A 132532-nucleotide genomic window follows, 5' to 3' on the forward strand; every position below is an offset into this window, starting at 1 on the left:
TCCCACCACCGTTTGGCCAAGCGAGCTGTTGGGGAAGCACGAAGCTGAGTTACAAGACAAAGAACAAAAGTCCCAGGGGAACGTCACCAGCATAGTCATCTCCACACATGCAAAGGTCCCTTCGGGCTTTTTTTTTTTTGTTTTCCCCTTTGAAATTTCAAATTCCAGTTTGTGGACAAAGTCCTGCCTATCTGAGAATATAGATCTTCGACCACTGACCAAACTCCACTCCAAGCAGTCCTGAGGGCTGCTCTTCCCCTTGCCCACGGATGCCTCCGCTCAGTCCCCGGATCTGCCTGGATCGCACCAAAACTTTTGCACCTGAGCAAAGCGCTCGTACTTGTATGAAGTGGATTTTGCATGTTTCAGCCTTAACGTCAGCAGCTCCCTTTCTGCATGCGGAGTGGGAAGGACCATGGGGAAGAACCAGGTAGGAGCCTTATCACCTACAATTCGTTTGGGCAGCCATTGCAGATAGAAAGTGAGAAGGAGAAACAAGGGCTTCAGTTGTGCTTATACCAGAAATTTTAGCTCATCATTTAAATTAGGGAAGGGGGCAAAAAAAAAGGCAGCTTCAGAGGGGATGGAAAATGAGAGGGAACATGAGCTCGTGGAGGCAGAACCACTCCATATGGTTAACTGATAACTCCAATTTGCCTCTTCCCTCTCATCTTTTCTGATTCTCCTGATTAAGCTCAACTTATTCTCATGCTAATCATTTCTTGACCTGTTTATTCTGCACTAAAAAATTAACAGAGAGCAGTTTACTGCATGACTTGCTCACACAGAACTGCTACAGATTAGCAGGCAGGCTTAAAGCCTCGGCACAGGGCTTTTGGGTCCAGCAGCCAGTCTGCACAGCTCGAGGATGAGCTTTTTTTCCTGTTTTTGAAGAACGGCTTTTTCTAAAGTCAATATAAATCCCCATCCCTTCATACCTTAAGTATATTTGCTCTGTGGCTATTTCCAAATGGGAAAGATAAAGCCAAGGGCTTGTGTTTTGTCAGACTTTTTGTAAACAGGGATATTTAGGCCACACTGTCAAACCCCTCTGCCTTCTGCCTCAGCGTGCCGTGACTCCGGAGCAGTTGTCAGTGCGTTAATAAGCAGCTCCAAGGAATTTGGCAGGGGCTGGGGAGCTGCAGGTCAGTGCAGCTGAAACAAGCCCCTGGATCTTTGCCTCTGCTCTGGGCAATCATATGACAGACACGGATGGGGTTCTGCTCCCGAGAAGCCTCCAGAAAAAATGATGATTCAGCAGAATCAGGGTGTTTGCCCGTTGCCAGCCACACACAGCACGTCCCTGCCCTGGCAAAACACTTTGTGGAGGTGAACCAGAAAGATCCACCACCTCCATCCCGAGAGGTGGATCAGAAAGATCCGGCCCCGAGAGGCAGGAGGTGACCATAGGCATGTGTCAGCCCGTGCCTGGGGAAGGACACAGGCATTTTATCATCCTGTTCAACAACAAATTGCTCTTGGTGATTTATTATCTGCAGTTGGGACAGACGCTGTTTGGAGCTGGGGGCGATTCCCAGGACAGGCGATGCCTGAGCAGACCTGGACATGCTGTCACCGGTGAGCTTGTGACATGTGATGGTACCTTGAGCTAAGGGTGACAGAGGCAGCTTCACTGCAACCTCAAGGTATTTCTCACCAATGCCAAAGTTATTCTGTCAAAAAGTGGTCAAACCAACCACAACAGTCCAAGCCCCCAGGCCATAAAGTCACCGTATGGATCATCAAGGCGATTTTGGACATGGGGAAGAGACACTTCAAAGGCGATGGCAGGCTCTGCTTGAACTCCTCTCCAAAAGCAACATGCATTTCAGCCAAAGCTGGGATGGATGTTGGAGCTGGAGGCAATTGGTGGGGCTAATAAAGAGCTGCTGTGCAAAAGCAGTAGGGAAAGAACTGCAAACATGGGCACAGACAGGACATTTCAGCCTATACTGATAATGCTGTGCGTGCCTTTCACCCCAGGACCAGAAAGGAGTTTATTATCCTGCTCAACAAAGGCTCTGAACACTCGAGGAAGTAATTATTCGTGCTCCTGGGAGCTGTTGTTTTGCAAGGACAGTAAGTCTGAGCTGTTCTTGGAAGGGCAGCGGTGCTCCGAAACACCGATGCATTTGCTGGTGAGCGTTTGCAATCGCTCCGGCTGCATTGCAGCCCCCAAAAACAGCATCTGTCCTCTGGGACCCCAGGTCGGCACTTGTGACTCTGGAAATCTGCCTGCTGTGTTTTTACACGAAATCACACAATGAGCCCAAGACCAAGCAAGGAAGAAGAACGGGTAGATTAATCTTCTTCCATTACACCACAGGCTGCAACTTGGCCCAAGCTACAGCTCCCACCGCTGATACCGCTTGTCCCATCCAAACCCTACGCTGCGAGCATTGCGCTTTCCAGCAAAACACTCTCCTGACTATTTAGCAGAAAATCCAGAAAAGCTCTGACTTTGCCATGCGCTGTTTCAGCGTCTACGTTGGCAGATGCTCACCTCGAATCCAGCAGTAAAACCATAAATATCAGGTGTTATCAGCTCCGGAGCGAACACTGTCTGAAAAAACACGCAGCTGACTTCAGAAAAATACAGTTACTTACAAGAACCTAGCTGAAAGGAAAATTCACTGACAGAATTGGTCTTGTTTCAACCAAAACCAGGACATTTGTTTAAATGGGGGAGCAGAGGCCACGGAGAAACAGCAGCGCTGGAGAGAGGGTTTGCTGCCAGCAATGAGCACCTCTTGCCTTCCATGCCTCGCCAGCTCACGTTTTTGGTATGGCAGGGATCTCAGAAGCCCACGTCTGGACCTGGAGAGAATGTGTTTAGCAGGTGGATGTGATCCCTTTGGAAATGGAGTAATCTTGCAGCTTCCCAGGAAAAAGATCCCTACTGAGCTCGCAGTCTGGCAGGCGAGTCTCTCCCTTCACCCCTGCCAGCTGTTTGCAGAGCTTTGAGGTTTCATCAACTTTACACTTTCATTATATACACATGAAACAGCCCCTGAATCGTTCTAGCTAGTGGAGCAACAGGTGGAGGAGAACAGCCAAAATCAACAAAGGTTACAAAGCAAGCTTTACTTTTTAAAAAAAATGTATTTTATCTTTTTGCAAAGGTGGATGCATCAGCATGCCATGCCCGCTGGAAGAGACCTCCAGTCGCTGCTGGGACTCTCAGGATCATTTCTCGCTAGAAATTAAGACAAAAGACTGCAAAACTGGGATGCAGAGGGAGAGCTGCAGTGGGGTGAGGGCAGCGGGGGGATGATCTGAGTCTGTGTCCCTGGAGTGGGGTAAATCAAGGGCAAAAAGCATCATCCTGAATCAGGCAGCCACAGGCTGCTGCAGCTGTGCTCCTCGTGCCCTGGCCTGGCAAAGTCAGCGCCGGCGGGGGGGCTGAACCTGGGGGGAGCATCTGAGGAAAGGGAAATGCTGGAGAACTGGTCAGGTCTGAACTGGCAAAGGTAGGCTGGGCATGGAGAAAAAAAATAAAAAAGGGGTGGTAAGTTAAAATACGAGAGATTCTGGTTTCTGGAGTCAGAAGGAAACAAGTTAATGCAAAATGCTTTTTCTCCACAGGAATGTGCAAAGTGCCTGAATAGCCTGTCTTGTCCCCTGCGTCCTCAATTGCCAGTGCACAGCAAGTGCCAGGGGAGTAAAGTGGGAGCAGAACAGTCCTCAGGAGCTCCACATCCACAGCAGCTTTGCACCCCTGCAGCCCCCGGCCACCACGGCGCTCTCCTGCGCAACACAACCATCCCATCCACGGCCACAGAACAAAAAACCACCTCAGAAAGCAAGGTACAGGCACGTCCAAGCTTTTGACGTGCAAGGTTTGTTGTATGAGGACAGCAAGGGGAGGGGATCACACGCCTCCACAGTCCCATAAACCCGTGACCAGGACACTGCAGTGCCAGCTGCCTGGCTCCTGGCTAACAAACATGGCAAACTGCTAATTAGCCTTTGAGTATTTGACCTATGTCTCCAAGACAGGATAACACTATTATTTGTCCCTTTACGCTCCTACAAGGCCTGGTGCCGTTGGCCTCTTGTATCATAAGGAAATTAAAATATATTATGACCATAAACCACATCATTTGAGGAAATGAACCATTTCTACTAAACATATCATTGGATGCTGAAGCCATTAACTTTTCTAAATCAATCTCCAGCTGATAAAGAGGGCAGGTATTTGCTGGGAGCAGTTCCCAGCACATGGCTCCCAGCACAGCACTGGTGTGGGAAGCTCATCCCATGGGTTGGTGTCTTGGGGTACAGGCTGCCCCCGGAGGTACAAACCCCCCCTCCAGTACAAGCTGTGCTTCGGGGGACATTGCTTAAGCAAGAGGAGCCCCAGGATTTTTGCTGTGCCCTGAGGTCCTGCCGAGGCTGGCAGGGTGTTTTGTGGATGAGGCTCTGCGAGATGCAGCTGTCCAGGGCTTTGAGATGCTCAAAATGTGGCTGAGTGCCTGCAAACCCCCCCACAGCACCCCAAGCCCAGCCAGTCTCCTCACTGCTTCCCCTCCACACCGGAGGGGAACCTAAGAAATCTTTCTAGTAAGAGCTCTCTGCAACTGATAAGGTTTGCATTGGAAGTGTTTTTCTCTTAGTTCTTCTTAAGCTTTCATTAGAGGGCTGGGTACATCCCGCTGCACACCTCTTTGGCTCCGGAGCAGGCAGCAAACGGGGCAGGACCTGAGGTTGTGGCACAAGCTGGTAGGATCTGTCCCCAGGCCTCCCAAGGCTGCAGCACAGGGCAGCAATGCCAGACACAGGGAACTGGGCTGAGAACAACCAATTTGTTTCCCAAATGGTGCGGGCAATCACTGGGGTGTCTGTGGGATGCCAGTCCAACTCTACCACCTCTTCCCCCAGGAGTCACAGCCCCCACTCCACCACGCCGCCCACATTAGGGCACCTCTCTTGAGAGCCCCAGAACTGAGCTTGGGGTCACCAGCCATCGCCCCCCACCAAGCCAGCATGTTCGCTCTGCACAAAGAAAACAAAACCCAGAGCCTTGGGGGTCTCGTCAGATGGGGACAAACAATACATGTTTGTGGGATCAGCATATTTTGGCTGTCCAAAACCCCGCTGGAGACCCTGGGGGTTGCTAATGCCCTTTGGTCGTGTAACCTCCGCAGCCCTGGCTGCGCGGCTACTTCTCCCCCTGCCGCGAGTGCCAGGGGGATTGCGGCGGGTACCTGGTGTTTGCTGGAGCAGGTCGTATCTGCTGCCATTCATCTTCCAGGGGTGCTCAGCTCCGCGGGCAGGGCTAGGGGAGTCTTGCCCTGGGACGGGGCTGTCCAGCCGGCGAGCCCCGCACGGGCAGCGGGGCACGAGCCATGCCCAGAGCTGGCTGCGGTGCAGCAGCAGGGACCGGCTAATCCCTTAATGCTGGTCACAATGAGATTTGATGGGGAGCAGGAGTTTGTGCTGCAGAGCCACAGGTTTTAAAGGGTTCTGCCCGCTATCTGGAGAGGAATTATAAGGTGGCTCGGGGTTTGCACCCCGCTGCCACTGCTCACAGTGATGCCTGCTGCTTTCAGGGCCACCTTTCCAAGGTGTCATCACCCTGGTGTCTGGCCTGCCACTGCCTTTTGGCAGGGCAGGGGCTGCCAGACCACACATACAGCTCTAGAGGCTGCTCCAGAAAATGTACCTGGGTGTGTTTAACAGCAGGAGCAAGTCTGACTCTATCTCTGGGGAGAGGCTGGCTGCTTTCGCTTTAAAGTGTTTCCATATAAATACTCAGAACTCCATATCCTTGAGAAACAACCTTTCTCTCCCCTCCCAGCTGCTGTCATGACATGCAGGGCTGGGAGAAGTGAGGATGGAGCAGGGTAGCAGACAAGGATCTGAGCATGTGGTGCTCCCCATCTTTGGGCAGCCCTGAGCTCTGTGTCCTGCAGAGCCCCGAGAGCATTTCCAGTGGTTCAAACTGCCCTGGCAGCATCGCTGCCATAACTCCCTGGGTCCCTGCCGGCTCTGTGCAATGCCCATCCTCTCCAGAGGAAACTGAAAAACTCTCAGGGCTGAGATTTCTTAATCAATTGTGCATGTTGGTGCTGTCAATGGGGAATCCAGGAGCCTCCATGTCCCAAGCAGTTAATCGGATACTGCCTTGCACTGCAGCTGGACCAAGGCAAGCCCAGCAGGAAGAAAAGGGATTTTCCAACTGCCAGACTCCAAGAAACTGCTCTCTGCCACTGCAGTGCTGCACACTATTTTTTTTTTCTGAAGATGAAGGTGCTGTGACACTCTCCTCTTGACTCACTTGGCCCTGGTCCAGAGGGGAGCACGGTGGCTGCTGGGCACTGAGATTTTGTCTCCTGGACAGGGAGTGTGTGCTGGCATGTGTGGCCCTGCTTAGCCCGGGGGGAGGAAAATTAGGTGAGGGATTAAAGTGGCATTTCGCTGGGTTTTCACAGGTGCCAAGCAATGACTTGAATGCTGGAAGGTCGTTGCGATGCAGCCCGGTGCTGCACAGCCATGGCCCTGACCATGCCAGGAGTGAGCATGGCCTTGTCAGCCTCCGCACCCAGAGGGACCAGCTCGGGGCCAAGCCCATCTGAAACACCCGTTTTCCTGCATTTCCTTTCCTCCTTGGATGACTTTTCTCCCACCGAGGCCACCTCTCCTTTTGCTGTGCCAAGGAGGCGAGAGCTTGTTCCTGCCCTCCAGAGATGCTGGAACCTAAGTGCCACCTCAAAGGTACAAGTCTAATGGTGGAAAAACATTCCCAAACCGTTCCTGGGCTGTCTCTGTGAGCCTCCACTCCCACCTGGGGCTGCCTGAAGTGCATTCAAATTAATTTGGAGATCATGCGGCTGCCAGCAGCTTCCAGAAGGCTCCTGATGGGTCAGGGATGGGGGATGACTGGCAGGTCCGTACTCCTCTGTGCCTGGGGATGGAGTGCGCTGGTGATGGGGGAGATGCCCAGCACAGATCAGGGAGCAGCATCGAGGGCAGGGCTGGGTCTGAACTGTGCATAACCCCATGACAACTCCCTTCACCCCTGTGTTTTAACACCTGTAACAGGGAAACACACCCAGGTGAGCAGAGAGCTCTCCCAGGCGGTGGCAGTGGCACACACCCATGGATGGAGCTGCAGGCAGCACCCAGCTCTGCTCCCACCAGGATGTCAACGTGGTGGCAAAGCCACCACCTCCATCCCGCCACCCTTTAGTCCTTGAAGGCACCAAACTCCAGACAGGGGAGCAGCCAGGGCTGTGGATCTGAAGCCTGGCTGTTTGCCCCTCCTGCCTCCTGATTCCTTGGACAACATTAGCACCGCTGAATCCTTTTCTCGGGCTGGGCTGCTGCTTTTCACCAGAGGTGGTGGGGTGGACCCTGCCATCCCAACAGACATGACAGGGTGGGATGTGGGACTTGCCCAGTTTGCTGGAAGCTGTGGGCAGGCTGGCATGATGGAGATGAGAAGCAGCAGCTTCTTATCGTGAGGTGTCAAGGCTTTGGGGACCGTGCGGCACAATGACGAGCCTCTCCTGGGAGCAGAGGGGGAGAGAAGAGGCCGAGCGGGGCGGGAGGGGCCAGGCTCTGCATCCTCCATCAACAGCACTGGGCCATAAACGTGGCGCGGTGGCTGTCGTTTATGTGTCAGCAAACACGTCGAGTGGGCTCAACTATTGATTCTGACCGTATAAAAGAGTGTTGTGGCACTTGTTCAGGTTTGCGCAGGTTTTACAGCTCTTGTTCTGAGAAGTGCCCATGTATTTGGCTTTGCTCCTTCCTTCAGGTCTATCTGTTGACATTGGCTCTCCTACCCAGAGCGTTGGGCCATGCCAGGAAGCTGAGTGTACAGCTCTCCCTGTGTTTCCCACTTTCCCAGGGGTTATCGCCTATAAAATCGTGCACACACCCATGGCTGGGACATGTTTCTGGTGCAGAGGCAGGTGAAAGGTGCCCGTTGGTCCCACGCCGGTGGGTTTGGGTGCCACAGGCTTGGTGGCAGGAGCTGAGCCACCTGTCCTGATGGGTGATTTTAGGGTAAATGGGCAGAGCTGTGAGGAGGGCGCTGCCCTGGGGCGGGATGAGCAAGGTGAGAGATCTGTAGGGCTGTGATGAAAATCGGCATGTCAAACCAGCTTGGATGTCCAGCGAGGGAAAAGGTGTCACAGCTCCCAGAGTATCACCACAGGGGACATGGCCCATGCATGGTGACCCACAGCATGAGGCCCACAGTATTCCTATTTCCCACCTTCACTCTTCTCACCGGGAGATGCCAGCACTGGCTGAGCCCACAGGGACACTTTGGTGCTGGGAGGGCTTGAACCCATGGTTATGGCCCCATCTGCCCCTTGGCACTGGGGCTCCTGGTGCCGCAGGGCTAGAGATGACATCCCTCCAGTGGCTGCAGCCATTTGGAATTGAAAATCTGGTCCGGCTGTGCAGACCCTCAGCTTTTTAGGGCCAGGTTCCACCTGCTCCTCGGATGCTGGTGCCTTTCCACAGCTCTGCCTGGAGCTGCTCCTCTCACACCTTTGGTGCATCATCCAGAGCCCACCGTTATTTTTTGAAGGATGTATTTCCTGAAGGGATTTGCTGGATAATTTCTGTTGACGCTTAGGCTGAAGCTTGGACACAAGCCATTCCTGGGAGTAATTGCTTCTGGGACGCAGCTGAGCTCAGAGGCCCCAGTGGGAATGTGGTGCCTCTGGCCAGCGTGGGCGAGCAGAGCCGTCAGCCCCGGGTTCACGATGCAGCCACTACCTTGAAATTTGCCTTCTGTGAACATTCTGCAACATTTGCCGCTTCCACAAACATTTCTGCCAGAAGCCTTGTTTGTTTGAATATTTGAGGAAAGCAAACAGAGAAGGAGCCTGAACACAAACAGTTGTGGATGTTTTTTTGCAGTCTTTGCCCCGTTTTAACACTGAATCCTCTGACAGAGATGCAGGTGTCCCCTTGCCCAACGTACCCCTTGGCTCTGCCCCGTCCCCCCTGCCAGCCCTGCACCCGCTGCAGATATTGCTGTATGTAAAAGCAAATCACCCAGACCTCGCTGTCTGCAGGACCACCGTCACCCACCACCCGTTTGCACTCGCTTTAAATCAACATCATTTTTTAATGACACGTAAAAAATGTCAGCAGAATCCTAACGGAGCATGTCTGACTCGCAGACCGACACCTGCCCTGCGGAGCTCAAAATAGCTCCCAGCCCCTCCTCAAACCTTCCCCAGCCCCGCGCTGCTCACCTCCCAGCGCTGGAGCTCATTGCCTGCTGATAGCCGCCCTCTCTGCTCATTCCCCCTTATAAAAATACCATCATGTTTTCAAGCGAAGCCGAGGACCAGGGTGTGCTGCCAGCCTGATAAGCGGCCGGGGTGAGGCGGCTGCCCCGGCGCGGGGGAAGTCGCAGCCCCACGGGCGATCGCAGCCGCCCCATGGCACTGAGCATCATCCCTGCAGCCCCACGATGAGGGGAGCGTCGCCAGCTCTTCCCCAGAGAAACCTTCACCGAGCGCCAGCAAACAGCACTCAGGATGGGGCCAAGGCAGCTAAAGTGGCAATTGTCCCTTTTGTGTCCCATCTAAATCCCAGCGCTTATTGCTGGGTGCAGCAAGACCCTGCTCAGCCGTTTCTTGCCCTGGTAAGTGCTGACCCTGCCAGCACCAGGGTAACAGCTGCCCCAAGAGCCGATGGTGACAGCAGGAGTGGGGACAGGGAAGGGGGCTGTGCCAGGTGTCCTAACACCCACCAGTCCCTGATGGCCTCTGGGCCACAGACACAGAGTACAAGGAGTAAACAGAGGAATTAAATAGCAGCATGAGAAATCAAAGGAGAAAAGCCCAGTTCGGGTCATATCTAGTGGAAAGCTGTAAAAAATCAAATGCATTTGGCAATGAAAAATAATTGCTTCACAGTGAAAAGCAAAAATACTCAGAAATTCTGCCTCCTCCTATCTTCTTTGGCTGAAACTATTCACCACATCTGAGCAAAATGCCTGAGCAGCTCTGACGTCTCACATTTTTCAGCGAATTTCCAAAGCTGCTTTACGGAGCTGGCCCTGATCATGCGGCGGTGCCATAACCATTGCCCCCGGGATCCCTGTCTCCGGGAGCCGCTTCTGAAGTACGAAGAGCGGTGGCTGCCTGTGCCGGAATGGAGGGCAATTGCCCGGATTGTGCCCAAGTCTTGTCAGTTTAAAAGTGGAGCCGGGAGCTCATTGCCTCCTCGCTGCCCAGGAGAGGACCGTCCCCTCGGCCCCTCTCCATCCCGCACCCTCTCGCACACCCATTTGCAGCCTCCCTGGAGGTTTTAGCACCCACATGCTCAAAGGGGCCATTTCCAGCTCACAGCCCATCCTCAGCGGGTGCGGGTTGGGATGCTGAGCGTGTCCCCAGCCCCGCAGCTCTCAGGGAGCTGTGGCATCGCTCCCTTCTCCCCCAGGTACCTACGTAGGGTGCTGGGGACAAGAAACCCTTGGTGCCACGCGGCAGATTGGATATTGGGAAAACTTTCTTCATGGAAAGGGTTGTCAGGCATTGGTACAGGCTGCCCAGGGCAGTGGTGGAGTCGCCATCCCTGGACGTGTTTAAAAGATGTGCAGATGAGGTTCTTTGGGACATGTTTTGGAAGTGGACTTGGCAGTATTAGTTTAACGGTTGGAGTTGATGATCTTACAGGTCTTTTCCAACCTAAATGATTCTATGATTCTTTGAAAGCCAGGCACTGCCCAGTCTCCCACCCCCACCAGCCCTTCCTCGCCTCTATTTGGATAACTTTTTCACCTGTTTTATTTATGAGGACTCCCCTCCTTCTGCCAACACTCTGAGCTTCCTCTTGCTTTGGTCTGGGAGGCCCATTTCACTTTCTTATTATTTTTCTCTCTCCCCCTTACAAGGCCCCAGGCTGGGCAGCCCAGCCCCACGACAGCCTGATGGAGCTTTGTTTGGCTGCGGAAGCAGATGGGGAGAGCAGCCGCGGGTGGGACGGGCAGCGATTCTTCCCCAGCCGCCTCGTGGTGCCCGGCTCTGCCTGCACCCACCCCAGCTCGGCCCACGGCTCAGTCACTGGCCGTCGGGCTGAAAAAATTAGGAGAAAATCAGGATTTAAAAAAAAAATCAGGAGAAAATTAACAACAGAAAGATTTGACTGCCTGTGTTTAAGGTCACCGATGTGCTGGGGCTGGCAAGCAGCTGCTTGCATTACAGCCGGCTGCAAGTGAGCAGAACTTAATTGTAAGTGATTAAAGAAGCTGGTGAGCTCCTTGGGTTGCATCTGTCAGGCAAAGCCTGTTGCTTGCTGCAGAAATGAGGCTGGCTTTGCACCCCGAGGCAAAGCAGGACACAGGCACCCTGGATTTGGGGGCACCCAGACCAAACCAGCCTGCACTGCCGTGCCTCGCCGGCTGATGGGAACATCACTTGAGCCTCCCCTTCTGCAAATGAGGCGCAAGTCAGTCCCTGTGAGCTGAGCGGGTCAGGAACCAGCAGCAGGGGAGGAGGAGTGTCCTGTCCTGCAGGTGACACATGGGGCTTCAGCCTGGAGGACGCTCAGCACCTGCAGCTGCTGGACCAGCCCACAGAGGAGCCCTCGCTCCAGGATCCAACCCTTATACATCTTAGAGGCATCGAGCCCTTGTTGTACCCGCTCACAAGCAGCCTTCACCGTGTGGCCCCTCGTATGTTGTCAGAGCAGCACCAGCTGGACACAAAACCACAACCTGCACTGAACAGACCAAAAGCTCAGCATTTGTCTGAGTCCCAGTGGTGCTTTGCACATCCTATACAGTTCCTATGTGTTTCCATTGCAATAAGCCATTGACCCACCAAAACGCTGATGATCCCCGCATCTGGCTGTGGCTCACCATGGGGCCACATAAGCCAAAACTAAAGGGATCTGGAGAGTTGTGAAATGCTGGGGGCTGGGGCATGGAGACATGGGGACTCTCTCTAGCAGGATGGCCAGCATGGGGGTGAATGTGGCACCCATAGGAGGCTGCAGGCCTGGAGCAAGAGAAGCCACCACCCAGAACGGGGCCATGAGCAAAGTGCGAGGAGGTGGCCTGGGAGCTCCCCAAGCCCTCCTGGGACCTGGCTGCAGCGCAGGCGGCAGCTGGAGTGTGGACTGGTGAGGCTGGGAGTGTTCGTGAGTAGGGAGTGGTAACGGAGAAGAGGAACAGGATGTGAAAAATACAGTGAGGAGAGGGCAAGGTAGAATGATGAAGAGCCATGGAGAAATGATAGAGAGCCAAGGGATGTGATGGAGAGCCACAGGGTGTGATGGAGAGCCAAAGGAAATGATGGAGAGCCAAGGGAAATGATGGAGAGCCAAGGGAAATGATGGAGAGCTACGGGGAAGTGATGGATAGACACGGAGTGCGATGGAGAGTCATGGAGTGTGATGAGACCCACGGAGAAGGGATGGAGAACCTTGTAACTGTGAGACTTTGTCTGCTGGGGCCTCAATCCATGCCCTGGCCATGCCCAGGGAACTGGGGTTCCCAAATCACACAGGACCAAAACAGTCCTAGCCCCTCACCTTGCAGGAAAGCTGCAGCACACGCACATTTGGTTGGACCTGTCCTGAGGATAACAGGGGGATGATGATAGCCCAGGGATGGACACCCGTTCACCCATGTGCATTTGTTGCCATTGGCATCTGGCACAGCCAAGGTGAGCAGCAGCACAGGGCTGCCCATGGCTGGTACCAGCTGTGCCAGCCGGGGAGCACAGCACAGGCCTGGTGGGCATCTCCCTGTGCTGGGGCACCCCGAGCAGCGGTGTGTGCCTGATGCTCTGCACCGCGGAGCCTGGAGGCTGCGCTTTGCCCGGGCACCACGATCCCTGCTGCCAAACCTGCCCAGCATCAGCACCAGCCCAGACTCGGCCCGAGCAGCAGCGCAGGCGGGCACCCGCTGTGCCCGCTCCCGCAGCCTTTACGCTGGGGCAGCGTGTCACCTCCTTCCTAAACTGCTGCCACTCCTGCTGCAAAGCCTGCAGCAGCCCCTCTGCCAGCGGGTCCGATGGCTCTGCTCCCTCAGGCACGTGCTTTCTTCTTCAAGCCAAGCAGAGTGAAAGGGAAAAAATGCATATATATGTATACATTATATAAAAGGTAATTGGGGACCCTTTTTCTGCCTCCATCTCCAGCCTTTGCAGGTGCCTGTGCTGGCAGGGCCGGGCAGCGCGGCGGGGCCAGGACGTGGGGCCGGGACGTGGGGCCGGGGCTGCTGCCCGCTCCCAGCCCCGCTTCCCACGAGTGACGGCGGGGCAGCAGCGCGGGCGATGGGAACGCTGTACTCACCATATGGAGCCTCCATCTTAGCGCTTAGCTGGGTGCTTACATTGACCATGTCTCGCCGGCTACTGCTATGGGCACTTGGGGCGAAAACCAGAGGAAGTAGAGGAATAAAAAAAGAAATCTAAATAAATAAATAAAAATGTCTTTCACTAAGGAACTAGGTGCAGGCAGGAGGGACCGCGGAGAGGCAGGGCAAGGAAACCTGCCTCTCCTGTTATCTTATTGATTCGCTTAATCAGGGCTAATGTGGGTGGAGATGTTAAATAGTAACCAAGCTCTTATGGAAACCAATCTGCAAGGTGCCGTTGCTGTAGCTATAGTAACTGCTGCCAAGCTAGAAACTCAAACATGGCTTTTACTGGACTCTTTTGGGGTGCCCGTTTCCACCTGGTATCAAGGCCGGGGCAGCTGCCGGGCTGGGGTTCACTCCCGGCTGCGGGGGGGATGGAGCAGCCGGATCTGGCTCCGCAGCACCCGGGTGCTGCCGGTTTTTGTGCCGTCACCCGCCCGTGATGGGAAAAGCGAGTCTGCGGCTGCCTGTGGGCAAGGGGCCAGCACTGCATGGGGGGCCGTGGGCCGTGGGCCGAGCTGTGGGGGTTGTCACACACTGGCATGGCCAGAGCAGAGCCCGACTGAGGCACAAGGGGCAAAATGTCCCGGCCATGAGTTGAGGCTTGTCCACTCGGTGCAAAACCAGAGGGGTCACTTGGGGACGGGGAGCAGCAGGGATGCTGCAGTGGGATGCAGGGTGGTACCCTGAGCATGAGGCCGGGGTGTGGGGCATTTGCAGCTCCTCCCTGTCTCCCTCTGCTCCCCAAATCGGGGGGACCCACAAAGTGCTGCAGCTGTTCACAGACATTTTTGCTCCCTCCAGGACTGCAGCACCCAGGAGGAGCCGTGGGGACCTCACGGTGGCCAGTTGCACAGGTGCGGTCCCCAACCTCCCGTGGGGCTGTGGAAGCCCCTGTGCTGCTGTTGGCTCTATGGCAGGAGCAGCCCCTACTCCTGGGGGGTGTCCTGAGGCAAACAGGGTCACGCACAAGAGGTGTTGCTGGGATGATGCCAAATATATGGGGGATCCAGAGCTGGAGCTGAAAAAGTGATTGGCCAGCAGCACAGAGCCTCCTGTACATTTTGAGAAGGGGCCAGGCTGGAGGAGGCACCAAGGGGTCCCTGGCAGCTCCAGGACTCCCCAGCACCCTGCATAAACCCTGCAGCCCCGAGGGGACAAAGTTAGGGACATCTGTTCCTCTGGCTGGGAAAGTGCATCCCAAGGAAGCGTGCAGAGGGGCGGGCGGGGAGGGGGCTGCTGGGGTGCAGTGGGCTGCAGCGTGGGAATCTGCAGCTGAGGACTCAGCCCCACGGCCTGGGAATTTGGGGACCCCCAAATTTAATGAGTGGTGAGAGGTCCTAGAGAGGGAGGGGATGCAGATAACGGGGTGCTTGGTGGCACTGGGGGTGAGGCAGGGCAGTGGGGCGGTGCGGGACAGCCCAGGTGGGATGGGGAGCTTGTGGCCCTTCAGCATCACTGTCACCCTGTGTCCCAGCAGTGCTGGCTTCTCCCACACGATGGAGCAAAGCACCCAGGCATCTCCTGTGGCCTGTGGCTCCACCAAGGGCTTCTGCACTTCTTTGCTGTTTACCCCCAAAACCAGAGCAAAGGGGCTGGCTTGGTGTTAACCCCGAGGCTCCAGACTGTGAGGGAGGGAGGACTGACACGAGCATCGAGGTCTCCAGACTGCTTTATTGAGGGGCTTGGACCCAGGGCCCTGTGGCTGGAGGGGCTGCCGTGGAGCGGGGGCACACTCAGGGCTCCCACTTCTCCAGCTGCTTGCTGCAAGGGGAAAGTGTTTGTATTCACTTACACCAGCCTCTGCCTTAGCACAGACAAGGGGCAGTGGGGAAAGCCCCCCGAAACTGCAGAGTGGGGACTATGCCAGGCAGCCCTGCTCCCTCCACGCACCCCCAAACCATCCCTATTTCAGGACATAGGGACCTGAACCATCCCTGTTTTCCACGAAGTGGGAAGGAGCCGGACAACACAAGCGCTGCCGGAGGAGATGTGTTAAAAAAGCCTTTTCCTATATGGCTCTAGGGATGAAGCAGGTTGGAGAGCCGGGCTGCTGAGGACACCGAACGTGGGGCAGGGAGGGGGCCGAGGGGTGGCCAAAGCAGCTGCGGAGAGACACAGTGTTATAAATAATTCTGGTTCACCCTGTCCCCATCCCTGGGGGCTTCTTTGTGGTGCTGCGGCCCTAGAACCAGCTGACTTGGTTGGATTTGAGGCCGGTGAAGCACATGTTGTTGGAGCAGCCCCCGCCGTAGGTGGGGGGGCAGGCTGAGCACGGCCGCCCCACCTTGTACGGTGCTTCTCCCAGCCAGTTGCCCCTGTAAAGAGAGGAGGGCATCACCTGTGAGCACCCCCCCTTGCCGCCAGGAGGGGGGATGGCGGTGGGGGGCTGCCCTCCTTGCACTTACTTGATGGCATAGTTGCAGACGAGGATGACGGCGTGTCGCCAGGTGCTGCCCCACACCCGCACATTGGTGCAGGAGCCGAGGGCACAGCCCAGGCGGCTGGATGTTGCCCACACCATCTGCCCAGGACAGAGAACAGCTGCTGTCGGCCACTACCCACCCAGATGTCCCGCACTGGCCCTCCCAGGACCCCAGCTCAGGGCTCCGTCCCACTAGGAAATCACATCCCATCTACCCAGATTTCTCAGCCTGGATGCTGTGCCCATCACAGGCAGTGCTTTGTGACCAGAGGGTGATTTCTCCCTGTCCCTCTCCTGCCTGCAGCCCCTGCTGCCCTGCAAGGTGCTGCCCTGCCAGGCTCACTGAAACGAGCAGCAGAGTCTGGGTCACTTCTCCAATTTACCCAGATTAGTTCTCAAATCTCAGCCTGGAGCATCGCTGGCCACCTACCCTGCACACAGGGAGGTGAAACAGAACAAGAAGCTCCTCCTAAAGCCTCTCCAGGCTGAATTTCTTCCTTAAAAAAATACCTTGCCCATTTGCAACCCAGAGCATCCCTGAGCATCCCCACAGATGAGCTGTACAGAGATGCAGATGCTCTGGTAAAGGTTGGAGCATGTAGAGGAGTGAATTAGCGGTTGGCCCAGCTTTGCCACCCAGCAGGGAAGCAGAGGGAGGTTCTCCACCTTGTGCTGGCCAGGCTGCCAGGGGAAGGAGCAGCTGCATTCCTGGGGACCTGCATATGGCTGGGTGCTATAAAGCTGCTCCATGACAGAGGATTCATGCTCATAAAGAGCACAAAGGGTCTTTTTTTTTTTTCCTCTTCACCACCTTTGAGATGCCAGTGGGGTAATAAGGAGAAAAAGGCTAAAGCAGGGAAAAGAAGCTCAAAAAAATGAAAACTTCCCAGCCAACTGGCCAGAAGGTCCCAGCCTGATTTCCATGGGGACCCAGGGTGGGAGGGCATTGCTGCCTGCACACCTCCAGCGGGCACGCTGCCCGCTGCCAGCCCCGCTGCCTGATTTGAAGCAGACAGCTGCCAGGATTCCATCCCACATCCCAGCTGCTGCGAGGAGAAGGGCTGCTCACTGCACGGGGTGCTGCAGCAGCCCAAGGCGCTGTGAGCTGCCCCTGGTTTGCAGCCAGGTCCTGGGGGGCTGCAGGGGGCTACGGGGCTCACCTGTGTGTAGTGGCTGCAGACAGAGCCACTGCATTTGGAGGGGCAGCGGGGGTTGCACTCGTGGGAATGGGGGAAGGAGTAATGCTGCTTCTCCTGGTGCCACGATTTCACCATGTCCACGACGGAGCGGTACCTGCAAAAGGTGCCATGAATAAGGTGGACCTTCTCCACCTTGGAGGTTGTGGGTGAGGGAAAGGAGGGGGAGGAAGGCTCTGTGTTGAGGAAATGGGGGAGAGAAGTGTGATGGGGCATGGGCAGTGACATTCTTGTGCCAAGTCCACTTGTGCCCAAGGCCAGAAGACCTGTCCCTCACTGGAGGCACCTGAGTTCTCAACTAGATGGTGGGTATCCAGGATCCGTGTCTCCTGGTCTGTGTGCCCAGAAAAGCGGGGATTAATGTCATACTCTCCAAATGAGCAGCAGGAACCTCTGGTTTCCCACATTTACTCTGCTGCAAGAGTTGGGCCTTCCTCTTCCACCCTGGCGGGAGGTGATTGCATCTTGGGTGGATCTCGGTTGCATCTCAGTCCTCTGCAGCCCCAGTGCAGAACCTCTCTGCTCCTCAGCTGAGGGGCTGCTGCTCCTCCTCCAGCATCACGGGGTGCAGGGGGTCCCCAGGAGCCCGCTCTGCCCACGGGCACTCACCTGCCCGAGTGGATGGAGAGGTTCTGCCCCACATATCTCATCAGCTGGGGGGGGCCGTGGTCCCACAGGCAGCGCGCAGCCCACGCCTCCGCTGCCCTGGCCAGCTGCTCATCCCACACCTGGCCAGGAGGAAAGGAAAAGGGCAGGCAGGGATTTCAGGTGCCCAGAGGAGGGAAAAGGAGAAACCCACTCCCTTGGGCTCAAGGAGGGTTTCTGAGCACCCATGGGTGTCCAAAAAACATGACTGATACATCAGGCTGGAAAAAGCTCAAGAGAAGCATGGCAGCATGTCCAGGAGCAGTGAACCACCCCAGCTGCCCACTGTGGCTCCCGGGCACACCGGGTGCTTCCCAGGCAGAGCACGGGTGTCCTGAGGCAGTGCAAGCCCTGCGTGCGTGATTCCCTGTGGGAATGAGCTCCTTCTGCAGAAGGTGGAGCTGAGCCCGGGGATGAAACCGCCCCAGCCCTGCACTGCCATCCCCAGCTCTCCACCACAGCCCTGGCTGCAGCCCAACCGGTGTGGACAGCTGGTTCCTTCATGCATTATTTACAGGTTCCTCACCCATCCTGAACAGCTTTGGGGAGATGCCTGGGAGGGTTATTTTGGAAGGCCGGAATTTAGGCCAAGCAAGGAGCAGTGCAGGATGCTCCTGGGCACGTCTGACCTGCTTTGGTACCCAGTAAGCCAGGCTGCCACGTGCTTCTCCCAAACCAGCATTCACGGACAACCCATGGAAAACCCCATCTGTTAGAGCTCAGATCCCCTCCCTGGGAGCAGAGCAGCATGTGGCACCTCCTGCCTGCCCTGAGGGTCCCACTCTGTAGGGCTGGAAGTCCCTCCTCTTGGTCCTTCCCATTTCTCCTCTTTGTAGGGCTGGGTTAGGAGCTCCAAACGGGGTGGAGACAACCTGGGGAGAGCTCTACTCAGAATGACCCTTGTCTGGAGGAGGTACCTGACCCAGCGAGGCTGTGCAGCCCCTCTTAGGCTTGCTCCTGTATGTTTCTTCTTCCAGGGGGTGGCATCCCTGGGCACGCTCCCAAGGGACCCTGGAGCTTGGGATGGGGCTGTCCCTCCCGGCTGCAGTGAGGGGTGAGGCTCCCACCTGGGCTTTGGGTCGGGACCAGAGCTTTTCATGACTGCAGCCTCCTCTTCCCCCTGACACTGCCTCTGCAGCTCGGCTGGATGGATCCTGCCATCCCATAGCCAGCAGGCTCCCAGATGTCCCAGCCATGGGACCAGGGGTCCTAAATCTGCCCACAGGTGGAAACATCACGCCGTTGGGACTCCATCCTTCCTGCACAGAGGCTGCATGGGTCTGCCCTGCACTGGGGGCGCAAAACGTCCCCTGGGACAGATGTTCAGCTGCAAATCCGGGGCAGCACCCTGACATGCCCATGTGTGGGTGCCCTGTTCCCACCAGGCTGGGTGCCCACGCCACAGACAAGCCCCTTGACCCCACTGCAGCACCCAAGAGCCGCGGACCCAAACCCCACCTTGCCAGAGCCCGACTCACCATATACTCCATGTTGGCAGCGGGGGGGGACACCTGTGCCCGCGCTTGGTTGTGATAGTCCAAAATCAAGCTCATGTCGCGGGGAGAGAGGTATCGCTTCCGACGGCTCCGGGGGACCCCCGTGCCCCACAGCAGCCCCGCGGCTCTGCCCCCGGGCAGGGACAGGACCTCGGTGGCATTGGGCAGCAGGAAGGAGCTGGACTGCTGCGTTATCCAGAAGCCCAGGGCAGTGAGGTACAGGGGCAAGTGGAGCACAGACATGCTGGCCTGGCCGGCAGGAGCCGCCAGTGGATTCTGCTCCCGCACGGAGTTAAGTGAGGACGAGGTGGATCACTGTTCCCTGCTGCCAGTGCGTGGATCTAGGAGAGAAACAACACAGACACTGCTCAGGTTTGCAGTTCACATGCAAACACCACTTACCAAAATGGGAGAAATAAATTTTCCTTTTTTTTTTCCGTTTTCAAAATAAATCTTTAAAGTTAATCTCTTTGATATCTCATTTATTACAGTGAATTCCCTGGGATCAGCAGGGAGATGTCTGGAGAATCGGTTTTCTTGTTGTTTCTTTAAAAAAAAATAAAATCCATACAAAATCTCCCCCATTTTTTCACTTATTCCACATACCTGCCAGGCAGGGGCTAATTAAGAACATGCTGAGATACTCACTGCAGCTGCCTGCCCTGTAACCTCCCAGGCATTTGGTGTGTTGAGTAAAGCCCCAGCACAAGTGGAAGTCTCACACGGATAGAGAAATGCACAGCAAGATTTAAAAGCATCGCCGAGAAATCCTAACGACTCTTTATCTCGGGGAAAGAAAAATAAACCACAGCAAAAGCAGAATTATTAAAAAAAAAAAAAAAAGGAGAATTCTGGAATATCTCCTCGTCTGACAGCCAATGCACCTCCTAGCATCCCTGCCAGCCCTTTCCCGGAGCAGCGGGGAGGATGTTCCCCTGACTACGTACCTCGAGGACTGAGCCAAGAGCAGCCGAGCCCGGTGGCGGCGGTGGCAGCCGCTGGGATTGACCTTTGCAAACAACCTGCCGGGGCAAAGGCGGGAGAGAGGTTTTGCCTAGCCCCGCCGGGCAGCCCGCCGCGGCCTCTGACGCACAAACTGCATCTTAACTCTTCCCCCCGGGAACGTCCTGCAGTTTGGAAGGGGCCCTGCAAGGAGATTTATAGGCGGGTGGATGCCCCGCGCGCAGAGGCATGCAGGGTGCCGGGGGGGCAGCGAGCAGAGCCAGGCTCCAGCGGGCAGAGGGGCTGCTTGTCAGCTGGTGTTTTACAGCTACCTACAGGGAGAGCTTCCCAGAATCGTCTCTCCACCGCTCACCTCCCAGCTGGGCTCTCTCTGGCAGCTGTGGATGGAGAAGCGGATCCCACTGGGGAGGGATATGGAGGAGGCTTTGCCCCGGCAAGGGGACAGCGGGGCTGGTGGCTGCTTTGGTGCGAGCTGAGCAGATGGCAGAGATGTCCCTTGCCAGGCTGGGGAAGGGGACCTTGTGACCATGTGTGTCCCTGGGCCAGCAGTTCTCTCCGTTAGAAATGAAGCCGCTTGCTGGGTGGGTTCCCCAAGGACTGGGGTTCCCCACAACTTGTGGGGACCCTGGGCGTGTCCCCACCACTGACCCAGGCTGGTGATACCCAGCCAGGGGCACCTTATCAGGGAAAGAACCCTTCCCTGGGGGGCTGTGCTCCCTGGACAGCCCAACCGTGTCCAGGTGTCTGTCCCCAGGGAGGGGAAACAGCTGGAGAAGTCTGGAAGCGATCGACAGTCCTGCAGCGTCAAGTGTTTCCCTGCAACATCCTGAGCAGCCACGATGCCTGGGGCTGGCTGAATTATTACAGGTCACAAAAATGCAAGCCTGGCAGGCTGGGGAGGCTGCTTGCAATACCCGTCACATCTCCTCTTCCTCCCGCCATGCTCAGAGCCAGCGTGCGTGGCCACGTGTGAGCAGTGGCAGGGCTCTCTGCCGCTGTCACCCCATGTCACGGTGCCCCAGGTGAGCGAGGTGCTCACCCCGCACCTCAGCAGGCCTGGGTTCACCAGGGCACAGGTGGGTTTGGAGCCAGGATTTGGCTCTTTGATTGCCGGCAGGGGAGCACTGAGCCCAGATTGCCGGGGCCGATGGCACATCCCAGAGCCCGGCTGGCTGCCCCAGGGACCCGTGGTGCCACAGGAGCCGACCAGGAGCTTGGGGAGGAACAGACCCAAGCGTGGAGCAGGAATAGTGCCGAGGTGCTGAGCTGATGTGTTGTACCAATACAGCCTCACCCTGCTGTGAGATCCTGCCGAAGTAGTCCCCTGTGGATATTTTTCCTGGCATCCGCTCTCTAGTAAAACAACTCAAGATGCTGCGGGTCCCGGGGAGCGGCTGGAGGCGTGCTGGGGGCATATTTCCATCCCCTCCCCTCCCAGCGGGTGGGATGATGATCGTGCCAGCGAGAAGACGAGGAAACTGCTACTGAGGCATCTTGGGCCCCGCTGCAGCTCTGCGGGAGGGGACCCCTGTGCTGGCAGGGCTGGGCGCACTGCCGGGGGCTGTGCCGTGCTGTGGGTGCCGGTGCTGGGCACGCCGGGGTGTCCGTGCAGCTCCCAGAGCCCACTGGCCTCCCAGGCTGCCTGTTGCAGGGGGTCTGACCAGCTCAGCTTCCCCTTCCCAGCACCAGACCACCCCACAACACCAGCCACCTCTCTGCGGGTGCTGGGCAAAACACCATCTCCAGTTTGCCAGTCCTACTGACACCCCTATTTTATGTTCCCCCATACACGGAGGCGAGTGCCAGGAGAGCCCTTCGCACCGCACCAGGATGGCACACACCAGGGCTGCCTCCCTCTGCTCAGCCCCAGCTGTCGAATCTCCCATTAGCAAGGCTGGTAAAGCCTGTTTCGTTCCCAGTGGATTAGAACGGCAGATGGGGAAAAATAGCGGTGATCTCAACTGGGCAGATTGGGGATGTGGAGGAGCAGCTGCCTCCAAGCACACACCAAGGTAGGGAGGGCACTGGGCCTGTGTTATGGGGAGAGTTTTCCTAATGATTTATTATTTCAAAAAGACAGAGCCCTTAGCAGCAAATGCTCATCCAGCACCATGAACTGAAAAGCTTTGCATCTGAGATATTTTTCTGAGTTTTTGTTTCCCTGGGGCTCAGGGAGAGCAAACCCACTGCAGGTCCCACTGCCACGCCGCAGCTGAGCCGCACCGAGCCTCTGCGCAGAGACAAGGCAAGGGTTTTGTCTTGGGTGCAGACTGAAATCACTGCTTAATCAGCACTCCGTGAGACAATCCAAATTCCAGGAACTGGAAGGGGTTTGTGTCCCTGCCAGGCGTAATATCCTGCAGCCCAGACTGGCCCGGCTGCCAAAGCACACGGTATCTGCAGCGAGGACCTTGCTGGGAGCCAAGAAGCACATGCATTCAGCTGGATACGGCAGCAGCGCCGGCAAATTCTCCTTTTAATTAGCATCAGGGGGAAAAAAAGAGATAAATCACAGGGTTCACAGCACTCTCTTGGCAGAGATGCCCAAGGATGCTTTTAAGACTGACACACATGGCAGCTCTCTCCAGAATAAGCTGTAACAGGACTTGCAGGATTTCTCTGTCATTTGTTTCTCCCATCTCTTGGGTTCAGACATCATCTTTCACCCTTGTATCATAGGGGCAGGTGGTGACACGAGCCCACATAGGACTGAGCAGGGCTTTGCCCTTTGCTGGGGGACGGGATCTGCTGTGGTCTCTGAGCACCACCAGGCACAGAGAAGATCGATGTGGCTTTCCATAGCAGCAGCCTTCTTTTTAGCAGGGGTAAACCAAAGCCAAAACAAAGACGTATTTGAACAAAACTGTTTCCCCAGGTAATGCACAAACTCTGTTGCTCTAGTAAAATATTCCCCTCTTATGAATGACAGAAAGGCTAATTTTCCAGCTTTGTTGAAAGCTGTTCATTTCTCCCAGTCCTGCCCCAAACACCACCAACAGCTCCAGCTACCCTGGTGCCCACCCTGGCAGGGAAGAAAACTGGGGCATTTGACAGGATTTTGCATTTCTAGATCTCCGTAGACATCCAGCAGTGATCGTGTCTCCTGGGCAGCGTTTCTGCTGCTCATGGCCAGCTGGCAGCAGCAGCGCAGCTGAGACTGTGCACAACCAGCCCCTCGCAGAGGAACATTTTGCCCTGCTGGGGCTGTGATTGCAGGAGGAGGGGGAACGGTGAGAGGGAGCAGAGCTTGAGCTGGCGGTGAGACACAGCTCACACGGCGGTACCGCGCGTGTGACCCTGAATGTGCAGCCGTGGCAGCACAGACCATGGTGGAGAGATCAGCAGGAGGGGTTGGAGAGAGCCAGGTCTTCTCCAGCCTTTATCTCAACTACTCAAGGTGTCATGCCTGCCTGCCACAGCAGGGTGACACAGTGGCAGCAGGTGCCTTCTAAAGCCTAGCCCATACTCTGGGGTTTAGAGCATTTCCATTAAAAAAGTGAGACACTTCACTACTCCTTCCTATTCTTTCCAATTGCAAAGACGTTGAACATTTCTCTGATTTGTAGCACTCTTTGCAGTCCGTGGCCATTGCTGTAAAATTCATCCATGGGCTTGCTCCTGTGCCAGGCCAGGCTTGGGCCCCCCGCTATCGGCGGGGACAGGCAGTTGCGTTCTTCACAGTTGAGCCCACAGTTCTGAAGCCTTTCATATGACGCCCAGCACCTGCCTCTGCATTGGGTGCAATGTTCTCTCATATCCCACCGTTTCCGCCTGCATATTTGCTAGGACATGAGAAAAACTAAAAAAATAAAGGCGGAAAAAAAAATTCCCATTTTATGTATAGTGATGCGGAGCCAGCTGCTGGGAGCGTGGGCAGGAGCCTGCACGCGGGGGTCCAGCCGCCCAGGCTGGGCTCAGTGGGGCAGCGTGGGGCAGCCTGACCCACAGCCTGGCTACAGACTCGCTCTCCAAAGGCCACCTGAGCATCAATCCACCTCTGTGAGCTGCAGTTTGCTCCTTTTACTGGTGCGACTGACCAGGTCCTGATAGGAACCTGATCCTGGGAGTCTTCAGTGCCAGCAGCAACCATGGCTGAAAACGCAGCAGGGCTAATGACTTGGTGCTGCAAAATAAAACCCACTTGTTTTGGGGTGTTAAATAAATAAGGTGTCCATCAAGGTTAATGGGATCCTATGTGATCTCCTTGGTCAATAGGTGCGTATCAGCTCCCCGTTTCTCCCCCCATCCCCTGTGGCGCCATCGGATCTGTGGTCCCCACCAGCATCCCGCGACTGCCGGCAAGGAAGCTACAAAGGCCACTGGTTCCAGCCAGCACCGAGATATAATTGGAGCCTTTGAAAGGTGAGAAATTTTTTCCACTGGCTCTAGAAATAAATGTCTCTGAAGTTGAGCGCTGCAGACGGTAGTTTCTTGTGAAGGTATTTTTTACAGTAACTGGGCTAAGTTTAGAAATCCGCTTAACAAATAGCACGGAAGCTCCCCTCAGCACACTTCAGAAGACAGTTAATTTGCTGTTTGCTAACAATTTATTTTTTAGCCTGGTGCTGTGGGTGCGTGTTGCTTTTGCTGCACTCTGCCAACGTGAGAAGAATCTAACAGGTCAATGGAAAGAGGAGCCCATCACACCAAGAATCAATTGAGACCAACATAGACCCAAACCCAGGAGCCAAACATCAGCTGTGAGCCAAGCTGGGTACTGGGACCCCCTGCCCCATAGCAGTGCTGTGCCCACTGCCCCCATCCCCGCTGCACACCCCCAGCAAAACCACTCTGCACAAAGGGTCTCATCTGGGGCAAGCTGAGATCATTTCTTGCCTCAGCATCTGACACCATAATCACTGTTGGGAAATGCTGCAGCTCCAGCAAAGGGCTGGATCAACTGCTGGTCAGGGGTGAGCGGATCACAGCCCCGAAAGCCCAGACCCGGCGAAGTGAAGTCAGGACACCCTGGCAGCCTCACCGTGTAATTTTCTTGCTTGGACGGGTGTGTGCCGCAGCTTGACTGCAGCCCCTGTGTGTTCAGTCCATACCCTTTTTTTTCCAAGACCAAAATTAAGATAGAAACTGAGCACCTGGCAGCGGTTCACAGGCGGGTTTGTCACGGCTGCACAGGGAGGTCTTGTTCCCGCTGCTCCTCTCCTCGGGGGTGGCCCCGGTGCTCACATGCCCGGGCCCCCACAGTGACACTGGCAAATACCCCCCAGCCATCCCCACCAGTGCACAGTTCACTGTCTCCAGCTGCAGAACAGGATTTCCGGAGAAAAATGTTGCTGCTGTTTGTTTGTTTGTTTGGCTCAGATTTTTTAAAAGCGAAGCTAAAAGAGATGCTGCTTTCCCTCTCCAGCTCTGAAGGAAGAGGGGGTGTTTGCAGTGATTTATCATTCCTTGGGATGTTGTGACGGGGTGTCCTGAAGGTGTTGCTTCTCCCCATGGTCCGTCTGGGGCACATCTGGCAGGGAGGAGGACATGGCTCAGGTGGGTGGTGATCACTCAAAGCCTGACCAGCTTTAAAAGCAGATTCTTGTGAGGGCAGGAAGATGGTGCAGGAGGAAAGACACAGCACGGGACCTGCCAGGGGTGAGCGGAGGAGATGGGGAGGCTTTGGGCAGGGAAAATGTGCCCATATGGGCTCTCAGTGTATTAACATCTCTACATAAGGCTGAGAAACAGCAGCAGCTCAGCTCTCCTGGGGCTCCCTCACAAGTGACACTGAGCAAACCACTTTCCATACATGTTTCTCCACCCGTACTGTCACACAGATCACATCTACCAGAAGGATTTGAGAGATGCCAGTGACCAGCACCACATCAGAGCTGGTCGTGCCCTTCCAGGTGAGCAGGGCACGACTATGCAGGATTTCTGGCACTGAAGCTGAATTCGAGATTTAAAATGTCTTCTAAAATGTCTTCACTTCTAAAATGTCTCACTGTACCTGCACATCTCAGGGCTTCCTGGCTTCTGCCCGCAGAATGGGAGCAGCTTGATGGACACTTGGTATTTTCACCCCTCCACTTTCCCGTAAAGATTTATTGTGACTCTTTGCCAAGAAATCTCCCTTTTCTCATGGGACTTCCAAGCTTTCCCACATCCAGATGGCTGGATCCAAGCCACCAGATTTCTGTTTGACCAGACATGAAATTTCTCAGGTTCTACCATGGAGGCTCAGATGTTTGCAAGAACCATTTTGCTCAAAGCTGGACAAAGGCTGGAAAAACAGAAACCAAAGACCCCAAAGGTGCTTTTTTCTGCCTCGTTTCCTCAGCTTTCACCTAAGGAAGATCACGCTGCCCTGCAAACAGAACTAGTGCAGCCCCTGCTCTGGCACACCAGGCAGGGATTGCGGAGCCTGTGGACATACCATTCCTGCTGCCTTGGGCCAGACTTACTGAGGCATCATCTGCTCCTCCTCTGTCTTGGACTCCACGTTTATTATAGCAAAATGTGCGTATTGGTGGCCTGCATGTGCCTGACTGTCCAAAAAGCAACCTTCTGCTTTTTGGATTGCTGTACTGAGGCTAAGCCAAGCATGTATGTGAGGTATAAAGGAATGAAAATCAAGAGTTCTGACTCCAAAAGTATTTACCAGGTGATAGAAAGAAAGGAGCTCCCTGCGCTCAGCCTGTGCCAGACACTGCAAGAAGGATGTGCTTTGGTCTGCCAGGATAAATCAGAGCATCTAAAATACACTGGCAGGGGGAGGAAACAAACAAAGAAACATACATAGGAAGATATAGAAGGGAATCAGATTCCAATCAAAGTCTTGCAAGGTCCAAACCAGTGATCTGAAGTTTAACTGAACACACCCAAAATGGGAGTGACTCTCTCTACATCTCTCCCAGCGTGGAGATGCACTCTCCTGAGGTCTTTTCTCCCCAACTAGGGGATGCACTGACATGTAAGACCCTGAAAACTCTGGCACTGCGACACCTCGTCTGAACTGTCTGGTCTGGGGGTGCTGAGTGCTGGCAGCTCCACAGAGCCCTCGCTCCCCAGCATCTGCCCTTTGAAGTGCAGAGGGAGCTGGAGGGGGGATTCCTGCAGCAAATCGGTGGCTCTGTCCATCGCTTGGGCCGTGTCCACACAGCAACACAAAGGTCTGATGATGACTTGAGCTGGCACATCCGTGGGAGTGTGACCTTCCCACATGGCACAAGTGACAGGGAGGAAAGGGCAGCAGAGCTGGGCACACACCAGTACCTGAAGCACATGTCCTGTGGCACCTGGGTTTGTGGTGGCTGATAAGGACCACAGCTGATAAGATTTATGCTGCTTCATCCTCCCCCATTGCTGCTAGCAAGATTTAACTGCCTGCACAGACAAGCCTGGGACAATCCAGCTTTCATTTAGCGAGCAGAGGTGCTGGTGCCAGCTCCCGCAGAGGCACCTGGCAGGTCGGAGGGAGGTGCTCGGTGAAGGACAGGACTGAGCCCATCTGCCCCGCGGCCAGCGTCTCGCAGGACAGCAAACACTGAGCTCACCCAGACAGCTGTTGCCTTTGGCACGTCCCTCTCCCTGCTCCACTTGCTTTTCCGCAAGCAGCAGACACGGAGCGCGGTTTCACCCCAGCGTCCCATCTGCTGCCCGTGTGTTGCTGCCGAGCCGAGCCCATTGGGGTGGCTGAGCCCCCGGACATGGTGTTCCCTGCCTTGAACCCAGGGGAGGTGAGAGCCGTGCGGGAGCACCGCACCCCAGGATTCGGGCACCCCCAGGGCCTCCCTCAGCATCTTCCCAATATGCATCCCAAAGCCAAAGGGAAAGAGACCCGTGGGGGCTGCACGGTTCCCAGCTGGACCCGTTACAGCCCCAGTGCTTCCTTTTGGGCTTGTCAACATCCAGCTGTGGTTCCTGGATGAGAGAAAGGGCGGGTGGCATTGCCCCAGGGGCCGTGTCCAAGTGTGTGGGGTTGCTGGGTCAGGTTTGGGCAGGGGGACAAGCAATGAGCCTAACCTCATCCTTCTCATCTGCTGCTCAGCTGTTTCTAGCTTTTCCCTTCCTTTTTTCTTATTTAAGCTGGTATTTTCATGCTGTGCTGATAAGAGAGAGGAAGGCTGGGTGTGCTGCTGGGTGGTTTGGTGGCTGGGGTGAGTTGCTGGGTGTCCCCATCTCCCCCTCCATGGGCTATTGCAGTACAGACACCAGGGATGGAGGGGTCCAGTAAAACCCTCTTTCCAAAACCAATGCCTTGAACCCTGGTAACTGGGTTGTGAGAACATCACAAACTGGAACTTGATAAATTCATGGAAGTGTTATATGATGTAATGTCTTCTGGCATGGCTGGCTCACAATGTCCACCATCAAACCTGTGAGAGCAGGTGGGAGATAAAATGAGCCCTCCAGCTCTGTGAGCAGCTGATGCCCATCTGGAGTAACTGGGATGAATGAAGTGGTTATAAAACCACAGGAGCAGTGTTGGGAGTAGGACTGGTCCTCTTTCCTTCTCCTAGACAAGAATGGATTTTCCTCTTCTGCCTGCTCCAGGGATGGAAATGATGAGGTGTCTCTATGAGCTCATGGACTGTGCTAAGGGGAAAACCTCCAGGTCTCCATCCTGCAGTGTTTTGTGTCTACCCATGTCCTGGAGTGGTTCCATAAATCAACAAGGCTCCCCTCTGTGCCTGCCGAAACCCCTCCAGCTGTCTCGTACAGATGACTGTTGAGGTGATGAGGAGGGTTAATTGACCCTGACAAATATTTACCTGTTTCTCTGGGTTTACAGAAACCTCGCTCCGGCTTTGAAGTGGAGTTCAAAGCCCCAGCAACGTCAATGTCTCGGGGGAGCTGAGCTCTCCCTGGTGTGCAAAAACGCTGCTCTACAAGGAGAGGAACCGTGTCCTTGTCCTCCTGGGAGGGCACCCGGTGTGACGCTGGCATCTCCCATCATCTCGCAGGGTCCTGCTCACCTCCCTGCACCAGGGTAAGATCTGCTTTGCCAATTGTTTGGAGCCTACATCAACTAAACAGCCTCAAGAAAGGCCTTTGTCCAGCAGAGTGGCAGAATACGCTTCTCATGTATTTTTGATTTTTCCTGACCTCTGAATGGTGTTGACAGAGATTGGGCTGAGTGGCACATCTGTGGAGGGCTCATATTTAAAGAAAATAGCTTGTTTGGTCTGTACAAATAAACACTTGCAAAAAGTATCCTGTTTCTTTAAGTGAAGCTGATAAATGCTCTGATTTAGTTAAGGTGCTAGGATTTGGCTTTAATTTTATTTTTTACCAAGCTTAAAGCTAGTGTGGAGAAAGAAATGTTGTTTATTCTCAGAACAGGTAAAGTCCAGGCAGCAGGATCACAACTTCATCACCTGCCTCTTCCTCAGGCTGACGCCTCACTGTCCTTCTGTCCGTCTTGTCTTTCAGATGTCCCTGTGGCTGATGACCACACTGATAAACTCCTCGGCCTCAGGCATCCCTGTCTCTTCTGAGGAAGGCTGAGATGTGGGGCAGCCCTGCGGTGAAAGAGCAGGAGGATGCGTTCGGCTGACTGGACACAGCAAAAACACAGGTAAAAAACTGAACAAATCAGTTGCAAAAAAAAAAGGCATCCAAATTAAGACTGTGACAGCCTGGAGTGCACTGACTATTCAGCATACCCTTTGAACATCTTCTGTAACTATTATTTTACATCTACAGAGCGTTTCAGTAGTGATTATGGTCAGGGCAAATTCAAATCACATTTCCAGCCAACACTTACATAGTTAAGCAAGCCAGTAAAGCACAGATCAAATATTATGTAGGAAGATTTTTTTTTTTTTAGTTTTTCATTTAATATTTGTAATTATATTCTTGACTGAAATAGCTACAACTCCTGTTATGTGGCTAGTTGTACCAGTTATCCAGTTAATAAACAGGAACTATTAACTCTGGTTCCTGCAGCTAATCAACACAAAGTCACTTCCAAGTTTTGCACCTGAACATATGCCTCTGATTATTTTCTGCAAACATACGACCTAAAAATGCAGCAGTAAAGTTTGAGAAGTTCATATTTCTGAATTTGAATTAATAAGTACAAGCCATTTCCTCCCCATATTTGATCAGTTCCAATAAACAGTAGTTTCTTCCTTTTTTTTAAAAAAAAAAAAAAAAAAGCTGTATATTTGTACAGCAGCTTAAGGGTCACCCAGCAAAGGCTTTCGTGGAAACTGTTGTTGTGAGCTTTGCATGATGTTTGATCTGTGATTGATAATCACTGTAGAAAGGGAATAAATGGAAACAACAAATAACACTTTCAGCACATGGCTAACAGAATGGTTAATCAGACTGGGCAGGAGTCACTTCCCAGTGACAGAGCTGCTCAGAAAGCTCTGCCCGCAGCGAAAAACCTGCCCAACACCGACCTCCAAAAGACAACACAGCGAGAAGCAACTTAATTCAAATACCCAGGTGTTGAGGGGGAGGATTTTCTTTGGCAAATGCAGAAGGCGTGCATTATATGCTGTGCAAAAAAAGGTGATTATTTCAGTAAGGTGCTACACAGGCAGCCACCACAGCTGCTTAAGGAAGTCAGGTAATTCTAGATAAACATGACTAATTAAGACCATTTCATGCCGAAGTGCATGTACACTTAATCATATGAATTATATATTTTTTTCATGTGTCATCTCATCTCCAGTTCATCTGCTAATGGGCTGTTTAACTTGTATTGTAGGAAGAGCAACTATTTTACATCTTTGTGAACTCTCGTTTTTAAGCTCTTCAGATTATCGTATCTCTCTGCAACCTCACAATTATCTCTGTAACAAATTTAGGGAGGAGAAGAGAACCTTGCCTGTATCCTGCTCGGGGAATGGGGATATAGAATTTAAGGGACTTGCCTATGGCTGGAGAGGGAGTTTGACAAAGCCACAAATTTAAACCCAACTCCTCAGACCCCGTGCTCATCACAATACCAGTCTCTCCTGTAAATTAAAGCCCATCATTAGTCTGCTCTGCTGCAATCTGGCTGTGTGGAACAGGAAATGTAAATATTTTGTAGCAGTATGTTTTAATTTGTAGTATTAATAAAGTTTGCAGCACTGAAAAATGAATTGGTTCTTTATTATGTTTTGCCCCGTATCCCAAAATATTTTGATCTTTGGATATAACCACTAAATATGCTGAAAATTCCCTGCGGCTCAGATCATACCCTTCCTATTCATTTGAGGAGAGTCGGAGGGGAAATGTGTGACCTGCAGAGGTTTTCATGCCAGGCCCAGTGATGGTTCAGTCTGTACAAATCCCCCAGGGTTAATTTCTGCACCTTTTTCCAAAATTATTTGAGTTCCAGGACTGGGAAAGACCTTTCCCACGTGTTTGGGCAGCCACACAGGTGGCGAGTTACCATTGTCTCCCTTCTGTCTCTCAATTCAGCATCTCTGCTGTAAATCGTGCAGCATCCACTCATGGGAGTAAGGCTTAACTTTGGTTCTGCCCAGACCGATGATAAGTCTGGGGCTGGAAGGAGGAGCATCCACCCCATTGGAGATGGGCAGCAAATGTCTAGGCCAGTGCAAGGGAAGGCTGCATTTCAAAGGTATCATTGATATAGGGGAGCTAAGCACAAAACTTAAACAAACAAAAAACCCCAAAACTGATAGTGGCTAGAGAAAACTGTGGAGCTGAAAGCACTGAAGCCGATGGACAGTATCTCAGCAAAGGGCCAAAACTATCTTAAACTCCAAGCTTAAGCTCCTATTAGGCAAAGAAAATACAACACAAATTATGCTTATGTAGCACCTCTCATGCAAACATCCTGGGACGCTCCACGATCAAACTCAAACACAATCAATCATGGAGATGTGAGCAGCGCTCGCCAAGGAAAACAGAGAGCAGGGGCGGCTTGGCAGGAATGAGTGACACGGCCCCCACCAGCATCTGGCTTCCCAAGGGACGGGCTGGGGGGATGCAGCCAACCCGCCCCGGGCAGGCAACGAGGGGTCAGCAGGTGCTGGTGGGGTGTGGGAATCGCTAGGAGGCAGAGGGGGGCTCTCCCAGGGCTGAAGGGGACATTACTGGTGTGTGGCCACAGGCTGGTGGCTCTCTGGGGTCCCATACATGGGGGGTACCCACCATCTCCTCCCAGTGCCCCCAGAGCACTTTCCTGCTGCGTCCATCAGCCTGTGAGAACCCGCCTTTGCCCAAACTCAGGTCAGAAGAGAAACATTGCTTGTGTTTCGTCAAAAAAAAAAAAAAAGGTAGCTTTTCTCTCCTTCTCCTCCAGACATCCTGCCTTGGTTGCAACAGAGAGCAGCAGACCCGGAAACCTCACCAAAAAAAAAAATCCTATTTAGCACAGTCAAGAGGCTTAGTTTGACTGCTTGAGCTGAGATTTCAGTTCAAACTTCTTGGTCCTGCTCCATATCAAACCTCCAAACCTTTGCCAGGTTATTTTTCAGTGTCGGGAGGCTCCTGTGCTGGGGCACGCACGATGGCTGAAGGTTTTGCAGGGCTGAACAATTAAATTCTAATAACTCATCCTGCAGATGGTTTTAAGGCACAATCAACTTTTTAGTAATGATCTTGCCTTCTTCTAGCATGCAGCATTTTTGAGTGTGTTTAGGAGGAAGAACTCGTGAGTAAGGCTCTCATGAGGTTGTGACACGACTGCAGTGTGTTCGGATTTAGCATCATTTTCTCAGCATGGGAGTGACATGAGATCACAGCGCAGCTCCATGAGCCTGAGCAAAATGTCACTGACTCGCAAGAAGGTCTGAATTTCTCCACAGCTAAGCGATTAATAGATGCTTAAGAGAATCATCAAAAAGAAACAAATTAATTTTCTAAACAACTTCATTATTTAAAATAATTATTAGCTCAGAGTGTTGTTGTTCTTGCTCCAATTAATAGTGGAATACCTGATACGACATGACTTCCACGACCAGGAGATACTTTCCCCAGATCTGCTACAGCTCTGGATTAAGGATGCTCTTCCCAGGCATGTTAAATCTTACTTCAAATCTCTGCTCAGGTGGCTGGGATCTCCAGATTGCCCGTCCGAATAAGTGCCCTAAGCTCTGGGTGACTGGGCGTGCAGGGACAAGGCTCAGCAACCACTCTTCAGCTCTGAAAGTGGTTCTACAGCCGCTAATGAATCTATCCCTGCATACTTCAGAGGCAAAATGTGATTTCTCAACGAAAGTGAAAGAATCTGTTGGGGGCCTTGTTCAAATTAAAACAAACAAAAAAGAGCCTGGAGGATTTCAACTTGATTTGGCAGTGGAAGGCCAGGAAGATTTCAACTTGGCAGTGATTTGGTCAGGTTAAGGAAAAAGGCACAAAGAAATGGAAGGACAGCCACCTCTGCTATACCTGACAAATTAATTCACTTTAGCATGGTTTATACCTGACACAGCTTGACCAGGTATCTGTGAGAGCTCTTTGGAAACCTTCTGCAATCTTCCTAGAACAAACCTTATTCCCTGTTTATGAATAAAAGCTTTTTCTGCAGTTTTAAAAGACCTAAATTCTGCTTTTCTGATTCTTTACAGAGGAACGGCAATCGGCTCCTCAGGAGGACTGTTGGCCCTGCCTGGTGCATGTGGCAGAAAATACATGGCCCGAAAGTTGAGATTTACTCTAAATCTGCAGGACACCTGGACCCAGCTGAGCTCTGCTCGCCGCGCTTGCGAGAATCCGCGATTTGCAGAGATAATCCTCGGCCGTTTCCAGCTGGGCTGAAGATAGACACATTTCTAGCCCATGCCATCAACTCCATTCATCTGGAACAGGTGCCAAGCTTACGAAACCCTCCTGCGGCGCGGTAGACACCACAGCACGCTTCATTAGCAGCCAGCCCGGCCACTCACCGCCTCCAGCTCGCGGGCTTTGCAAACAGTCTGGAGATCAGAGCCCCAAACCTGGGAAGCGGAGGAGGCCAGGTTTCAAAGGCACGGGGGGATTTAGGCAGACAATGCCGGACTCTGCAAAACCTGCTCCCAGCCCCTCTTATCCTCGCTCGTTTGAGTGAACGCAGCTGGCTGTCTTTTCTAATTCGGGGGGTAGAATGCTGTGGCTGGAAGTGCTAGACGTGGCCATGGCAGTCTCATTAAAAACAACATCCAATAAATTTCCAAATGGCATTTACCCTGGATAACCTCCTTAGCTGAAACTCTCCGTATCTACTGGGGCTGCTTTGATGTGTCCTGCTGCTCTTTCAGCCCAGATGTTGTCATAGATTCGCTGACAATGACTGCAAACCAGCTTTGAAATGCGCTCTGGCAAGAAATACTTTCCCATCCTGTCTCAGATAGGGTCTGCTTTTTTTTTCCCCCCTCTCACATTTTTAGAACAGAGGCCCTTGGGATAAATAAAGGCTCTTTGTTCATTTAGCCATTTCTCTGCTTGCTGATGCTTTTTTCATTTTTTAAAAACTAAGTTGAAATGACAGCAGCAGCAGTTCAATAGATTAAATAGGTCTTGAATACTACAGTGACGGCCAGTGCTTGGACCACTTTCAGCTAAACATGGACAGTGAAAAGGCAGAGGAGCCTTAAAAGCCCCAGACATACCTTCTGTCTCTCTCCTAAGCACCAGGGGAAAAAAAAGTAAAAAAAATTCTACTGAGGAATTTCTCAAATTTTCTCTTGAATATTATGGTAAGACACTCTTTCAGAGCAGCTGGCGCTTCAGAACTAGTGGGTGCTCATTTATAGGATGAGAGAAAACGGCCTCAAGTTGCACCAGGGGAGGTTTAGATTGGATATTGGGAAAAACTTTGTTCCCGGAAAGGGCTGTGGGGCATTGGAACAGGCTGCCCAGGGCAGTGGTGGAGTCAGCATCCCTGGAGGAGTGGAGCAGGCGCAGATGAGGTTCTCAGGGACACGGGTTAGAGGTTGGTTTGGCAGTGTTGGGTTAGCGGTTGGACTTGATGATCTTAATGGTCTTTTCCTCCCTAAACAATTCTATGATTCTGTGCCTCTATGGTGTGGATACCATAGCCCATGAGCCCCTTGGTGCATCTCTTTGCTGCTCTGGAAGGAACCACCCACCTGCGGACGGGTGTAAAACACATCCCGTGTTCTCGTGTTGTCAGGGGAGAGTGTGAACTGGGAGCTCCTGAGCACACGTGTGGTTCCCGACACAGACAGTGGGGGGGTCGCCTGGTGCAGAACACACGGATCCCGTATGGATCATGTATGGATTCCATGTGGATCCTGTGTGGATCACATGTGCGTCCCCTATGGATCATGTATGGGTCCCGTGCGGATCCCGTGTGGGTCCCCTATAGATCGTGTATGAGACCCGTGCGGATCCCCTATGGATCGTGCATGAGACCCGTGCGGATCCCCTATGGATCGTGCATGAGACCCATACGGATCCCCTATGGATCGTGTATGAGACCCGTGCGGATCCCCTATGGATCGTGTATGAGACCCATACGGATCCTGTATGGATCGTGCATGAGACCCATACGGATCCCCTATGGATCGTGCATGAGACCCGTCCGGATCCCCTATGGATCGTGTATGGGTCCCGTGTGGATCCCCTATGGGTCGTGTATGGGTCCTGCGCGGATCCCGTGCGGGTCCCCTGTGGATCCCGTACGGACCCCACACCGGCACGGAACGGCTCACACCGCAGACCGGCGCGGGGCCCTGCAGGGGGCGCCCTCCCTCCCGCGGCACGCATGCGCACAGCCCCCCCGCCCCCGTCGCCGGTCCCGCGTCCCAGCGTGGCGGGCGCCACCAGGGGGCGCCCGAGCGCTGCGGCGGCGGGCGGGGCCGGCGCGCGACGCGTGACGCGGTACGGCGGCCGAGCGGGCGGGGCGGCGGCGGCGGCGGCGGCGGGAGGAGGCGATGGAGCGGCTGGAGCGCTGCGGCCGTGGGCTGCGGGCCGGGCTGGCCGACGGGCGGGTGCGCCGCCGCCTGCCCTGGCTGCTGCTCGCCATCATGCTCCTGGGGTCCGCCCTCAAGGACGGCGACCTGGTGCCCGAGACGCCCATGCAGGACAAGCGCAACCCGCTCAACGTGTGAGGAGAGGCGGGGGCGGCGGGACGGGCAGGGCCGGTACCGGGGGGTGAGCCGGGACGGGCAGGGGCCGCCGAGGACCGCGGGCTGTGCCGGGGCGGGGGGGGCTGCTCGCTTTCCTGGTCTGGTAGAGTCTACACGACTGTGAAATTTCAGAACAAGGGGAGTTCCTTGCTCAGTTTTTACTGGAAGAGGGGGAAAAAAAAAGAAAGGTTGTTTTTCCTTTTTCAGCTCCCAGGTAATTCCCCAGGTTCGAGCAAACGGAGAGTTGCTGAGCTGTTCTAACAGCAAGCTGAAGGAAATAAGTCTTTTAGCGTCTCCTGCAAAAGCAGAGTCACTGCCATCCTTTCTTTGTACTTTGGCGATGATTTAACTGGTTTAGTCACTCGTTACAAATGCGTTTGAACATTTTGAAGGGTGCGAGGATGGCGATGAGCTGGGCCGGTGCTTCACCTGCTACGGGCCAGGAAATGAAGCTAAAATTGATGGTTTCTCCTGAGACTTGGGGAAGTTTTTACTTTATTGATTCGAATTTGTCATTTGTTGACGTGTGGGAGAGGAGCTGCCTTTAGTGCAATTGCGAAGGGTTGGCAGGAACACTTAGAGGGTGAAATGGACCTTGCATTAAAAACATACCACAGGTTGATTCCCCCTCTTTAAATCGAGGAAGGTTATCTGTACTGGCAGTTCCTGAAGCAATTTTTTTCCCCCCAGCTTACTTGCTTGTGGGTTTGCCGGCAGCAGTGATATTCATAGCCTTTTTTGCTTTTAACTGTCTCAATAAAATGAGGATTTTATTTACAATTCCTATTCCATGGTAACAGCTGTAGTTGCCACACAGATGCCACTTTTCCTGTAAAACTAAGAGCAAAGGAGGTACTCCTCAAAATCCTGGGCAAGGATTTGTGTATGCCCAAGGAAACCTCTCTTCAACTGGAGGGACAGCAAAGAAACAAACACATTGTGTTTTTTCATTTATTTTATAAGGTGATAATGGAGGAAAAGTTTCATGGGCTGATTGAGAAAAAGAGTCAGCCCTTCTGGCTGCCTTATTCAGTATTAAGAGGGTGAGGTTGTGAAGCAAAGATAATTGGGATGGAGGAGGAGCGTCAGAGAACGGGTTACTGTTGTCAGGGTGGCAAGCTAAAAATACGTTCTTTGCAGCTGCATTCTGAGTAGGGCAGAGTTGAGCAGGTTTGTAGGGTAAAAGCGATTGCAAAACTGAACTGCCAGTCTGAACAAGGGCTCTAGGTCCGAGGGAATGCTGCCTGGGAAGCTGTTGAAGTAGCTGGTTGAGGGAGTATTCAGGTGTTGAGCCCGAGAGAAGTAGAGGGCAGAGGATTAAGGTTTTAGTTCTGCTTTACTTTGAGGGGAGGGCACAAGTGTTTGACTTAGACAGCTCTAAACACCGACCTTGAAAACCTACTTCTTCAAGCACCACCACTCACTCCAGCTCCTGTGAAGTCTCACACACGCATATTTCTCTTTTGGCTTTTCTCTGGCAGATATTTTGTCAAGGTGGCTTGGGCATGGACATTCTGGCTTCTGCTGCCCTTCATCGCGGTCACCACCTACCAGTTTGCTGGGAGCAAGTTCCTCTATGGCCCCACGAAGAGTGTTCTGATGGTGCTGCGACGTCTCAGTGCGCTGCTGGTGGGTACTGCCATCTGGTACGTCTGCACCGGACTCTTCATCTACATCGAGAATCTCACCGGTGTGTGCTCTACATCGGGTGAGCTCCGCGAGCCCCACCGGCTGTATGCCACCAAGCAGGAGTGCCACCAGGACAACGGGATCTGGAATGGTTTTGATATCTCAGGGCACTGTTTTCTGCTCTCGTACTGTGCTCTGATGATCGTGGAGGAAGTGGCTGTGCTGGAAGGCTTGTCCATAGACCAGAACTCCAAGCTGCGTGTTGTGATCAACGTTCTGTTTGTGTCCTTGTGTTTTCTCACCATGATCTGGGTGTTCATGTTTCTCTGCACTGCCCTGTATTTCCATGACTTCAGTCAAAAGTTTCTCGGTGTGCTGATAGGTCTCTCAGCTTGGTATGGGACATACAGATTTTGGTACTTGAAACCCTTTTCTCCTGGACTGCCTCTTCCAAGTATACCTTTGAGTTCAAAGAAGTATAGTTATAGCAGATAAAATAACTTTTAAAATTTTTGGACTTTGCTTTCAGTACTGGAGTAGTTGAATGTGGGAACGGTTACAGTATTTCCACTGTAAGGAGCAAGGTAATGGGCTGAAGGAAACCAAATCTGTACTAGCTGAGGGCTCTCAGATGGTAACAAGCTTCTTCCTCAGGAGAAAAAAAAAAAGGTATCGGAAGAGGTCTGCTCTTGTTTAGGAGTTGCTGACTGGCGTTCCCAGCAGAGAAATAAGAATTTGGGTCTGTTTCTCTTGCAGGAGGAGCGGGTCCAAGGCTGACAGAGGCCTTTGCTCTTTAAGAGCTTGATCAATCTCAAATTAATTCTCCCTCTTTTTTGACTTATTTATGTCAAAATATCATGGGTCATCCAAATCTCATACTTCTGGTTTTTTAAATATTCCTATTTGTATTGCTTTATGCAAAAGCTGTAATGACAGCGATGCTAAGTGTTGCAAAAATATCAGTACTTATTAAAGCAGTATATAGCTCTGTTGTGAAACTAGAACATCACATTATCCAGTGTTAAATACACTAACTTGCCACAAATGCTTCCTAGCTGTTTGCACCTTCTGCAACAAAGAGGGAAATCTGAGATGTGATGTCTTAAGCAGACCATGACTTTAAATTCATGCCTGCCTTTGAAAAGGAAACTCTTGGAAAACAAGCCTTAACTTTCTCCTTAAGTGAAGTATCTGTAATAATATTTTGTCATTTTATTCCTGACACACAAAAAAACCCCTTCCAATTTTGCTAAGAAGTCTAATATGAGAATTGGGGTTTTAACTTTTTTTTTAAATCTTATGAGTTGCACACTTCGCAACAATGAGTACTTTGTGGTGTGTTCCTCCTAGACAAACAATGAAATTTTGGTGTCATGAACAAGTTAGCTAAACCTGCTATTTCCCCAAATAGTCTGCTTGGTAATGAGTGAAACACATTATTTATCATAAGAGCTGCGAAGCCATGCACTTGAAGCAATATTTATTCTTGTTTATCAGCAGTATCGATAAACTGCTTGATTTTAATTGCACATGAAGCTGTGGCCACTTTTGATGTGGCTGAAAACCCACTACTGAATAAAACACTACTGTTGTATAAGGAATGTATGAGGTGGGATGGGTTTACTCATCATATCAATCAAACATTTAGCATAGTTTTTTATCTTGCAAAGCTTTTTATTATTTCATAAAGGCTTATTCATGTTGCAGTTGCACAAAATCTGTTTGGCATTTGTAGTGGTGAGCAGCACAGCCAGGAGGGTCCGTGGGCAAGGCTGCAGGTACCATCTGCTGATCCGTGAGCAAATGTGACCTCTCTGTAGCGTTTGCAAGGTGAATATTTTGCTGAATACAGGATATGACGTGCCGTAGTCTGATCTTGGCACCTTTCTTTTTGTCATCTCAACAGCTCTCTCCCAGCAAGAGAGGCGTAGTGTTTGCAATAAATCCAGCACTGTTAATCGCACACTTGCGGTCTGTCTCTAGGAAAGCTGGATTTGCTGGGATTTCCACTAAATTCAGTGACAAGTGGGAGTTGTGCATCCTTAGAAAGTACGAATCACCTCGCAGAAAGAAGGTGTTTCAGAAGGTTGTGTGTTTTCTGTCAAGCTCCTCCTGTTGTTTTTGCATCGAATTGCCTTTTAAGCTGACTCTTTGGGAAATTTGCACCGATTAACTCATATTGGGTTTAACTAAATTTGTTTAAACAATGCAAATTAATTTGCAGATGTTCTTTTGATGTAATGTAAGCCTGGTCCCAATACAGTTAAGCTAGGCCGCAAGCCACTTTCACCATGAAAAAGGATTATATACCTAGAAGGTTTTCTGATTAATTTCATTAGATATAAGTTTCTATTTTAGGTTGTCTTTATGTAACTATGCTGTATAGACAAGGCCTTGCAACAGGAAATGCCATTTATTTAAACCGACTCGCTGAAATTATCTTCAGTTTCAGAAATGTTTTGTGCAATCACTCTGTGGGTATTTCTGTCCACTCCTAACCAGTGTCATACATTTTTTTTTATTATGGGAATAATATGGAATATGGTTATTCTCAAAACTTTTATTTAAACAATGAAAGAAAAACACTTGAAAACTTTATCACTGTTTGTCTTTGAGAATCTGTTTCTGATGTCCATAAAGATGCTGCTGCTGCTCTTCATTTCCCCAAATGATTCAGCCTCATGGTGTTTTTGTGACTACTGAGCTGCGTGATCCAACTTACACTGATAGTTCTGCAGTATTTGAATGGGTTAATATAGCACAGATTGTCAAAAGTCCAGAGTATAAAAAGAAACGAAGCAAATCAAAACAAACAAAAGCCTTGCCTGACAAAAGCAAGTTTCTGAATGTATGCCTCTTCCACTGGGCAGCTGATTACACAGACATGGGCAGATGCTTATTGTAGCCAAGTGAAAGCCTAATCCCTTGCAATATGCGGAAGAATTCTCGTGGGCTGCAATCCTGGTTGGGAGTTGGGCAATCTTGGCGTGCGTGTCGTTCTCGGTGCCCACAGACCGTGTGCCAGCTCTTTTCTTAGGAGGTTCCCTTGCGCTCCAGAAGTTTTCTTTGCGCTTTTTGACTCCTATTGCAGAGTCAGTCTTTGCTTTCTGGTACCTTAACAGCAGAAATGGAAATGACTATCGGGACTGAGCGCAATCCCTGAAATTTCAGGCAATTATGTAGTAACATTTAGAAAGATTTCTTTTGTTTGTTTTTTAACTACCCTCTGTCCATCACAAAACACAAGCAATGGAATATGCCTTGTTTGACTGAGGGTTTGTTGGTGGTGTTTTTTTTTTTCTTTTGTGGGGTTTTTTGGTTGGTTGATGTGTGTTTTTTTTTTTTTTTTTTTTTTTTGCTTGTGGCCGAGAATCCTCCCTGTTGCTGTTCTGTAGTGGTTGGCTCCAAGGGCATGGAATGGAAAGAAATTAGTTTTGGTGAGTAAAAATAGAAGAGCGTTCCAGGAGGCTTGCAGTGGAGTGGCATGACCTTGTGATGTAAAGAGCATGTGCAAAACAACACTTAACTATGCAGAATGCTTAGTTCTATGGCAAGAAGTGCCTGCAGCATTATAAAGCACCCTCAAACCTGGTTACACTCTGTTCTGATTGCAAAGTAGCTTTATTTGGATAACTCTCCTGGAGCTAAAAAGGATTTAGGTCGCGGGAGAGATGAGATGCTGTCAGGAAAGGGCTAAGACAGGAGGCAATGGAAGTAGGGGGATGGATGTTGTTTTTAAAGAAATACTTTCTAAGTTATCATTAATCTGTGGTGTTAAGAGCTTTTTAGCGAGACTATATCTCCTTCATTTCTTAGCGGTTGTTTCTCAGAAGGTGGAAATGGGAGGTGCTGTGTCCACTGATGTAGAGATTCACAGCCTGTGGGCTCCTGGCTGCAGAAATGTCTCTGAAAATGGTCGAGAGTGAAATTGGGGGAATCCAGGAGAGAGGAAAGGAGTGGGATGGTAGAGAGGGGTAAAGAAAAAAAGGAGCTGAAAGTAGATCATTGCACAGAGGAGAAAGAGAAAAAGGAAGAAAAAAAACTCCCGTGAGCTCCCAAGGAGGTTGACACTTTGCTCATTGAAGCTCTTCAGCATCAAAGTCACACAGAAAGAGAAAAAATAGAAATAATCTGCTTTAGCAACAGCAACTGCTGTGGGCAGGTAGAGCTGCAGTCGCAGCCTCTGCTCTCCCCTGCTGCAGCGATCGGCACCTGTGTTCTGACAAAGCAATTGTTCACCTGAATTATTTATGGCATGCGTGGTATTCTTTCTTTCACTGTGAGGCATTTAAAGCAGACTGTTTTCTCTCTGTTTAATCCTTCAGAGCTTGTAAAATGGAGAGTAAAAGACAATGATAGTAAATACGACATTTGGAAATCGGCCTGAGGGGAAAAAATAGGAAATTTGTTTGTCATGAATGCACTTTATCTGAGAACACAAGTTCTACTGGTTTTTCGCTACTGCTTAAAACCTCCGATTCGGTATTAGAAACAGCTTGGTCTGAAACCTCTCTGATTTATCACTGAGATCGTGCTCTAGGAAATCTTGTAGGGATATGAAATCTGTCCCCGTTCACAACGCGTAACAGTGACTCAGGGAGACAAACACCGTCACTCTGAATGTCCCCTTTCATTCTTCTTCCCCAAAAATATATACTGAGCATGATGTCATATGGTGTGGAACATCCCTTTGGCCAGTTTGGGTCAGCTGTCCTGGCTGTGCCCCCTCCTGGCTTCTTGTGCATCTCCAGCCTTCTGGCTGAAAAGTCCTTGACTTGGTGTAAACATGGCTTGGCAACAACCAAAACATCAGTGCGTTATTGACATGCTTCTCATCCTAAGTCCAAAACGCAGCCCTATACCAGCTACTAGGAAGAAAATTGACTCTAGCCCAGCTGAAACTAGGACACCTTTGATAATTACGAGCTCAGCTTTTCAGTGCAGATACAGATTTTCAGGCCTGAGGTGCCAAAAGACATGTTTGTCTCTAAAACCCAGACGTTTTGAAGACTAAGAATTTGCTGGGCTAAATATGCAGGTACAGGGTAAAGCCCAAGAAGGATGCTAACTGGGGTCAGATCAGGTACACAGCAGTATTTGGTGCAAGATACAGCACAAACCATTCCCTCTGTTGTCCAGTGCAGCTGAGTCCGTGCACCAGCGATAGCACTTTTCTACAGAACTCCTCAGGAGTAAATTACAAGGTGTCCTAGAGCAGACATTTACTCCCCATAGCATCTCTGAGGTGCCTCACCTTCTAGTCTTGTCCCTTGGGTGCTGGTGTTACCCCACACCTTGCTGAGAGCAAAGCCTGAAGTTCTGCAGCGAGAAAACAGATTTTTGCTCTCATTTTCCTATTTCTAAGTCTGGAAAGTGCCTTGGGCGGCAAACATCAGGCCAGTGCCTGGTTTATGGCAATGTAGCACCATGGTCTCCCCTTTTAAATGGAACTAGAGCAGAAAAAGTCTCATTAGGCTTAGATCAGTGAGAGCAAAAGCAACTTTTTATAACGACCGCCTGTAATCACTGCAGGGCTGATTGGGATCGGTCGGGGCAGTGACATTCAGCTCCCGCTTCGTTTTCCGCACGGTCTTGGACATCAATCCAGCCTCTGCCTGTCACAGTAATTGTCTGTTATTGCTCTCACAGATTGCTTTTCCTCGGAGCAAAGTCCTGGTGTTTTTTCATTACCACGGCAGAGGGACAAGGCTCAGTGACAGGGAGTGGCACTGTGTTCTCTGATTTTTGCTTCTTTTTAAATTTCGTCCAAAACAAAGGCTTGCTAGTGAATAGTCCTAGCTGAGAACCTGTACAAAACTCATCACTGTAGCATCTGTAGCCTTCCACCAGCCCAGGAAGTGACATGACTGACAGCTGTCAAGTCTTGGTCCAAACTGACCCACACCTTCTCCCAACTGCTGCCTCCATCTGGCTTCCTTATCACAGCTGTGTTTTAACAGTGCGCTCCAAAACAAAACAAAGGTCTATTGTCTACAGTGCTTAGAGTTCTGATTTGCTCCATGATTTTAAGCTTATTATTTTGTTTAAAAAACCAAAACCAAAACCAAACTGAGGAGCAAAGAAACAAGCAGCAGCCTGGCTAAGCAGCTCTAATACCTTCTGCTTCATTCTCAGGCTGAAATCCTGGGAACTGAGGGTATTTGCTCTTGTTCTCTCTGGGTTTCCTGGCCCTGTACCCTCATTAATATTCCTTTCTATAGAAAATAAAGGAATCATCAGCTTTTGGAGATCAGCAGGGAATGTGTGTGTAGAACAACAAAGGTAAAAGGATGAAATCCTGGTAAGGGTTTCATGTTAGTGTATCATTATAAATTCTTTTGGCATCGGCTAATGGGCCAGATGAACCACAGGCCATCATATTTGTTCTTACACCTTTCAGATTCAGCAAAAGGGATCACCCCAGGGGACACTCTTGCCTCTCTGTTTAAAAAGAAGCAAAATAACTATTTCTTCCAAAGTCATTGAATGCTGTGAAGCAAATGTGTAACCGGATTAGGAGGAGTGTGTCTGTAACACTTCGCTCAGCAGCTTCAGCTGCAGGTGCCTGGTCTGTATGGGCAGGTGGTGGATTTGGGTTCTCACACACCAGTTTGAAGTGTGACCCTAATCACTGGGGGTTAACATGGATAACACAGCACCTTTGCAGCTACACAGGTCATTGTATTCCAGAAGTATCTCAGACTGGCCTACACAATTGTGACAAGCCCATAAATTTGTGCATTTTGCGTTGTGTAATCACTATGTGCTAATTTCTGAGTCGGAGGCGTATGCAATTCGTATTGCTTCAGCCGCACTTGGCATACATTCCCGAGCCTAGAAATGCAGAATTACTCACTGGGGATCACTTGGAAAGCCAGTCGGAGGAGATCCTAGCAGGCTGAGCTTTACGGAACTGAGTGCCTTGGAAGAGGAATACATAGTGTTTCCATGCAAGCTTTATACTGATGCAGTACATGAGAAAAAGCTCAAAGCACCTGCACACCCCTCTGCCCATGGACATGCTTTGGGATAAGACTAGAAGGATGTTGGATACATTTAGAAATGTGAAGCCATTACTCCTCCCATATGGTTTATTGAGGATCTCAGTTTTCAAAGCATGAGTAGCAGTGAGGCCCGTTATTCTTTCCAACATGCAAAAGGCACAAGAAAGTCATCAATGTGATTCTGTGCAAAGTGTCTCTAAGAAAACACACAGCGAGGAAATGACAAGAAAAAAGCCCCCGATGGAAGAGAAAGCCAAAGTGGCTTCAGGAAGGTGCTGAACAGTTCTGAAAATGGTTGTACTTTTTCAGAGTCCAGATATGCTCCGTCTGTGAAAGGTGCTTTGCAAATCCATGAAAGAAAACTCAAGAGACAGAGCCAAAAGGCTTAAAACAATAATCTCCTTCATATGCCAAAGTTCAGGATGGAAGTCAAAATGATTTATCTCAGGAAAAAAGTGCAGCAGTTAAAGACAGACATTCTTTAAAAAAAAGCCCACCAAAACCACACGTAGAAAGTGGATACATTCTAAGAGCAGCTCAATAAAAAATATTCCTTGTAATGAAAATAATTTTAAAAATGGATACTTGAAGAACGCAAATCCACCTTGACTGTGACCAGCTACTGCACCCTGCTCCCAGGAAAGCCTCCGAGCACGACAATACAACACCTTCTAGGAGAAGAAAGTCCCCACTACCTGCATGTGTGAAATGTGGCCGGTGAACAATTTGGAAACACAAACGTACAGGACGAATATCCAAGTCCCGTTAGTTAACTCAGACTTTGGGAAACTTCCCGGGGTTCCCGTCTCTCCCACGGGAGCCAGAGGCAGCGTCGCTTCCCAGTGGGCACAGCTGAGCCCGTGAACCCCTGAGCTGGAGTCAAATACTTAAACCTAAAAAAGGTGTTTACAATTTGACACTTGTTGTTGTTGTTGTCTTATTTCCTTGCAGAATACATTTCTACTTCTAGACTATGGAATGTTACATTAAACGATATAATTATTCATTACCTTGCTTCAAATTTCATTACAGTTACTGAGGCTTCATCATAATTTCACACAGCACAGAGACACCAAACTAAACACCAAGCAGCCAGCACTAGATGTATTTTTTCTTTAAGTACCAATAAGCAAAATATCCCATTCCTCCCAGAGATCCCATCAGGAAGGAGGCTCCGAAGAAGGAGGGAGGTTTCCGCTTGACCAGCCTGAAGGCATTGGGTACCACGGCGGAGAGGAGCGTGGTATGTATGTCTCCCAAAACTTTCCTGAAGGCGAAGCGTTTTTGTATCCGGTCGAAGAAGGACTGTAGGTTAGGTCTGCTGCCGTCTTCCCAGTATTTCTTAGAGAGTCCTAGAAACTTGAGGCGGTGCAGGGTAGCTCCTAACAAGACATCGGCCAAAGTAAAGACGCATCCGCAGAGCCAAAGTTCACATTTCTGCCCTGGAGAGAGAGAAGCGATAGAGCAGGTGAGGTAAGAAGAAACCCTTGGGTGGGCACCTAAAGGCTTGCTCAAAAGAGCCATGAGGGCAGGAGCGTTGGACCTGGGGTGTCTTTTCCCAACTCTCTGATGTGTCAAGAGATCAGACCCTGTTGACCAGGCTGTGTGATGGAGGATAAGTGGGGCCACAGAGCTGGGAAAATGAGATGATCATTTATAGCACATGTGCAGATACAAACTGCTGTGTGCAAAATGGCTCTGTTGCTTCTCTCCCAAGTCAAGAGCAGGAGGAGATGACAACCTCCTGTACCCAGGAGATCCTTGGAAAAGAGCCCTTGGCCACCCTTGAAGGGAGATGTGGTGCAATGACCCCTCTGCTGTGTTAGTGCTCGGGGAGGGCAGCAGTGTTTGTCCTCGGCTGCACCAAGAGCTGTTTCAGGAGTGTCATGTTAACTTGTCCTATTTTAGGGATGTGAGAAATCCTCAGGAATCAAAACCATTTGCTGGCCTGGTCTGGCTGTTCTGCTTGTGTCCTGCCTCTGTCGCCTCTCCTGCACCAAGGACCCTGCTCCAGGACACCAAAACTGGCAGCACGTCCCTGCCAAGAGCCAGGTTTTTGGGAGAGGCAGAGCTCGGTGTCAGGACAGGCACCAAAGCATTAACGGCCCCTGATGAGGAGTGACCCTGGAAATAACCTCACCAGGGAGATGTCCAGGAATGAAACAAGCTGTTGTCAGGCTGGAAGAAGAGGGCTCAGGCCAGGATAGTGTTAAACATCCCCCAATGCCCTTTCAATACTGAGGAGCAGGGCTGCGAGGGAGCTGAGGGAGTCACAGGTAAGGAAGAACAGTAAACAGGGCTCAAAACCTGGCCCAATCCAGCCTGAGCCCCCAACTTTGCACCAAAATCTTAATTTTGGGGCTCTTCCACTGCCCTGAGGCTGTTATTTGTGGGGAGGCGGGGAGAGAGCAGCACCTTTCCTGCACCCCTGCGCAGGCACTGGTCCTGCTGGGCTGCCCGCAGGGCCAGGCCAGGGGAATTACTGGTAATTACCAGCCCGCATTTGTAGCCGCTTGGCAGCCTGCCTAATCCTGCTGGAGGCACGGCCCAAGTGGACAGATTGCCTGTGCCTAATTAGTCAATAGATGTTTTCAGTGACTAATGAATTGTGGTAGTGCTCTGGTGACCCTGGGGATGCTCGGGCTCAGAGGTAAGGGAAGCAGGGCTGGGTCCCTGCCTCGCTCGCGGGCACTGCTGCGGGTAAAGGAGAAAGCCCATGTGAGGATGACGATTTGGGGAGGGAGCTGTGATCCAGCCCTGCCCCTCCTGGCTCTGGGTTTGCACCCGCTGCTGCGGTCAGGGCCCAGCTGTGGGTGCCCTGGGGCAGAAGTTTGGGCAAGGGCAACTCGTCCCCTTCGCGTCCACAGCTGCCCCACTCAGACCAGCCTGTCCCAGCCTAAGGGGGTGCCTGTGGCAGGGGTTACCCTGTGCTCCTGCAGCATCTCCCAGCCTCCTCCTGCCTGCATGGCTGCGCGTCGGGCCGGCAGCCTGGGCTGCGTGGGAGGAGAGCTGCTGCACTGCGGCTCCTGGGACCTTGCCAGAGGGCTGGTGCTTGAGCCTGCAGCCGAGATCCCGACCTGGCCAGGGGTGCAGCAGGGAGAGTTCGGGGGGCCGGGGCAGATGGCAGGAGCAAGGACTGAAGGCAGTGGAGCAGCCACCCCTCTGCTCCAGGCACCAGGAACATCCTCCGAGGGCACCTCATTAGGCTGAGTTCTGCTGAGCCACCCCAGCTCTCGGATCAGTTAATGAGGGTGTTCATTGGAGGCAATTAGGACAACATGAGATGCTGCTGTGCATGTACCAGGGCTCTCAGCAAATCCCTGACCCTGGCACTTCCTAGAGCCCTTCGGTGCGACCCTGAGCATGACGCAGGGCTCCCCGAGGCCCAGGCTGGCCCCGAGGGCAGGGGCAGCTGTGGGGTCGTCCCCTGATTAACTGCGTCTGGCTTGGCTCCGGACCTGGCACCACGATGCTGGCAGCTGCCAGCCCTCCCGGAACCGGGGCTACGAGCCCTGCCAGCAGCGGTGACGGGAGGATGACAGCGTCATCCAGAGGTGATGGCAGGACAAGCGATGCCCAGCTGTGCCCAAGCATCCCTGTCTGCCAGGGTGCCGGGGTGCCACTCGGCAGGCACCCAGCAGCGTGTATTTGATGTCAGGGACAGCTGGTGTCACTCCCTCCCACCCGCTGTTGTTTGACGCAGGTACTTTAAAAACTCCCACCCTCCCAAGGTCCCTTAAATTCACATCAGGTTTTCCTGCCCATGCTCTGCTGGGATGTGCCACAGCCCCGTCACTGGGGGACACTGGTCTGTGGGACACGTCCCCAGCCCTGTGCGTTTGTCAGTCTGTCCTATTCATGGTGCAAGAGCACAGGGCCAGCCTGCTCTTTCCTGAACCAGCCAGGGCATCAGTGACTGGCAGCCCCTTGCTGGGGCAGAGGTGACCTGTCACCACCCTGTGATGACTTTGGAGCTCCCAGAGAGCAGCCATGAGGACAGGAGTCTCACTGTCCCCTGTGGCAAGGAGTGTGGGGGTTCCCCAAAGAAGGGGTGGTTTCCTGGAGGTTAGTAAGACCACAGCTGCAACGACATCAGCACACCCAAAATCAGGAGAGCCCAGTGGCAGCCCAGGCCCCGCGAGTTTTTGCCCCATTGGGGGATGTTCATCAGGTGCAAAGCCATCGGCTGTTCCTGGCATTGTACCTCATCCTCATCTGGAAAAACATCCCATAAACATAGCCCAGCACCTACCTTGATACTCCAATTTCCTCTTCTCCAGCTCAGCTTCAATCTGGTCTAGCACCATCCCCAGCTCACCAAGGATCTTCTTCAAGTAGTTCACATTGTCATGCTCCAGGATCTTCGCCTAGGTGGAGAGTGGGGTTAGGATGGATGAATGGACGGATGGACGGACACGTGTCCCTGCAACCACACAGGAACAGGAGGCACCAGGTGCCTATGGCAGGTCTGTGGGTCACATCCCCCCCACCCCACCAGAGATGTGTGTGGCTTTGGCCCACTTACCATGAGCTTCTTCTGCTTGGAGAGGTAGGGCTCTGATAGCTGTGGCTCGTCTTCGTGGTCCAGCTTCATCAGATCTGCGCTGACATTAGCTAAATGCCCTGGGGGGAGACAAACATCAGGGCTGCAGGGGGCTGTGTTTGGCAGGGGTAGGGATGACCTTGTGTCTAGTAGAAAAACAGCTTTGTCCTGTATGTGAAATAATGTTGTGGCACCAAGAAAAACACCCCGGAGAGCTAAATTGGGCCAAATTCATGGATTGCTACCACCATGCCACTATAGGGACAGGTAGCTGGGGCATTGCACCCTCTCCCTTCCTCTGCTGGATTAATATTAGAGCTGCCAGCAGATCTCTGTCTCTTCTTGTTTTAAGAACATCCCTGAGTTTCCCCAGAAGCTGGTTCCTGCAGCTCCATCCCCAGCAGGTCGATCCTTTGGGATGTCCAGGCTGGCTGCCCACACGTGGGTGTGCATGTGGAGCAGCATGGGAGGGGATGCTCCCTCCCAAATGAAGCTGTCCTACCCCAGCTCAGCGTCCAGGGATGCAATTTGGTAGCGTGGAGCCCATCATGAGATCGGGAGGGATGCCCACACTCCTCCCTCGCAGGGCATGGAGAGGATGCAAAGGGCTTTGTGCGAGGGAGCTGAGTAGATGGAAGAAGATAAAACAAGGTGAAGCGTAACACCTTAGGGACGATGTAAATTACCCAAAGCTGGGCTAATCTTTTCCTGCCAGGGATCATCTGTCTCTCCTTCCTTGTCCCTCCAACAAGGGCTTGGCTCTGCTGACACGTGGGTGCGGGAGGTGCCAGGGCTGGCTGGGGCGGCAGCCAGCAGCGGGCTGTACCTGGTCACAAAATGGTGAAACTCCCCGTTTTCCACTATGAGCCTTGGACCTCGTGCTTGCTGAGGCTCCCAGCGGGCTTTCCTGGAGCTGTAACTTGGAGGGAAACCTGGATATTACCTTGGTTTCATTCCCCTGTTCCCTTTGAGAGACCCTGGCCCCTGGTTCACCCGTTCCTTGGGACACAACTATGTGGATTTGCCTTGGCACCCACTGCAATGGGACAGCCCAACCATAGTCTGGGCATAGGGGATGTGCTGGGGAGGAAGGGCACCGCTGGCATGGGGGCACCCCCCAGATCTGCCCACAGCCCCTCCTTTGTGGTGGTTGGGGAAAAATGCCACCAGTGAGGAGGTTTGAACAGGGAGATATTTTTAAGACCTCGGCAGAGTGCTGGGATAGTGATGTGAGGCAGGAGGCTCTGAAGCCATCACAGCAGCACCCTTTGGGTAGGGGACAGACTCTGGGTGGGCAGGTGATGCTCAGGGTGTGGGGACATCTGCCTGTGCAGGGTGCCAGCTGAGCCAGAACAGATCATGAGTTACACCTCAGGAACAGCCTTTTTTTCTTTGTGGCTGAGTGCATCACATTTCAGAGGGACCATCCGTGACCCAGGCAGCTGAAGGGACAGTGGGGGAAAATGTTACGGGCGCTGCTTGGGATGGGAGAGACGTGGGGCACACTAATGCCCTCCTGACAAGGTCTCTTTTCTGGCAATGGACTCTCTCCAGGAGCGATCCTTGCCATTGAGTTATATTAAGCATCGTCAATGTTTCATGAGCACTTGAAGGTCAGATACACAGTCTTGTGCCGATTCATCCACCAGCTGCAACTCAGTCTGGCTGTACTCACCCACCTTTGCCTCTACAGCCATCGGAGGGAGAGGGGAGCAAATTCATGTGCCCCAAAAAGAGCTGGGCAAGAAGCATCCATGGCCCATGGGGTTAGGAAGCCTCTACAGAGTGGCTGTATCTCCCAAATTAGCTGTGCTTTGCCATTTCCCAGCTCTGCCCCTGCCTTGGTGGAAAAGGGGAGGTGAGCAGGGTGGCTGGCCGGGCTGCGGAGCTAAGCCGAGCCTAAGGGAAGGGCTGGGGAGGATGTCCCGCTGGTGCTGGCCCTGGGCAGCCCCGCTGGAGAGGTGACTTACTGCGGATCTCAGCAGTCGCGTACTTTGGGATCATGGAGTCGGTGGTGAGCTCGGGGTGCAGGATGCAGCCGTGTGTGTAGGCGTCCATGGGCAGCGAGTCCAGCAGCTCCCGGTACTGCAGCACCCGCGAGTGCAGGACGCTGCCTGGCTCAGGGATCAGCTGGGTGACGTTTTCTGCCAGGGCAAAGGGGAAAGTTGTTAGCGGGATGCTCGTTAGTGGCTTGTCAGCCTGCGTGGACAGCAGTGTGCGGTCCGAGCTTGAGCGACCTCAGAGCTGGGCTGGCTGCGGTGGAGCATTAACTCAAAACTGGACGCCACGCTCAGCTCTGCTCCCTCCCTTCTGCTCATCCCAAGCAGGAGCGTGTCCAGCCTGTGCCAGAGATGGGCAAATCCGCAGGACACAGGGACATTACACATGGTGTCACCCATTCCCGCAGCCCCTGCATCCCCAGGAGCTCTGTGCAGCAAGCCCTTCGCCTCTGCAGCCCCTCAATTTGTACACTGTAGTTTTTCTCTCAGAAGGGGAACAAAATCTTCCCATTCTGCAGAAAAGGGCTAAAACACAGGGATTTGAATTTGGAATCTCTGAGTTACACACTTGTTACACCAGTGGCAATGAGGCACCTGAATCTCTGGCTTCCTTGAAAATCCCACTTAAAAGGGGTAATCAGGGAGCAGATGACCAAAGCAGCCAAGTACATCTTCCCTCCGTGCTTAGCTGGTCCCTCAGCTGTAGGAGTGTCCCTCGGCCTGGCTGGCTCTGCTCCTCCTCGCCTTGTTGGGTTTTATTCATCTGCCACGGATAGCAGCTTGAATCGTGCTCTTTTTATTACACTTTCAGCTCAAAATACAAGGCAGATGACACCACAAGGAGCAAAATGTTGCTTTTGTCTTCCCCAAGAATATCAGGTTTATTTTTTTTTATGGGATAATAAATGTTTACGGCATTTGCAAACAGCAGTTAATAGGTAGTTAGTAAATTTACAGCCAGGACTCAGTAAAGCCGGTTGCCCACATGCTGCCCGCAGTGCAGGGCTCACTGCACACCAGCATCCCAGGCTGAGTTAAGGGTACCTTGGCAGAAGGACTTGGGCAGACATGGCCAACATGGCTCCTTAATTAAGGGCCCTTAATGGCAGTTCTGCCCGTCGCCACTGCCGGCAGCAGGAGCAAGGCTGTGGGCACAGCCTGACGATGGCCAGCAGAGACACAGCTCGCCCTGCCCTGGGCCAGGCAGGGATTTTCCATCTGAGAAAAAGCCACTGGCTGAATGAAATAATAATAACCAACCCATAGCCTGTGTGCTCCTTCCATAGGGCTCCTGGCCAGCACCTAATGGGCTGGTGCCAAGGCTGGAAACCAGCACATCCAGAGCAACCGCCCCATCCAGCAGCAAGACGGAGCAACCACAATGAAATAGCAGCATGCTGGCTGCCAGCCCGTGTCCTTCAGTGTGTCCCAGGGAGGGGTTTTTGGTGGGACAGTGCTTGCTCTGCTTCTGCATGCCAACAGCAGAGCTGCACACATGGGCTGCTGTTGTATTTAGTCAGCAAGTGATCGGCCATGCAAAGGTGGGATGGGGGAGGCTCTGCAAGAGGGGCTGGGGTGCAGCCCTTGCAGACCCCCTTGCCCAGGCTCTGGGATGCACTGGCACCAGCCAACCCATCAGTGGTTTCTTGGCATGGCTGGGCTGTGCCCTAGTGAGAAGTACCTTCAAAGGTGGCTTATTGGCACTATTCACTGCTTTTTTGGGGGGAAAAAGGCACTGCTCATCATACCACCCTCTAATGCTAGCTGCCCCTCAGGTTGTGTATAAGCAGCTGAATAAGGCCATGCTCCCAGCCCAGGAACTCAGTGAATACACCTCATTATCAAGGCACTTTCAAGCTCTGCAGGTTTCTGCCAGGTGGGTGATTCCCCTCAGACCAAGGCCGCAGCATCCTGGTCATGCTTTTGGCAGCCAGCGTTGGTGGGCGATGGCTGGGGGCAGCAGGGAGGGATGCTCCGGGCTCTCATCTCCATTCCTCAGTGAAAATGTAAGAAATTGCACCTGGCTGGAAAATCTCAGTGTCAGGACTTTCCCAGCGCACCGGCAGCACTGTGTCCCCCTCCTGCCGGGGACGGCCTGCTGTCACATATGCCGGACCACCTGCCCTTCGCAGAGACCGGGCAAAGTGGCGTGGGGACCACAGCACCATGGACTGATGCTCCCCACTGTCCCTTGGCCCCAGGTCTGCCACTGAGCAGGAAAGTGGCTGCCATTCCCTGGAAGCTGCTGCCGGGATGGGCTCTTCCTGACCCACCCCGTCCCCACCGCCCTGCCGGGGAGCGAGCATTGCGCCTCTGCTGAGCAGCACTCCCGGCGGGGCCAGGAGAGGACAGCAGCTGAGCTGGCAAGACGCCCTTGCTTCGGGAGCTATTTTGAGATGTTTTTGATGTCTCTGTTGCAAGGGGGATGGATGCTGGGGTGAACATCGTGATGGCACAGCCTGAGCTCCTTGCTCGGCTTTGAAGCCTCCCCAGTGGAGCATCCCAGCCTGACAGCCCGCAGGTCTGGGGACATGAGGGTGAAGGGATGCGAGGTGTTGGGAGCGGCTCTTTGCCACAGCAGCCATGCAAACAGCCGCCTTCGAGTGCCGTCTCAGCACCCTGGTGTGCTGAGCTCGACCAGCTGCTGACTGCAGCCCTGCTCCAGGGGAAATGCAGCTTCCCTCTCCCGGCTGCCCCTTCCTCCAGCTTTGTGTCACATCATCCTCCCATGGTCCCCAGAAACGCTGGCTTTCTTTGACTCTAAAGAGGTGGTTTTTTCTGAGGCACAGTGTCATGGAGTGGGGGACAGTGGGGTCCCCTGCCCATGGCTGGTGGCACTGGGCTCATTGAGGAAGGGGACAGGGGCAGCAACACCCAGCTCAAACCCACCTTCTCTCAGTGGAGCCACTTATGGGAGTTACTGGGGTTTTTATACACGAGGCCAAAGTACAAAGGTGGCCAAACCTGGAAGTATTTCTGTGGGCCATGCCTCAGTTGTGGCTCTGGTGACATGTCACTACACACCATGGGGATGGGGGAAAATGGTTGTTTGGGAGAGTGGCCTCCAAGGCAGAAAAAGAAAGGACCTAGCTACACCCCCCCAGATTCCCCTAGGAGCACTTTTAAGGGATATTTGGGGATTTCTGCTGGGAAACCTTCGTTTTCATGGAAAAATGTAAAAGTTTGGTGTGAGCTCACGGCTTGCTGCTCTTCTGGGGTAAAGCTGAAACTTTAAAGGACAAAGTGTTTAGCAAACAGCATCTGGATTAGACCCAAATTTACCCCATGACAGACTTCACCCCGCTCTTACCTCCCGTGAAATTCTTCTCCATGTAGTCAATGATCTGGTTGTAATCGCTGATGATGTTGTCCCTGTGGATGATGACGGGCACCTCCTCCCCCAGGTTGAGGCGCATGAACCAGGGCTCCTTGTGCTCCATCAGGGGCATGCTGACATCCCGCTCCTCGCAGGGCAGCCCCTTCTCCGCGATCACCAGCCGCACCTGGGGTAAGAGACGGGGAGAAAAGGCTCAGCCCCATGCACCAATCTGACCCCAAGAGTCACATCATCCCATCGCACCTCCCTGGCCCTCCCCTGCTTCAGTGCAGCGATGTGCCGTTGACACGCACTCATCCTGCAAGCAGACAAGCAGCCCCTGGCATGGGGCAACTGCAAAATCCAGGCATCCAAGTGAGGATTTCCCTTCCCAGCAAATGGGGGAGACCCAAACCCATCCTAACTTTGTGGGATCATGGACCATCCTCCCTCTGGTAGCTGGTGGCCCCTGTGACAGGCAGAGGGGCTGGAGGGCTGAAAGCCCAGCCCTTGGCAGCAGGTGGAGTGAGGCAGCAGCTCCCCAGCTGGGGAGGATCAGGGATGCTGATATGAGTCCCAGCACACACCCAGTGAGGAAGAGGAGGCTGCAGCAATGCTATGTTTTGCACCCAGTAGGTGCTACTGCCTGGCTGAAAGAAGCCTGGATGTTAACTCAGGTATGTCCTGCACTTGGGGGTGTTCTCTGGCTTTAGCAGCTGTGCTTTGAGCAGGGAGAATGCTCCCTTTTGTGTAGGGTTTCAAGCAGCCTGCATGGCATCCCTCCTGCTCCATGCTGCCACTGGCCCAGGGGCATCGCTTCAGATGGTGCTGAATGTGCACTCAGGGATTGCATTTTAGGCCTTTGGGTTGTAAAAACCTGACTGTTATGAAATAAGTGTGTCAAATAGGGGAAAAAAAAAACCAAAACAACAAATGCACAACAATAACCCTTGGTGGGATTGTGAGGCAGCCGTGTTTTACAGAACCACTGAATGAGGGAAAAGTGCTTATTTTCCTCCAACTAGCAGCAGCTAAAAATACAGCTTAACAAATATAAGCATTTCTATGAGTACTTCAGAGTTTCTGGGGAATTAGTCATTAATTATTTACAGGGCTGGCAAATTAATTTTTTTCTTTTAAAGTCAAACAAGGAAAATCCTGCCTCCCACAGCTGCAACTTGCTCTTGGCCTTTTCCTCCCAGCTGATGGATAAACCCTAGGTAGGACCACCCAAGACATCTGTCCCCAAACTCTGAGTGTCCCTGTTTTGTTATCAAGAGCCAAGGCCAAAGGCCTGGCAGGAGGGCTCAGCTTCTGGAGTAACCCTGGTGCCTATGGGTGAGGGGAGCCCCTGCCAGCACCCCAAGGAGGGGTCCCAGCCAGGGACAATGAAACATGCTTGGACCCCTCAACTGGTCCCTGCAGTGCTGGCACGGCTGTGATGAGGCGTCTCGTGTATAACCTAATGCTGGCTGTAAAACTCAAAAAATCCCTTTGCAAGGAGGGCCGGATCCTTCCCACAAACAGCCCCAGTACCATGGAGGATGGTTCTGAGCAGGAAAAGCTTCACCTGCGCCTGGCTCTGAGCAAAACTCCTCTTCAGCGGGGTCCTGTGCAACCCCTGCCTTTCCCCACCCTGTTCATCACACCAGCTTGGTCTCTGTTGCCTTCCAGTAAATGCTCTTTCTTTGCAAGTGACCCCAAAACCGAAGCTGAAAGCAGTGCCAGGGGGCAGTGGCCCTAAGTGTGCCCTGTTCTGTTCTCAGCCACGCAGAAGTGAGGTTGGTTGTAGGAAACCCCATACCAAAAGTGTCTGAACTGCTGTCTCCCTGCTGCTGGTGGCCAAATGAGCAAGACAGGAAAATGACAGAAAGCCCAGCACAAGACGGGGGAACCGGGTGTGAGCATCCCTCGCCGGTGCAGATCAGAATCCCGTTAGTCACCTGCTGCCGGCAGAGACCATGTGCAGCCACCCTGCTGCATTGGGCACCCTCCCGGTTCTTTGTGCCTGCGAGCAGGGACAAACATCTGTCCCTGGCCTCCCTGATGGGCTCAAGGGAACCCTTGCACTGGGGGAATTTTGTGCTCCCCCCACCCCTCTGAATAGCCCATTCTCCATGTCAGATTTATGGTGTGGGAATAACGGGAGGGTTGGGGCTGGGAGGAGAAGGTCAGGTTTGTTACACATGTGCTGTGCTGCAAAATGAGCATCTACTAGTGCCTGGAAAATGTGATTTCTCACTGAGGTGGCCCAGAAATAGGATTTCCAGGGCACTGCTGCAATGTCAGGGGTAAATTGCTGCATGCCGGGGTCCGCTCCCTGGAAGGAGCCCGGTTTGGGGGCTGCCCCCTCTTCTCCCGGCAGCAGGGTGGTCCCGGGCCCAGCTCAGCCTTTGTCTGCGCTCCCGGCCACGCCGGAGCAGGGCTGTGAGCCAGCACAAAGCCTTGGCGGCTCCTGGTGCAAGCCGCGATCCCAAAGCAAAAGCAGGATTTGGCTGAGCCCCCCCTCATCTCCATCCCCACCCCAGGCGGATACTGTTAAAACGCAGAACCTCAGGTACAAAAGAGCTGCCTGGCCACACGCTGCTGCCCTTGCCAGCCCTGGGGACCAGCCCCTTGCTCCCCCAAGAGTGCATCCATCCCCCCCAGGCAAGAGGATGATCTGGGGACCGGAGGTGATTCTTCCCCGAGAAACCGGCCAGGTGATTATTGTTTTTACCTTTTGCGAGCTGAAGGACTGGGTCCAGTGGTACAAAACCAGTCTGTCCTGGGATTTGAGAGCGGGGTCTGTCGGGTCCTGGTTTTCCTCCCCCTCCGTGGATTTCCCTGCATCGTTCTCCAGCGCCGAGATGGGCCACCAGCTGCAGTTGGTGGGAGTAACATTATTGGGAGTCGCCATGACAGCCTGCGAGCGAGCGGGGAGAGGGACGAGGCAGCGAGCGGCGCTAGCCCAGCATCACATGGGCTCCTGCCAGCAGCATCACTCCCGGGGCAGCTCCATCCATCTCCCGGGCCGGGGTGGGCAGCGTGGGGCGGTGGGCGCCGTGGGTCACGGGAGAGGATGGTGGCCGCAGTGGTGGTGCCGCGGGTGAAATCGCAGCCCGTCCCCGCTCGTGGCGGGGCTCCCACGGAAACGTGCAGGCATCGCTTCAATAGGCGAGTCCGCAGCGGAGACTCCTGCTGCCTGCCTGCCTGCTCAGCAATCCGGGGCAGCTCCAACCCCTGCGGCTCCTGAGGAATATTTTGCAGCAGAGATGACGATCTTTTTTAAGTGGTTTAGATATGGCAGATATGTAACAAATAGGCTACATTGGTGGATAGTGGCTTTAAAACGTCTAGCAGGTGTCTTGCCTGCCTTGCAACCTTCGTGGAAAGGAGCAGAAATGGCTCTATAAAAGTATCCAGAGATTTTTTTGTAGAGCACAGATTAATTACTGCCTCGTGGTTGTTGTGCAGCCTGTACCAGGGTAAAGTCCAGGAATGCTTGCTGTGTACCAGAGCCCCAGGATGCCAGGCCAAACCAGACGAGCCCTCCTGCACAAAAGCAGGCAGAGCTGGGGGTCATTTCCGGAATTAGCAAGGTGTGTTGCAATTGCAAACCGGCTGGATTTCCACTGCTCAGAACGTGCTGAGGCTTCTGCAACTGCCGCTCTCTGGGCACTACGAGCATCACCCAGAGGTTTGCAGGCAAACGCCTGTAGGCAGCTGACACATTTCTAGACACAGTGACCTGGACACATGAGCATGTGCCTTATGACACTTGGCTTCATCACGCTCCACCTCTGGCAGTCTGGCAGCCTGGAGGTAATTTCGATGCATGGGACCAGTTGCCAGTTCTGGGAGGTAAAACCAGCCTGGTTTGGGGGTCATAGGGGCAAGTTGTGGAGAAAACAGAGGAGAGAGCTCTGCAGGCTTGGTTTGGGGCTGTGAGAGGATTCTGGGTGCAAATGTGGCTCCTCCATGCAGTGTCCCCATTTTCACCTGCGCTGGAGCTGGTGAGGTTGTCACAGATATGGAGGGAAACAGGAGAGTTTGGAAGAGCTGGTTCAAGTGAGGAAACTGAGGCACGCTTTGAGCACTGGGACGGAGCAGGGCCAAACTGGTACCTGGCTGCAGGAACATAGTGAAAGGAGCGATTTTCTGAGGGTTAGGAGATGAAAATGAATCCTTTGTTGTTGTGATGTCCTGCTCCCAAGGACATGCAGGGGTGTGATGGTGGAGGAGTGAGGCTGGCAACCTTCTCCCCCGCAGGCAGCAGCCCCCAAAACCATCCTCCCTCCCCAGCCCAGGGCTTCCCTAGTGCTGCTGGAGACCCCACAATGGCCTTGGGGACACCCGCAGGGAACGGCTCTTGCTTGGCCTTTGCTTTGGGGCTGCACTGTCAGGGCGGGGGCCTGTGCTGCTGAAAACTTAGAGCAAACGAGGCTTTGACCAAAGCGCTGGTTCCATTGCTTGGTGCTGTCCTGCCCTGTGCTGCAGCCTCTGCTCCTGCCCACACTGTGCAGGAGAGCCTGTGCTCCCCAAGAAGCATCTTTTGGGGCTCTTTTCACTGGAATGAGACACCTTTGGGTTTAGGAAAGGAGCGGCTTGACCAAGCAAAAGCGGTTCATGTCCTGTGGATCGCTGTCTAGAAGGCCCCATCTAGTGGTATATTTTGTGATTAATTAATGTTGCACCGTTGGGAATATAAAATGACAAGTTGCTGCGTCCCTCTGGGTCCTGCAGGTACGTGTCGCCTCTGGAGGTGCTTATTTATTTAGCTGGGTTTTGGCTTGCTAAACTGAGCAAAGCTTGAAGGGCAGGATTGGTGCCAGTCCCCTTGAGGGGTGTCCTGACCTTGCGTGACCTTGATCATCCCCAGCTCTTGTCCCCAGCATTCCTGCCTGCGAAAGCGGACAATGCTGGGCTGCCCCACAGGATGCTGTGCAGCTGGACCCGGTAGCATCAGCAGCGCCCTGGCAGAGGGTGCCATCGGGGCAGGATTGTGGGTGCTGGCAGTTTGGGAATAAGCAATCTAGGGTGTCTCATCTCAGAGCTGACGGAAACGTTACAGAGGGGAAAGAGCAGGTGGACAGAGCGGGTCACAGGACTTCGCAGGCACAGAAGCAGCTTCCCTGTTTTAGAAGGAGGGGGTGGAATCAGATCCATTGATTCTCCCCCCAGCGCGCCCCCCTGGTTGCCTGATTCAGCGTCTGCCAATGTAAAGCTTAGCTGGGACTCAGTTTGGCTTCTGTAAAGTGAGAAATAAATTTCATTGATCCAGGGTGACCTTCTGCATCCTGCTTCAGTTGAATTAGTCCTGAAACAGGACAGGTGAATAACTTGTAAAGTGCTGGGGGTGCAGGGAAGCCACTGAAAAACCCCAGCCTGGATCTGCTGAGATAGGAAGTAAAGAGTTGGGATCTGAGCCGAGGAAAGTCTTGGGAGCAGGCCCACTGGTGCGTTCTCAGAATATTTTAGATGTATTCTTCTGTAGATCAATTGGGAACCCATCCTAAAGCATCCCTGGACAGTAAAAAAGGTCCCAGGCTGGCTGAGGCAGGTACAGTGGCAGGCTGGAGCAGTACCCGGACACCTCTAAGGCTGAGTGCTGATGCTCATCAGTTAAGCTAATTGTGTTCTGCAGGTGCTCCCAGAGAAGGTGCCTTTTTCTGGTAACATGTGAAGTTTGGGGCAGGCAGTTAGCAAGAGTTCCTGAGTTATCAGAGGAGGGAAAGTGTGAGCTGAACGGGGAAGGGTTTGAAGGCAATGGTAAGTTTAGGATTGGGACCTCTCTTAGAGCTCATCGTGTCACCAAGAAGAGACAGTCTGAGCAACGTGAAGCTAGCGGCAACATTTCTGTACGTTTGCTATGAGCCTGGTCGTTGCAATCAACAACCCAAAGCAGATGCTCGCTCTTTGCTTAAACATGAGCACAAATGGTAATTCAGGCGGAACACCAAACCGCTGAGTTTTCGTCTCTTTCTTTTCCATTTTCCTTCTCCCCTCACTACCAGTTCCTTCGGTCCTGCACAGGACACTGGAAATGTGCCCAAAGAACCTGCTTGCAGACTCGTTCCTCCTGCCCGGCCTCCTGGCAGCTTGAATTCATGCCTCAGCCCTGAACTTCAGGGTGAATCTTGGACTAGTTTCCTTGTTCCTCCAGGACACAGCAGAGCTGCTGCTCACTGTCCTGTTCCAAAAACACCCGTGGGCCCTTCCAGCATCCCCCGTCACTGCTGGTTTTATGTGACACCAGCTTGAAGGTATAAATGCTTCCCGGGGTTTGTACTTCAGTAGAGATGCAGGACTCTGCTCCACAGCAGGAACAACTGCCCAACGTGAGCTTGACCCAGCCACCCACACTGCATTGAGGAGAAGTGCCTCCCTGTGCCACTTCGTCAGGTTGCAGCTGCAGAGGGGAGTGGGGATGAGCAAAGTATGTATTGTACCAGATTTACTGACAGGAGAGAGAAGGTGAAGAAAAACAAAACTGCGTGTGTGGGTCTGCAGGATAGTGCTGGAAGAGGAAGGTGAAAGGAAGGGGATGTAAAGTACTAACCCCCCAAAATTTAGAAATCAACTAGATCCAATGTGAGAGTACAAGCCAATAGTGCACGCTGAATAGCTGCACGACACTTCAGAGCAAAATAACGGGTTTAGTTGTATTCTCATGTTAACTTATTTGGATTTATTTTAACTTTAAATCTGAACTTCCTGTATCGATACTATAAATTTTAGGGGTGATTAGAATAAAATCTACAGACAGCAATTATCATCTAGAATTGAGATTTCTCTAGCAGAGAATACAAGGCCAAGTTTCTACATCTGCCACAGTCTATTTTTATAAAACTGCTTGTGACTCCTTGGCTTCCTGACCACTAATTTTTAAAGTGTAAATAAAAACTGCAGTATTTTACTCAGTTGTTTAGCATGTGCTGAAACTGAAAGCAGACTTTTGGTGGCTTGTTTTTCTTTAAAAAAAAAAAAGTCACGAGCGGAGATGAGTGCAAGTCAAATTATTCAGGCTTTAATTTGCTGGGTTTTGACAAACATTTATTAATGCAAGTCTCAGCAAAAACATTTTTTATTTCAGTATTTTCAACCAGCAGGAATGTTATAGCTCTACACCACAAAGCCTGTATGATACACATTTCTTGTTTATTTCCACACTTCGTGTATCAAACATACTCAGAAACAATCTGCCTAGATGGCTCCACAATCTCCACTTCTGAGACAGCATGGCCTAAAAAACCCTGCTGGCCTGCTTCACTGCCCCCAAATTATTCCATCTGTAATGCACAAATAACAAAATATATTTTTGCTTCTAAGAGCTTCACGCATCTGCAGAAAAAAATAGAACTGCTTAAGAGGGAGCTTGTTAGATAATGAAAGGGTCCAAGCACACACCTGCACACGCTGCACCTCCCAACAAATTTGTGAAGAGGAAGCATTCAGAATTCAATCCAACTAAAAAGGAGCCAGACGGTGTTCAAGGAAAGGAGATCCGTCTGATCCAAAACACTGAACGCCTTCTCACTCTTCTCTCCAGAGCAGGATGAGGAAGACAGAGCTCTAGCTATGAAACATTCCTCTAAGTACTGGGACACATTAAGAATGAACCTTCCGAACACCGCAAAATTTCAGAACAAAACCTAAAAGGCTTCTTTTTTTTTTTCCCCCAAAACATAATGAAAACAGCATACAGAGCTTGAATATCCACAGCACAAACCAAAAAACAAAGGGAGTTAATTTGATCTACAGTGCTTTTGTTAAGGTATTCAGAGACTTTAGTGCATTCTTTTTAGAACTAAGCTTGGAAACTATATCCCACTTCTCATTTTATTAGAAAACTAACTGTATGAGGCAAAGAAACATTTGATCAAACACACAACAGTGAAAGCGTGGCACTGACGAGGCATTTAACCCAACCGTTATCACAAACTCCAATTCAGGATTCTCTATTGCTTTCAGTCAAGTGTACATCATTTCTGCCATGTGAGACATTTTCTTGGGAATATACAAGTAATATTCCATGTATCCTGAAAGATCTTCAATAGTCACATCATCCACAAAGGCTCGAGCTTGCTCAGAACAAGATCTGGGAGAACCTGATGAGCCTGTCCCACAAGGGGATCTGTTCTGAAGAGACTGGGCATGGGCTCCCAGGACTGCCTTCTCGCACTCCGACAGGACGCTCCGTAAGCCGGAGAATGAGTACACTTCCATGGTTCGCCACTGCTTGCACTGGCATTTCTTGTCCGTACAAGGGCACTGCTTGCCGTTGCTAAGCATGGATAAGGACTGGAAATCCGAGGTTTGGCTAGAATGCAAGCTGGTTTCAAAGGACGAGGAGAGAGGAGGGCGATTTTCTCTTGACTTCTCCAAAGGCTCTTCAGTGGTGAAAGCTTCCAAAGGGTCAGTTCTGTCATCGCTGGCCTCAAAGTGAGAATCGTGTCTGTCCTTCGTACCGTGTTCTGCTGTAACAAAAATGTCTGAACTGATACTACCCTTTGCGTCTGCCTGGGTTTTGTGTTTCAGCTGGTCGTTGGCTTTCATATTGCAATATGTAAACTTGGGAGGGTGCAGGACAGGGGACTTGGAGCGCCTGCGACGTGGGGCTCTGGCCGATCCTCTGGAAGGCTTTCGTATGCACCTGCAGGGTTGGAACAGGTGAGCAAGTAGGTAACTCCAGAATCTGCACCAAAGCTCAATAAGCTCTAAAATGTGCCACAAAAACATTTTACTTTTTTTTTTTCCTGCTTAGAAAAAGCAGGTGACTGGTCACTTACAACCTCTGAGAGGAACAGTGGAGGAGTCTAAAGAAATTTGGGCTGCCCCAAAGGAAAGATGCATACAAACAGCCCCATTTTAAAGGTACTTCCCCCAAAATCTTGTGTGTTAAGCAAATGCTACTTTGTCATCCCAAACTGAACTGTAGTGTGAAACCCGGGTATTGGTTGGAGCAGCTGGTAGAATTGCACTGAATATCCAGGTACTTCAGTAAAGAAATAACCCAAGAAAGAGGTGAGAGGGGGTTGCAAAGGTGTAAGATTGAAGAATAGGACTTCTCAGGAAATTAGCGGAAAAGAAAATTTTAGGTACCCTCTCTAAGAGAAGAGGCAATATTGTTTTTAAAGTCTTTGATAAAAGCCCCTTAAAAAACCATTATATCAGTTATGGTAAAGTTTTGTAATAGAAAGGAGAGAAAAGGTGTGTTGAAACAACTAATGAACAACAGCTTTCACTGGAAACGATCCGCGAGTGTTAAATGTCTCAAACCAGAACCACGGGCCCGGTGCAGTGAACGGTGCGTTTTACCCGTGCCATGCTTCCTTTGAGCAGACAGGCTGGTGCTTGGCTCCATCCGTGGTGGCTCTTGTTGCTGTTCTGAGAATCATCCCATCGCCCACAGACAGAGCTGCAATACATCTGAGTGAAAAGGGAAACGCCACGTTACAGCGGTGCCTGAACACACCGCTTCAGAGGTCTCGATTCAGCCCACTCGCTTCAGGTGCTTGGCTGAGACATGGAAGTTTGCAGCCTTGACTTCCTCTAGTCAGTGGTTAGAAACAGGATATCACAGGGATTTATCCAACTGCTCTTATTATAATGGCCTCAGTCAAGTGTCTAAAGATAGGTGAGATGAAATGAAAGGAGGCCAAAATGCCCAGAGGCTGATGTCATGATCTATTTGTACCAAAGTGACACACTGAAGGAATGCAAATTCGGGTTCCAAATGTTCTTGTCAGACAATAGTTGTTAAGGACAGACTCCTACTCATCTCAAATGCAAAGTCAGGGACCCAAAACAGCAGGCTGGGGAGGAGTCAGTGGGGGAGCAGATGAGGTACAACAAAGGGCAGATTACTAATTTATTTCTCATTAAATTTCCCAGATAAACGTGGAATGAAAAAAAACATCTGGCCCTAGAGGTCCAACAAACATAAATGCCTCAGCGTACAAATCTGTATTTATGACAGCTCTATGTGTGATTTGGAACATAGGACAGGAAATGAGGCTGAAATTCTAGCAGAATAGCCCAAGTACTCTGCCTAAAGTTGACCTTAAGGCATTAGTCACAAGACTTGAGCTGTTTAAAACACATGCCTGGAAAACAAGATCTTTTTATGCCGAAAAAAATATCGTCAGGAATCAACCAGAATTCCACACAGTCTGTCACTCACTGGTCATACTCCAAAATGGTATGTTTAATGACCATAGTTCCTTGTTAGAGAACGGCTATTTTTCTACACGTTTAAACAGAACGCTGCCTGAAGTAGAAGAAACAAGTAGCAAAGAAAAATGTATTTTAACATGCAGAGTAAGCCATGAGTTCAGAGTATTGGTGGCTCTGGAGGTGAGTTAACACGGTAACATCAATTATCAACACGAAGCTTCCTCTTCTCTCTATGAATTCCCAAAAGACCTCAAGTGATCCAGCTCATAAAATGTTAGACTGCATGATTTTCTGAACTCCTACTTTTAAGGAAGACACTCATCCTACATATTATCAGTATAGCCAGTGCGTTTTGGAGTAAGTTTTTTGTGTGTGAATGTCTGTAGACATTTCACTCTACAAAATCCCCCAAAATCAGAAAGAATCAGTCCTCATATTTAGCCAGATGATTTCCAGTGAGACTGGGCCTTCCAGCACACTGCAAAGCGATGGTGACACTCTTTGGGCACTTCCCAAGCAAATTTTGATGTGCTACAGCAAAGGTTGAGAATGTGGCTGAAGACACCAGCATTTACATGAATGGACAAACACGTTCTGTATCACACAAGGTGACTTCGGCTACCACAACAGTTAAGAGCAGGTTCACTGCTTTGCGTGAGTAATTTCATGTTTTCATGCAGTCACTGTGTAATTTCAGTTGGATATTGTGTCAAAATTGGTCACTAATGAAGTACTGCTTTGCCTATTAGACGGTTATTATAACTGCATTCCATGTGGAGTGATACAGTTGTCTCCTCTTGGAGAGTAAGGTACCTTTTACCAAACTGTGTCACTTATTTTTGAGATTCAAAATAATGGAAAACAATTACAAATGTGTAATAAGAAATCGACAAATTACATAGTCCTTTTTGTTGCTTGCTTACCCTGCTGCATCCACTCTCAGCTTTTTGAAAGCCGTTTGCAGACTCTCTTCCTCTTCATCTTTAGCTTCCAAGTCCATTGATGAGCTATCAGTGTGTAACCAGCCGTGCCATATAGAATGAACTGAAATAAACAGATTAGAACTTGATGTTGAGGTCTGAACACACATGGTCTCTACAAAACCGAAATGATGTGAACAATGCTCGTTCTTCTGCGGGCAATCCCACTGCCTTCTGACCAGTACTTTTCACTGTGAACTCTGCGTTTCCCAGAACAGGCACAGCCTGCATCGAAAATCACAAAGCATGTTTTTTACACTGGGCGAACAGACGATATATGTATATACACATTTTGTCAAGTAGTATAACTTCAACTTGACTTGTGAACATGACACCGCCCAAACAGCCAGGGACAGCTGGGCAGTGCCGCGCTGGCCGGCTGGTCCCTTCGGCACATGCCCCGGTGACAACCCAACGCCACAGCGAGGGGTTAGGAACCGCCCCCGGAGCGGACACACGGACACGCCGCTGCCGCGTCGCCGGGGCCCGTGTCCGCCAGAAGGCTCTGAAGCCCCTGAAACAGCGCAACGCGGTTTCGCGCCACCCGCGCCCTGTGCCCGGCTCCGCCAGCTGCCCCGCGGCCTCTCTCTCCTCACCGGCTGGGCGGGAAGGCCCGCGGAGGCCTCTCTGCCCCGCCGCACCGTCCGGCCCCCTCTCCCCATCTCTCCCCGCCCCTCCCCGCTCCCCAGGGCCGCTGAGGGCTCTCCCGGCTGGGCGGGGTGTGCCCGGTTCCCCGGGTGCCCGGTTCCCCGGGTGTCCGTGCCTCCCTGTCCCTCACTCACCGCCTCCCGGCCTGGCGAGCGGAGCGCGGCGCTCGGAGGACAACAGGAAGTGAGGTCACCGCCCCGCGCGTGCCCGCCGAACCCCCGCCCTGCCGAGGGCGCATGCGCCAGAGAGGCCGTTAACCCCGCCCCCGCCCGGCCGCCGTCGCTTCCGGTGGAGGGCGGGGCCGGGCGGGCGGCCCGGCGGGAGACGGCGGGAGACGGCTGGCCCGAGCTGGGCCGGGGCAGCGCGGTGAGTGAGCGCGGGCGGCGGCGCCTTCCCCTCCGCGGTCCCTCCGCTCTCCCCGTGCGGCTGGTGCCGTCGCGTCCGCACAGCGCGATCCTCCGTGGCGGGTTCCTGGAGCGGCCGCCGGTGCCTTGGCGAGGGCGGAGGGTTCTGGGGGAGCCCCGGCGGGGCGCGGGGGTCGTGCTGAGTCACCCCCGCCGCCGGCTGGGCCTTCCCCCCGCGCAGGGGCGGGAGCGGGGTGTGCGCTGGGCCCCGCCTCAGGGCCGGGGGGTAACGGCAGAGGCCGGGGGCTCCCCGGGGCTGCGGGCGGGCACGGACCGGGGAGTGAAAAGCCCGCGGGGCGGCAGTCGGCTGCGGGCTGCCCGTGTGCGGGGTCGCGGCTGCCCGTATGCGAGGTCCCGGCTCCGTCTGCCCGTCGTGCTGCCGGGGCCTTGGCCGGGAACGGCTCGGGGCTTCGGAGCCCTTTACGGGCCCGTCTGTACAACCGAACGCGGGGGTTTGTTGCACCGTCGTAACTTTATCAACTGTGGAAATGGCCTAAAGTTGTGGTAGAGGAGGCTCAGATTGGACATTGGGAAAAGTTTCTTCCCGGGAAGGGCTGTCGGGTATTGGAACAGGCTGCCCAGGGCAGTGGTGGAGTCACTATCCCTGGAGGGGTTGGACAGACACGGAGATGAGGTTCTTAGAGATATGGGGTTGGGTGATGGTTGGACTCAATGATCTTGAGAGTCTTTTCCGAACGAAATGCTTCTATGGTTCTGCAAGTCACAGCAGGTGTTCTTGCAGTGTGTAAGGCTGGGTTCATAGTCCTGTACTGCCGGGAAACGGCTGGAAATAAAATGGGAAAGGATGACTGTGTATATTCCTAGGAGATAAAAAGCATACGTTTTCATGTGGTTTTTGATACAAGACTAAACTTTGGTTGTTTTCCACAAGTTTTTTTGTATCAGTGGTAATTGGCTGGTGTGTCTGAAATGCTTAATCTTATAGTTAGTTATCACAGAGTGGGTTTTTATCTGAATAAATTCTGCATTGTTTTGAGGGTTTACTGTGTCAGTGATGGAAGGTGGCAAAATGAAGTATTTAGTCCAAAACTGGCAGTATGTTTTGAATAATGTGCAGTGATTTTACAATGTTTTACTGTCATTTTCTTGCTAAGGTTATATAATACAGGGCTTTGGTATTTAAAAAAAAAAAAAAAGAAAAGTTGTAAACTAAACTTTTAATTTTAAAGAACCTTCTGTTTGGGTCAAGGAAAAAAAACTTTCTGAAGCAGGGACCATATGTTTCACCAGATCAGCAGTATTTAACTGAGAGAGTGTCTAGAATAAAAATTTGCTCAGATGAGCATCACATTGTCAGTCTCTGTGCTAGCTTCCTCCTCTTGTGTTTACTTGCTGTCTGACTCACCGGACAGCGTATGCCTTGAAGGTGTTATGATACATTTATCCTCCTGCGTGTGTCATAATAGCTGTCTGCACTACAGGGTGTTCGGATGAAATCACAGCCAAGCAAGCAGCCGGAACAACAGTGGGGAGAGCTGCCACCTCCAGTGGAATGAGGCGGTGAGGGAACAGAAATCCCCACTCTGCGTCTGCACAAATAACTGAGCTGTAGAGGTTCAGATTACTCCTCCCTCTTCACTGAGACTTTTCCGTTATACAAAATAGCTGGTGTTTAGTTGGTAAAAGCAGTCAAAATATAGGTATTACTGCTGTATTTTTAGGTAGAGTTAGTGATCTGTGTGTATTCTTGTTACAGGAGCTGTTATCACTTGCTGGGTTTGAATAATTACCTTCGTAATGTATTCTTAGAGCTTTGAGAAGATACAGAATCACAGAGCAACTGAGATTGGCAGGGACCCTGGAGGTCCAGCCCCCCTGCTCAGGCTGGACCACCCCAAGCTGGTTGCCCAGGACCACATCCAGGCAGCTTTTTGGACATCTCCAAGGAGGGAAACTCCACAACCTCTCTGGGCAGCCTGTGCTGGTGCGCAGTCACCCTCACAGCAAAGAAATGTTGCCTTCTGCTCAAACAGCACCTCCTGCGTTTCAGTGTGTGCCCGCAGCCTCTGGTCGTGTCACTAGGTGCCACTGGGAAGAGCCTGGCTCTGTCTCCTTTGTGCCTACCCTTCAGGTGTTTATAGACATCGATGAGAATCCCCCTGAGCCTTCTCCAGGCTGAACAGTCCCAGTTCTCCTCATCGGAGAGGTGCTCCAGTCCCTTCATCATCTTAGGGGATGCTCTCCAGCATGTCAGTGTCTCTTTAGTGGGGAGCCCAGTGCTGACCAGAGGGAAGTATCAACTCCCTCGACCTGCAGCCCGTTAGTCTCTTTGCCACAGGGGCATGTTCCAGGAGTAGTCAAGTCAAAAGCCTTAAATGAAGGGGGCTAATCAGCCAGGTAAATGTAAACAAATACTGAGCCTGAGGTGGTCTGGTGTAGAACTGAGACTTGCTGCTCTTGGTGGTTTCTGCTTGACAAAAGCAAAGCCCTTTCTAAGGGAGCAAATCTTTATGGAGTATTTTTTAGCGGAAGGATGGCTGGTGTAAGATGTGCATGTGATTGTAGAACTGTGAGGTACTGAAGACCATTGAATTTAGAAAGATTTGAAGTTTGTCTGTAGGTAGATTAAATGATGGCCAGAGTAGATTAAAAAAAAAATTATTTTAATCACTTCCTTTGTTATTTAAAACAAGGCTCTCTGTTTGCTGTTCATACTCTTTTTTTTGCACTTGTACTTGTTCAAGAGCTGATTTAATGGGTATTTGCAACCAAAATGCCATGTTCTTATAGGATTGTGTAACTCTTGCTGGGATCTAGACATAAGATAAAAAAATTTTGTTTAGCTTGAAATTCTATCTTGTTTTAAGAAAAAATTGTTGAGATTTGTTTTCTTAAATATATAAGTTACATCAAGTCTCAAAGTCAGAAATGGTAGTTGTAGAAAGTTGGCTGTTTCTAATTGCGTTGTTCCTTCTCGCCTTTCACCTGTCCTGGAGTTATTCTGGTAACACTGTAAGACAAATAGAAAAGTCTGTCTAAACTGTGATGGATGTGCAAGATGCTACTGACACCAAATTTAACTTTAAATTGCTAATTCACCTAAGCAGTTGTACAAGAGACTGTTTGTTCCATTCTTGGGTATCGTAAAGCTTGTTCTGAATCAACTTTCAAAAATGTTCTACTAGAATGACCTCAGCTTTGTGTGCTCAGCGTGCTATTTTGAGTTTATTTTTGTGTATTATGATGCTGCTGGGCAACTAATGTTTTTAACAAGGTTCTTACATTCATGTCTCTTTTCTGCTTGTAACAGTACATGGTAACGGTCAACTTCTGGCCATCCCAATAATGAAAACAGAAGCTAAGGATGGAGAAGAGGAAAGCCTGCAGACAGCATTCAAAAAGCTAAGAGTTGACACAGCCGTGTAAGTAACACCACAGGGAGGTATGGAGTTAACATATTAGAAATGGTCTCAAAGGGAACGCCCTTGCTGTTCAGTTTGAAGGAATGAGGTAATCCCAAAAGGTTGGGCCCTGAAAGCCTTCATTCTAGTTAAACTGAAATAAATTCACCACCTGTAGACTGCACTTCTCAAGAAATTGTATTATAATTTGTTTGATCGCTGTCAGCTCCCAAAAGGCTTGAAACAAACCTAACAATAGTCAGCAGTTGACAACATGCTTGAAATGAATTTTGGCATTAATCGGGCTGCCAGAGGTTATGTCTGTAGCACGCGAACTCTACTGTTGAAGTTAGTGTATCGTCATGGCTCTGAAGGCCTGTCATGAGAATAAACTCCCATCTTTTCCCAGGAGAGAAACGTTCTTTCCATGTCAGTAAAGGGGAATGATAGATGCAATGCGTGATTCCCACACAAACTATTTTTATTGATGTCACTTACAAATTTCCTATTTATAACCCAAATCACTAAATGGGAAAGAATGCTTTTTGTGTTGTTTTGTGGGAGATCTGACACGTGGCACTTACCCTCCCTGTCCCAGGTAGCAGAACACAAGCAGCATGTGTCTTCTGTTGATGACGATCATTTTTATCTGAAATGGAAAAAAAGAAGGCTTCTATATAATGGGTTTTTTCTGCTGATAAATGTGCACCATTATGTATTACTTTATAGTACTGTGTTTCTGTAAGGTTTTGTCAGTGATGCAATTATATTGGTGACAGAAATGAAAGTGTAGGTAAGGCGGCATGTAAAAATCAGTGTGGTAATGAGAATTACCTTGGAACTTAGGTGGCGAGTAGATAGGCTTCTAAAGCCATCTTTCATTTAAGTAATTAAACTCGTTAGAAATGTACCTGAGTGCCTCGCATTTCTTCAGTATCTATAGTCTCACCCCCAAGTCAGGCATTAATTACTTTGGGGTTCTTACTGTTGGCCTTCAGTTTACTGCTCTGTGTTCATTGTTCTTTAAATGGAAAATAGCAGGTGTTTGACTAATAATTTAGCCTCTATTAAATGTCAGTTAAAGCTGTCAAAGAACAGTGTGTGAAGACTTATTTTTCACTTTGCAGGGAATCGACCCTGCTTACAAACCAATTTGATACAGGATTTGGAAAATAATTTCCCTGTGGATCCCAGTGTAATATGTGAAGTGAAAAAATGGGAGTTTGGTATGAATTTATAGTGCCAGAAAAATTAGTAAATCTTCTAGGGTCCCTGGCTTGAATAGAAGTTGAAGATCTGACACAACTCTGTTGCTCAAGTGATTGAACTTGCAATAGTATGAAGAGTTTTAGCTTATGTTGTCCTAGACAGAGGCCTAAGTGTTCTTTGATTAAACAAAGTCTGTTTGTGTCCAAAAACATTTATTTTTAGGAAAGAATGGCTTATTTGTCTTTGGAAAAAGAGACATGTTTCCTCAGTGATTGTGTTTTTGCCCTCCCCTCTCCTGGGAAACTGAAATTTAGCCATTGTGTGTGCTTTGTCATTGGCCTGTGGAGTTTGGATTTGCAGTCTAGTTGCTGAATGGAATCACATTTGATGAAAGAGTCTGTCGTACACACTTCTGAGATAGGAATATGTAAACGCTTTCTGATTTGGTTTGCCTTTGTGGGTGGGTCTTTTAAGACATATTGTAAACGATTTGTCGCCACCTCTTTTGGGAAAGAAGATTCATAAGCTTTTTGGTATTCATAATGCTGACCAGTCTAGGCTGTTAACTTTTCTCTTTCACAGGTCTACTGCTTCTCTCGCTGTGGGTGAAGGGACAGGTCCAAGAGCACTGGTTAGAACAGCAGCAGATGATACCAAACCTAAGACTGTGTGTACTTCCAAGGACACCTGGCATGGGTGAGAGAAGCTTGGGATTATCAGACTGCTTCAAATGATACCGCATGGAAAGGGAATTTTAAATAGACGAGTTTTCTAGTAGCTACACCCCTACCCAAGCGACCCTGTTTTTTTTTTTTTATTAAAGGCACTGCTTAAAGTACTCTACACATTCTTCTGTTCATATGTGGCTACTATTCTTATTTACAGTTATAGGAAGTGAAAGGAAATGCTGATCAGCTGTAGGTTTCTAGACATTATAGGTGTTTCATAATATAAATGTGAACTGCTGGTTTTGAATCAGACAATCATAAAAGCATCTCTTTCAGTAATTATTTAACACTGCAGAAACTGTCAATATCCCTTGGGAACTAGATTAAAATAAACAATTGTTTTCTGGAGTATCTACACAGAACTTAATGCTCATCTTCTACTGAAAGAAAACAACCATTTGGCCTTGATTCATTAGTTTTGTGCTGTCGTCTTGTGCTTTGTCCTTCTCTTAGAGGTTGTTTTGTCACGTTTCACGTGCTTTACTAATCTTTTTTCCTAATCTTAAAATCTAAAAATGAAATTTCAGATTTCATTTCTCAGGTGTTCCTTTTATATTTTATACAGCTGCTTGACTAGAACAAAGTCAAATTCCAAGGTAACAGAATACCATGAACAAATACTCTGAGCTTAAAGCCCTTGCATGCAATATATATACTGTAGAGATCTTGCACAATGGTGTTTGTAATCTAGTTACAAGTTTTGTAGTGAATCTTCACTGGTGTATCTTTCCCTGGTAGGTCTGTGAAGAAGCCTTCAAGAGGAGTTGTGAGAACCCAGCGTCGCAGGCGTTCCAAATCTCCAATTCTTCATCCTCCAAAGTTTATCCATTGCAGCACAAAATCACATTCCACTTGCAACCAGCTAGCGCACAAGAGCCAGCTCGATGCCCCAGATGACAGCAGTGGGTTTGGGATGCCAGTGCCAAAGGAAGCTTGTGCACAGGAACGATGCAGTACTGCTCCTGACGTTGGCCAGAAGGGAGCTGATGTTGAGTCTTTGGGAGCTTGTGTTACACAACTGGCGTCAGAGAACAAACAGGAGAACTCTGCAGCTGCCGTTGCTGTGGTATCCAACACGAGCCTAAAGACCTCGGAGCTTTCTGACTTTCAGTCCATGTCCAAGCTGAACACAAATAAGCCATGTGCGTGTGCAGATAAAGCCTGTCATTGTAAACGATGGCAAGATATGGAAGTGTACAAATTCTCTGGCTTGCAGAACACCCTGCCGCTGGCACCTGATAGCAGAACAGTTTCTGAGGACCAGTCCCAGGCTTTGCTGTCAAGAACTCCCTCCAGTTCTCCACGCTCTTGCTCTGAGCAAGCCAGGGCCTTTGTGGATGATGTGACTATTGAAGATCTTTCAGGATACATGGAATATTACCTGTATATCCCAAAGAAAATGTCTCACATGGCAGAAATGATGTACACCTGACAGCAATGAGCACTAAAAACAGAAGAGTGGGTGGTTTAAATCTGCCCTCTGTCAGCCACATGAGATGCAACCCACTCCCTGCTCACTGTGCTTGCAATAAAAACACTTCTTTGCATCTTAGCTAATGGTCATTATTTAAGCTGGACAAACAGTTTAGCTTAAGCGTTATAGTTTCAGCTTGGAATAAGGAAATAAACACAGTGAACGTGTTTAATGCATATCTGCCTATAATTAAATGACTTTAACATTTGGGAAATTCTGCTTTGTTTTCAAAGTCCTCCTTTTTCAGTTTGTTGGAAGAGAAGAGTCTCCAGATTGCTTGGTGATTAGAGCTATTATTATGAGAAACTTGGTGTAATTTGGCTTTTTTTAAATTGCTTTGATCTCTGGTTGTTAACACTTGACACTTGTGGTTTTGAACACTTGTGCCTTTGATTTTAGTTCATAAAGGAGTGACCATCTCCTGTCCTCTCCTTGGTACTATTACCACTCTAGGCAAACTCAGGAGGCAGAGTCGTCTTTTCTTGGGTTGGAGGCATTGTTATTTCTTCGTGCTTGAAGGGGCTTTATTTCTGACAGGCTGAACAGGCGTCCCCCTGCCCTACCTTTGATGTCAATGTAGTCAGATGCTCTTAGGTTAAAATAACATTTGTTTGCAAGGCTTCCTGATGAGAAGAACTCTGATGAAAGCAAGATCGTTTCAAGAGCTTGTTCTGATCTCTGTATTGTTGGTTAGCAGAAAATGTAAAGCAAGCGTAACTTTTTGTTGAATGTCCAACAGGCCTTAGAGACTTGTCAGCAGCAGGAGGAATACCCTGCTGTCTCCAAGGGCATTGCTTCTTCATTAGCCAAAGGAGAAATGAGCTGATGGACCTTGTTCAGTTTATTTCTTATGAAGGCCGAAACAGCCTTCAGTGGTACTAATTCCTGAACTACACTTTCCGCTTTGTTCAGCCTGCTCTATAAACCAAGTATAACTCTTCCAGTATTAAGATTTGCAGACTTGAACAAACAGTTGTCAGCTGCACAGTAGGGAAATGTTGAGCACTGTATTTTCTTTACCCTCCAGTCTTTTTGCTAAACCATTGTCACTTTAGGTGCCTCATCCAGATCCAAAATATTGGTGGAACTTTGCATTCTTCCTGAAATTTACTTCTTCAGGAGCAACCAGTTTGCCATACTTGGTGTACATCAGCACAAGCTGTCTTCCATACATATGTGTATAGCAAAGGAACATCCCATCAAGTAATGCGATTTGCTGAGGGGGAGATGAGTTAAGTTTGTCTTTATTATTGCATTACCTGAACTTTTCTTAACTGTAAGGTCTGGAAAAGAAATGGAGACAAACATTGCCCTGTGAAATTCTTTGGTGTTACTCTTGGGGGTTTTTTCGTGTTAGTTCTGTGGCAGTACCTAGTATCTTAGTTAAGTGGCTGTGCAAATTTACCTGTTTTGCCAGTTTTGAAGTGTTGTCTACCCCTTGTAGATTGTACTTGGGTCCTTCCCTGCTGTTAGCTAGCTGTGTTTCTGTGTTCCGAATTCAAGGCAATTGTTTGGTGTCTATTGCCTGTGATGGAGTGGACTGCAAAGTGCAGAATGACCTTACCTCTCAAATAATGATTCTTTACTGTTCCCAAATGCTTGCAGGCAGCAGCCACAGCACAGGCGTGGGGCTGAGAACGCCTTTCAATACGGTGCTGCTTTTTATAATTTCTTTCATTAGTCACCACACACCTGTACCTGCTGGGTTTAGGATTGCAATGTCAAGTGCTCAGTAATGTGTTAAATAAAGTGAATTGAAATCCAGGAGATAATGTAAAAAAAATAGACATGAAGTGGTGCTGAGCCACTAGAGGTCAGGCCCGACCGGGTGCGGGCTGGGTGCTGTGGGCTGCTCCACAGCTTTCAGGAAAGAATCGAGTTTTTCTGCCAAAATGAAGGAATATGAGCAGCTCTGGGTGGTGCCGCGGTGCGCAGGCGGTGTTAGTGCTTTCTGAGGTAGGGTTGTGTGGGTACGTTAGTGGTCAAGAAAGGCTTTTTAAATGCCAACATCTGCATAAATTATAAACATTGAAACAGCATGTACTATCAGTTCATAACTGTGCTGTGTAATTAGGAAGAGCTGCTAAGTAAATAATTACGTGGTCCTGAACCTGGCATCTTAGGGCACTTACAGCATATTTGGGCTGGTAAATCTTGGAACACCATGAAATGGAAGACCATGGGCAGCTGCCGCTGCTGCCTTAACACTTTCCCTTCTGTTACTACAGGGCATTTTTAAATGCTTTGGTCTACCCAGAAGCCACAAAACAAAAACTTCTGGTTTTGCTTTAAGAAAATGTGGGTTTCCAACCCTTAATTTTGCATAGAGGACCTTGAAACATGACTGAGTAGTCTAAAAGCTTAGCTTTACCAAAAAAAAAAAAATCCAACTGAAGCCAATTTAGAAATCTGACTTAAGAAAAAAAAAGCTTTAGAGGGCTAGTTGTGCCAAGCAGCACTTCTCAGTTGTGTCGGAGTCCTTTACTGAAGTGCCAGTTCCTTCCTGTGGCTGAACACAAGTGGAGCCTTTTGTAATTAGCTCGTCTCACCTGTGCTTGCAGTTATTTTGTAGTTTGTGCTGCATATACACGCTTAGCTTTTCTTGTATTTTTTTTTTTCTGTGCCTCTTCTTTGTAGAAACACCAATGTGGACATTGTCCAAGTTGTAAAGCTGTGTTATATGAGTGTGAAACTTGCTGTTTGTGGCAGCTCTGCCCCAGAGCTCAGCACAGGTCTTGGGCCCATCGCAAAGGGCAGAGCACAGCTGATAGCACAGTCTCACCTCACAACTCTTGCAGCTTCTCAGCAGCTTGTGGTCCGAGAGGGGAAGGTCATCTCTTCACAGTCCTGCTGTGCCAATGTCTTTAGGAGATGAGACAGGTGTGGCTGGAAGAAGGGAGAGTTTGGATTATCCTGTTACCCTGGTGTTTCATTCCTTGTCCTCTCCATCATCCGCATTTGGTGACATGGATTGCTACAAGCAAGGTGAGCTGTCACTACTCTTAATGTGTCTGCAACTACCCCAAGTGTAGGGCCTCATCTTCTCCAAATACAGCGAGACTAAATTATGCTGCCAGCTGTTACACAGCGGGTGATCTTGGTGAGTTTGTTGTTTGGGAGAGGAGGGAATGCCTACTTGTGAATGCTTTTCTATACCCTACAGCAGCTCTGAAGTTCACTTTAAAGCAGCAGCCAGGCTGAGCAGGACGTACGCTGTAACTGTGCTTTGACTCCCTGCTGTAACTCCGCGAGCAAACGCGGTCCGGCCCCGCGGCTGCGCTCTGCCCGGGATCGCTCCGGGACGCGGCTCCTCCGCCCGCTCCCGCCTCTCCCGGGGCGGCTGCCGGCGCGCCCGGCCGGGCAGCGTGGCGGGAGGGACGCGCCCCCTTCCCAGGCTCTCTCTATTTTAAGCAGACATTTACTTTCCCAGCCTGTTCTCCGCCTGGATCCCTGCCCGGGACGGGGGGGGGAATGTCTCTTCCCTCCTTCATAAAAGGGCCCCGAGGCGGAGGCCGGGCTCCGGGGGGTTATTTTTGGGAGCAGCTCCTGGGATCCGATGGCCTTGTTAGGGCAGCGCTGACCTTTCTCCCGGCGGGGGAGGAGAGTGGAGCGGAGCGCCGGGGCGGGCAGCGGCGGCGGCCGGGGGAGCGCAGCCGGCTCGGGACCCCGTTGCTCGGCTCCCCGCGCTGCTCGGCTCCCCGCGGGGCGCCGCTCCCCGGGCTGCTCGGCTCCCCGGGCTGCCCCATGCCCGCGGCGAGGGCGCGGCGGCGGGGCAGGTAGCGGCGCGGCTCGGCTGCCCCTCCCGGGGGGGCTCGGACCCGGCCCGCCCCTCTCCTCTCCCCTCCCTCCAATTTCTCCTTCCTCCCGTTCCCCGGCCCCTCGGCCGGGCGAGGCGAGACAGGAGCGGCCGCTCCCGGTGCCCAGCCCGGCTCCTTCGGGGATGCGGCAGCTGCCCCCGCGTCCCGGAGCTCTGCCCCTGAGAGAGCTGCCCGGCTGAGCGGGCGCTGGAGGGGCACCATGAGCGGCGGCAGGTTTGATTTCGATGATGGAGGTGCCTACTGTGGGGGCTGGGAAGGGGGCAAAGCCCACGGGCACGGCATCTGCACCGGCCCCAAGGGCCAGGGCGAGTACTCGGGCTCCTGGAACTACGGCTTCGAAGTGGTGGGTGTATACACGTGGCCCAGTGGCAACACCTACGAAGGCTACTGGTCCCAAGGCAAGAGGCACGGCCTAGGAATCGAGACCAAAGGACGGTGGGTTTACAGAGGCGAGTGGACCCATGGCTTTAAGGGACGGTATGGCGCGAGGCAGAGCATGAGCAGCGGAGCCAAGTATGAAGGTACCTGGAATAACGGCCTGCAGGACGGCTATGGCACCGAGACGTACGCCGATGGAGGTAAGGGTGACTCCGGAGAGGCTGGGGGGATGATGAACAGCGTGATACCCAGACCACGGTGGCAGAAGCTGCGTGTTGTCCCCGCTGAAGGGGTGACCTGTTCCTGTCCCTACTAGTGAGATCCAGACAGGCACGGTGGTCTACAATGAGCCATTGGGGTGCTTAGGTCAAGAAGCAGGACCCGGGGGCAACCTCCTCGTAAATGCGTGTTTGTGCAGCTCGCCGTCTGCAGACACGAGGGAGCAGCAGCAGGAGCATTGCACCTGCCATCCCTCCCTCGGGACCTGCTTTCAAGTGTCTGTATCAATATTAACACCAACCAAATTGGTTTTGTGTAGTCTGTGACTCTTTGCTCCCCAGGGACTGGTTATTGCAGTTCATCATTGAACCAAACCAGAAACTCCTCGCTGGTGCTTGACCGCAGCGAGCTGTTCACTCGCTCATCGGGCAGCGAGCTGTGAATGTTTTCACGTTGGATATAAGCTGCCCACAGCACCATAGCATGCTTTGCTTATGCATTAAACACTGCTGGTGTGCCTCTGACAGGCTGCCTGGAGATCTGCTTTACTGAACTGTTTTGACTGAGTTTATCTAAGCTGTCTAGAATACGTAGTCACACGCCTTTCCCTAAAATAAATCCCTTCGATTACTTGGACGCTCTCAACCCCTGCTGGTATACAAATGCACTGTGTAGTCAGATATTTGTTGTGTTCTGTAAATGCTCGGTCTAATTGTGTTCTTGCATTAGTGGCAAATTAGGGGTTAGAAACATTGCAAGAATCTCTGTGCAAGTAATTCTGTGGCTCTTCAGTACTGTAATGTTCCAGGCTGCCATATTTAGGGTACCTAAATAGGGCGATTTGAAAGAAATACTCTTCAAAATATGGATAAGAATTGCATCTATATTTATCTAGGACAGGCAATTAAGTTTTAATTTGTAAAGAAAAATAGTGGTAATGGTGTAAATCTTCAGAATGAAAAACATCAGATTTATAGAAATTAGAAAAATGGACTAATTCAAGACTGGCTGTCAGGGTTTTGCTTTTATAGATGTATTTTTCAATGAGTTGCCTAGGTACGAGGCTAACTTTAACCCTGGGAATGTAGTCCCGAAGTTGACTGATTTTTGTCTGTGCCCTTTGAGGCTGTAGGTACAGATACAAGATGATTCATCCCTCCATTTCCTTAAATTTTCTCCTCACTCTGCCCCGTGGCTGTGGAACAGTTAAACCCTGAGCTATGCAGGTTGAACCGCAGCAGCGAGAGTTCAGGTTAACACATACGTGTGCACTCGTGTGTTGCAGAAACTTCACGTGGCCGTAAGACATGTAGGTTGCATGTAAGATGCTCTGATGAGTAACAACCAGCTGTCAGGTAACTGTCGGCAAAGGCTGCCATTGGGTCCTTCATTCTGGAGACTGGAAGGTATCCTATGAATTTGCGCAGTCGCTTCCTTCCTGCTTCCTAAAATGCATCTTCTTCTAAGGGTACAGGGCAACTGGATTTCAAGTTAATGCTGTAGAGAATTTTGAGAGGCAAAAATTGACACAGGAGTTTGAACTTGATTAGATCTTGGACTAAAAACTGGGGATAGGAAAGGGAAAAAGATGAGTCAAGATTTTCTCCTGTAAGGATATATAAGATACTGCTTCTGTCAGCATGGTGCTCCCCAGGGTGTTGTCCTGCACCCAGAAAAGTGCTGTCCCTGTGATCCCTGGTGCCGCCCGAGGTTGACAGTTTAGCCCTGATGTCTGAAGATGTGCCCTCCACCTTGGGCAGTGCTGAGCTGAGCCCAGCTAGACCTGGCTCGCGAGGGCTGTGCTGTGGGTGCCCAGCTGCTGCTCCTTGCATTGGGCCGTCACGTCTAGGCTGGTCCGAGCCGTTCATTCAACACGTGAGCTTCTCTGATGCTACAGGAACGTGTAGGAAGCTGCACCCAAAGCCAAGGTAGAGGTTGCCAGCAGTACCACATAGGTAAGACTTGCAGGGCTCACCCCTGTTTTGTTTCCTCACCTGTACACAGTAACCATCTGCAAGATCCTGATGTGACCAGGCTGCTAGTTGGACCTGTTGATATTTGGATTTCGGGTTGCCAAGATAAACATCTGGAAGGGCTTTGGAAATCTGCCATCCCTCGAGTAGGGGACGTGATTCCCAAGCCCCCTGGAAGCAGCCGTGTGAGGAAGAGGGCTCTGGGAACGCGTGGGTCTTGCCGGGTCGTTAGAAGGTTGAGGTCATGGTTGAACTGCCTGTGGATTTCAAGGGTCTGTAGTTGATTCCAGTGTTTTAAAACAGACTTTAAATTAACTTCATATATATATACACATACAGAAAAACTTTATACTTCAAAATACACTTAAAATATTCTTATAGAGTTGTCTGTGATTTGTAGCTTGTGGTTGGCCGAGGTTGGTGGCTGATAAAACCCAAAACCTGAGTGAAGCTTTTTGAAATCCCATATAGATTTTTGGTGTCTAATAAGAAGTGGACACATGGTATGGTTTAGCCTAGGCACTGCATGGATCATTTTGCTTTTTCTCTCTGCTACCAAATGCCCATTTTTGTTAAAGCTCTGTGAGACGATGGCTTGGAGAGCTTGCCTTCTGTAACATTGATTGAAATCAGCCAAGGAGTTCAGAGCTCCTGATGTGGCGGGGTAAAGACAGTAGCACTATGATATAGTTCCTTGGGTATCCAAGCTGAATAGACATGTGTCTGCTGCTGTCACCAGGAAAGAGCTCAGAGCCCTTTATAGGGGCAGGATGCATCAGCTAATGTGGGCAGTGATTGGGCTTGTGGAAGGCACAGCATGAAGGAACTCATCACTTTGAAAACTAAACTATGAGTAAATACTTAGTTATTTGTAAGTTTTGTGTCCTCTGTAAGGAAGGCCTCATTTCAGGGATACTTTTCTGCTTTTGACTCCGAGTGCTTGCCTCAGTCAAGACTTACTGCAAAAAAAAATCATCTCGTTGCTAATGCAGAATAATGCAGTGTATCCAGGATCTGTCCCAAAGCTAGACTTTGCTATACAAATAAGTGTTTATATATCTATATGGGGGGGAAAAACAATCGAAGTAGCCTAAAACCAACTTATTTTTGACACTGGAATTTGCTGTCTAGGGTGCTAAGAGAAAACAGCAGTGTCAATTAACTCTGCGCAGAAACAATTGGACCATTCAGCAATCACCAGACTACAAGAAAGGGGAAAAGAAATGCAGAAGTGTGCTTTACGGGGGGAGATGAACTGGGGTGATGTGGAGCAGCGCCAGCTCCTCGGGTGCCCGGGCAGGGCGGTGGGAAGGGGCCTGGGATGGGGCAAAGGGAGCAGCATCCGTGGGGCTGCGGCTGGAGAAGCAGGAGTGGGCTCTGGGTGAGCCGAGATGGTGCTGGCTTGTGTCTGCTGCCTCTGTAGCAAAGCTCCTGTGTGGCTGAATTTGCCCCATGAATTAATGCTGTGATCCCCCCGCCCAGTTTTTTCCTTCCCTCCCTCCCCCTTTCTTTTCCAACAGAAACCATCAGATAATACTGTTGGCACAAAAAACAAGCACTAGTTTTTCGCTCGCCTGTCTCACGCATGGTGCTACGCATTGATTTAATGCCCGTGGCCTTTTTACACTGAGTTCTTCCAACACGTCTGTCATCACAGTATTTGGGTAACAGCAGAGGACTGTGGGGCAGTGACACGGTTTGAGTTGTTTGCATTATTTACCTGGTTGTTTGTATTATTTACATCCATCGCTAATTATACGAGAGCTCAGAGGTGACCGGGAAGGGGAGACGTGATGCCGCTGACAGCGGGCACTCGCTGCCAGGCTGGGTGTGCACCAGGAGCTCAAGCTTTCGCCTGTCCTGCTGCCAGGACGAAATGGAGGGTGCTGCCACCCCCTCGCTGTGTTTGGAGGGGAAGGCTGCAGGGATACCATTTTCATCAATCCCACCGTTTAATCCTCCCCGTCCTATGAAGATACCCAGGCAGGGCCACCATCCGCTTTGGCTGGGGATGGGCAGAGGTGGTGAACCACGTGCCTGGGGGTTGCAGAGGAACCAGTGGTTTTTTGTCATTAAGACAAGGAAAAATGCAGCCAATTAAAGGATGATTGGGGTCTTGTCCCCCAGTAACCACACCTCGGTGGCGTTAGGTGACTGTGTCCCACCACCCTAGTGAATCAGGAAGGGTGGGAAAGTGGCACTCTGTCCCATTTTCTTCCTGCATAGAGATTTTTTTGTTTGTGGGTTTGTTTTTTTTTTGGTTGCACATCCACTGCTTTTTATATTATTTTTTACAGAGCTTCAGATGCATGTGAGCTGCCTGGCTGGCAGCTTTGCATCCTGCCTGTCCCTCCCATGCCCAGGCTGCTTTGATATTCAGGAGGTGTCGGTGGCTCGGGGAGGTGCAGCCCTGCTGAGCGACTGCGTGCGGTGCACAGGGGGTTTGCACAGCCCCTTTTCTCTCTTGAACTGGCTGCACTGGGACGTGCTGGTGAGCCAGGGCTTGGCTCTGCTCAAACCTTGCGTGCCCCGATGCACGGCTGCCGGCGCCTGCAGCCGCTCTCAGCAGCCTCTGGCTCCTCTCCAGGGGTGATTTATGGCTCTGCCCTGGCACGAAGCCTCAGCCGGGCACTGGATCGCGGCGTGACAGGGACACGGCACTGCCTGCTCGTCCCCGCAGTCACTGGGCAGCGCTGTGCGTTGGTGCCCACTGCTAAGCCGGGCTGGGTTGGAAGGTTTTGTCACACCACGTGTCAGAGGGACAGTGCTGCTTGTGCCGTGTGGGCCGAAATCAGGCAGCCGAGGCCAGTCTGAAGAGCTGGTGTGAAACCTCATGTTGAGAGTGGGCACATGTGGCCCCAAGACATGTCACCCCAAGTCTGTGCTCCCTGAAGATCCGCTGTACCATGTGGCTTTTCCCCTCCAGGTGACCCCGGTGCTGCCTCTGGGCATTGAGGGGAGCAGGGACTTGCTGGAGGGCAGTGGCTGCTCCGACCTGGCCCCCGAGGAGCAGCTGAGTCCCCTAAACCTGCCAGGCTTTGCCAGAGTTCCTGTTCCAGGGGGTGAACACAGCGGCACTACCAGCTGCAGCCTGCTATGTGCGAGGCCGTCCCCTCCTAGGAGGAGGTCTCCAATGTCACCCCGATCGTGTGTCAGCCCTGCTCGCTGGCCGGGTGAGGATGGAGCACTGGCTTCACCGGCTGGTGGTGGGGAGGGATGTGGGGGCACCACAGGGGTCCTTGTAACTTCATTTTGTGCTGGGCAGAGCCATCACCATTTTACAGAGAGGGATTTGGGAGCACAGTGAGGAATACCCCCCGATGCTTGGACGTCTCCAGCAATGGTCCTTGGCTCCCTGCTCCTGCGCAGACTCCTGACCCACACTGCCCATCCTGTTCTTCCTAATGGAGATTCAAACTCTGCCAAGAAACTGGGCAGTGGCCCCTTGCTCTGGCAGCCTGCTCCCCGTGCGCGGTTGCAGCCCGCAGATGCTTTGCACTACCTGAACTCTTACTTTTTTTTTTTTTTAGTAGAAGAGACCAAATGTTTGCAGGGAGCCCAAAATCCTGTGTGCTGTGGGGTGGGCAGGGGCTGGCAGGGGGCAGCTCACCCCGGGGCAGCAGCTGCTGCCCGCTCGGGCACTTCTTGTCTTTCCTGGCCCCTGGTGCTGTAAGTTAACACTCCACAGGCGGATCCAAAGAGGATTTCAACGAAACCTGAAGCTTGGGAGGAGAGATTATGCTGCAGAAGTGGCCTGGGAGACCGTAAAATATGCACTCCCACAATCACCAAAGAAGGAATTGGATTTGCTCCTTGGGGAGCAGGGTCATCTGTGATCTCAGTAACAGCATCTGAGGGGGGAGATGAATGCCTTGAAGATAGGTCACCCCCTTCTTTCTCAGCCTGGCTCCGCTGAGCCTCCCCAGGGCTCTGGGAGTGCTTGCTATCCCAAAATTTGGTGCCTCCTGGTAGGTCACTGCTTAATGAAAACCAGGTTTAGGACAGATGCCCGTGAAAATGACCCCAGTGTGGCTAGCGCTTTACTTATGCAAAGCAGCACCCAGGAGAGTAAAGGAGTGGGGTGGCCTTTCCAAGGGTGTTTGTCCCCCCCGGCACACCCTGCCTGTTCTCCTGCACCCCAAGAAGGAGGGCTGCCAGCAGCCTCTGCCCCCAGGGTGCTGGTTTGGGACGAGATGGCCCGTCCAGGTCCTGTAATGCTGGAAGCAGAGCTGAATGCTGCTTTTGTTTGGGGTGGTTTGCTGGTTTCTGAGGCAACTGTATCTACAGAGCAAGGAGAGCTGGGCTGGGGAGACAGCTCGTCCTGTCCCGTCCCATCCCTCAGGACTCGGTGGGGATGTGCTGACCCCACAGCCCGCTGTGCTGGCACGGAGTGTGCGTGCTGCCCCACCAGCCCTCCTGCCCGTCCTAGGAGCTCTTCTCGCGGGGGGCTTTGATGCTACTACTTTGTCTCTTGGCATCCTGGGGAGAAGAATCAGAGTGGTCATCTTCAGTTCACTCCTCTAGAGCCTGCAAAAGTGCAGACCTGGAAGGGGTCTGGAGAAGAGTGATGTGCTTTTCCCAGTCCTTCCAGGTGTCACTGCCAAGGTCCTTCTGGCTCCTAGCAGGGTCTCGTACCCAGGGTGCAGCCCTGGCCGTGGTGAGCATGATCCTCTCTGTGTCCCCCCATCATCTGACACTGTGTGCCCTCTTAAGATGGGTCTGGAGGAGCATGGTAGGGTGGTGTTTTTTGAGGTAGAGCTGGAGGAATCCCCCACAGAGCTGCTCTGCTCCTCTCCTCCCTTTTTCACCCATCTCTTGGTTTGTGCAGTGTGGCATAAGCGTTGGTCTTGGGGCCATGGAGAAGCCCAGCAGATGCAGCTACAGGTACAGGGGCAGCCACTGCTGTGGGCCAGGTGCCCGACTCAGGGGTCTAGAGCTGGTCCTGGCAGCCTGTGAGTGACAAACTGCAGAATGGGCTGAAAGGGACTGTCACGGAGCCAAGGAGAGCTGTGTCACCGCAGCTCGCGTGTCTGCTGGGGCTGCTGCCACCCTCTTGGCACAGCCCGAACTCCAGCCCCATGGGGCTGCCTCCAGCTCTGGATGCAAATCCAGACCCCATCCCTTGAGTGGCTTTGGGTTTGCACCAATGTCCCCTGGCACCCCAGCCCCTTCCCAGTGAGGGGGCGCCTGCCAGCAGCGGCTCTCGGGCTTGCGTCCTCTGCCCTCTGCTCCCTGGGGACAGCTGCACGTGGGTGAGCGCTAGCAGAGCTGTGGCGTTTCTTTTCAAGGGAAGGTGGCTGCATGCTCTCTAGGGCAGCGCTGCCCCTCAACCCACCTTCCTTTGCAGGACCAAGCTGCCTTTTCACCCTGTCTCTCTTCTCTCCCGCAGGCACGTACCAGGGCCAGTTCACCAACGGCATGCGGCACGGCTACGGGGTGCGGCAGAGCGTGCCCTACGGGATGGCCTCCGTGGTGCGCTCCCCCCTGCGCACCTCCCTGTCCTCCCTGCGCAGCGAGCACAGCAACGGCACCCTGCCCCAGCAGGACTCCCCCGCCGCCAACCCCGAGAGCCTGCCCCTCTCGCCCACCATCACCCGCGGGGGCTTCGCCCTCAGCCTCTACGCGACGGCGGAGGCCGGCAAGCCCAAGAAGGGGGGGCTCTTCCGCAGGGGCTCCTTGCTGGGGAAGCTGAAGAAGTCCGAGTCCAAGTCGTCCCTGGCCAGCCAGAAGAGCCGCGTCAGCTTCCTCAAGAGTGAGAGCGGGATCAGCTCGGCCGCCAGCGATGCCACCTCCACCGTCAGCCTGGGTGAGGGTGCCGAGGGCGAGGAGTACCCGCCCTTTGAGTCCGACATCGATGCCACCACCACGGAGACCTACATGGGCGAGTGGAAGAATGACAAGCGTGCCGGCTTTGGCGTCAGTGAGCGCTCCAGTGGGCTGAAGTACGAGGGCGAGTGGCTGGACAACCTGCGGCACGGTTACGGCTGCACCACGCTGCCCGATGGCAAGAAGGAGGAGGGCAAGTACCGCCACAATGTCCTTGTCAAGGGCATGAAGAAGCGCGTGATACCCCTCAAGAGCGCCAAGATCCGACAGAAGGTGGACAGGAGCGTGGAGGGGGCTCAGAGGGCCGCGGCCATCGCCCGGCAGAAGTCGGAGATCGCAGCATCCAGGTAGGTGCGTGGGGCTGCAAGGCACAGGTCCCCATGGCGGTGGTGGTCCCCATCCCACGTGTCCTTCTGGAGCTGTGTTACGTGCCTCCTCGTTGTGCACTGGCAGCGGGGTCAAACGTGGCTCCTCACAATTTCTATTGAATTATTTTTACTAAATGTTGGCAGAGTGGGGCTGAGGTCGCTCCTGGCAGCCCAGGAGTGCTCAGGACCCGTCATCCCTCTTGCTCCCTCTCCTGTCCACCTGCAGCCCAGTCCTGGGGGGAGCCGGTGGCCAGCAGGGATGCTCAGCGGGACAGGGAACGGGAACTGGTAGGATGGGGAGCACCCAGGCATCCCAATGCCAGGGCATCCCAACCGTGCCAGGCTGCTGGAGCTGCTGGGTGTCATTGATGGGACAGAATGGCAGTGGGGTTTAACTGTGAATCCAACAGGCTCCTGAGCAGCTGGTGGGACATGTCCAGATGAATTGGATCTGCAGCAGAGTGCAGCTCAGCCCCAGAGGCACCAGCGTGGCTCTGCGGGGAGTTTATGCGATGCATTGGCTTAACTTAGCTGGGATTGCCCCCTTTCGTCCCCCCAGTTTGTCCTGGCCAGACTCCAGGGGTGGGCAGGGGGCTGCGGCAGCTGGCAGCGTGCCTGGAGATGCATGTGCAAGGACGTGCAAGAGGGAACACGCGAGGGGCTGCTGCCGCATGCAGCATCTCTTGTCACACCAGTGTCCCTTGTGCTGGCAGACACGTGGGTGCCGTGTTGCCCCTACGCTGCCTGGTATGTCAAGACCAGACAGATGGGCTGTGCTCAGAATTAGCTGCATTAGAAATTAGCAGGAAAGTGCTGTGCTAATTGCTCTATCATCCCTCCCGGGATGGAGGAGGCAGGAGATAAAAGAGAGGCTCTGGGGTCTGCCTGGGAAGGGGAGGGGAAAACCTCCTCCTCCTGCTCGTGTCCCTGCCCGTGTCCGAGCGGTGCTGGCAGCACAGTCCTCCTCCCACAGCATGCTGGCCTGGCAGGGACCAGAGATCGTCAGGCAGGGTTGGAGCCTTCGCTCTTCTCCTCTTTCTCGGGGAAACATGGTTATGAAAGACCTCGAGGTTTCACCTTGTCTCTCCATCAAAACCTCGCCCCGCACAGGCTTTGCTTAACTGCTGGGCAGCAGGTGGGACTCAAGGCCTGTCCAGCCTTGTTCCTTTTTAGTGCTGTTTAATTATCAAACTTCCTTCATTACAAAGCAGAGATGGGGAATAACGGCCAATAATAATTCCCAAGCCCCATCCCTCCCCTCCTGGAAACCCTGGCTGGACTCTCCCTTGGCCGTTTCTGCTCCAAAGTTTTGTGGGGAATGTGATTTTTTTTTTTTTTTTTTTTTTTTTTTTTTTTTTAGCAAAACCCAGTTGCCTCGGAGACCAGCAGAGACGAACCAGCAGGATTGCAAGTGAAACGCCGTGTAGGGCCAGCTAGGATAAAAATAACAGGCTGGGGTGGTGTGGGGCCCGCCGGGTCCTGCTGGCAGGGCAGGCTCAGCCCAACACCAGCTTCGCCCTGCCCGGGAAAAGTGTGCGGCTGCAGCACAGGGCGCCCGTAAATAAGCAGGCTGGAGCTGCAAAGGCTGCTCCCCGAGAACTTGGCCGGTTTACACAAGCCTCTTTTTATTATACACTATTTACACTTTGGATCAAAAGCACTCTGCAGTGTTTTCCATCAGGGGCTGGAATGCGCCTGCTGCCCTGATGGGGGACTGCATCCCTCCCCGGCACGGCTGGGGAATAATTTCCTATTAAGGAAACCTCAGAGCTGGAGGAAATAGGACGTTAAAGCCGTTTTTTCTCCAGGGAGTCCTCCCCTCGCAGACCCTGCGATAGAGTGGCTGTTGTGCAGGGAAGAGGCGGCCGCTCGCCCCAGCCCTGCGGATCCCTCAGTCCCGTTCCTGTGGCTGAGCTGGAGCCTCTGCAAGGAGGAGAACTTGGGCTCCTGTCAACTATAACTCACCGTTTCCATCAGCATTTATTCCTGGTGTACGTTACTCTGGGCAGAGACACTCTCTCTACCTGCTGCCCTTTGAAAATCTGGCTCGTGCTCTCCTCCCTCCTCCTTTCAGCTCAGCTTTAGAGTCAGAAGTAAATAGATAATTCTACCCTGAGAGGGTCCTCACGTTAAATCCCAGCTCTGCCACCGACTGTCTCTTTGGCCTTGAACCTTGCCTTGGTTTCTACACCCAGGACAGAGAGTAATTGCAGACAGATTGTGAAAATCAATTATTATGGTTTATAAAAGGGCTGTACTATCATTAGCATTGCCCTAGCTTGTAACTACTTGGTGGCATTTTCTAGATGGAGCATTTGTATTTCTCCTCGGATGGCAGTGTGTACCTTACCCAAAAAAATGTCTTTAAGGCTATACAAATCCTTTTTTGGAGGAAGACATGACATATCCATATGTAAGGTTATCTCCAGGAACTAATTAGCAGGACCCAGCTGTGCAGATGCCTGACAATCTCCGTATACCTGTGCTGTTGCATACAGATGTTTGAGTTACATTTGCTTCTGGCACTTGTTGGGGGGGCTCCTGCAGAGCTAAACTACTGTGATACCCAGCCTTCTGCTGTCTGGGGGTGAAACATCAGGAGAAGACCAGATTTCACTCTTTTGTACCATAGAAGGCATAGAAATCCTGAGGAAAACAAGCCCAAGTGGCCATCTGTTGCCTGCTCTGCTGCCTGTCCTGCCTGAGCAGCACTGCCCTGGCCTCCTTGGCTCCCTCCCAAATCCTCCTGGGCTGGAAATCCAGCTGCTTTCCCTGTTGTGCAAGAGGATGAGGACAGAGCTGGCATCACCTTGCCACTGGATGATGGAATGACGATTTTTTTTTTTTTTTTTTTTAATTATTTTGGTGAAAATCATTTGGTGTGGAGTCACGCTGTCCTAAACAGCCCATCCCAGCTCAGCCCAGGCAAAGCCTCTTGGTGCTGCTCAGATGTCAGGCAGAAACCTGGGGCACGTCTGTCAGCAGTACTGGGGATCAAGTAATGAGCTGGAGCTACTGGAAGTTCAAGTGTGCTGAATCCTGCCCAGGCTGCTGGGAGAAAAGCCATTCTGGAGTGCAGCCGCTGCAGCAGCCAGCAGACACAGCTTTACTCCTGCCCAGGGGAAACCACAGGTGGACATGGGGTTAATACGTGCTGTATGATGTCTGTTAGCTGTGCCTTGTGCTGCTGGTGCGCTGGGACTTGCCTTGCTGTGATCCCAAAGGATTCGCATCGCAGCTGGAACGCGGCCGTTCCCATGGTGCCAGGTGAAGGCACCACCAAGCTGTGAGTGAGCCAGTTAAAAAACATCCCAAGGTGTGTAACGGCGGCCCTGGTGTTTGCTGGGCACGTGGGTTGGTGCCACATGGGGTGCTCTGCACCCCTGGGTGCTTGGGGAGCAGCGCATGCTCGCCTGTGGGTGAGGAGGATGGTCCCACTGAGAGCAGGGAGATAGAGCATGGAGGTAGTCAGCTTTCGCCCCTTCAGAACAGATTAAAATAAAATAAAAAGCAAGAGGAAGGGCAGGACTGACTATAGGAGGAAACTTTGATTTTTTTTGAAAGCTGTATGCTTCATAGCCAGGCAGCTTGTATAGGGCACTTCCTTCTCATTGGCACTTTTGGTGGTCAAAATGAGTGCAATTACTACAAATCCCGCCTCTGTCCCACTGCAATAGTGTCTGCCATGGTCTGCTGCTGCACGTGGTTGTGCTTCCCAGTGACTTGGACCAAAATCAATGGAGGGACTTGGCTGTGTGTCCTGCAAGGCACGGGTCTGGCCACACTCTGAGATCATTTGACAGGAGTATGTCCTGTAAACAACACCTCAGCTATATCTGCCAGATGTCCCAGGATCAATAGGAAAGCAAGATAATAGAGGCAATAATGGCTGCTGCTTCACCTGTTTGTCTTCAGACGCTGATCCTGAAGCCACTGTGCATCTGGGGTGTTTTATGCCTGGAGAGTACAACTAAAAATGAATACATTTTGGATTTATTTTTTGTTTTGATGTAATATCTATAGAGCTCCTGCAATACTGCTGCTTGGATAGATACTTGTAAGAATTTCTAAACGGCATTCTGAAATGTTAGGCTTTAATTCCTGTTAACGTAGGGTTCACTCATCACGGTGAGCCTGGGCTGTGTTTAGGCACCACAGAGTTGCGGTGAGCACTTGGCATCAGAAATCACACCGGTGCGGCTTCCCCGGCAGTGACGCGTGGGCTGTTGCCTGGTTTTGAAGCCTAAGTTGTTTTTCTGTCCATACCCATGTCTTTGGAGCATGTCTTAGCTCTCCTTTCAAATAACAAGAGTGCTCGACGGCTCCCGTATCACTTTCCAAACCTCCCCTGCCCAGCCGCATTCCCGGCAGCGCTGCTGCTGTCTCCCTGTGCTCAGCATTTCCAGCCTGCGTGGCCAGGCGGCAGCGAGCGGCTCCTTGGGGAATGCGGGTGTACGGTGCAAATGACGTCCCAAAATCGCTGGAGTCAGCAGAGCCTCCTGGCTAAATAAGGGCAGGCAGAGCAGAGCTTTATCAGCATTGCCCGAGCACGACAGCTGAGAGCCGAGGCCCGTGGCAGCCCATGCTGCTGGAGCTCAGCTGCACATTACACCGATAAGATGCTTTATTTGGCATGACTCTGCCCTGGCCAGCCCCCTGACACCCTCGGGGGGTTGTGCCACTGGTGGGGAAGGCGGGCCACCAGAGCGGTGTCTTCCCGATGCAGCTCTCTGGTGAGAGCGGAGCGGGGCTGGTCTGGTGGCCACGGTGGCCTTGACCATCCTGGGGCTGACGGAGCAGCTCGGCTCCCCCAAGGCCAGTTTGCACCTGGGATTTTCAGGTCTGTTGCACCCTCGAACTCAGACTTGGGATTTTGCTCTGAAAGAGTTTTAGGATTTTTTTAAAATATCCTTTGTTTTCTGTTTTCCTCAGCTTTTAGCCAGGGGCACAGGCTTTTCCAGACCTTTAGGGCTGAGGCTGGAGAGCGGGATGCTCACAGCCATTCTGCAAGGATGCGCAGCAGGGGGTCAAGGTGGTCCCTGCTGGTCAGGCTCCCCTCTCGGGAGAGCTGCTGATCCTCCTCTGCTGTCCCAGCTTCACAGTCCCTTTGCTCCAGGACTCAAATTGCTGTGTGATGGATGTGTGTGTAATGAGGAGGCAGGAGATGGGCAGAGTTGTCCTGGCCCTGGCTGGGGTACTGGCTGTGATTCGCCTCCAAGTGGGAGCTGCCAGGGAGAGACATGAGCGATGGGAGCAGCATTTCTGCAGCTGTACGATCAGACACTGAAGATACTACAGCCTCAGGAGGCTAGGTGAGTGCAGGTGAAGGAGGGAAAGGACTGCCCCAGCTTCATTAATCCCCCCAAGACTCCCCGTGGGGTGCAGGGGGAGGCTCACACCAGCCAAGGTGCAGCCAAACCTGGAGGTGGTCGGTCGAGCAGGGGGAGCCGAGGGCAGGTTTTTGTTGGCCGGGTCTTCTGGCTGCCCCACAGCCCCCACAGTGGGAATGAGCATCTCGGTGTTTCCGCAGACAGGGCTTGGAGAGAGCCAGCGCACACATGCACAGGGAGAAAGGAGGGCAGCTGCGTGGCTCCTGCCATAGCTGGGTGCCAGGACACAGTGGTGAGGAGATGCTCCTTGGTCCTGCTCTCCCAGCAAAGACGTTTCTCACAGAGCTCAGTGTGTTTATAAAAAGGATTATCTTGTTAATTCATTCTTGGTTGATAGAAACCCGGTCACTGGCATCTATTTCCACACCAACCGAAGCCCAGGGCTGGGACTCTCCTGCCTTCTGCATGGCACTGGTGACAGCTCCCTCCTTCCCATGAAAACCACCAAATAAAGACCTTTTCCTCTTGCAGCTCCTGAGCAGGCATGACCTCCTCTACATGGCTTATCAGCACAAACTGAAGTCAGTATCCAGGATAACCACCCATGGGGACTGTGAGTGGAGACCTGCCTGGCCTGTGTCACTGTCACCAGGACCACTTCAGCTTGGGTTTCCTTCACAGCTCTTGGAGCAAGAACACTCCTGGCTGCCTCACGCCATGGCGTTGTGTTGTCACTGCGTGTGGTTTGATGACGAGGAATACTTCCACGCGAGCTTCCTCACACCTGGATGAGGAGCTTGGGTACTTTGTGTCATTTGTGTCTTGGAGACAGGGGACAACCAGCCCCTGTCCTGGCGACAGGGCTTGGTTTTTAGAGCTTCATGATCAGGACTGAGCAGGGCTGGCTTGAGCTCGGTTGAGCTGGGGTTTTGTGGTTTTGTTGCCCCAAAACACCAGTCTCCAGCTCTGTAGAAATCCTACCTGTTTTGAAGTGCTGCCTGACCCTCGTCCCACCCCAAAAGGCCCTTGGGCTCACCCCTTCTTCTAGCTCACCCTCATCCTGACTGTGAGAGCCGGGCAGGGAGCAGGCTGCAGGGTTGGGGTCAGCCCCTCTCCATTCCTGGTCCTGTGGGGACAGCGGACCCCAGGGTTAGGGTTCAGCGCCAGGATCAGACACCTGCCCCAGCCACAGGACCCCCACCATGTCTCCCCACGTTGTGCAGGGCTTTGCGAACTCGAGGGGTTTGGTGCCATGACATGAGTGATAGCAGTGATGCCTTCACCCCTTTCTTTCAGCCCTTTCCTGGAATGGCCTCATCTCCAGCCCGGGTTGGCTGCAGCTCCGGCACTGACACATTTTTGGCCCATTGTGCTCGTTACGCTGAAATGTGTTTTCACTCCAGACGAGGGTGCGCACGGCTTTATCTGTTTTCCACTTGCCTCGCATGAATTTCCTTAGGCACTTTCATACCCTATTAGGGTAAGAGGGAGCGTGCACTTTCAGTAGGTCCAAGGAGAAAGCATCTCTTGGGCAGCAGACTGCTTTCTCCAGGGCTTTCTAAGTCTTTGGGTTTGAAGCAAATGGGGCTGTGGCTTGCAGGGATCCTCTCAAGAGGAGCAGAGTCGGGTGGCAGGACATCAGCGCCAGGGGTGGGGAAGTGGAATTAATGGGCTGTTCATTCTGACCTTGTGGGAAATCCTTATCTCAAAAGCTTACAAACACAGAAAGGGGAAAAATGAAGTGTGACTTCAATTTGCAAAAATGGCTGTGGAAAATGGTAGTTTGTCATTCAATTGATCTGCTGCTGCATGGAGCAGGAAGGCTTTGACTCCCGTCCAAATGCTTGAAATCAGCTGGCAGGGAGCTGGGCTTTAAAATCATCTGATTCAGTCAAGCTTTGCTCAGAGGTTATCGTCATTTCAGTGGAATGTGAAATAGGCTAATCTTGAAAAAGATGAAATACTTAAGTAAAATGTCGAATTTAAATATAAAGCCTGAGATACAGAAACCCTCCTTCCTCTTGGAGGAGGAGCAATTTTTTTCAGCTTATCCTGGTGCTGAGCCAGAGCGCTTTGGCTTTCTGAGACAAAGTTTTTGTCATTTTGCTCCTACAAGGCTTGCCGAGCCTTCAGACAGGGCCAGGAGGGACCTGGTGTCCCACTCACCTGGGTGCCCTCCGCAGCCCTAGGTGCAGGTGCAGAGGACATGGGCGCTGCAGCCCTTGCAGCTCCCTCCTCCCTCTCGTTTCTCCTGGACCTCAGATCTGGGAACGTCAACTTGAGAGACCTATGGGCCTGGGAGAAAAATGCTTCTGCCTTAAGTTTTCTTTATTAATTGGGCTTCTCACCAAATTCAGTATTTTGAGAGAACTGTCTCCTTTCATTTTCTAAAAAAAAAAAAAAAAAAAATTTTTTAAATCCTGCTTTTCTTTCTTGATTGGGAAAAATAAATGACAAAACAGATAACGCGGTTCCTTACTCTTTTGGTTTGGATTGCTGAAATCTGAAACACACTGGACTTAGAAGCTGCTAAAACTTTTAATTGTAGAAAAACAACAATCTTATGGAGGAAACACACACTTTCTGACCTATTTTAGTGCTGGTGAGGCTGGCAATCGGGTAAAACCTGCTCAGATTTTGGATACTGCCTGTTTGGCAGAGCTTGGGGCTTGGCAGGAGCTCCTCAGTCAGGGTGGGCTCCCTCAAAACAAATGGCTGCTGTGCCCTGGTGTTTTCTTGGAAGTGGGAATTCATTCCCCTGGGCAGGACAGGGAGCAAGCAGGAGCACCTGGGGGATGAAAGGCTGGAAGATCCTGATCGTGTGTGTGCGCTCTAAAGAAACTTTGATGCACTTATCAGTGGAATAACCTGGTTGCTTTTATCGTGCCATGGTAGCTAATTCAAGGTGTGGTGGAAGCTGGACTAAATCAGTGGTGTTTGTGCCAAGTCCCAAGGCTGTGCTGCTCTGGGAGATGCTGCTCTGGGGTCCACTGGACCCATGCGCAGGGCAGCACGAGGAGTGCAGACCTAAAATCCAAGTGGAGGAGGGAGTCCAGTTGGCAACTACAAATCCCCTCTTTCTTCCTCGAAAGATGTCTCTTTGGATGCTCTCAAGAGCTGTCCCAGCCTGGCTGTGCAGGCAGGATGGGCTCTGGTGGGGTGCGGAGCTGCCTGTCCTGTCTGTCAGCAGCCAGTGCAGTGGCCCCGGGGCCATGGTGCCGGTGGCGCTTTGAGCCGGCAGGCTCTGGCTTGCACCGCTCCACTTACAGCCGTCTCTGGGCAGCTGCCGCTGGCATCCCAGGGCTGCGGAGAACCAGAGAGCAGCTGCGGTCTGTGCCGGTCCCGCCGGCTCGGCACAGCCCATGGGCTCCCATGCAAGCTGGCACGGCCAAGCCCTGATGGCTAGCTGCCCACCCAGCCCAGCTCGGCTCGCGGGGCAATTAGGGTGGCAGAGATTAATTGAGCAAATCTCCCGTACGCAGGGCTGGGGTGCGTAGGTTGTCGTCTTATTGAAGACAGCTGCAGATCTGTCTGCTGTAAGATTAATATCACTTTAACTGTTCTGAGGGGAAGTATCCCTTGGTGAAAGATGCAAGTGGCTCTGAGCTATTTAGAGCTGAGGATAACATTTCGGTATTTTAAAAATTCACCAAGTAATCATAAAGGCTAATGCTTGCTGAGCTCATTAGGTGGCAAGGAGCTCTGCCAGGCCTGTGCTCCTGAAGCACTGCACAGAAAAGGATGCTTTTCCCCTGGTTGAATGGCCTGTTTGTGCCCTCTCTGTGGAAGGAAGGAGATAAGGTCCGATTTATCCAGCTAAGCAGCCTGGGCATGTACAGAGTGCCACCATTTCTGTGTAAGTGCTGGTACCAGGAGTGAACACCCTGGGGCATCTTGTCAGCTGGCTGCAAGGGAAGGGAGGCTGGAGGGCAGAGCCGCTCTGCAAGGTCAGGGTGGCTTCTCTTTTTGTGTTCCTTTTACAGTGGTATGGAGGTGTTTCCTCTAGGAGGCAGTTTATACTGTTTTGTGCTTAATTCACCATTAAGACCATCACCTTGCAAATGCAGAGTCCATAATATAAACCAGCAAAGACTCGCGTTCTCTAGGGATGTCAGGGTCTAAATTGAGTGGGTGTGTGTACACTAGTGATGGAGCAAAAAGAGAAGAAGGAGGGTAAACGGTACAGCTGGCTCTCAGGGCAGGACACCCATGGGCTGGGATATGGGGGGGTTTGAATGTGGGCAGGGAAAGTGGCAGAAGTGATGAACTGAGAAAGGATCTTCAGTCCCATAGGCTGGTTACAGGCAAACGAGGGCAGCAGAGCTGCATTGCTGGGCTCTGCATGCACAGAAAGGCAGAAGGAGAGGCACAAAGGAGATGGGTTGGAACTGAGCAGGGAGAAAACAACGACCCAACTATAGAGGTGACACAAGTCCAAAGACAGTGTGGAAAATGAAGAAGCTGGAAAGGGTCTGTCCTGGTCAGGTCATAGAATTACAGAATGGTTTGGGTTGGAAGGGACCTTTAAAGGTCATCTAGTCCAACCCCCAACACAGGTCTATGTTGGTCAGGTCTGTATGTCCTTGCCCTTCACAATGTGAATGCAGAAGGCACCATGTTGCCGTCAGTAAAAACACTTCTGTAGCTTTCCCTGTATCCCTTTTGAGTGCTGCAAACATTCCTGCCAAGACAAACTGTTATCTTAAGTTTCTTCAGAAGGGCAAAATTATTCCTGCTAGATACTGGAGCTGGAATTTGGCTGAGTGTGCAAAAGCCAGTTTCCAGGAGAGGGGAGTTTAGCAGAAGTCTTCCTTCCTAGAGCTGACTGGTGATTTTTATTTGCTTAACGACCTTTTTTTTTTTTCCTAGTTTATTGAGAATGGCAAGAAAAAGGTGTTCAATTGGTCCTTCCTCAGGGTTTGCTTACTCAGCGGGTTGAGGGAGACCCTGGAGAAGGAAGGACAGTACTGGACAGGTCTGTCTTTTCCTTAATAAGCAAATGTGCAATAGCCTGGGCAGCGAGCTGAGCTCTTCCCCTATTTCTAGCCACAAGGTCATTGCTGCACCTGCAGGTGCCCCAGCCCCGTCTGGTATTTGCAGTATTCTCTGTTAATTCCAGTCTCATTTACAGTCTAATCCAATGTGGATGTGCAAAACCACATAAACTGTCCAAAGAGACGGGCACGCTGGCTTGGCTTTGGGTCTCACCTGTTAGCGCAGTGCTCAGCTGCAGCTCGTGTGTCCGCAGGGGATTTTAGTCGCAGTCGGAGGAATGATCTGGGCAGCGTTCCTGGGAGGTGGCCAGGACCGACAGGAGCAGTGCTCTGTCCCGAATCGTACAAAAACAATTAGAGCATTAGAGCCATGCCAGAGGAGCAAATAAAACAGCAGATGCGTTTAACCCTCCCTTTCCCAACCATCCAGCTGAGGTGTGAAGCCGGTGCCAGCGAGGCCGGGATGGGGGCTGCGGCATTGCCTGCATCCCTCTCCTCGGCTCCATGCGGGGCTGCTGCACCTTGCAAAGAATTCACCGGAGCTATTTTTAACGGCTCTGCCCCGGGGAGATGGCTCAGGGTGAGACTGGGCAGCACTCATCTCGGGCGGTGCTGCCTGGCTTGGGATGGGGAGCACCGGCCGTGGTTTGTAAAGGCCCTTCTTTGTGTTTATTGCCCCCAGTTGGACGTCTTTAATGTTCATGGTTTGTTTTCCAGCACTGCTTCGAAAAGTGGCTTTTGAATTTTGCTGCTGGGTGCCATAAAATCCGTGGGCCTCTGTTTCAGTTTCACCCTGACCTCCTCCATCTCCAGACTTTCTCCTCTGCTTTTTTTTGCAGGGGCTGCCTTCTGCAGAGGGGATGGGAGCTGACAGCATAACTAGCAGTAGATAAAAAAGTGGAGCCCTTATTAAAATGCTGCCTGAAAAGTATCAAATTTATATGCATATAATAAAAGGCCAGCATTTGCCTTTTTGTGAAAGCTGATTTTTTTTTGAGCAGATATTGACTCTGGAAGAAATTTTTCCACTTACAAATTTCATGTGTAAGGTTCAAAGATCACCTTCCTGCCTCCTTTAAACCTCCTGAGCATTTGTGTTTGGGTGTTTTGTTGTTGGTTTTTTTTTCACCGCTGCACGTGGCAGACCCTGGGCCATGGGCTGAGAGAGGCTTTTGTGCTGCCAGTTGCATGTGCTGAGCTCTCCCAGGGCACCTGGTATTTGTCTCCTGCTTTGCAGCTGGGACCACATCTTTCTCTGCGTTGAGCTCCCAGGCTCTGCCAGCCCTGCGGATAAATAATTAATTCAGAAATACTCTAGATGAGTTAGATGTTATTGTTATGGCCAGGCCCCTTCTTCCAGGCTGTGTTTTGTCAGGGTGTTACTAAGCCCTCAGTGCAGGTTTTTGGAGGGCTGTGAGCCAAAGTGCCTTCCCCTCCTGCCCTGGGGATGTACAGCATGGCCAGGGGAGCTGGGGAAGACATATTTAAATCACTGTGCCATGTCTCGGTGAGCCAGATGTTCATCACCTGCCTGCTGCTGGAATAAGTGATCTCAGCGATGGTGGGACCTAGCACAGGGCATCAGCATCCCTGCTGGGGGAGATCAGTGCTCTGCTGGGTGCCACAGCTTCCCTGGGATGCCAGCAGAGCCAACACATGGTGGGATGGAGGTGCCAGATATGAAGCTGCAGCTGTGGTGATCTCAGTCCCCCCAAATCAAGCGCTTCTGAGCGACTTTGCAAGCGGGGGGACAGTAGCAGAGGTCGGGCATGTCCCCCCGAGCGCGGGAGCTGGGCAAAGCTGCTGTGCCCCAGGGCAGCGGAGGATCCCAAAGTCACACCTGGAGCTCAGGAGTTGCCTCCCTAGCCTCGCACCACTCTGTGCCCAGGAGGGCTCATTGTAGAGCCCTGGTAGCCTTGGGGCTATGGTGGCTCGCAGCAATGGCTCAGCCCCCACAGCATCCTCACTGCAGCCTCTGCAACCCAGATTGGGGTCTTCCTGGCATCACCACCTCTTTGCCTGTGGGAATTACAGTACTCAAGCCCCATGCAGCAGCCAGATAGCATCCAGGATCTTCTCTGGAGGAAAGGAAATCTCCGTCAGGCAATGAGTGTAATTGGGAACTGCCTTGTCACCTCTGACACCCCCAGGCTGTTCCCTTGCATTGTCCCCCATTGCGTGGGGACAGCTGAGTATGTGGGAGCCGTCTGCACCCGTTTGAGAACACATTGGCTTGAGCCTGGCTAGATCACTGCTAGCAGAGGGAGCAGACCCTGCATCCAACCCACTTTCAGATGGCTTTTTTGTAAGTCACCTTTAGGAAAGCATCCACCTGCTTGCCAGGAGCTGCCTGTTGCTCCCCAGCTGAGTCCAGCTGGCTGGTTGTCTGGCTGGGAAGTGGCCAGGATAGCCTCTGTCTGGCTCAGTGAGCATCTTAAAGGGGGAATTTTATCTCTGTATGGTGAAACTCATCCTCTGAGAGCAGCAGGACAAAGCCAGGGGTCAGAGCACGTTTTGCCAGGGTGGATGCTCACTTTGCAAGGTCCTTCTTGGGGCTGGCGCCGGGCAGGCTGTGTGTCCCCCACACAGCGCACCCAGCCCGCTCTGATCCCCCAGGCATGGAGAGCGCAGAAACATCCCCCTTGGCCCCTGCCAGATTATAGTGGAATTAATCACACTGATTATATGCTACCAAAAAAGGAGGTGCTTTTTCTGTTCAGAGCTGCCTCAGACCTCCTGCTTGCGAGCAGCAGCTTAAAATTGCTGTTTTCTGCCTCGTCGTCTCTTGTCTCTGGGTTTTTCAGGAGCTGTAATAATTTTGGATAAAAAAGACCAAGAATGACAGCAATCCCAGGCAGCTCAGCCTGCAGAGAGAGCAGGGAGATAACGTGTGAGTGTGGGCAGGGAGGTGAATCATGGCTCCGGCAGAGCGGGACGTCGTCCCAGGGAGAGACAGGCTGAGCCACAGCAGCTCCGCACCCTCTTCTCTATCGCAGGGCCCTGAACAGTGTTTTCGGCTCCCTGTCAAGTCACACTGTTGCCTGTATCGTTTGGGATAAGGCCCTACATTTAATTCTCTCCCTGCAGCTACTAATAATTGTGTGTGTGTGTATATTCTGCCTTCTAAGGGTCTCAGAATAGCATTTCCATCACCTTTTCATTGCACCCATTGAGTATTCAGACTAAAGCTAGTCTTGTCCTTGTGCTGCATCTCAATTTAATGGGAAAGAATTAATCCTGATTTCCTGACTGACAGTCCAAACATTCCAAATTCCTCTGGAAAATTTTCACTGCAGGGATAAGAATGGCATCTTTCCTCATTTCTTGTCCCAAAACATGACTAGAGACCAACCTGCATCTGAAAAGGGTGCCTGGGTGCCATTTAAACAGCTTATCAGATACCGTAAGACCGCATTAAAGGTTGTAATTTGTAGTGAATTGACATTTGAGGGCTGCTAACTGCTTATCTAACTGTCCACACAAAAATATGTGGTTGCATGTGCAGCCAGTGTGTGCTCCGTTATGTGCAGCAAGGGAGATATGGGAAGCCTCAGCAAATATGATAGTGAGAGCATGGGGAAAGCAGCTCTCCATAAGCACTGGGTGCAACAAAGCAGCTGAATATACGGTGCTTTGCCCTCCCTTATTTTTATTGAAGGTGCGATTTTGCTATTTGAAGTCAGCTCCTTCCCAAACTGCAAGCAGCTGGGCTGTAAAGCCAGCCCTGCTTTTAGCGTAAAGATCACACGTCCTCGAGTGCGAGGCATGCAAGGAATACGACAGCCGGCCAGCGAAATAACTCTGATAGCCCCGTAGCCCTGTGGAGCAAGGAGGAGATGTGCTGGGAAGGAACGGTGACGACATGAGGAACCAAGCTGTGAGGGAGGCAATAGCTTTGCCTTTTCTAGCACTGAGGAGAGCAGCTGCCCAGGCTGTGGCGAGTACAGGAGCCCCTTGGATGAGCTGTGCTGTTTTGTTTGCTGGAGAGCTACAGCACAAACTTTGGGGGTAAAACGTGTCTGGTGTGCTGGGCAGGGACACGCTGCCTCTGGCAACGTGCAGCAGCTCAGGGCTGGTGACAGCACAGCGGTGTTCAGCCATCGCGTTGTTGTCCCCTTATGCTCCAAAGGTGTCTGTGGTGGTTCTGCAGGTGTTCCTCTGAGCAAGGTTTTCACAGCAGGAAGCCTGTTTTGCAGCACCTGCCACCTTACTGCAACACATGAACATCCTCGTGTTTGCAAATATACCTGCCTGTTTCCTTGTGTGGCTAAGTGCACCCTTCACCCTCAGCTGTAAGCATCTGTACCCTTAACTTGTTGAAAATCTGGTGTTTTGTCCTTGAGTGTGGGGTTTGGGGGTTGAGTGGGCAGGCTGAGAGTGCTGTGTTATGCCAGATGGGCTGATCTGATTTTGTTGCTGGACAAAGTCTGCTGCTCGAGCTGGGCCGATCTCAGCTTGGCTGCTGCTCACTGTTGTCCCCTCTTCTCTCTGCAGGACAGCTCATGCCAAAGCCAAGGCTGAAGGGTCTGAGCAGGCAGCTCAGGCAGCGAACAGCGAGTCGGGCATAGCTAGGATGATGGCCAGGGAGCTCTCCCCGGACTTCTACCAGCCAGGTAAGACCAGAGGCATTTTCTAAGAGGCGTTTTGCAATTTCCTTGGGGAATCTGTTCAAATGATTCACCCACTTTATAACTCCACACGTTGCTCTCCTGTCTATCCTAAATCCTCTTTTGCACAAGTTCAGCCAGCCCCCTGCCCTGGATGATCTGCTGTCTTCCTTACGCCGCTGTTTTACCTGCTAGAATATGTTACCATAGCCTGAAGGGAAAACTCGCAGTCTCTCGACTTCCCCTGTGTTGCTCCACATGCTGAAGCCCTCTTGGCAGCGGGCAGGGCAGGCAGCGGGCTTGGGTCTGTTTGCAGTGCTCCTGTAGATATATCCCTCATGGCTTTTTCTTGGAACAACTTTGCACGTTGACTTACAGCACATACCCTGTGGGGCCCCACACCACACCAGTGTACAATCAGACTCAGCTGTTTAGGGGTTGTAATACCCTATAAGAAAGTTGCTAATGCAAAATATTACTTCCCTGATTCCCTATTTATTTATTAGCATCACTGCTGATTTTTTTGGCTGGGAAAACACTTGGGAGGTTCCTTCTATGCAACGGAGCACTGAGAATTAGTAGATAGGAAGTGTAATATTCGAAGCAGCATTGTGAATGCCGTTACCTTTCCCTAGACTGAGCTAGCTAGAGATATGTTCTTCCTGGAAAGCTTTCCTTTCCAGAGAGGGAAGGTAATAGAGCAGGAAGCAAGGATCCAAGTTCCACAATTTTTATCCTGCCTTTGTTATATTATACTGCTTTGTTACCTAGAACAAGTGCCCTGCGGCTGCTGAGGCAGGATCACAAGGGACCATCACAGTGGCAAAACTGGGGGAAGAAGCCCAATGTTTGCTCCTGCTCAGCAAAACCTGCTGCCTGCTCTTGCTCTGATTTCGGTGCCTCCAGGTCGCTGGTGCTACACCCCAGCACAGGGCACACAGAAAGGGGAACAGCTCATACCTGGTGCTTGGCCACAGAGGGAGTTATACTGACAGATTTGCCTAAATTCCCTGTACTCCCACCTCGCCGTGCACCTGATAGCTGGGCAGATGCTGTGCTGCAGGCCTGCCCGTTCCTCCCCGCAGCCCAGCGAGGCCTGTTGGACTTGGCTTTGAGAGGAGAAACACCACAATGCCCAGGCATGGGCGTGAGCCAGTGTGTGGCACTTCATTTAACAACAGTTAAATGTCGCTTGATCCTGACATAAGCCCCTCAGCTGCCACTCACTGCTCCACATTCACCCTTTGCATACTGGGTTATTTATAGCTCAGAGGCAAAGGAAACTGGAATTCCTGATGGGATGTTTTTGACATCCAGCTAGATTATTTTTTCCACCCATGGCAATTGAATGAGACAATTGACAGTCGCTGCAAAATACCTGAAGCAGCCTGGCCTCTGCTCCTGGCTCCTCGGGCGCTGAATCCTCTCTCTTCTTTTATGTAGGGCATCACATGTGTCCTGGTCTCTCTCAATTGCCTTGCAAGCTGCTGATGCACATTTTTCTTCTATGATTCTTTCAAATCTCTAAATTCCGTAAGTGCACAACAAGGGGAAATGTCTCTTCTTGCACGGGTGCACTGCCCAGGAACAAACAGGCAAAAGTCCACCCTTGGATTTTGCTGGAAGTCAGAGCTGGTCGCGTAGCCGGGAGAGCCTGGCAGTGTTCGGCAGCTGCGTTTCCCCTTGCTGTCCCTGGATTTGGCACAGGGCAATGCTGCTCAGCAAGCCTCACCTCTCTAACAAGTATTTAGCCATGAGTTTCATTTAGAATATCAACTCTGGTAGCTTAGAGGAGAGGGATGTAAGCCAAAGCCCTTGCTGAAATGTTGTATTGGGAGGTGAAGGTGAGGAGGTGAGGAGGATCGGGGCTGTGCAGTGCCCTCCAGGCAGCTGGGTTTTTCTAGTGTGAATTATTCAGAAGCAGCAGGAGAGAGCAAGGAGCCTGGAGCTGCAGGCAGCCTATTTTGAGGAGTCTGAACAACTGTTGAAATGGCTTCCAAATAATCCACTTGCAGCCAGAAATAAATGGCCCTGAATGGGTCGCCTGCTGATTGACAGCAGTGTGCAGGCAGGGCAGAGCAGCTAAAATCAGTGCCCAATTTCTCCTCGCTGCCCCTTTCATGTAGAGGCATCGCCTACGTGGGCAGGAGGTAGCAGTGCGCAGATCACACCGTTGACTGATGAGAGGGAAAGCAACCAGACCCAATCTGCATTAGTCCTTGGGGTGGAAGAGATGAGGGGAGGAACCGGGAGGTGTCTGGGAACGGTGCAGCTCCAGGGTCTGTGCCATTCAGGAGCACAGAGCAAGCCCTGTACATCTGCACCCCTCAGCACCGCTTGGATTCAGCAGAATGAAGCCAAAGCCACTTTCAAGAGCTGGCACTGTGCTTTCAAATAAGCTGCTTTGTGACCTTGCACTGCCCATAAGGAGCATGTTCTTGTTGTTATTACTTGCAATGTGCATTGCAGTGCTGTGAGGGGACCCCTGTCCCAGTGCACGTCCCAGCGTGCAGAGCACTGTGCAGGGTTGTCATTCCAAAAGGTATTCCCAGTTGTTCGGTGGTGGATTTTGCTCAGCCAGCTGCCCAGCACAATGGGTATCTTTGGCGTCAGGCTCTAGATGACTCCCCCAGACCTTAGCTGGGCTGCGATTTGCTTTTCAGACACGGCCTAGGGTTAACAAGAAATGAAGATTTAATGATAGGTGAATGATGAGGCCAGAAGGAAAGCCAAAGCCCTGAGCCACCTTGTGTGATGGTGCCAGGTGACTCAGTGCAGAGAGGAGGGCTGTGAAACTGCCATCCCTGCACCGTGCATGAGAAATGTGTTTTTCCCATCACGAAGAACAACAGGTAGATCATTTGGGGATATCTGCCTTTCCTGAGGAGATGGAGCACTGCCTGTATCACTTGTGAAGTTGCCACGCTATTAGACACCAAAGAAGCCACATGGAGGTGTTTCCCAGCCATTAAAAAAAAAAAAAGCAAACAAAACTTGGATGGGCCCTGGATCCTCTTTAGCTCCAAGATAACCCATCTGTGTGACTGCAAAAAGCCTGGCTGCAGATTTTCAGTGTTTCTTTGCCCTCATCTGGAGCACCTCATCTGCTCCTTTGGCTCTTCACAGCCAGACCGCATGTGGTGGGGCCCCTGGGGAAATCCCTGCTGGAAGCAGGCTCTGGTTTGGGAGCAGCTCCTCTCCCAGCCCCAGTAGCTCCAGCCCAGACCCTCTTGCGGTTGTCCCCAAACTGTCCGGGGCTGGGGACATGGCTGCCTAAGGTGTGATGGTGGCATGGAGCTGGGCAGCCGTCCCTCCTTACCCTGGGCAGCTCCTCACACCAGCCCCTGTCCCCACAGGTCCCGAGTACCAGAAGCGGAAGCTGCTGCATGAGATCATGGAGAATGCGGAACACGCCATCAACATGGAGGAGGAGGCGCCACAGCCCAAGGGTGCCCCGCCACCCCCCACGCCCCCCGAGAGCCCCCAGCTCCACGAGCAGGACGAGACCCACGGCCGCACCAGCCCGGCCCCCAGCCCCGCCGCCACCCCTCCCGAGCCCAAGCGGGCCAAGGCGGCTCCCCGCCAGGACGGTGCCCTCCGTCCAGGCAGCTGGGCCGAGGCGGGCAGCCGGGCAGGCGGTGGGAGCCCCGCGCCGGCCGAGGGCGAGAGCCGGCCGGCCTCACGGGGCCGCAGCCGTCCCGCCGAGCAGATGGAGATCGGGCCGCTGCAGAGGATGGCGCACGAGCCCGACGCTGAGCACTTCCAGGGCTACCACAGCTACGCCGTCCGGACCTCCCCAGTCTCCCCGGCTGAGGACTATGAGGAGGAGCCGCTCCCCGAGCCTGAGCTGCCCCCCTCCCCTGAGCCCCGGGGGGACCCCCAGCGCCGCGGGGACACCCCCGTCCTGCCGCAGGAGCGGGAGGAGAAGCCGGCGGCCAGGGCGGAGGCCAAGACGGAGCCGCCGCGGTCCAAGGAGCCCAAGCAGCGCCCTAGCCCTGAGCGCAGGGCCGCGGGCCGGGCCAAGCCCAGTGCTGACAAGAAGACTGAGGCCAGGGCGCCAGGGCGGACAGAGCCCAAGGCGGTGGCCAAGAGGAGCCTGGCCACGGTGGCAGCAGCTCAGGAGGTGGAGGAGTGCGAAGAGGTGACGTGAGGATGGCACCCCTGGGAGCCATCTTTGCTTTTATGTTTTGGGGTTTGTTTTTCCCCGGGAAGTCAAAAAGGGCCCAGAGGGTTGCAGAGTCCATGGCCTCGGGGCTGAGCGGGCCCTGAGGGGCACCCAGAGGCTCTTTCCAAGATCCCAAAACCTGCTGGAGGAAGGTCTTGGTTTCACCTCTCCTACCACCTTCCCAGCCCACCCTGCCCTGGTTGGTGTTCATAACCCTGTTATTTTAACCTCCTCTCTGGACCGGGGCAGATATTCTTTCAAACATGTCTCTAGTTCAAAATTTGAGGAAAACATGTGTTTTGCGATACACTATTTACACTTTTCCTTCCTTTCTTTCTCACCCTTTCTCCAGCCAACATGGATCTGGAAATTCAGGGGGGAATGTAGGACAACATAGCTGGGTGGAGTTTCTTTTTTACCTGTTACTCTTGTGCAGTAGGGGCACCTCACGAGCTGATTTCTGAATTCAAATCACTAGCTGATTTCATAGGTTTAAAGTGTAGTTTGCTGTTAGCAAATACAGCTGTAAAACCAGATGTTTTGTTAGCCTGCTGCTTCTCACCTTGCAGCCCTTTGGATACGAATGGTTCTGACATGACTTTAGAAAAGCACAGCTTGGAAATACTTTGGTCTGAAATTAGAGTAATCTGATACGAATGTGTTTGTTCATCTTAAAAATGGCAACTTCACAAATGTGGGCTATGTGGGTGGAGAAGGGGGTTGGAAGGAGCAGCTTGACATGGGCTTTGAGTGCCTGTGGTCAGGGTCTCCTTGAATCTGGTTCAGCCTCAGAAGCAGCCTGGTTTATCCTCCTTAAATGGAGTTTGCAGGTGATAGACAGGAATGGGGGCTGATCAATATTCAACTAGTTTGAAATTCAGGCTGGTTGTTAGGTGCCAGATTTATGTGCGTTGGAAGGGGATGATTCTGGTGCTTCTGAATAGCAGAATCAAGCTGTATCTGTCTCCTCACCTGGAACTGTGGTGTATAATACTCTGTTTGGGGTTTTTCCTTCAGGGACCCAACACAATTGTGATCTGCATGGTCATCTTATTGAACATTGGTCTGGCCATCCTATTTGTGCATTTTTTGACATGATATGCCCCTTGGACAAGGTAAGATGAGCAATAAGATTTTGTCCTCTATTTGTAGACTTCACTGTGGATGGTTTAAGGTTCACTGGCTTTATTGCCAATGCAAATCATTTACTGATGGATGCCCTGGTGATAGAAATGCATGGGCATATATTCAATAGATGCAATTGCCCTGTGTTGAGATTCTGTTACCCCTTGTCTGTTCCAAGAGTGTTCATGGAGTAATTTCAGTGGATAGTTCTCGAGTCCTTTCACACAGTCACTTCTCAAAGTTAAACAATTGAACAGTGTTGATTGGATACAATCCCACAATATAGTTTTGCCTTCCCATTTGGATGGACGTGATTCATGGAGACTCCCAGTGCAAGAATGTGTGATGTTAAATTTGAAATTTGTTTTGTGCAAGAAACACTTTCAATTTGCTGTTCTGTGGCCGCTGCTGCCAGTGACTTGTGCATTGCAATATGTCATGGCATTCAGCCCAGCAAGAGGCAGGAACACAAGCAGAATGTGAAACTGTGAAATTTGCAGCTCTAATTGCACCAGTGCTAGTTCTGCAGCTGTTATTATGTACCTGTGTTACTAAAGGTAAATATGAGCCAAGATGTGTATCTGGCAAAGGTTAAACTGGAGCTCGCTGAGGTTGTCCACTTGAATTGGGATGAGGGTTTGCTTTTGGATTTGGTGGCAATAAAATCTTGTGAGGTTTCTTGTGCCTGTGGGGCTCCTGCACATAGGAAGGCATCATGGGTTTGCACAAGATTTCTGTTGCTTTGGGCTCAGCCATCAAGGCTGAACCTGACCCATGGGCTTCTCATGAACATAATGTGAGAGGCACCTCCCAAGCGCCTTTGAGGGTTTTGGGCTGCCTTCCCGTGGCCTCCTGGAGATAAAAGTACTCCACTGGACGCTGCCTTACTAGTCCTCACTCAGCCTGCACAGGTGAAAGCCTTGCAGACAGCTGCAATTACATCTTGGTCATGTGTTTTTCTCCCCCTTGACTCTCCCATTCATCTGTGTCTGGGACAGGTGTTGCTGCTGATGGAGACCACAGACCTTGGTGGGGATCAAATCTCAGCCACCTAGAAACACCAAAGAGGAGGACTTGAGATCCCAAGGTCGCACGGCAAACATGAACCTTGAATGAAAGTGCCTGAAGATCAGTTCAGTCTCCCCGCTCTCAGGCTGTGGCTGGCCTCTGCAATCTGCCAAGGAAAAGCCAGGGTTTCTGCAATTCAGCCTCCTCTTCTTTGTATAAAACAGCAGTTGCCTTAAATTGTTCTCACCAAAGCCATCAACTGTCCTGCCATGCCAGGGATGAGGGTTTATCTGTAGCTGTAGGAAAACTAGTGAGAAGGTCTCATCCATGCACACTGATGTGTTTTTTAACTCCCTTGGTTGACGCAGTGTCAGAGGTTTCCCAAAGAATATAATCCATGGCATGGAGATGAAGCAATACACAGCAACCAAAACGACTCATGAGAGCCATGCCATGGCTAGGACTGGACAACATCGCCCTCCATGCTCGTAAGTCATCCAAAGGGATGAACAAGAAGTCTTTCCCCGTCGCGTGGAGTCATTTTTCCATGTATGGAGGACTGAGAGGGGGAGCAAGTTGAAATTGGGCTTGTTGAAGTGTAACCGGAGTCCTGCCCGTGCCTACTGATGCGCCACGGACAGGGGCTGCGGGGTGGGGTGCGAGGGGCAGACTGATCTGACACTGTTTGTGCGTGCAGGGGGTGCTGTGGGTGGAGATGGTGCCTGTGTTGGGACCACTCGCTGCCCAAACACTCTCCTGCCACCAGCAATGCTCTGCATAGAAGTGTCCTGCAGCGGGAGACTGGAAATAGGTGTGCTGAATTTGTCCCTTTACCCCTTTTTTTTTTCCCCTCTGAAAATGGTGCAAGTTACAAAGAAAAGGAGGTTTTTACTGAAAAATACCTCCATACGCTTGCGGGTTCCTCCCCTTGGTGTGCTGGGCTGCAGGGGGGCTCCTGTGCTCTTTCGTTGCGACAGTGAGCAGACTTTCCAGCCAGAGGATGCAGGGTGGCTCTCGTGGGAGAAATTGCATTATTCCCGGAAGGAAAAAGGTGCAGAGACCTGAGTGACTCCATTGTATTTGGGTGTTAGGCTCAAAAATGGACAGCAGCCAGACTTTCAGCAGCGGTAGAGTACAGAGGGGCAATTCTAGCTGTTGTTCTTGTGTGCAAGGCTTAGAGGCCTGGGTGATGTGCACCAAATATTCCCAAAGCTGCGACAGAGAGTGAGTGACATTTGGAAGGAGACGTTTCTACTATGATCTGCTCTGATCCTTAGCAGTGTGAGCTTAGAAAGTCGGCACAGATGAAGTTACAATTTAGTGTGAGGCTGAGTGCTTGGATGTGTTTCTTCCTTCTTTTAAGAGCAATATGTATTTTCTATCCCTTTTTGAGATAACCGGAAATGTTACTTATAGTCAGCTGTGCACCTCTGTGTATCCTGAAGTCCCACAGCGCAGGACTGGGTGGGAAAATCTGAGGGACTGGAAAGAATGGGGAAATGAAGGTTAAGGCAAAAACCAGATGCCCAGTCTGCTCCAAAGGTCAGTCTGAAAGGATTTCAGAGATGGGGTGGCAGACAGGCAGGGGTTTACACTGACTGGAGACATAGGGCAAAACCTGCCTAATTTATCTGCTCTAATTATGGCACAAGAGAGTGAGAATAATTCAGTACTTTTCTTTGTGAACCAAGTTTATTTTTTAACCTTATTCAGCTCAGGAACGTTGCCACAGTAGCAAATACATGGTGTTAACTGTGGGAGAAGTGAATGTGATCCCTTTCTAAAAGCCACGTGGCTATACCAGTCCTGAGAAAGCTGTGCAGCATCATCTACACTTCCACAGAGCATAGTTCAGTAGCAATTTGCTTCTTTTTTTTTTTTTTTAAATTTTCATAAGTATAGATGTATTGCAAACGCCAGGCTCTGCTGCTTTTGACGTTTTATCCACGTTTGCTGGCATTCACTTGCCAGCTCTGCAGTTTCAATATGCCAACTGCTTTTATTAACCACCCGGACAATTTCCATTGAGAGACCCAAGGGGCTTTTATTTATCACTAAGCACAAAAATTGATTTTTTTCAACAGTGCTAAGGTAATTCCCCCCCGCCTCAATTTTTTATGCATGTGATATGCACTCAGTAATGTGCTTTCCTCCTAGTAACTGTATGAGAAAAGTAGGTAGATTTGCTTTTATGTGACATATAAATATATCCATATTGCGCTGAGATACGGATATATATACATATATATATATAGCCCCTTAGGGATTTTGTTTTCTTAGATGCAAAATAACAGATTTACCTCAAACTGCATGCTTTCAAAACTGACTAGGATATTGTGTTATACTTTTCAGGTCTTACAAAGATGCAGATACTTTTCACTCTTCACACAAAAATACCTTCATCACAGATTTTGCAAGCTGTTTACTACAATCTGTGTACTACTGTCCAGAGTTTTCTGTCAGTTGTTCTGCTGGATTACGTGCAATAATAAACAGTTATCTGCTCACTGTATCCATGGGGATCTTGGCGGGGCAATGTCCAGGTTTCTTTTTGGGTTGACATGCACATTCCAGTCCCACAGGCGAGCTCATCAACATCTGGTGCAGAATTTGCGTGGTGGCATCTGAATGGTTTTTAGCTTTTCCCTAATATTTATTTAAGAGTCTGCCTTTTTGTTGATAGAGGGGTTCTTTGCAAAAAGAATTGCTTTCATTTACTGCTTCTTGAAACCCTGGTGCCTGATGTTTGAGGACACGTCCAGCTCTCTGAGCAAGCTCTGTGTGTTACCATCGTGCTGGCCTCTGCCAGGGGTTCCACGGGGCCAGGAGCAAAGGCAGCTCGCTGGCCCCTCGCCTGCCTGGCCGATGCAGACGGCCGCTGACAGGTCCCTTCACTGCCTCCTGACCCCAGGGCTGCTGCCAAGTTTCCTCCAAGCTGTGCGTCGCTGCCGGCTCAGCCGGCACCACAGTCTCCTGGGTTTGGAGCACAGCGATTCTTCTCCACCCGTGGCCATCCTCTCACTCAGCTTCTTCAAATGGCCAAAATGAGAGGAAAGGACAGGGAAGTGGCAGCCGAGAGAAGAGTGATTTATAGGGAAGAATGGGAGAGCAGATCCCAGGAGCAGCAGGGCCTGGGGGCCTGAGGAATCCAGAGTAGCCAAAACCTTCAATCCCTTTTCTATTTCTGGAGTGTCTCACATGAGCAAAGCTGGGCTGTGTGGAGGGCCTGGCTGGACGCAGGCTCAGCCCCTGCAGGCAGCAGGGCCTCCCTTGGCTTCTGCAGGACGTGAGGGGTCTTTTGGTAGAACATTTCATGATCTGGTAGAGACTTAAGGAGCTGAGCTTGCTGAAATGATGGCTTTACTCTCCTCTGAGCTTGTTTTGCTTCTGGTATGGGAGGAACCAGCAGCATCTCATTCATCCAGTCTCTGGGAGGAGGCTGGGGACAGCAGGGTAACCGGAGCCCTTTGCACCTCATAAATCTTAGGCTGATGAATGGAGCAGATCTTTGGCCAGTGTGTGGCAGAGGCAGCAGGGAGGGGGGTGGGTCTGCTGCTAAAGCAATGACATATTGCTTCAAAATTATTAATACAGGGAAATGAAAAAATCCTGCGCCTTCCCTGGGGTAGGGGGAACAGTGCTGGGTCTCTGCTTCAGGAGCTGCTGGATTCGGGGTTAACGTCCCCCACACTGCTCCTGGCTGAGCGTCCCTGGGTGCAGGCAGGGAGGTGTCCGATACATGAGAACAGGAGAAAGGCGCTGGCCTGATCCTGTGACAAGGGCAACAGCTTCAGCCTCCACCGGTGGGAGGGAAGGTGCAATCTGAGCCCCGGTGTCCTTTGAGACTGACCTGCCCAGGCGTCCCGGGGACGGCCGTACCAGCCTCCACCATCCTTGCAGGGCATGGAGGCTCGTGGGAGCAACCCCCTCTCTTGGCCTTCATCTTCATGTGAGGGGAAGGGCCAGAGCTGGGGTGCAGGTGACCCAGACAGTGATGCTGGGAAGCCCAGAGGGGTTACTGCTCCTTTCTGGCCCAGCAGCTAGGAACGAGGCTGGCTCCACACCACCGCCTTCCCTCCGCGACCCTTCCTGGATGAAACTGAAGTGATGCCGCAGGAGAATTAATGCGTCGGGGAATACCTGCTGTGAGTGACTCCAGAGAAACAGTTTCTCACGTCTGGCCGTGGCTTAGCCCCCAGTCCTGGCTCTGCAAGTGCTGGCTTTTCCCTCCCGCCTGGCTAAGCCAAGCTTGCACCATGCCCGGCTCTGAACCAGCAGCAAAGTGCTTTGCGGTGGCCACCCGCTCCAGTCCTCTTCTGCCAGAAACACCAGCACTGCATGGCTGGAAAAAGGTTGCTTTTCTTTTGTTTCCCTTGAGTGGAGACCTAAACTGTGCCCACGAGGACAGACAGGATCAGAGAGCATGTGGTGACAATGGGCCCTCGTTGACTGTCTCAAAATCATATGAGCACCAGGACCGCCCCAGGACCTTCTCCTTGAGAGGGGAAGGCTTTTAAAGGCTTCCCAGCTCATGGCTTCACACACTTCCTTTCAGAGGAGCAGCAAGCAGCCACCGTGCACTTGCAGCATTCCCTGTCTCTATAGAAACATCACACTTGGAGCACAATTCACAAGGTGATTATTAAAGAAAATTCAGCAATTACAAAAATCAGATTGTCCTTAATACTTCTGCCCATCACCCGTGGCACAGGGGACTTGTGGCACTGCAGTCACGTTCCCTCCCTTGGGTGATAGCTGGGAAAGTGCCATGGTTTGGGGCACACGCGATGCCAGCGATGCTCTCCCATCGAGGTCTGCATCTAAACCCTGGCAGGGCAGAAACGAGCAGGGCTGGTTAACTGCTAAACTGAGGGTATTTTAGTAAATCAGAGGTCACTCCTGCAGAACTGGCAAGCTTTGATCTGCTGAGCATCATAGTGCGCTCCCCAAAATGGCTGCGTTGGTTTGAAGAGCACTGAGGAGCAATCTCTGAGCCAGCAAGGAGAGGAGGCAGGTCCTGAGGGCAACGCTAGCCAAAGAGCCCCCCGGGGGCCTTGGGACACACAGATTGCAAAATAAACAAATAACTGCTGAGTGATTACATTAATAGTGCTGTAGGACTATCCTCTGGGACTTTATTAGCAGCTCCTTCACTGGGGCCTGCCTGAACTAATGAGTTCAAAGCAGCAGCCAGGGACCAGACCAGGCTCTTCAGAGGGGCTGTGTCTAATTCATTCCCTAATGGCTGGTCCACCCTCTCTTGTGGCTCTGAAAAGTTCAAGCATTTGCTCAACATCCTCTTCGGTGACCTGAGGATTTTTAATTTAAAGGTATCACTATTTCAATTAAAATAATGTGCTCTTTGCAGGACTGTGCCCCAGAGCAAAGGCCAAGCTACTTATCTGCTCTGGTTGCAGGCAGCTGCTGGGTGCCCTCATGGTCTTTTTGTCCATTTTTTAGGGAACTGCTGGTGGCCCCAAAGAGCCACCAGCACAGCCACACTCTCCTCCAGCACAGACTGGCGTAGGTGTCCAATTTGGCCCCTGAAAGCACCTTTTCCACCACCCAAATCTAGAGATGAGGCGAGAAGACAAACTGACTGGGGCTTAAATTGAATGTTTTGAGATGTTATTTATATTTCTGTATTTTGCAGGAGTGAATAGCTCTTGCTGAGGACCTGTGCACTCTATAGAGGCAATTACTCTGTGGCCTCTGTCACCAATACTGCATTGGAACCAGCCAGACTCGAGTAAACATGCTGGACGTGGTGTCTCCTACACCGGAGAACTCTGATTAATAACCTGAGTTTCAGCCAACCCATGGTTCTTCAGGCCCATAAACCTCACTCACCCCTCTCCCGCCAGCCCTTCCCCAAGCCGCTGCCTCCTCTGTCCCCCTCTCTGTACCCCTCCCAAATCCATCCCCTCTCCCCGGAGCTCTGCAGCAGTGCCAGGTCTCCCCTTCTCCTGCCAGGGGACTTGTTTGCTTGTAACTGAAGAAAGCAGATGGCATTTTACCAGGTTAACAAGGACTAGGTTTAGAAATAATGAGTTTTAATTAAGAAACTAACATGTTAGTTCAAATTGAGGAGCGGCTTCAATGTGGTACATTATTTAGGAGTAATAGATTCTCTATTTGGCAGCATATTTATAAACTCACAGCCTACAGTCGTGCTGTTGAGACTAGATAAATGCTGACGGTAAAATACAGATTCAGACTTTACGAACAGGGTGGGTGTTGCAAGGTACAAGGTAATCCAGGCTCAAGCTTGAAGGGGGCTCTTTGATTTCATATAAGGAATTAAAGTTTTTATTCAGACCCTGGAAATCCAGAGGAAGTTACTTGTAATTCCTTTCTGCTGGTGATTTATTTTCTTTCCAGCCTGTCCTCTCAACCAGCATCTCCTTAGCAAGCTGAGTGCTGACCTTCCACCTCCACTTCCACCGAAAACTCTTTCAGCTCCTCCTAACATGTCAGAATACATGCAGGGAGAAGGAGCAGCAACTCATTTCTCATCTACAGAGTGTAATGCTCTGGTGCATTTGCTGAAGATCTCGTGGTGCCGGGGGGATTTATCTGCCAATTACTTCTCAAAAAATAGCAAAGGGTCATGCAGCGCTTGGCAGATAAAGACAGAAAGGGGAGAAGAGAACTGGATTTTAATTGAATCCCAAGTATGTTGAACAAAAATTTCAGAAGCATCAATTAGCTGTTGGCATGGAGCTGAAATTTAATTAAGAGAATAGTTCTTTAAGGATGTCTCTGTCAGGGGTAAAAAACCATAAAGGGAAACAGTGAAGACTAGAAATGTGATGGGGGGAGGCAGAAAATATCCTGCTGGAGATGGTTCAGAGTTAATCTGCCACTTGGGTTTGCAGGGATCAAGGCTGTCTGTCAAACTGCACATCTTTTTTAATTCCTGTGCCGGTTAGACAGGGCATGGAGTGGCTTCAGCGGAAGAAGCTATTGTGTTTTGAGGGGATAACTGATGCATTGGAAGAAGAATCTGTTAGCATAAGAGTCCAGGTCAGCTCTGGGCTATGCAGTCAGTTGTTCCTGTTAGCCTCAACCCAGCCCACATAGGAGCTGATGCATCCAAAGGTAAGAGCTGACACATCCAAACCTCAGCCCTGGATTTCACCACATCGAGGGGACCAGCAGCCACCCCAGGGCTCCCCCTCCTCCTCCTCCGCCTTACCTGTGTGATACTTCAAGGCACCCTGGTCCTTACCACTCTGGTTTGTCTGCAAATGCTTTTATCAATGGTTTGTTCTAAGCTGCTAAGGAAAAATCTGTTCTAAGGGGAAAAAAAATCTGTACTAAAGATTGTTGCAAGCAAATTGATTCATTTCCTAGTTTCTTTTGCGAAGTGGAACAATTTCCTCACATCGTAGCAAAAACACTTCCATTTTCTTCAAGAAGCAAATCCCAAATCTATGTTCAGAACTACCTTAACAACAGAGGAAATTTGTTCCTAAATTCCCAATATACACGAAAGCACAAAAAATTACACTAATCCTTACATTCTAAACACAAACCATTTCAAATAATTGTAAAAAACCCTAATGTTCTCTTTCCTCATCCTACAGTTATTTTCAGGGGCAAAGTAGATAGTTTAATAAGTCACAATATAATAATCATACATGCAAGGCCACCCTACACCAAAATGAAATCAATACCAGATAGTTCCCAACACATCAGTGGGAGGTGAGGTCCTCTTCTGACTCACCCAGGGAAGTGATTTCCCATAGACACAGAACGGTTACTTAACCTCTTATGCTCTTAAAAATACCACACAAATCTTTTTCAAAGCAGATGCAAAATTCTAAAATCATTTAACACTATAGTTTGGTGAAAAACAGTGATGAAGAGTGAGACTGAATTAGCTGTCCAAATAATTTTTTACAGTCATTGCACAGTTACTGGTGTTCGACACTTGTTTTATTTGTCAAGAGCCTTAGAGTTTGGCTCGTGTCATTTTATATTTTACTACTAGTCCAGATAGTCTCCTGCAAGTGTCCTTGGGCTGCTTTCTTGGATGCCTCAGCTTATGAATATCCACTTTACTCATGAGATGATAGCAGCAACGAGTATTGTTAATGCCTTATAGTCAGTATGTCATTTATCACAAAACACTTGATGGACTTTCACAGATTATTTTCAGGAAATAAGAGAATTGCTTTACCTGCCATTGGAACAGAACTGTAGCTGGGATGGAGAGCAATGCTACACCACACTGGGGCTGACAGGACAAGGCTACAGTATCCAGCGGAAGCAAATAGAGGAATTTGGACAGAAAGTGTAAAATCATCCAAAAGAAGCTTAAACCATAATGTTGGAAGAATTACTATTACCTTAGGGAACACTTATAATTAGTTTGTTCATCTTTCTGTAACAAATCCAACTGGTCTGGACTCTGGGCATATGTGCTACCAGCAGTGCAATATTTCCAAAAGTGAGGTTCATGACACCCAGCTTCAGTCATTCCTGATGTAGGAGTCTCCATCTGTGGGGTCATGGCGTGACCCCCCAGCGTATTCCCTGGGTCAGCCCAAGGACCCTGCCGGGACCCAGCCAGCAGGACCCTGGGGTCATTTGCAGACCCCCCGGCACGATGCCGGGGTCAAGCCGGGACCCACCCCCCGGGAACTGCTGGCATGATCCTGGGCTCATGCCAAGTCCCCCACGTGTGATGCCAGGGTCTACACCGGGACCCCACCAGGACTCTGCCGGCATGACCGGGGGTCAAGCCCAGGCCCCCTCCAGCGTGATGCTGGGGTCAACCTGGGGACAGCCCCGGGAACTGCCAGCATGCTGTATTTAACTACAGATTCTTTAAACATGCTAAACAGTGACCTGTGCCTAACACTTCACCTGGCAAGAATAAGCTAGCGTTAAGGAAAAGCAAATTAATTTGCCTCTAAGAGCCTGTTTTGTTAAATGCCCAGGAGATGTATTAAATTAAGCTTGCTGTGATGCCAAAGCAATTTCTGTTGGCACTTTCCCAACACAATGCATACAGCCACACAGCTCCTGCTGCCTGTGTTGTCTCAGGGTCCCAGGATTTCTTTGACAGGCTTGTTCTTCTTTGCAGGGAGACTGTTGAGATCTTCTTGTTCAGTGATGTGAGTGGAGCTGTCATGAGAATAGTCCTTCATAACGCTGTAGTACACTGGGGCGGTGCACGGCACGGGGTTCTCGGCACTCTTCTCTTGGCACTTGTATAACTTCCTAAAGGCAGCCCTGAACTTCTGGGACATGAGGTTGTAGATGATGGGGTTGATGGCGCTGTTCAGGTAGATACACATGCGGCAGAAGAGAAGGAACCAGATGTTCAGGTACGGAGGGTCCATGAAGGAGTTCACCACCACCAGTGTGCGATAAGGCATCCACAGAAGGGCGAAGAGGACCACCACGACAGCCAGCATTTTGGTCACCTTGCCAGTGGGGATATGCAAAAAGAGAAATAGTCAAGTGATACTAAATTGCCAGCAGAGCTTTCCCACCTGGAAAAATTATGCAGACAACTAATTCAGTCTACAAATTGCTTATATCTCTCTCTTTAAGTATTTAAAATAGGCACACAAACCTATTCCTCTCTGAATCCATTTTGTTCATGGAACAGTCTTGCATAAATAAACCCCTTAAATGACAGATTTTTTTTTACCTACCTTTGAAAAGCCCTTAAAGCTCTTCAAGGCAGGCATCCATCAGCCTGGAAATGGGCTGGGATAATAACAGGAATTTCTGTATGACAAAGCAAATTTGAAAATTGCACATAACAATAAATCAGAGGGGAAAATAACTTGTGCAAAAGTGGGGTCCTAATTTTTGGAGGTGCCATGGGGTATATCTCAACTCGCTGCCTACATCAACTCTGGCTTCCTACACCAGCTGTACTGTTCCCAGGAATAGGTTCCCAGTACAGAGCAGCACTGGGAGCAGAGAAGGCTGCCTGGGATCTTACACAAATTCTTACTTGTACTGATATGGGAGTTACTTAGCTAATTGGTATGGGTTATTTTAATTTGCAGCATACTAAGGAAGTACTACATTAACATATTAGGAACAAGAAGATATTGAGAATTCAGAAGTGAGCAGTAATTGCCCTTAGCTCGAGTCAAGCTTGTTTAAGAAAATAGGGTTTTGTACTGAAACTCCAGTGATCCTAATAACAGTTATTTCTGGTAGGTGACAATCATCCTTCACCAAATACAGAATACACACGTCCCCAAGGAGGAAAGTATGAGTAAACAATGATGCCGCACACGTATTAAGGCAGTGGTATTTCAAACGTCAGAAAGGGAGTTGTGCAATGACTCCAGTTCTCGATATGGAAATAAGCACTTACATCACGTTCACAGTCTCTCAGCTTTTCTTGTAGTGTTTTGGTTTTTTGGGGTTTTTTTACTTAGTCACAAGCAACTATGCCTTCCTGTACTGCTTTGAGTAGACATCAGGGGTGGTTGGCAGTGGTGACAAAACTTTCCCTACAAGAAAGGGACTGTTGTCAAGCTGAGGCCAAAATAGAAGAGTTTTGCTGTGTGTGGTTTAACGAGAATGTGAGGAGACTTCCCAGAATAAGATCTTGCAGTGATATGGCAAATGCTGAGACTATTGCTAAGACTGCAGCATGTTTGATGCCTTTGGGGAAAGATATGAGAGATTATACAGGATGTGTCAGTAAAAAGTAGCTTCGGAGCTTTTCAGTGCCTTTTACAAGAGCTGGCTGGACACAGAAGAGCAAGAGCCATCTCACAAGCTTTTGGTTTCAAGCCACCCTAGCTAGCATGCAACTGCTGGGGTGATAATCTGGGGGTGGACAGAAGCTGCTCGGCGCACAGTTGACCATGGCCAAAATCTCTACGTACCAGCATGGTTGCAGCTGCTGCCTCCCCCAGAGGCTGGCAGGACAATCCAGGCTTGGCCACCCCTTGCCAAAGGAAGGAGCATCCTGACAGCAATGGTGACATGATATCGCTGAGGTCTGTGTTGAAAGACCTGGGAACAAAGAGCTCCCAGATACCAGATCAGCCCAGAAAGGCACAAATTTTGCTTCAACACTGTATGCCACATAAGCAGTGCATATGGATGCGCCCCATGTTCTCTACTGTTCTAAGTATTTTTATAGCAAATAGACATGGCAGTGACGGACATTCAGCCGCCCTGCTGCCTTCCACAGACACCACTTCTCAAGGCTGCGGAGAGAATTGCTTTTGCCATATTTTTGATGCATTTGAGGTTTGTTCCCCAAGAACTTGATCCATACAAAACTGTGCTAATAGATGAACCCTACAGCAAAATGCAACAAACTCCTCAGCTTAAGTGGTCCGAAGTATCATTTCAATCAGAATTTAATTCCCGTCTACTAAGCAGTTTATTTCTCCTGGGAGATGAGGGCAGGTTCTGTGCTTTTCCATCCCATGCGGAGACTGAACACATCCCTGTCCTGCCTGGAAGGGTCCATGTTAAAGAATTGTCTTGCGGGTAAGGCTGGTGGAATCTTTCCCTCAACTTCAGCAGTCCTAGGCAGCAGGATTGCTGCAAAATACATCCTGGGAAAGCAAAATACAACAGCTCTGCAGGTCCTCACTGAGACACAGACACTCCTCAACACAGCAATTGTCTCTGCTCCTGAGACGCAAAGTTACTTTCTGCAGTGTTGGGGAGAATAAATACCTGAGCTTTTATATGCTTACCTCGGCTCTCTTGCAGGTGTCCCTTCTGGCCAGGAGGTTTCTGTATGGCCAAAATGTCTCCTTTAAAGCTAACGCATTAATATTGCTCAGGTGCTGCCTCCTGAGACCGAAACATCTTTGGCTTTTCAGTTGTTGTAACTCTGCCTTATTTTAGTGCTCAGGAACCCAGGATGGTTGTGAACAGTGATCTGAACTCTGCATCTGAGTGACAACACCAGGAAGAGAGTATCCTAATAAGGCTGAAACGTAGGCTCATTCTTGTCCTTTCTGAGACCGAAAGAAATGTCTGGAAAAGAACCAGTGATTCATCTCCTTTTTAGCCATAACTGCCCCTGCTTTTTGGCTGGTTTTTGTGGAAATGCCGGCAGTGTCAGCGAGCGCTTGCCCAGCTCCCGCCCCAGCCAGCTCCTAACACCTCCATGCAGACCACAGAAGACCACGAAGTGCTGTCATCCAAACATCACCGCCTGCTACATGTCCTACAGCCCTGAGAAAAAGCTGTCTTCATCCTGGGATGGGAAACCGGCTTGAAACAGCATCATGAGGATTTATTACCTCTGTTTCACTAAATGCCATCAGTGTTCCCCAAGGACGCTGCATCCGGCCCACGAGCTGGGATGGGCAGCCCTGCCCTGAGCTCACTATAAGACTGAAATTTGCCTTTTAAAGAAAACTGTCTTTACAGACCATGTTCTCCTGAGTGCAGCTTCAGCAAAGTTGTGTCGACACAGGATGTCTCCTCTCAATAAAACCTTACAGTCCCTCCCAAACTTACTCTTGTTTCTCCATTGTGGGGAAATAAATCTCGAGCACTGTCTGCATGCATGGCTGGAACCATGGCACCTCTGTGTCTTTCCTCCCTCTGTCTTGCTGAGACGAGTAACTATAACACACTTGAGGTGATCTGAACTTACTTCTGCTGCTCATGTGAAAAATGAACCTAATAAGCACTGAGGAGAGCTTCCAACATTTATCCCTAACCAGAACAGTCCTGAATAATGGCCCTCAAAAAACAGCTGCACCCAAAAAGCCAAGGCTTTGTTGTAGCCTCCAAGCATCCCTCAGGGAAGCACCAGCTCAGGGACATCAGTTTTTGCAACAGCTCTTGTACATAGTGTGTGGACACAGCAGCTGTAAAGGAACTATGGATAGAAGACAAGGGTTTGTAGGCAGAAGGGGATGTTTTACTAGAATAGTTGGTATTTAGCTGAAAACTACTTTTCAGAACATAAGCCAGTGTTGTTGCTGGATGGCCAAGGATATCCGCTGTATAGACCCCTGACTATATCCTGAGGTAGCCAAAGATAAAAGGCAGCTCATCTTCCACCTCCACAGGCCAAGCCTGGTGTAACTCCTAGAGCAAACCCCCGTGAGCATCCTTCTGGCTCCACACAAGGTGGTCTGCATCTTGCATCCCTGCACAGCCCTTCCAACCCATCTCAGCCTCCGCCCCTGTCCTGGACATCACAGACGCTTCTCCCCTGCCAGTGTCACCCCTCCGTGTCCAGGCACCATCACCCCGAGCTGCAGCATCCTTTTTTAGGGATCCCACTCCCTCTAGTGGTCCCTTTCCGGCAGGTGAAATACATGGTGGCTGGTGGTTGTATTTGTGGTGCTTTGCCTCTATAGGTGATAAACACAGTAAAACCAGTAAAACTCATGCCTTGCGTTGTCCTGCTCTGGACTTACGTGTTTTAGGGGCACCAGTGCGGGAAGAGAAGCCTCTTCATGCTCTGAAAAGAAAGCAGTGCAGCACCAGGGCTGGGAACATCCACAGCAAATCGCCCCCAGCCATCCAGGCTCTTTAGGGAGAGAAATGGGCACCTCTGGGGTAGCCCCTTTTGGACCTATCCCAGGGGACTCCGGGCACGGGGCCTGGAAGAGCCAGTTCCTCTATAAAGAGAGGCCAGAGGAGAAGCACTGATGTGGGTGTCGGGTCCCTAGTCGGAGGAACCTTCTGAACTACACACACCCAACACCCGTCCTCCACCCTGCTCTGCTCTCCTGGCTGACAGACTCTGCGAGAGCTGAACCTCCCTCACAGCACTGGTCTGTGGTGGGAAGCTGGCAGATTGTGAACCATCAGCCCAACAAACTCCAAGGTGTTTGCAGGGCTGGAGTCCCGCCTCACTGCATCGCTGGGATGCAACCTGCTGTCTGCAGGGTCTCATGAAGCTGGTTTGGACCAAACTTGTAAGCATGATTTCTAATGATGTCCTTAGTGGTTTAGTCTACATGGCAATCACATTTTAAAGAAGCAGCACCGTCAACTCAATCTTCCCCACTAGTAGCACATGCATCATTTTCACAGCCTCCTCATCACACTGTTGGTTTGGAGATCACCAGCATTTGTCATCAGAGCAATTTCCAATGCTATGTCCTCACTTCTGATGCTCACGACAAAACCCTTTACCAAAGGCCCCTATGGAAATTCCTGGTGACAATTTCAAGGGCTGTCAGCACTTCTCAGGACAGTGTGAGAGGTCGATGGCACTACCTGTCAGGCTGCCCTTTCCTTTCCACCCTGGACATGGGTGATTAATGAGCAAGGAAACCTGCTTATGAGTTCCTCAGCAAGCACCAGCTATTGCAGAACAGTGTCCAGTGGTCTGAGCTGAGATCCATCTGTGTTTCTTCTTTCCACGTGTTTCCCCCCACTTTGAGGGCAGTGATGCCATTGTTAGCAGAAAATCAGAAAGAAAACCTTTCTTCTGGTGAAAATGACACAGGACACCAATGTCCAGGTTGCTCCCTTTTAGGGCTCATACCTGCCCATTGCACAGGGGCTTTTTGCCATTGATTTCCCTGGAGATGAACCGCACCTGGAGAAGACCACTCAGGTCCCTTCTGTGCCTCTCTCCCACTTTTGTTAAAGCCAAGTTCATTTGGTATCCCATTGACTCGGGTTCGGGGCGGGGCTATAGTCCCCTTGGACTCTTCCCTGTCCCTTCACATGGGCACAAGCACCTCTGTCTCTGCCACCTATAAGCCCCACTGGCTACGGGAATGCTCTCCTCTGCACCCACTTTTAAGCCCCTTCTATGCAGCATCTCCACCTGCCAGCTCTGCTGGCATGAATGGATTCAGTTACCTTCTTTCTCACATTAAAATCCCTTTCTTAATGATCTGCCTATTGCCCAGCACTCAGCCCATGCTGACCCCTTCACGTATCAGGAGACCTCTCCTCCCTGGATGGTTGGGTTGTTGGTTTTTCCCTCATAACTGGATGCAGAATTGTGACTCACCACAGCTTCTGCTCCTCAATCCATTGCACCACCAGCAAAACCCTCCGGATGGATTTCAGGCAGTGCCCAGGCAGATGCTCTGACAGGACCTGGATTTGTTGTGCTTGAAGCTCTCCTGTTCACACTGGCCAAAACTCTTGTCAAAATAGCTGTGTGTTTTACCTGGCTTTGGTGCACAGATAACTTATTTCTGCACCGAGTGTCCAGCAGATCCCCTCAGCAATGAATCAAACAGATTGAACACCCAGATCCTGGGTTTGCCCCCTCTGATTTAATGGACAGTCATACAAATTTCCCTCTGATTATACATAAAATAAAGCAATCATGGCCTATGCCATATCCAACCTGTGAAAGATGTTTATAGAAAAACCTGGATTGCAGCCACCTCTGGGGTGCAGCACTGCACCCATCTGACAGCCACCAAGCCCTGTGTCTGCCACCGAGCCCACATGCTACCGTTGGCACACCTGGGGTTTCTTCCTCCATCACTCTCAACACAGCTTGCTTTGAAGAGCTGCTGGTGGGAAATCAGAAGGAAGCATTCAACAAACCATAGCTGGAAGCCCCAAGAAACTGCTTTAGAGTTTAAAAACTCAGTGCCGTCTTTATTCCTAATGATGCCAGCTCTGCAATGACAGGCCAACCAGGGTGTTTGCTTGCTAAGATATTTTGGGAAGTAATGACTGTCTTGAGAAAGCTCCTGATGTAACAAAAAAGAAAGCACAAGATGTTTCCAGGAGCTGGAGCGCCTGTCATCCAGCCCTATCAGGACTAGCGGCCTAAGCCACTTGTCCTAATGATGCTGGAGGATGTTGTGTGCAGCACAGCCACTCCGTGGCACAGCACTGCAGGGGGAGCACACAGCCCCTGCAGTGGCTGCTCTGGAAGGAGATGTCCATCATCCTGCACCTTTAGGTACTGCCTTGTAGCAACTAGAGATCTCACTGCCAAATCCCCTGCCCGAGACTCCCACAACAGCCAATGACCCTGAGAGAGGGGCAAGTACTTTTGCAGAAGTCAGGATTTGCTTTAAATCTTTCTCTGCTACAGCAGAAGGAAGAAAAAGCTGAACCAGGAAGACTTAGAAGTTCATGAAGAAATACACGTTCTCTGCGCTGTTTGCTTTTCCTCTGTGACTGAATTGTCCCTCCTGGGGAATGGAGCTTCCTGTGCAAGTCAGGCAACAAGATACTGAGTCGGAAAAATGAGGACTTGCAGAAAGGCTGAAGCCTGTTTCAGGCTGTCTGGAAATCAGATCCTGCTCACTCAAAATCACAACAGAACTGGTGATTTCATGGACTTAAGCCAGACTCCCAGATCAAGCCCTTTCTGTGAAATAGCCCATGCCTCTACCTATGCAAAGTTTGGAACCAGAATGGGATGGTCCCCTGCAAACAGCCAGCGAGCAGGCAAGAGCGTCCCATGTGGGACAAGAGACAGTAATTGTCTATGTGGACAGAGAAAGAGGAGGAACAAGGACAGAAGGTGGGAGGAGAAGGAGATGGGGAGCAAGTATGCAGCTGAATGACAGGAGTCACCAAGAGGCAAACATGCCACTGTGTCACCAAGGTGCCTTCCCCATCTGCAGGAACCAGAGGGCTGCAGCCAGGGCTGGGCTCAGAGAGCAGGTTATGCCAACTCTCCCCTCCCTTTGCTCCTCTAAATCCGAGGTCACCTGCCCAGGACTCTGCCTGGGAGATGAGTCCCACTGGCATAAAGTCACTCAGCAATCCCCTCCTCAGGGAGGCAATCAGTCATTAATTAGCTAGCAAACATCCCTGTACTCCTGCCTCTCCCAAGTAATGCTGGAGCCCATCTGTGCTGCCAGACCCCAGCTGGGCTTGAGGGGGACCCTCTATGCAGCAAACTGACCCACCCAACTTCCCCGACAAAGAGGAGCAAAATATCAGGGCACCCCATCCCCTGCATCAAAGCACCAAGCCCCTGACAGCGCTGCCTGCAACCCAGCGTACCCCAGCCCGGCGGGGAGCCCCTACCTGCTTGCGGGAGCCCAGGGCCCCCTTGTTGCCCCGGCAGGAGAGCTTGAGGGAGCCACCTTGGTGCGTGGAGCCCAGGTAGGATTGCTGAGGGGTGACAGGCAGAGGGCTCATGAAGAGGATGCGGGCAATGAGGCCGTACAGTACAGTTGCCAACCCCAATGGGATGATGTAGAAGACAGCAAAATCCAAGAAGTAAATGGGCATGTAAAGGCTTCTGGAGACCCGGTAGCCACAGCTGACCTGTGTCCCATCCAAGAAGGTGACCTGGGTCGTGTCCACCAGGAAGAACCACATGAGGCAATAGAGGGAGGTGAAGAGCCACAGCGAGGAGATGATGCGCTTGGCACGGGACACGGTGCACAGGAGCTGTGCTTTGATGGCATGGCAGATCGCGATGTAGCGTTCCACTGTGAAGGCGGTGATGGACCAGGCAGAGATGTTGATGCCCAAGTACTGCAAATAGGTGATGCAGAGGCAGCCAGCGTAGCCGTACACCCAAGAAGCCACCACTTCAGAGATGTTGGGCAGCCCGGCCGCCAGCAGCACGATGAGGTCGGCCACCGCCAGGCTCACCAGGTAGCAGTTGGTGGGGGTCACCATGTGCTTGGTGCGCAGCACCACCAGCACCACCATCACGTTGCCGACAATGCCCACGCCGCAGATGAGCAGCACCAGCAGGATGGTGACCACCTGCAGCTCCAGGGGCTGCCGGGGCATCCTGCCCAGGGTCTGGTTGCCGCTGCCACCCAGCGCGGCCCCCGAGCTGGCCGAGCCGTTCTCCATCGCCCCCCGAACCTTCGCCGGCGGAGCTCCGCGCACCCTGCGGCGGGGAGCGGAGGGGAGCCGGGAGCCGGAGCCGCACCGCGGCGCCCCGCTGCCCCCCGGGCCCCCTCCCCGCCCTCCCTGGCTCCTCCCTCCTCTTTTTCTCTGCGATTCACCCCCAGTCTTGCAGCTGCCCGGCTCCTCGCACCCACCTCCCCCTGCAAACTCCCCCGCCGAGCCTCCGACGGGAGGGGCGGGGAACGGCGAGGACACCCCCGCAGCCCCAGAACCACCCAGGACCTCTCAGCCCCGGGAACCACACAGAACCGCCTAGGACACCCAGAGGACACCCGGCTCCTAGGACCTCCTCCAGGCGCAGGGACCCGCGGGAGCCACCAGAACCTCCCGCGGTCCCCCAAGGCCACTCCAGCCCCGGGACCCCCGTGCGCCTCCCGCCCTCCTCCCCCCGCCTGCACCCGCCGGGTCCTAGCGCTCCGCTGAGCCGAGGAGGAGGAGGAGGAGGCGGAAGGAGCCCGAGCAGGGGGTGAGGGTGGCAGGTTGGAGACCCGCTGTCGGAGAGGCGCGGGGCTGAGAGCACCCCAGCAGTGAGCGGGTCCGCTCCGGGACCCGGGGCTGTGGGTGCCTTGTGTCCCCAGACAAGCCACTGGCTGCACTGTCCCCCCCGGGCAAGGAGAGCTGAGGATGAAGGGTCCTTCCTTCCTCACCCTCAGGGGATGGGACCAGGGTGATGCCACGGACACCCATGGCCTTTCCCATTTCCCTTGGGCTGGAGCAGAGGTGTGCCTTCACTGGGGGTCATTAAACACGAGGTAGTGATCTCCTCGTGTCATCTTTCCTACAGCCACCCATGTCCCAAACAAGCACATCGGTGTCACTCCTTTGGGGAAAGGCTTACCCGGTCCTGGGCTGGGAGAACCTCTATCTCCCCAACGATGAGACTGGAATACCTGGTACCTCCCTGATGGCCAGCAGCAGCCAGAATCTGCTGCCAGCTCTGTGCTTGCTCCCGACCTCTCCGCTATCTGTCAGAAAATGCATTTTCAAATTGAAAGAGCAATTGCGTTTACAAAGACAAAGTGCTAAGGGTTCCCTAACCTGTGGAGTGGAGGAAGGAACAAGGGGAAAACTTGGGTTTTTATTGGATTACTTTTCAATTAGAGACAAAGCTGTCCCATTAATCCCAGACAGTGAGGCGCGTATCCAAAAATGTGAAGGATTGTCCTGATGGTGGGTGAGTCAAGCCTGGGTTTCATAGGCAGATTTCCAATCCTGAGCTGTCTGAGTGGATAAAATACCTTTTGCCTCAGCTCCATGCTCCTCTCCCAGGGAGCACCAGTCTGCCCCAAGCTCTGGCTTGCTGTGGCAAATAATATTTTTTCCTTTTCTTTGGGAAACCTTATGCCTACCTTTGGCTCCACAGAGAGCAATCCTTATCATTTTTCAGTCCCGCCCATGACATTTCATTCGCCTTTGGGTCAGTTATAAAGGACAAATATTCCCTTCTCTTTCTATTTGCTTTCCTTAGGGCTCTGCTGGCAGCCTGCACCAGGGCCTGCCCGTGCCCTGGCCAACCTCGCACCCCTGCCCTTTGGCGTGGAAAGCCATGGCAGGTCCCATCCCTGCCCTTGGAGACTTCCCCAGGCTGCACTTTGCTCTATTTTTTTTTTTATTTTTTTAAATAGGTGTACTTTTAAATCCTCTTAGAAATGACAGCTGTTTAATGATACTATTTAGACTGCATTCACCTACTTGAGTTGGCAGTCACCTCTTCAGGAGCCAGGCAATGCTCGCTTTAGTCATCCCGACAGCCCGAATTCCCCTGCTTCTCTCTCTGCACCACCCTGCAGCCTCTCTCCAGGAGCCACCTGAATGCTTGTACTCACAGCCATTCCAGTATGCGTTACAGACATCACCTACCTCCACATAAGGACCAGTCTGATGGCATCCATCACACGCAACTGTCGGGCAAAAGGTACTACTACAGTTATCCATAATAATCAACGTCTCTGTCCTCTGGTTATAACCACAGCCTGGTTATTATGAGTGCAGCATCCAGCTTGCTTTATCAGGTGTCTTTAGCAGAGCTGCAATACATTGTCCCTCTCTGATGTTGCCCCCTGGTCCTACTGTTGCGCCCATCTGCCTTGGCTCTTCTCCAAGCTGAAAAACTCCTCCATTCCTGCATATTGCTCATTGTGGTTGGCACACAGTTATTTCAACAGATGCTAATCTGTCAGCACTGGCAGCTCCCTGTGCTGTGATGGATTCTGCCAGGAAACACCCAGGTCTGAGGATCGTCGTGGTCAGAAACTGGCCTCTGCTACTGCATGGCACCGGGAATTATCTGTGAAGCAGCACAAGAACAGGATATAAGTGAGCAATGACAAGATTTAATCTTATTGCAAGTGTCTGTGGGAAGGACGGGGAGTGTGTGCATGTGTATTTGCTCACATAATCCAAGGGTTTGCACACTCTGCTGCTCTGGAGCAGCTCTAACACAGACAGGCTTCCAGCAGCTCGTCAGTCTGCTGCTGTATCACAGCAATGCTGGGGGTCCTCTGGATGCAGACTGTGGCAGAGATAGCTGAGGCCTCAGAAATACAGTCATTAGTACCTGCTTTTCATGAGTTTATGGAAAAAAACACACTTATTTCAAAAAGGGGGAAAGGTATATCTGCCCTTCCTCTTCTCCTTACAGAGGATTTGGGAATCTCTGTCCTGTGAATCCTGTCCTCCAACAAGCAGATGGACTGGCTGGGAGCTGGAGGTTTTCACAGCATCCTCCCAAGGGAGAAGACCCTCCCGTCCCCTGGATCTGGTCATACCTTGGCCGAAGCTGCCCTACTCTGCAGGAGCGCAGTGTGACACTCCTGCTTGGGTTTGTGCCCAATGGAGTGCTCCACTTCCAAGCAGAATTTCACCATGATAAAAGCTCCCACATGTTTTTAGAAGGACATTGAAAGAGGTACAGAGAAATGCCTCTCAAGCACCAAAAATGAGTTCTTGCATCTGATGAATTCAGCTCTGAGGGCACTGGCACTCTCAGGACAGCCACATCTGTTTGCTGTGAGTTGTGCTGAGCAGTGGAACAGCTGTTACAGATGGGCAAAAACCTTATTCCTGGCACATCCCTGACTCCAAAACACGGGTGGGTGAGCTGCCAGCACGGTGGCACTGTGCGTGGGAGGGGTGACAGCACAAACCCTGCACAAACGTCCTGAGGGGGAACTTGGGGTTCATCTGCTTCCTCGAACCCATTCCAGAAATTGCCTTTGTGGGATCAGAAAAGAAAAATAAAATAAACTCTCAGAGAGACTAGAGAAAGTTTTTGTTTTGGTTCAAACCTGGAACATTGTGTAGGATCATTGCAGATAATTATTTCCCTTGATGCTTTTTACTGACAATTCAGTAGTTATTAGCACAGCAATAACAACAGCATTAAATCACCCAGCTGAAGCAGCTCCTCCTGCCCAAGTCCCTGAGCTAATCGTGTGTCCATCGTCACGCTGGTGCTGTCTATGTGTGACACACACACCTGGGTGAGATCTCCTACATCATCAAAATAGTCAGGTTTGCTGTGAAGACTGATTAACATTTCCCATTATAAGCTCCTTCAATACTTGTAATGCTCAGGACATGACTGAGGCATATACTTAAGATGAGGCCAACCAGCTGAGAGTAAAGATTTCTCAGGCTGACTTTTTTGGCACTTATATAAAATATTTTCTCAAATCCAAATATTTTGGTCTCCAAAGACATTGATTCTTTTAACTAACTTTCATGTTAGGTTCTTTTAACATATTTCTGTGTTTCCTTCTCCACTAGCACTGCCTTGAGCCACCATGACCTGCTGCCTGAATCGTCAGGAAGGAAAAATCTTAATTTTCTGGGGAGTACCCACATGGCAATGGCATCCTGGGAAGGGGTGGCTGTGGCTGGGTTAGCAGCACTGTGCCCAGGCTGGGTGCTTGGGATGTTCAGCACCAGCTTCAGCACCTCCCCGTGCTCCTCACCCCTCTCATTCAGCCTCACTGAGCAGCTCATTTAGTCCTAAGGAGAGAAAAGACCTTGGCATCTCAGCAGATTTAATAACACTTGGAGAAAGCAATCCTCTTACCCAAATCTGTGATAAACTCCTCTGCGTTCTCTGGTGCTTCATAATCTACAAATATTAAACCAATAAAACTCTTAGAGCTGGGGCACAGAGGCTGCATCTGCGTGGTGCCGGTGAACAGCATGGAGCAGGCAGGAAGATGCTCAGCAGCTTTGCAGAGCAGCCCAAGGGCTGACAAATGCTATTAGAGGTGGGTTATGAGTCAGTCTGTTAAAAGCAGCAGTTATTGCTCACTCAGAAAGACAAAGGAGAGAGAAGTTCTGTCAAAATTACCTTCACTTGTTCTGGAGTCACAGCCTAGAAGCACATTGCTTTGGGGCTTTACGGGTTAATGCCCTCAGAGATCAAACCCAAGCAAAGAGGCAGCTGTCAAGGAATTAAAAAGATGCAAAATTGACATGGGTATATGCTACAGGCACACAAAAATGAACTATCTGGTGGTTTTCTAATGATTCTTGTAATCAGGGAAGCACCCCCAGGAGGATGCAGCTCCTGAAGAGCCCCACAGGGACCAGCTCATGGAGCTGTGCTGCATCACATCTGTGCCAGTGATGTGGAAGGGAACAGCATATGGTCCCTCTGCAAAACCCTGTGGATGAAAAGAAAGCTGAGGGAATGGAAAAAGACAAGAGGAAGGCAGCGATACAGATTTCTGTGAGTAAAAAACAATTCAGTCTCGAAGGCAACAAAGAATATGCCTAAGTTCCTAGATCCAGGAACGGGACAGGCAGCATCTCCCATAGAGGCAGCAGGTGCTGGATGGATGGACAGGAAAACCTGGCTGGTGGTGCCAGGCTTAAGCAGCTCCTTCCAATTATTGTAGCAAAGCTTGGGGCAATGCTATCATGGGGAAATTATGTTTCCCCAGCCCCAAATGAGGACAGGGATGGTTTGTCTTATTTCCAGACTCAGTGAGCACAGGCAGCTCTGCAGGTTGTCTCGGGCTCCCTGCCTGGCCAGCACAGTCATCTCCTGGCTTCTGGGTACCCTCCTTTCTGGTTTGTATAATCTCTTCTAAAGATATTTGTTATATCTATGACGCTGATGCACCATGTCTTGGAAGTGCCTTCAGGGTAGAGAGGAGCTTCATGATTTTTCTTCAGCTAATAAGTATAATTCGAGCTTTTAAAGAAAGCAAAGTGAGGCTCTTCCCTCCCCTGCTTCCCTGCTGTGTTCAAAGCCTGAGTCCTCAATGAAAAAGCCACTCACTGCACAGAGATCAATGAACAGATGAAAACATGAAAACAGATATTGCAAATGAGGATCTTGGCCAGGGCCAGCCATTCCTGAGCCTCTCGCCGGTGGCAGGTACACACCATGGCTCACATCAGGTGTTCGCAGTGGAGTGAAAACCTGAATTTCTGAAGCAGGGAGCTGCTGTCAGGGTAAATTGTCCAACTGATGGCACGGGCAATGGGGAGCAGTTTTCAGGAGCCATCCTTCTGCCAACAGCACTAGGCTTTGTCCTGCTGAAGAATAAAAAGGCAAGAATTTTTAGTACAATAAGAGGTGACATTTGCTGATCTTTCCCCAGAAATATATTACCACATAGTCATTGCAAAATTAGATTCATCTTCTGGAGCCCGAAGGAAGGACCACATCGCCTTCTCTTTGCTAGTGTTATGCGGTTGGCTTTTAATCAAAATAATGCAGCAGTAGTTTGCTGATGCAGGAGAGGATGAGGAAGTCAGGCCTGGGTCATAAGGGTAATTTTTTAATAAGAAAAGAGGAATTAGGCTGCTGTTCTTGGAGCTATGTGATAGATGTTGCCTCTCTGTGCTGCCGGCTCAGTCTTCCCAGTTCATCAGCTGCCTGGTACAGGCAGGAGCATCCCAAATTAAGTCATTGCTTCTGGGTACACCTTATTTGTGAACTGTTCCTATTAACATTTTAATAGGTACATCCTTCATACTCCCTTCCAAGTAGCTCCTGGAAGGGCTGAGCTCTCAGATACGCAACCAAAATAGTTAAAAAAAAAAAAAAAAAAAGACTCCGCAGTAATTTGTATTGGACTGATTGGATAAGTGCAATAAACCAAACTGCAGGGATTTATACAGCTCTGCAGAGAATAGCGCCATGGAAAAGGATGCTTTGTGCAGCTCTCAGGGTGTCACTTTCCTGTCACTTTTAAACCCCCATTGCTGCAGGTGTTCGGCTTGAGTGAAGCCAAGCAAGCGTGGGGCACAGTGTGTCTTTACAAAGCCTGTTGTCATCCTGCGTGCCAAGGAGGAATCCCCTGCCCTGTGTCAGCAGCAGCACTGGCTCCAAGCCGACTGCAGGAGCCTGGGGGGGATTCAGCCACAGGAGAAGGAGCCCGAAGCGCCCCTTTCCACCCCGCCGAGCCCAGCACCCGTGGCATCACCTCGCAGCCCACGGCCCCGACGGGGCTCGAGGCATCGCCCACAGCATCGAGTTGGGGTTCAGAACTCTTGCAGCTGCTGCTAAGCTCTGCCACCTGCTCCATTGTGCCCAATCCACCAGGAATTCTACCTGGGTGAGCAAAAAGCCAGAGGAGTGGGTCGAGGCGTTGGCTTTCAGGGCAGCACAACAAAGGGCAAGCCCTGAGAGTCCCGTTTTTTCGCAAATGTCCCACTCAGAGCAGAAACCAATGGCTGCAAGAGGAAACTGTTTTGAGTAACCAAAGCTGAGCCTTTGCCAAAACCAGCAAGGCTTGAAGCTGTGCTGCATGTGAAAAACGAGACGTCTTCCGACGTGCCTTTTGGGCACCGGCTGCGTCACATCTGACCTGAATCACCCACCCCAGTGCTCATCTTCAGGACAATATGCAGGGTAGGATACACCTGGGGCAAGAACAGAAATAGGCAGATCCCAGAAACAGAAAATCAGGGTGGATGAGGTGCTGGAGGGGCATCCTGAGGGGATAATAGCAGCAATAACACTACAGGGAGACAAAAGCACTGCATGCAATATTATGAAAGAAGAAAACTCTGGCAGAATAATCAGGCTGTAATTACAGGTTATTTCAGATTCTGTGACATCTGAACGTCAACCCTGTAATGCTGTAACAACAAGCACTTGGCTGCAGCACCGCACTGAGGTACACAGCCCAGGAGAGGTGCAGCAGCCTTTAGTTCTGCTCCTGCTCCCATTCCACCCAGCACGCAAAGCCACAACGTGCATCGAGAGACATGAGGCCACCCTGACTTGGTGTCCAGGTCTGGAGGGGTCACACCATGACCAGGGGTCACACCGAGCAGTGCACCCTTCACCTTTCCCAGCAGAATTGCCCAGGCAGTGACAGTATATTCACCATGGGGGTGGCAAAATGCTCCGAGTCCTTAGCACCGATGCAAATATCCAGGAACCCACTTGAACTGGTGTCCATAAAGTTCTCCATCACTGAACTCCAAC

The 132532-nt window shown here is 51.3% G+C and overlaps 7 protein-coding genes across 9 annotated transcripts; 3 read left to right on the top strand and 4 right to left on the bottom strand.

Moving 5' to 3' along the window:
* Positions 1-15527: 15527 nt before the first annotated feature.
* On the bottom strand, positions 15528-19347 carry R3HDML (R3H domain containing like). Its single transcript, XM_065645846.1, has 5 exons — positions 19087-19347; positions 17573-17691; positions 16928-17060; positions 15751-15866; positions 15528-15660 (listed from the first exon to the last, which is right to left on the bottom strand). The coding sequence occupies exons 1-5, from the start codon at positions 19345-19347 to the stop codon at positions 15528-15530; spliced, it is 762 nt and encodes a 253-aa protein (XP_065501918.1).
* Positions 19348-35831: 16484 nt separating this feature from the next.
* FITM2 (fat storage inducing transmembrane protein 2) lies at positions 35832-40351 on the top strand. Its single transcript, XM_065645690.1, has 2 exons — positions 35832-36031; positions 37535-40351. Exons 1-2 carry the CDS (start codon positions 35859-35861, stop codon positions 38175-38177), a joined length of 816 nt encoding a protein of 271 aa, XP_065501762.1. The 5' UTR covers positions 35832-35858; the 3' UTR covers positions 38178-40351.
* Positions 40352-45784: 5433 nt separating this feature from the next.
* Positions 45785-57444, bottom strand: GDAP1L1 (ganglioside induced differentiation associated protein 1 like 1). 3 transcript variants are annotated; one of them, XM_065645763.1, is made up of 6 exons: positions 57265-57444; positions 54540-54732; positions 51200-51373; positions 49212-49309; positions 48939-49053; positions 45785-46128 (listed from the first exon to the last, which is right to left on the bottom strand). In XM_065645763.1, the coding sequence occupies exons 1-6, from the start codon at positions 57442-57444 to the stop codon at positions 45785-45787; spliced, it is 1104 nt and encodes a 367-aa protein (XP_065501835.1). The 3 variants fall into 3 exon arrangements, with proteins under 3 accessions (XP_065501835.1, XP_065501836.1, XP_065501837.1); XM_065645764.1 differs by lacking the exon at positions 51200-51373; XM_065645765.1 differs by lacking the exons at positions 48939-49053; positions 49212-49309.
* A 4094-nt stretch (positions 57445-61538) lies between these two features.
* Positions 61539-66542, bottom strand: LOC135994781 (oxidative stress-responsive serine-rich protein 1-like). Its single transcript, XM_065645633.1, has 4 exons — positions 66466-66542; positions 65627-65747; positions 63846-63956; positions 61539-63180 (listed from the first exon to the last, which is right to left on the bottom strand). Exons 2-4 carry the CDS (start codon positions 65701-65703, stop codon positions 62499-62501), a joined length of 870 nt encoding a protein of 289 aa, XP_065501705.1. The 5' UTR covers positions 65704-65747; positions 66466-66542; the 3' UTR covers positions 61539-62498.
* Positions 66543-66612: 70 nt separating this feature from the next.
* LOC135994811 (oxidative stress-responsive serine-rich protein 1-like) lies at positions 66613-73687 on the top strand. Its single transcript, XM_065645691.1, has 4 exons — positions 66613-66697; positions 70007-70118; positions 71889-72002; positions 72773-73687. Exons 2-4 carry the CDS (start codon positions 70042-70044, stop codon positions 73464-73466), a joined length of 885 nt encoding a protein of 294 aa, XP_065501763.1. The 5' UTR covers positions 66613-66697; positions 70007-70041; the 3' UTR covers positions 73467-73687.
* A 3385-nt stretch (positions 73688-77072) lies between these two features.
* On the top strand, positions 77073-109831 carry JPH2 (junctophilin 2). Its single transcript, XM_065645965.1, has 6 exons — positions 77073-77904; positions 85286-86069; positions 100909-101027; positions 104378-105162; positions 106204-106301; positions 107310-109831. Exons 1-5 carry the CDS (start codon positions 77526-77528, stop codon positions 106282-106284), a joined length of 2148 nt encoding a protein of 715 aa, XP_065502037.1. The 5' UTR covers positions 77073-77525; the 3' UTR covers positions 106285-106301; positions 107310-109831.
* A 6535-nt stretch (positions 109832-116366) lies between these two features.
* Positions 116367-125046, bottom strand: LOC135995001 (thyrotropin-releasing hormone receptor-like). The gene is made up of 2 exons (XM_065645966.1): positions 124261-125046; positions 116367-116756 (listed from the first exon to the last, which is right to left on the bottom strand). The coding sequence occupies exons 1-2, from the start codon at positions 125044-125046 to the stop codon at positions 116370-116372; spliced, it is 1173 nt and encodes a 390-aa protein (XP_065502038.1). The 3' UTR covers positions 116367-116369.
* Between the last annotated feature and the right edge of the window lie 7486 nt (positions 125047-132532).

Source organism: Caloenas nicobarica, chromosome 15 (genome assembly GCF_036013445.1).
Source record: "Caloenas nicobarica isolate bCalNic1 chromosome 15, bCalNic1.hap1, whole genome shotgun sequence".
Taxonomy (NCBI): domain Eukaryota; kingdom Metazoa; phylum Chordata; class Aves; order Columbiformes; family Columbidae; genus Caloenas; species Caloenas nicobarica.

Excerpts from the sequence above, each read along its gene's own strand:
- R3HDML (XM_065645846.1), bottom strand. The coding sequence starts at position 19,347 with ATGTCTGTGCTCCACTTGCCCCTGTACCTCACTGCCCTGGGCTTCTGG. Across the intron at positions 17,692-19,086 it reads CTGCCAACATGGAGTATATG|GTGTGGGATGAGCAGCTGGC; the intron begins GTGAGTCGGGCT and ends CCTCCTGGCCAG. Across the intron at positions 15,661-15,750 it reads GTCTGCAACTATGCCATCAA|GGGCAACTGGCTGGGAGAAG; the intron begins GTAAGTGCAAGG and ends CTCTCTTTACAG.
- FITM2 (XM_065645690.1), top strand. The coding sequence starts at position 35,859 with ATGGAGCGGCTGGAGCGCTGCGGCCGTGGGCTGCGGGCCGGGCTGGCC. Across the intron at positions 36,032-37,534 it reads AAGCGCAACCCGCTCAACGT|ATATTTTGTCAAGGTGGCTT; the intron begins GTGAGGAGAGGC and ends TTTCTCTGGCAG.
- GDAP1L1 (XM_065645763.1), bottom strand. The coding sequence starts at position 57,444 with ATGGCGACTCCCAATAATGTTACTCCCACCAACTGCAGCTGGTGGCCC. Across the intron at positions 49,310-51,199 it reads CGCGACTGCTGAGATCCGCA|GGCATTTAGCTAATGTCAGC; the intron begins GTAAGTCACCTC and ends GTCTCCCCCCAG. Across the intron at positions 46,129-48,938 it reads GAGGAAATTGGAGTATCAAG|GGCAGAAATGTGAACTTTGG; the intron begins GTAGGTGCTGGG and ends CTCTCTCTCCAG.
- LOC135994781 (XM_065645633.1), bottom strand. The coding sequence starts at position 65,703 with ATGGACTTGGAAGCTAAAGATGAAGAGGAAGAGAGTCTGCAAACGGCT. Across the intron at positions 63,957-65,626 it reads CTGAGAGTGGATGCAGCAGG|ATGTATTGCAGCTCTGTCTG; the intron begins GTAAGCAAGCAA and ends CTTTTCACTCAG. Across the intron at positions 63,181-63,845 it reads TCAAAGGAAGCATGGCACGG|GTGCATACGAAAGCCTTCCA; the intron begins GTAAAACGCACC and ends CCAACCCTGCAG.
- LOC135994811 (XM_065645691.1), top strand. The coding sequence starts at position 70,042 with ATGAAAACAGAAGCTAAGGATGGAGAAGAGGAAAGCCTGCAGACAGCA. Across the intron at positions 70,119-71,888 it reads CTAAGAGTTGACACAGCCGT|GTCTACTGCTTCTCTCGCTG; the intron begins GTAAGTAACACC and ends TCTCTTTCACAG. Across the intron at positions 72,003-72,772 it reads TCCAAGGACACCTGGCATGG|GTCTGTGAAGAAGCCTTCAA; the intron begins GTGAGAGAAGCT and ends TTTCCCTGGTAG.
- JPH2 (XM_065645965.1), top strand. The coding sequence starts at position 77,526 with ATGAGCGGCGGCAGGTTTGATTTCGATGATGGAGGTGCCTACTGTGGG. Across the intron at positions 86,070-100,908 it reads TCGGAGATCGCAGCATCCAG|GACAGCTCATGCCAAAGCCA; the intron begins GTAGGTGCGTGG and ends TTCTCTCTGCAG. Across the intron at positions 101,028-104,377 it reads CCCGGACTTCTACCAGCCAG|GTCCCGAGTACCAGAAGCGG; the intron begins GTAAGACCAGAG and ends CTGTCCCCACAG.
- LOC135995001 (XM_065645966.1), bottom strand. The coding sequence starts at position 125,046 with ATGGAGAACGGCTCGGCCAGCTCGGGGGCCGCGCTGGGTGGCAGCGGC. Across the intron at positions 116,757-124,260 it reads CCCTGGGCTCCCGCAAGCAG|GTGACCAAAATGCTGGCTGT; the intron begins GTAGGGGCTCCC and ends CCCACTGGCAAG.